Source organism: Staurois parvus, unplaced genomic scaffold, assembly GCF_062004578.1.
Source record: "Staurois parvus isolate SC_StPar_1 unplaced genomic scaffold, SC_StPar_1.0 ptg000026l, whole genome shotgun sequence".
NCBI lineage: Eukaryota > Metazoa > Chordata > Amphibia > Anura > Ranidae > Staurois > Staurois parvus.
In genome coordinates this window covers 24,268-168,446 of record NW_028317822.1, presented here as the reverse complement: position 1 = coordinate 168,446, position 144,179 = coordinate 24,268, and the positions used below count along the sequence as shown (strand labels likewise).

Here is a 144,179-nt window from a genome sequence, read left to right as displayed (position 1 = left end):
CCGCAACATTTTGTTTTGCAGAAACGCACTACAGTCCATTTAACATGATTTCCTATGGGACACGTTCCCATCTCTGCGTTTTCACCAGGTGCGGTTTTTGGAAAGGGTCATTGACTTTTTTGAAAGCAAAAAAGTTGCGTTTTTGGTTCTATAGACCTCAATGGAAACGCTGCAGAAAAGCATGTAGTGCGTTTTTGCTGTGTTTTTGCTGCATTTTCATCTGCCCAGCAACAAAAACAAAAAGCAAAATGCATCAAAAATGCATGCACAAAAATGCAAAACACACCGCAAAAAGCACTGCAGAAAGGGATCAAACGCAAACTGCACAGGTGTGAACCGAGCCTTAGATCCCTTTCACACTGCAGGGAAATCACACCAGAGAAGTGTGAAAGGGGTCTAAAGAAGACCCTAATTTTGTTTTCCCAATTGACTGCAAAGTATTTTGTCCAAATGGCCAAATATTGTTGAAATCTCAACAATATTTCTGGGAAAAGAAAACTCTTCATTTTTCTGAATCCCAATGTATTGATATTCCAATGCTGTTTTTAACCCATTCCTGTCTGCCCCACCAGGGTTAAAGTGGTCTTAAACCCTTACATATACCCAGTGAAGTGACTGGCCTCAGGTGATGCACAGAAATTAACAAATTCTCCTACATAAGTTGAACCTGTTTATCTGCAGTCTTCTCTTCTCTACATCAGTTCAAAGAATATAATTTATACAGCTTGTCTGAAAGTTCAGAAAAGAGGGGGCAGAAAGCTGAAATTACACTCTGAAGAGCTCAGTGAGGAGAGCTCTATGAGCTGATTGGGGGGAAGGGACACGCCTATCTCCGCTCAGTACACAGGAACAGACCTGAGGCTGTCAACTTGCTGGAGGCAGGGGTGGACCATTTGGAAACTGGGGTACTGCCCGAGGGCCCGGGGTCAGTAGGGGGCCCCATGAGATGCCCCTGGTACCTTTTTCATAGTTTTTTTTTTAGTTTGGGCAAGGACACAGGGGCCCCATGATCCCCTATTGCCGGGGGGCCCCATGAGTTGCCAGTCTGCCCCTGGCTGGAGGCCCTTCCTCTGTCACCATTTTTCTCTTGGTGTCAGGAAAACTTGTCAGAAATGACTCAAGCTGATAGCAGAGGAACGAGGCAGCAGAGAGAAATGATACTTAGTGCTATGAATTGAGACAAGTACATGCTATAGAGGGATATGCTTTTTTCATGTTTCATGTCTGAGATTTACAACCACTTTAGGAAAATCTAAACGCACAATGAAGGGGAGGCGTTTCCTGGGCTTCTGGATCATGAGATTATTGTGATTGTCTGTTACAATAATCACGTGTGTAGCCAGGTGCTGACTATATCATTATGCCATTCAGGGGCATTTAATTTACAGATGAGAATATAGTTAATCCGTTTCCCCCTAGTGCCCAGTACTGGGACTGCTACATCACTTTCTGTTAGTAGAGTGGATTCAGTTTTTCTGACAACGAAGGGTCTTGGAACCTGTAGTCCTATAGCCAATACATTCTGTATATCTGAGTGCTGATTGAACTACAACTACCAGAGAGATGGTGGTTGAGGAGGATGCTGGGAAAGCAGTTATATTCTACAGCAAGGAACTGTCTCTCTTTCTCTTGGCACAGACTTCAGAGCTGAACACAGGGGTCTGCCATTCTTCTCCAGAGACAGATTGCTGGCCTACTGCTGTGGGAGTCTGCACATCAGTTCACCACAGTGGTGACGCAGATCGCCATACCAGCATCTCTGCATCAGGACTTTCATTATGCGGTGTTCACACAGACATCCCTGCCTGACGCATTGACAGGCTGTCATGTGGTAACTCTGCACATCCCTGCAACCAGCCAAGAGCCTGAGCTCTTGCTCCTAGGAGGCCATTGATGAGCGGGCAGATGCCCAACCTCTTTCTGTCATCACTGTAGAGACACTGTATATAGACACCTTTACACCTCAGTACCAGGCGATCTTTGCTTTGAGCAGTACCACAGTCTATCTGTTTAATTTAATTGAATTACCAATATTCACTAATGGTTATGGGTCCCCACTATTGCTAGCAGAAGAAAACAGCTACTATCACATCAGGAGCTTTAAACATTACAGAACTCAGGTCGCAATCTCTAGTAAAAGGGACCTCTTCTCTTTTAAGGCCATTGCTTTTCAAATTGGGTTACTTATATCTATTCATAGCAGAGTATACATTTACATAATTCTCTGCAGTCCCCATTGTGGAGCTGGTGGTCCAGAGGCAGCTGATAAGTCAACAAGCCCTTTCTTCCCCCTCTTGCTGCTGGAGTTGCAATTAAATGGTTACTACTCATAACTGTGTAATTCGTTAAAGGTTGCTAACTGATTATTTCTACTTTACCAGTGTTCTGTTTTTATGTAACTGGCATTGTATATTCTAAACCCATTATTTCTGTGGCCTACTCTTTTGAACACGTTTCATGTCGAGGTGTCACTAAAGAATTATGTGTCTTGCATTATTATTCTATAATGTTGAAATATGTCTGAAATAAAGTAAAGATCAGCATAATGGGCATTAAACAATGCATTTAGACCGTCCATTCTCCATTTTCTGTAGATCCTGCATCTTGACTTGACAGCTTTTCCCGTAGGTACCTGCTCCAATAGATGGCCTGTTTCTCAGGTTGAATATCTCACAACCTGAAAAAAAAAATAACTGTAAGCTATAAAACCATCTTCCCTCGAGATCCCAGAGCCTTGCTTGCAGCTGTCATGTATCCGCAAAAGTCTTAACTTGCACTTGAGAGCTCTATTTTTGTGGAAATAAATGGGAGTTATTGGCAAGTGTCTAAAAATAGCCCTTGTTCTTCGTGCTACCAGCGCACCCCAGCATGAGGATCGGGTTGCCTAGTGATTCCAATAAAAGAGAATGAAGTAAAATCTGAACAGAATAAAGATTCACTGGCGAGATACCTTCTTGTGTAACACTCTGGTCAAGATTACAGTTCATACTTCTTCCATAGGGAGTCGGAGGAAAGGCTGGAGTCATAAGACAAGAGGGACACATTTAATGGGTGTTCATGGTGGTTAGTAGGCAGTTGGTATACAATGCAATCTGCTTGGTGCCCATTAGCGGAGCATTGCTATCGTAACAAAGAGGCCCATGGACTTCTTTTTTGAAGTTTCATAAAGTTGCTCTCAAATAGGTGTAGGGCTTACTCACACTGATGTATGGGTCTCATGGTTCCAGATGTCAACGATCCTTCCGGCAACACCATAAATAAATATTAAAAATAAAAGAAAAAATAAAGAAAATACCTAAATCAAGGTTTGATCTAGTTCAGTACCAGGGTTAGTGTTTTGGTCAAGGTCAGGGTCAAAGGTCAGGGTCAAAGGTCCCCTCTGACACACCAAGGCTGAAGATGGAGGAAAACAGATTTGTACCCTACATCAAAACAACGAGGGGCCCTAGTATTTCTGTACCTGAACCCTAAACCTAGGGCAAAAAGGTGGTAGTAAAAGCTGAAGGTCCTTGAGTCTTTCCAAGAACCCTTCCCACTGACCAGTGTGATGCTAAACAATGGAGCTCAGAGCCCTGCATAGGAGCACTCAGGTATATTTGTATACCACAGTAAAGGACGTTAGTCCGCAAGCCCTGAGTTAGGGTGGTGCTGTCCTTTTAAGAGGAGGGTAAGGTGGTTGTGGCCAGCAGTCTCTTACCACTATGCAGTCTGTAATGAAGTCTCCTCCTGCTCCATGATGATCAGCACCTGTGGCATCGTCGGCGACCCTGGACTCTGTAGCAGTGACCTCTCACAAAACCAGTGATGCCCCTTTCCTCCAGCTCACTGGCTCTCACTGTAAGCTGTGGCCTGCATGCTCCGATACTGTGGCAAAATCTCAGGACAGCAGTGCCTCCCAGGGCTGCCTTAATGCATGGGAAAACCTGGGCACCTCCCAGGGGCCCCAGGTGCATAGGAGCCCCATGATAATCTTGCATTACATCATACTTGTCAACTGTCCCGGATTTGCCAGGACACTCAGGATTTTTGCTAAGCTGTCCCGGAATAGCCCATGCAGCATCCCAGAACAGAACCTGTACTGTGCCCTTCTGCCCTCCTCCCCCCCACTGTGCTCTTTGTATTGATTATTCTTTGATTTATGGCATGTTTTCTTATTTTTTTTAAATCAATTTTATTGAAAATTCTAATAAATATATGTTTAATTCTATTAACTACTGTATTTATACTTTAATTTTTGAAAGTAGGTGTGTAAATTAAGGCAGGCTGGTAGGGAACCCAATGCCTTACTTTGCCCAGGGGCCTATGATGGTATTAAGACAGCCCTGGTGTCTCCAACTCAGCAGCACCCTCCAACAGTCACCTTCCACTCACCTCCTGAGACTTGTAGTCCCATACAGTTCTTCGCTAAATAGAGACTACCTCCCCCACAATTCCAAGAGAAAGCAGTCTTTTCCCTCTCCATGGGCAGGCTCTTCCTCTACCAGGCTGCTGATCACAGCATTTTCTGTACCCTGGGTGGCAGGCAGGGCTTTCCTCCAGTGACTACGGCTGCAGTTGTCACAGGGCCCGTGTCCTCTCATGCTGCCTCTCCCTATACAGCCACTCCTCTGCTCACTGGTGGCTGGAGAGAGGCGACAGCTGCAGTGTGTGGGTGGCTTGGAGAGCTTGTCACAACCTGGTCTGGGGAGCTGTTTGGCCCTGACGGTGCTGCAGACAAGACTACATAGGGTTACCACCTAGCAAAATTATTGTCGCCAATATTATTATTGGAAAGATATCATAAGTTGGGTATTTTTGTCCTAGAGAGGTGGCACGTTAATTACCCAACCAATAGACAAGTAACTTAAAGTGTTGGTTCACCTTTACCAAAGAACTGCCTATACAGATAAGGGGCGCTTTTAGATAAAAAACAAACTACAACTTTTACCAAAGAAAAGTAATGCCCTTGTTATTGGTGTAGGCCATTTATGTACCTCCCACAGCCTGACTGAAATACTCCCAGAGATGGCATCATCGTCTCCTGCCTTGTTGCTAGGACGTTGCTAAGAGACTTCCAGCTGTTACTGTTCACCTCATCCATCATAGGAGCGAGCTCTTACTCTGTTTCTATCCCCTCACATGCTCTTTCTCTCCCATGGTGCAGTAGCTCTAAGCTCAGTGTTTTGAGAGCTTGCTCCTGTGATAGCCACTTAATGAAATTGGAGGAGAAGCGGTTTAACCGTAAACTGTGTAGGGGGGTTTTCACCAAGGCTGCTGTTAGAAACCATGGGGCACCATACAGTTAACCTGTATGGGGCCCTATACTACTACTACAGTTTACTATGCTTCAGTTATGAATGAATTCTGTGTGTGATTGGTAGCGATCACTCATTGTGTTCATTCAGGAAATGTAGGGGCTGCTAAATGTGACATATTTAGGGGACCCTTCCCCTACTCTCCATCCTGAAGGATCCTATTGTGTGCTAGCAGCTGCCGATCGGAGGGAGAGAGGGAAGCTGGCAGCACTGCAGGGGTGGGGGCACACGGGGGGGCTGGGCAGCAGGGAAAAATGGATAAGAGGATAAGAAGCCAACATTCAGCTATTGCATAGAGAGCCATACAGGGGATCGGTTCCAGTAATTGCACCCCTGCCGTGCCAATCACCCTCCCTGCCCACATCCAATTCACTCAGCTGCCTGGGCCCCACTGCTGGCCAGGGACCCTTACAGGAGGACTGGTGGTACCCCCTTATCCACAGCCCTGTTTTTCACTGTCAGAGCAGTAAGGATGTGGAACTCGCTACCGCAATTGATGGTGTCAGCAGGAAGTATCGAGAGTTTTAAAAAACTCTTAGTCTCAACACTGGATTTGAATTGCCATGCAACTGCATGCCAAGTCGCACCCTATCGTCCGCAATTAAGAGCGGTCATGTTGGTGCAGTTCCAACTTGGTCAGAGCCGCACCGATTTCTAAAGTAGTACAAGCACTACTTCAGGTGTGATTTACATAGACATCTGTGTTGGATGTCTTGCAAATCGCACCTGAAATCGGCATGTCATCCGACTTTGAAATCGTGCAACTTCACTGTAAGCCGCACGATTTCAAAGTCGGGTTTGATCAGACCGGAGTGTAAGATGGGTATCTTAGCAATCACAATATACAGGGGTATGGGATATGATTTTTGACACGAACACAAACACAACCACATAGGTTGAACTGGATGGTCTAGAGTCTTTATTCAACCTTACCAACTATGCAACAGTAACAGCAGGTAGTCTCTTAGCAACGTCCTAGCAACAAGGCAGGACTAGATGATGATATCTCTAGAACAGTGTTTCTCAACCTTTTTTAAGTCAAGGCACCCTTTAAAATGATGGACAGTGCCGAGGCCCCCATTAAAATTATGGACAGTCTTGAGGCACCCCATTAGTCTCAACACTGGATTTGAATTGCCATGCGATTGCATGCCAAGTCGCATCCTATCGTCCGCAATTAAGAGCGGTCATGTTGGTGCAGTTCCATCTTAGTCAGAGCCGCACCGATTTCTAAAATAGTACAAGCACTACTTCAGGTGTGATTTGCATAGACATCTGTGTCGGATGTCTTGCAAATCGCACCTGAAATCGGCATGTCATCCGACTTTGAAATCGTGCAACTTCACTGTAAGCCGCACGATTTCAAAGTCGGGTTTGATCAGACCGGAGTGTAAGATGGGTATCTTAGCAATCACAATATACAGGGGTATGGGATATGATTTTTGACACGAACACAAACACAACCACATAGGTTGAACTGGATGGTCTAGAGTCTTTATTCAACCTTACCAACTATGCAACAGTAACAGCAGGTAGTCTCTTAGCAACGTCCTAGCAACAAGGCAGGACTAGATGATGATATCTCTAGGACATTGTTTCTCAACCTTTTTTAAGTCAAGGCGCCCTTTAAAATGATGGACAGTCCCGAGGCACCCTTTAAAATTATGGACAGTCTGGAGGCACCCCATTCTAAAATGGGGTGCCTCCAGACTGTCCATAATTTTAAAAGGGCACCGCATTATAAAATGTGAAAAACTATGCGACCCCAGCACTGATGGAGAGGGGCAGGGGAGGGTCAAACTAGGATGCTGTGCAGACAGCTGACATCCTCCTTATCAACTGATGATGTCATTAGTTGTCAGGATGCCACTAGAAGGTGGTAATGGTGCACAATGCTTTGTATAACTAAAAGGCAGGCTTGTTCCATCGCTGGCTTGTATACAAATTTTGGGCAATTTTCAGACATTTTGCCAAGGCACCCCTGAAGAAATCTCAAGGCACCCCAGGGTGCCTGGGCACCCTGGTTGAGAAAGGCTGCTCTAGGAGTTCTCCAGTCAGGCTTCGAGAGGTACAGAAATGGCCTACACATATAGTAAGGGCATTATTCCACTTTGGTCAAAGCTGCACATTTGCTTTTATCTACAGAAGCCCCTTACCTACACCAGGAATTTTTTGGCGAACGAACCCTTTAAATGTAACACTGTTCTTGTCCGTAAGTAGACTGCTAGTCACTAGTCCTGAAGGGGTTAAACAAAATCACCCTAATTCACAAAGACACAAAATAATTGGAAACAGTAAGCTGGATACCCTGGGGCCCTGCTGTGACCTTGATAATAAAAATGAATACAGATCGGGATAAGATGACTAAATAAATACACAGGTAGATTATTACTGGGCCGAAAATGTTTGTTGCTATGGGAACCCGGCACGTAATATTGTCATCACACACAATAACATCCTGTCCCCGGTACTCTGTGGTTAACATTCGAATATTTGGAAAAGTCTTGAAATGGAGACGTGGAAAAAAAAACACAAAATGTTGAAAACAAAGTCCATGTATGAAAATAGGTACAACAAACGTCAACACTTTCCAAATGGAATAAATCATAAGAGACGGAGCAGAGTGGAAGGACGCCTGTCACTTCCCAGGAATAAAATGAGACTATTATTGGGTGTACATAGACGGCGGCTTTATTTTATTGCACAGGAGTGTGAGAATGTATATGTGAGCGCAAAGTCCGAACATTTTATAGGAAAAACTCCCCCGAAAAACCAACCACATGCTGGCTTCTTATTCACGTTGGGGAGTCCAGGGCTGAGATTTTCCATCAGAATTCCCCAATACAATTCTTGGTGGTAGAAACATAGAAGAGTGACGGCAGAAAAAGACCGAGGGGTCCATCGAGTCTGCCCATTTTTTTTTTTTTGGGGGGGGGGTTTGTTTTTTTATTGTTCTTGTTTTTTGGAGGGTTTTTCTGGGGTTTTATTTTTTTTGGTTACATTTTTTGTCTGAGTATAGATCTATGCTTGTCCTAAACATGTTTGAAGCTACTGTTGACTCACTACCTCTGGTACTGTCTGCAGTCTCTGGTCATCCCCTGTACTGTCTGCAGTCTCTGGTCATCTCCTGTACTGTCCGCAGTCTCTGGTCATCTCCTGTACTGTCTGCAGTCTCTGGTCATCTCCTGTACTGTCTGCAGTCTCTGGTCATCCCCTGTACTGTCTGCAGTCTCTTGGTCATCTCCTGTACTGTCTGCAGTCTCTGGTCATCCCCTGTACTGTCTGCAGTCTCTTGGTCATCTCCTGTACTGTCTGCAGTCTCTTGGTCATCCCCTGTACTGTCTGCAGTCTCTTGGTCATCTCCTGTTCTGTCTGCAGTTTCTGGTCATCTCCTGTACTGTCTGCAGTCTCTGGTCATCTCCTGTACTGTCTGCAGTCTCTGGTCATCTCCTGTACTGTCTGCAGTCTCTGGTCATCTCCTGTACTGTCTGCAGTCTCTGGTCATCTCCTGTTCTGTCTGCAGTCTCTTGGTCATCTCCTGTACTGTCTGCAGTCTCTTGGTCATCTCCTGTTCTGTCTGCAGTTTCTGGTCATCTCCTGTACTGTCTGCAGTCTCTGGTCATCTCCTGTACTGTCTGCAGTCTCTTGGTCATCTCCTGTTCTGTCTGCAGTCTCTGGTCATCCCCTGTACTGTCTGCAGTCTCTTGGTCATCTCCTGTACTGTCTGCAGTCTCTTGGTCATCTCCTGTTCTGTCTGCAGTTTCTGGTCATCTCCTGTACTGTCTGCAGTCTCTGGTCATCTCCTGTACTGTCTGCAGTCTCTTGGTCATCTCCTGTTCTGTCTGCAGTTTCTGGTCATCTCCTGTTCTGTCTGCAGTCTCTGGTCATCTCCTGTACTGTCCGCAGTCTCTGGTCATCCCCTGTACTGTCTGCAGTCTCTTGGTCATCCCCTGTACTGTCTGCAGTGTCTTGGTCATCCCCTGTACTGTTTGCAGTCTCTGGTCATCCCCTGTACTGTCTGCAGTCTCTGGTCATCTCCTGTACTGTGTCCGCAGTCTCTGGTCATCTCCTGTATGTGTCCGCAGTCTCTGGTCATCTCCTGCACTGTGTCCGCAGTCTCTTGGTCATCCCCTGTACTGTTTGCAGTCTCTGGTCATCCCCTGTACTGTCTGCAGTCACTTGGTCATCCCCTGTACTGTGTCGGCAGTCTCTGGTCATCCCCTGTACTGTCTGCAGTCACTTGGTCATCCCCTGTACTGTGTCGGCAGTCTCTTGGTCATCCCCTGTACTGTCTGCAGTCTCTTGGTCATCCCCTGTACTGTCTGCAGTCTCTTGGTCATCCCTGTACTGTCTGCAATCTCTGGTCATCCCCTGTACTGTCTGCAGTCTCTGGTCATCCCCTGTACTGTCTGCAGTCTCTGGTCATCCCCTGTACTGTCTGCAGTCTCTGGTCATCCCCTGTATTGTCTGCAGTCTCTTGGTCATCCCCTGTACTGTTTGCAGTCTCTGGTCATCCCCTGTACTGTCTGCAGTCTCTGGTCATCTCCTGTACTGTGTCCGCAGTCTCTGGTCATCTCCTGTATGTGTCCGCAGTCTCTGGTCATCTCCTGTACTGTGTCCGCAGTCTCTTGGTCATCCCCTGTACTGTTTGCAGTCTCTGGTCATCCCCTGTACTGTCTGCAGTCACTTGGTCATCCCCTGTACTGTCTGCAGTCTCTTGGTTATCCCTGTACTGTCTGCAGTCTCTTGGTCATCCCTGTACTGTCTGCAGTCTCTGGTCATCCCCTGTACTGTTTGCAGTCTCTGGTCATCCCCTGTACTGTCTGCAGTCTCTGGTCATCCCCTGTACTGTCTGCAGTCTCTGGTCATCCCCTGTACTGTCTGCAGTCTCTGGTCATCCCCTGTACTGTCTGCAGTCTCTTGGTCATCCCCTGTACTGTCTGCAGTGTCTTGGTCATCCCCTGTACTGTTTGCAGTCTCTGGTCATCCCCTGTACTGTCTGCAGTCTCTGGTCATCTCCTGTACTGTGTCCGCAGTCTCTGGTCATCTCCTGCACTGTGTCTGCAGTCTCTTGGTCATCCCCTGTACTGTTTGCAGTCACTTGGTCATCCCCTGTACTGTCTGCAGTCACTTGGTCATCCCCTGTACTGTGTCGGCAGTCTCTGGTCATCCCCTGTACTGTCTGCAGTCACTTGGTCATCCCCTGTACTGTGTCGGCAGTCTCTGGTCATCCCCTGTACTGTCTGCAGTCTCTTGGTCATCCCCTGTACTGTCTGCAGTCTCTTGGTCATCCCTGTACTGTCTGCAATCTCTGGTCATCCCCTGTACTGTCTGCAGTCTCTGGTCATCCCCTGTACTGTCTGCAGTCTCTGGTCATCCCCTGTACTGTCTGCAGTCTCTGGTCATCCCCTGTATTGTCTGCAGTCTCTGGTCATCCCCTGTACTGTCTGCAGTCTCTGGTCATCCCCTGTACTGTCTGCAGTCTCTTGGTCATCCCCTGTACTGTCTGCAGTCTCTGGTCATCTCCTGTACTGTGTCTGCAGTCTCTGGTCATCTCCTGTACTGTTTGCAGTCTCTGGTCATCCCCTGTACTGTCTGCAGTCTCTGGTCATCCCCTGTACTGTCTGCAGTCTCTGGTCATCCCCTGTACTGTCTGCAGTCTCTGGTCATCCCCTGTATTGTCTGCAGTCTCTGGTCATCCCCTGTACTGTCTGCAGTCTCTGGTCATCCCCTGTACTGTCTGCAGTCTCTTGGTCATCCCCTGTACTGTCTGCAGTCTCTGGTCATCTCCTGTACTGTGTCTGCAGTCTCTGGTCATCTCCTGTACTGTTTGCAGTCTCTGGTCATCCCCTGTACTGTCTGCAGTCTCTGGTCATCCCCTGTATTGTCTGCAGTCTCTGGTCATCCCCTGTACTGTCTGCAGTCTCTGGTCATCCCCTGTACTGTCTGCAGTCTCTTGGTCATCCCCTGTACTGTCTGCAGTCTCTGGTCATCTCCTGTACTGTGTCTGCAGTCTCTGGTCATCTCCTGTACTGTTTGCAGTCTCTGGTCATCCCCTGTACTGTCTGCAGTCTCTGGTCATCCCCTGTACTGTTTGCAGTCTCTGGTCATCCCCTGTACTGTCTGCAGTCTCTGGTCATCCCCTGTACTGTTTGCAGTCTCTGGTCATCTCCTGTACTGTGTCTGCAGTCTCTTGGTCATCCCCTGTACTGTTTGCAGTCTCTGGTCATCCCCTGTACTGTCTGCAGTCTCTGGTCATCTCCTGTACTGTGTCTGCAGTCTCTTGGTCATCCCCTGTACTGTTTGCAGTCTCTGGTCATCCCCTGTACTGTCTGCAGTCTCTTGGTCATCCCCTGTACTGTTTGCAGTCTCTGGTCATCCCCTGTACTGTCTGCAGTCTCTGGTCATCCCCTGTACTGTCTGCAGTCTCTGGTCATCTCCTGTATGTGTCCGCAGTCTCTGGTCATCTCCTGTACTGTGTCCGCAGTCTCTTGGTCATCCCCTGTACTGTTTGCAGTCTCTGGTCATCCCCTGTACTGTCTGCAGTCACTTGGTCATCCCCTGTACTGTGTCGGCAGTCTCTGGTCATCCCCTGTACTGTGTCGGCAGTCTCTAGTCATCCCCTGTACTGTCTGCAGTCTCTTGGTCATCCCCTGTACTGTCTGCAGTCTCTTGGTCATCCCTGTACTGTCTGCAGTCTCTGGTCATCCCCTGTACTGTCTGCAGTCTCTGGTCATCCCCTGTACTGTCTGCAGTCTCTTGGTCATCCCCTGTACTGTTTGCAGTCTCTTGGTCATCCCCTGTACTGTGTCCGCAGTCTCTGGTCATCCCCTGTACTGTGTCCGCAGTCTCTTGGTCATCCCCTGTACTGTCTGCAGTCTCTGGTCATCTCCTGTACTGTGTCCGCAGTCTCTGGTCATCTCCTGTACTATGTCCACAGTCTCTAGTCATATCCTGTCCTGTGTCCGCAGTCTCTAGTCATCTCCTGTACTGTGTCCGCAGTCTCTGGTCATCTCCTGTACTGTGTCCACAGTCTCTGGTCATCTCCTGTACTGTATCCGCAGTCTCTGGTCATCTCCTGTACTATGTCCGCAGTCTCTGGTCATCTCCTGTACTATGTCCGCAGTCTCTGGTCATCTCCTGTACTATGTCCACAGTCTCTGGTCATCTCCTGTACTATTGTCCCTGTATTCCTGTTCTGGCAACAACTCCAAATTTGGGACTTTCTTTGGCTTTCACTCTCGCCGATTTCAGTTAGGGTGAATCTTCCTAACAGGGATTGCCAGGAAGCTGTCAAAAAGGACAAAAGTGGACAGCCAATGATAGGTGGCAAAGGCATTCCCCGCACCGTAGCCGCATGTAGTAGGGACTCATGTCTGAACACACTTGAACTCATCCCTATTGGTTAGCACTTACGCTTTGCAGCACTGGGGTCCTTGATTTAAATTTCGGTCAGGATACTATCTGCATACAGTTTGCATGTTCTCCTTGTGCTTGCATGAGTTTTTTTCAGGTTCTCAAGTTTTCTACTACACTCCAAAGACATACTTATAGGTGAATTTTCACTTGACTAAATTGGCCCCGGGGTTGAGGAAAGACCCCTAGGCCCACCTTGTGAAAATTTTGCCCAAAAAATTCCATGGAAAAAAGGGTCTCAAGCATGCCCAGAGAACTGGTCCTTACAATCGCTGATAGTCGGATACATATATGGATGGTTGTGGACTCACATCTGCATTCATTGTCCCCCTTGTGTCTGGATGGAAGGACAATTATTGAAAGGTCCTTAGTATTGTGTAGGCATGTGCAAAACCTAAATATTTGTTTTGTTTTGATTCGCTAATTAACTAACTTTGTTTCGTTATATTCCTTATATTAATTTTGGGAATTCACTTTGTTTTGTTTATTTGTATTTATTGCAAATATTCAGAATTCGAAAAAATTTTACTGAATCCTAATTCATTCTATTCAAAATTCAAATTTTGGAAGACCGTTATATTCTTTCTATTGTAGTCTATTCTATTGTTTTTTCCATTCTATTCTATTCTGTTATTTTTTTATTTTCTATTCTATTTTAATTGATTCCATTCTTTACTATTCTATTCCTTTAATTTCTATTTTATTTTATTCTATCCTTTTATTTTCTATTCTATTTTTTTCTATTCTATTCTTTTCTATTTTATTCTTTATTTTTTTTTTATTCTATTCTTTTCTATTCTAATCTATTCAATTTAAATTCAAATTCATTCTATTTGAAATTTGAAACACAGATATATTCTTTCTACTTTATTCTATTCTATTGTTTTTTTCTATTCTATTTTTATATTTTCTGTTCTATTCTATTTTATTTATTCTATTATTTTCTATTTCTTTAATTTCTACTCTATTTTATTCTATTATTTTTTATTCTATTGTGTTCTGTTTTACTTTTCTATTGTATTCTTTTATTTTCTATTCTATTGTTTTCTAATCTATTCTATTCAAATTCATTCTGTTCGAAATTTTAAAGACAGTTATATGCTTTCTATTTTATTCTATTCTATACTATTTTTTTTTCTATTCTATTCTTTTCTATTCTTATATTTTCTATTCTATTCTAATCGATTCTATTTTTTTCTACTCTATTCCCTTAATTTCTATTCTATTTTATTTACTATTCTGTTTTGTTCTGTTTTATTCTATTCTGTTCTATTCTTATATTTTCTATTCTAATTAATTCTATTTTTTTCTATTCTATTCCTTTCATTTCTATTCTATTTTATTCTATTATTTTATTTTCTATTCTGCTTTGTTCTGTTTTATTCTTTTCTATTCTGTTCTATTCTTTTATTTTCTATTCTGTTCTGTTTCCGCTATTCTTTGTTTTCTATTATTTTCTATTCTATTTCTTTATTTTCTATTCTATTAAAAATTTCTAATTTCGGCCAAATTTTGTTTAGTTATTTTGGATTTGTTTAAATTCGTTACTATTTTAATTCAGAAATTCGGATACATCTGAATCTCCAAATAGCAAAAAATTTGTCCGAATTTCGATACGGAACAAAACGAATTGCACATGTCTAGTATTGTGTTAAGGGTGCTTATCATCTAAAGTGCAAGCTGCTGAAATTACTCTCACCTCTGGATCTGAAAGGAGCAGAATATTTTTGAATGATCTGAAAGCAAGTTCTAATATTTACTTATTGCTGACAGACTCCTAAGTGTGATATTTCCACAAGCTGTATACCGGTTTAACAAAAGCATGCTATGGCAATATCCCTTTAAGGGGGATAATACGTGACAAGGACAGGTCTGACCCTGGCCTCAAAGGACTTTTGAACACGTACTGAAATTCCAGAGTAAAAGTCACTGGCCTCTAGGCGTTTATTGTATCTCTTCAGCCGGTTCTGCCACATCGAGTTATACATGTAAAAGAAGATCTATTAGAAAGACAGACCTTAATGAATAATTATTATATAAAGTACAGTACATTTAAATCAAAAACATTTTTTTAGTTTTGGATTGAGTAGAAAACGGTTATTACCCTGTTTTTTTCCTATTGATGAGATTTCACATACTTTTTGACCCATAAACACAACAAAAAATGGAAGGAAGCATTAACCATACCCCACGACTTTGTGGTCACCCTCCCGATATTGAGCAGGTCCCAATTTTGCCACCAAAAAGCTCTGTCCTGTCAAGGCATGGAGACCACTAGACCTCTGAAGGTATGCTGTGGAATCTGGCACCAAGCCATCAGTAGCAGATCCGACTTGTTTTTCCAGCATATCTCACAGATACTCAATTGAATTGAGATCTGGAGAATTAGGAGGCCAAGTAAACATCTCAAAGTCATTGTTGTGTTCCTCAAACCATTCTGGAACCATTTTTGCAGTGTGGCAGGGTGCAATACCCTGTTGAAAGAGGCCACTGCCATCAGACAATACCATTTCCATGATGCTTGTAAACACGCATGTTTGTTAGATGCTTGTGGGTGCCATTAAACACTTGTCCTCTAGAGGATTTACCCCCCTTCTGGACCAGGCCATTTTGTGTGATACGGCGCTGCATTACTTTAACTGACAATTGCACGGTCATGCAACACTGTGCATAAATGAAATTTATTTTTATTATTTTCTCAGAAATAGAACTTTCTTTTGGTGTTACTTGATCACCTCTGCATTTTTTATTTTTTGCGCTATAAAGAAAAAAAAGACCATCAATTTTGAAAAAAAACCTATATTTTTTACTTTTTGCTATAAAACATATCCAATAAAAAAAATAACATTAAATTTAGGCCAAAATGTATTCTGCTCCATGTCTTTGCTAAAAAAAAATCCCAATACGTGTATATTAATTGGTTTACGCAAGTTATAGCGTCTACATATGGCGGTATATATACTGGAATTTTTATTTATTTTTCTTTTATACTAGTAATGGCAGCAATCAGCAACTTATAGCGGGACTGCGGCGGGCATTCTGACACTGGGTGGGAACTAACAGCTACTGGCATCTCAAGTGACACCAGAATAGTGATCAGTGCTAATAAAAAGCACTGACACTCTACTAATGATGCTGGGCAGGAAGGGGTTAACATCTGGGGCTATCAAAGGGTTAACTGTGAGTTGTATTGTGCTTACACTGTGTGCTGTTTTACTAGGGAGACATGCTGCTTTGTATCTCTCTTTGCTGCGCAGATAAATACAAAGCAGCATGTCCATGCTGACAGGAGAGAGTTCTGTGTCGTTTACACACAGATCTCTCCCCTCTCAGCTTTAGCGGCGATCACCGAGTCCCGGCTGAGAATCACCGCCTCGGACCTGGTGACTGCCATTCGCTGCCATTCGCACTTATTATTATTATTTCAGGTACTTATATAGTGCTGTCAATTTACACAGCGCTTTACATATATATTGTACATTCACATCAGTCCCTAACCCTCAAGGGGCGTACAATCTAAGGTCCCTAACTCACATTCATACATACACATACTAGGGACAATTTAGACAGGAGCCAATTAACCTACCAGCATGTCTTTGGAGTTGCACATGTCTGCAAAGGGCAATGCATGTTTGTGCTGAAAAATGCACAATTCTGCATGCGTTCCTGCACCGCGCCTGGTATGAATGAGCCCTAAAACTGGACTCACACGTAAAAGAATGTGTGTGCTCAGACGCACCACTTGGTGTGAACAAGGTCTAAGCTTGGGTTCACACTGGATTCAACTTTGAAATTGTGCAACGTCACTTGAAGTCGCACAATTTCAAAGTCACATGTCAGTGCGACTTCAGGTACAACTTGGAGGACATCTGTGTGACTTTATGCAAAAAGTGCAGGAACTACTTTTAAAATCGGTGCAACTTCCACAAAGTCCAACAATAGGGTGCAATTTTCCGGTGAAATCTGTGCACGTGAGATCCCTTGGACAATGTGCATGTGCACGAAACACGTCAGGGAGGAGCCTTGCTGTATTGACGTCACGCCGCAGAGGCCGCATGGAAGGCCAGCGGCAATCTTTGTCCCTGTAAGTTTTGTGATGACAGCTGTTTGTGGATTCATTCGTTTCATACCAATAAAATATTACACTATCAGCACTTTATTGTTTTGTGGCTTGTGTTTAACGAGCCATTTAAGGTGGAAAGATCCTCTTTTGTGCTATTTGGCCCGGTGGCGGAGAAGTATTGAGGAGCTGTTCCTGTATACTGAGAGGGTCCTGTGAGTGAGGTCTAGAGTTATGCCTTGTATGCTGTCAGTGTGCCAGATGATTCCTATTCCTTACCTGAACCCAGATGACCACTGAGGATAATATACACATGTGCAATATTATTGCGCTTCTGGTGAGTGCAATCACACCACTGGCTGCCCTTACTGAACCTGACAGCCAGGATACATGAGAGCTTCTCCATGTCCAGCTGACCTTGTGTAAGGAGCACAGTAACCTGAATTTGCCACAAGATCAGCTTCTTGAGTCCTCTGTACAGCAGAGCTCAGATTTTTGGGAAAGCAAAGCAGCACAAGTTGCCAATCAGTGCTGAGGTGCAAGATATCATTCTTGCACAGTGGAGGAATAGTGCTCTTTTGGTGGAGCAGTGATCGTTTCCTATCATCTAGTGGATTTCTTCTGCCCAGCTCTGTGCCATCGTGAGGATCTTCACTGACCAAGGGAATACATCTACCCTTTTCATGCTGATGACTACTCTATGAACTCCATCCTGGCTACATTGCACTTATAATGTGCACTTCTGGTTAGTGTGCATTGTTACCCTAGGTGACCGTTGTTGGGACTTTTTTTGATCACTTTTATTGATTGTGATACATTTATATATTCTCCTGGCGCTGCACTTTTATTTTATTTTTATAATCACACCACTGATCCTTATCACGGAAGTCAAATGCACAGATTTCACTGGAAAACTGGACTATTTATGTTTTTCCATATTTATTGATTACATGTCAATAATTTCAGTAATTATACACTGAAGTCACAATTTTATAAGTCATTGTTCATTACGTCAGTTCATGACAGTACACTTGATTTTTATTGTGATCACTTTGGCGCACTTTTGACGCACTAGTCACTTTATGAATTTTCAGTGCTGCATTATTTGTTTATTAAGCTGTTTTGAGGATATAGAGCAGTGATGGCGAACCTTTTTGAGCCTGAGTGCCCAAACTGCAACCCAAAACCAACTTATTTCTTTCAAAGTGCCAACACTGCAATGAAACCTGAATATCGAGCTTTTGGTTTAGAAAAAACAACTCGTACAGTAGTGCAAACTAATTAACAGTACAGGATGACCAGAGACTGTGGACACAGTACAGGGATGACCAGAGACTGCGGACACAGTACAGGGATGACCAGAGACTGCGGACAGTACAGGGATGACCAGAGACTGCGGACACAGTACAGGGATGACCAGAGACTGCGGACACAGTACAGGGATGACCAGAGACTGCGGACACAGTACAGGGATGACCAGAGACTGCGGACACAGTACAGGAGATGACCAGAGACTGCGGACAGTACAGGGATGACCAGAGACTGCGGACAGTACAGGGATGACCAGAGACTGCGGACACAGTACAGGGATGACCAGAGACTGCAGACACAGTACAGGGATGACCAGAGACTGCGGACACAGTACAGGGATGACCAGAGACTGCGGACACAGTACAGGAGATGACCAGAGACTGCGGACAGTACAGGGATGACCAGAGACTGCGGACACAGTACAGGAGATGACCAGAGACTGCGGACACAGTACAGGGATGACCAGAGACTGCAGACACAGTACAGGGATGACCAGAGACTGCAGACACAGTACAGGGATGACCAGAGACTGCGGACACAGTACAGGGATGACCAGAGACTGCGGACACAGTACAGGGATGACCAGAGACTGCGGACACAGTACAGGAGATGACCAGAGACTGCGGACACAGTACAGGGATGACCAGAGACTGCGGACACAGTACAGGAGATGACCAGAGACTGCGGACAGCACAGGGATGACCAGAGACTGCGGACACAGTACAGGGATGACCAGAGACTGCGGACACAGTACAGGGATGACCAGAGACTGCAGACACAGTACAGGCGATGACCAGAGACTGCGGACACAGTACAGGGATGACCAGAGACTGCGGACAGCACAGGGATGACCAGAGACTGCGGACACAGTACAGGAGATGACCAGAGACTGCGGACAGTACAGGGGATTACCAGAGACTGCGGACAGTACAGGGATGACCAGAGACTGCAGACAGCACAGGGATGACCAGAGACTGCGGACAGTACAGAGATGACTGCTGACCTTTGGGGAGGGAGGGGGAGCGGGTACCTGAATTTGACAGGTACCCGCTCTTACTTCCGCAGAGTTTTTTTTTTATCTTACCTGTTCCTTTATCCAGCCGCACGCTGTCTTCCCGGCTTCTGTAGTGTGGGCGCTCGTCGGACAGCCGGATGCCCAGTGCGCATGCGCGAGAAGCGCTGCGCTTTGTGATTGGTCCGGCGGCTTCTGGGATCTGTCATGTGTCCCAGGTACCGCCTTACCATTCACAAAGAGCACTGCTTCTTGTGCATGCGCACTTGGGACCCGGCTGTCACGCACACTACAGCCGGGAAGACAGCGCGCCGCTGGATTCTCCTGACGTGCCCACAGATAAGGCTCGGCGTGCCGGCTGTGGCACGCGTGCCACGGGTTCGCCATCACTGATATAGAGGTTCATCCTGAATGCTAGCTGCTTTTGTCTAACCAGCCGTTCGCTTATCCCCATTTTCCTACAATAGGGTGCGACTTGTCATGTGATTTGAAACTGTGGCATCGGTGTGAACCAGGGCTAAAAGTTCACTATACCTTCTCATTAACTTCTTTCAAAATCGAAGTCAAAGTCACACCGATTTGAACGGTTCCATTGCCATCCATAGGGTGCGACTTGTCATGCAATTTGAAACTGTCACATCACATGACAAGTCGCATTGGTGTGAACCACGACTAAACGTTCATTATACCTTCCCATTAATGCCGTAGCTACTTGACATGTGGACAAGTCGCAAGCAGGGGCGGACTGACAACTCATGGGGCCCCCGGGCAATAGGGGATCATGGGGCCCCTGTGTCCTTGCCCAAACTCAAAAAAGCCTATGACAAAGGTACCAGGGGCATCTCATGGGGCCCCCTACTGACCCCGGGCCCTTGGGCAGTGCCCGAGTTTCCAAATGATCAGTCCGCCCCTGGTCACAAGTGATTCCTCCTACAGCTCCTTCGCAGACCTGAGCTGGCATCACCGGGAAACAACATTGTAACAATTTAATGGCCGGCCATAAAATGTCATATTTACTAAGGAAAGCAATCAACTGGCCTGCAGCCCATACATGACGGGGCTTGTAAAATGGCCTATTACTTCCCGATGCTCAGTGATAAAACATTTCCCATCACTCCACCAGTCTCTGTCCTAAATAAAACAGCAGATCCCTGGAATACTTCCGACACATTGAGAACAACATTCTACACAATTCATCCACTGCGAGTCATTGAAAGCAGATGTGGCCCAGCCTTGCGGGGAAATATTTCTCACAAGGGTTTTCTGTACAAGCAACTGCAGAATTAAAGTGGATCGAACATTAGTTGTATCTTGTCATGTTAATTACATGTATGCTCCACATTTCTGTGTATTTATTACCTTTCACAGAAATCATAGGACTCCCTCTGACTATGCCTTCATCTGCTTCTCTTTGCAGAATGACAACACCTCCTTTGTTCAGGCATTAGACAACATCACCTTCTACTTCCAGGACTGGGATGCCGGCTCAGAGATGACATGGCCATGTAAATCCTGGTGTCTGTGCAGTTTTCTGGCTGTGTTCATAAATGTCTGACACAGATCAGCCCCTTGCTGCAGCCTCTCACCTTGTGACTCAATAGAAAGTTACACTATATTACACTCCCACTAACTGTATGAGAGAGCCTAGCATTTTCACATCACACTATACGGGTATTTGAAGTTAAATGGCAACGTTGGAACACTTTATTCAAAATCTCTGATTTATAAGAGAAAGGGTCCGTAGGACAAAGATTTTGAAATCTTCTTGTTGAATTTTGTTGGATATGTTGAACCTCTTTATCTTTCTTTTGATCTTTTCCTCTTTGTATTCCTTTCTCCTGCTTTTGTTGTTTTTCTTTCTTTTTGTATTTTTTTTCGACTGTATGTGCAATGGATAAAATTTTATCCCATATGTATCACATGTGCCGCTTGAATAATGAAGTGTGTACTGCTATGATCTGGTTTATATATCAGATGATGTTCTGTAACTGCTGAATTTGGACAATGTGTGATGTTCCTATGGCTACTGTTACAGCCGACTACTTTATGTTTCTGTTATTGACTTGAAAAACCTTAATAAAAAAAGAGTTGAAAGAAAGTTACACTATTGCCGGCTGATCACTGGGGGTGGAACTGTATCTGAGCGCCACAAACCAAAAATGCTATTTAATTCATTGTTAAAGTGTTACCAAACCCATAATAGTACAATCAGTCTGTATATGCAGTAAAGCATGCTTGTTATACACACTGTGGAACCTAAGGGGTTAATCCTCTGCACTGTGTAAAAACGCTGTTTGATCCTGACTTCTCTGATCCTCCCCTTCTTCCAGTGTCCCCAGCTTATCTCCTGATAAGCCATATTGTGTGGAAAATTATTTTTTTAATTTCTTCATTTTCCAAAAAGTTATGACAAAAAAATTACAGCTTCAAAAAACTTGCTATGCCTCTTATGAAATACGTCGGACTGTCTACTTTGCAAAAAGGGGTCATTTGGGGGATATCTGTACTGTCCTGACATTTGGGGGATATCTGTACTGTCCTGACATTTGGGGGATATCTGTACTGTCCTGACATTCTTGGACCTCAAGAAATTAGATTGGCTGTCAGTACTTCAGGATTGATCAATATTCAGATCTATACCATAGTTTGTGAACTCTATAACTTTCCTACAAACTAAATAATAAATACTAATTTGGGTTATTTTCACCAAAGACATGTAGTAGAATACATCTCAGCCTAAATTTATGAAGAACAATTATTTATTTGCAAACTTTTATAACAGAAGCAAAGAAACATGTTTTTTTTCAAAATTTTCTGTCTTTTTTTGTTAATTTAGCAAAAAAATAAAAACCCCAGTGTTGATTAACCGTTTCAATACCGTGCAATTTTACACCTTCCTGCTCAGGCCATTTTTCAGGTTTCTGCGCTCTCACACTTTGAATGACAATTGCGCAGTCATACAACACTGTACCCAAACTAAAATTTAATCATTTTCTTCACACAACTAGAGCTTTCTTTTGGTGGTATTTAATCACCGCTGGGGTTTTTATTTTTTGCTAAATTAACAAAAAAAGACCAAAAATTTAAAAAAAAAACCACATTTTTCTTTGTTTCTGTTATAAAAGTTTACAAATAAATAATTGTTCTTCATAAATTTAGGCCGAGATGTATTCTGCTACATGTCTTTGGTGAAAATAACCCAAATTAGGATGTATTTTTTAGTTTGTAGGAAAGTTATAGAGTTCACAGACTATGGTATAGATCTGATTATTGATCAATCCTGAAGTACTGACGGCCAATCTAATTTCTTGAGGTCCAAGAATGTCAGAACAGTACAGATATCCCCCAAATGACCCCTTTTTGCAGAGTAGACAGTCCGACGTACTTCATAAGAGGCATGGCGAGTTTTTTGAAGTTGTATTTTTTTGTCATAATTTTTCGGAAAATGAAAAAATTAAAAAAATTATTTTCACTATTTTTTTTTTTACATACTGTCACCAGTGCAGTACAGTGTCATCATATAACTGACATGGCGTTGAGCAGGGACACTGACTGGTGACAGTATGAAAAAAATATATATATATATTTTTTTTTTTTATTATATTTAATTTTTTATTACTTTTTTTTATTTTTTTTAAGATTTTTTTTTCATATTTTACTATGACCAAAGTAGTACAATGTTACCATAGTAACACTGTACTACTTTGGGGAAGTGATCAGTATTTTTTTTTTTTTTTTTTACACAATTTGCTTATAGCAAAGAATTACTTTGCTATAAGCAAGCATTTACCTGAATGAAATCGATTCATTCAGCTTTTTTTTTTTTTTTTTTTTTTTTTTTTTTTGTGCTTAGCTGTGATTTGGTCACAGCTAATCACATGACATGTGCATGTGATTAGCTGTGACCATTCACAGCTAGGCACTAGTATACAATGGATGGCATCATGAATGAAGCCATCCATTGTATACAACTGTCATGTGACCTGCTGTGATTGGTCACAGCAGGTCACATGGTACCAGCAACGGGAGCCGGTACTTGGATCTGTCATCGGCCGTGTTCGAGGTGCACGGCCGGTGACAGATCGCACTGCTGCGCCGCTCTGCATTAGCGCAAACGGCGCATGTGCGGGAGCACGCCAAACGGCGTGCACCCGGAATGCAGGGACACATTTGAAGCCGCCAAACGGCCATTGGCCGGGCGGCTAATGGTTAAATACCACCAAAAGAAAGCTCTAGTTGTGTGAACAAAATTATAAAATTTAAGTTTGGGTACAGTGTTGCATGACCGCGCTATTGTCATTCAAAGTGTGAAAGCGCTGAAACCTGAAAATTGGCCTGGGCAGGAAGGGGGTAAAAGTGGTTAATCAGCTGCTGCACCTGCAGGGCTATAATAAGGAAAGTGGCAGGGTCTGCATCCTTGTAAACATGATTTCCCTTTGAGAGTATCTCACCAAATATGATGTTTTTATTGCAGGGGATGCCAAAAATCTGACTTGTATCTTAGTGCAGACTTCTGGGAAAATCAGTAAACCAATCACTCAAGCAGGAAATGGCATTTTCAGGGGGCGTTCTGTACACCATCTGTGTACAGGACACTTTCAGGTTGCCATATTGTATTGCATTTTACAGAAAATGAAAGCACTGCAGATTGAAAAGGAACGGTAATTTTTAATAACATTCCAATACAATATGACTTCATTCACAATTGTATATCCTATATTAGTATATTTTTTATTTGCTATTTCTTTTTTCCTACAAAAGTGGAGTTACCCTTTAAGCTAAAAGAAGTACAACTAATGGACACTTGCTCAGACAGGCAAATCGATCTGCCCAGGCGTCCATTGTCACTAGGGGTATACATTGGGGATTCAATTGGGGATTGTGGGTTGTGCCCATATAATGGAATATGGCACTTCTTTATCAGGTCCTGCCCTAATAATAAATGTAAGGACTTTCTTTATTAAGTCAATTTTAGGCGATCTCTGAAAACCTATCTCTTCAGGGAAGCCTATCCTGCCCTCAGCTAATAATGGAATCTTCTATTCCTCCAACCAGTCCATCCCCCCCACAGTTACTACCTTTTGTACCACTAGCCCCTCCCTCTTAGATTGTAAGCTCCGAGGATCAGGCCCTCCTAACCCTCTTGTATTGAACTGTATTGTTGCTGTATTGTCTCCAGTTATATTGTAAAGTGCTGAGCAAACTGTTGGCACCATATAAATCCTAATAATAATAATAATTAACAATCACGTTCTTAGGCTAGGTTCACACCTATGCAGTTTGCGTTTAAACTGTTCTGCTTTCCTTTTTTGCTGCATTTTTTTAAAATTTTCTTGTTATTTATTACAGGTACTTATATAGTGCCGTCAATTTACGCAGCGCTTTACATATATATTGTACATTCACATCAGCCCCTAACCCTCAAGGGGCATACAATCTAAGGTCCCTAACTTACATTCATACATACACATACTAGGGACAATTTAGACAGGAGCCAATTCACCTACCAGCATGTCCTTGGAGTGTGGGAGGAAACCCACACAGTCACAGGGAGAACATGCAAACTCCAGGCAGGTGGTGCCAAGGCTGGGATTTGAACCAATGACCCTAGTACTGCCAGGCGGAAGTGCTAACCATTTAGCCACTGTGCTGCCCACATTGCTAGGCAGATTTAAAACGCAAAACGCATCAAAAACGTGGCAAAAATGCAGCAAAAACGCAATACTTGCTTTTCTGCAGCATTTCCAATGAAGTCTATAGAATGCAACCTTTTGTGTTTAAAAAAAGTCCCTGACCCTTTCCAAAAACGCTCCGGGTGAAAACGCGGAGATGTGAACGTGTCCCATAGGAAATCATGTTAAATAGACTTACTGCCTTTCTGCAAAACACAAAATGCTGACGAAAACGCTTAGGTGTGAACCTAGGGTCAGTGAGCCAGCAATGGGTTGATTGCGACTATCTGCGGAATTAAACATGCCCTTTTCAAATTGCATTTTCTGAGATTTTCTCATCACTGGATGCCAATGGTACTTCTGCTGCCAATGAAACATGGCAGGAAACCTGGGCAGCAGCACGTACAGACACGCCATATTGCAAGCTCCCCAACCGAGACAGATTCTGGCCAAGTGGCGACATGACATGATAGCAAGAGCATACGTGAAGCAACAATGACGAACATCAAAGGGGGGCCCCAAACCCTTCCTATTCACAGGCCGCAATCTACGTCCACCCCTGCTGGCCAATTAGAACGCTTCAATAAATAAGGACGGGATTATACAGCCAAAGTGACATCTGTATAACCTCATTATAACGTGATTCTCCGTTCTCACTTTGATAACAGCGTGAAGTGCAGTCTTATCTGCATTGTGCAGTTGTGTCCAAGCTGCTGGAGACCGCTGGGATGTTTATTACTCTTCGAGAACTTGGATGGTTTTGGAATTTTCTAAAGTCTCCTTGTGAGTGTCAAGCAGAGCGCTGGCTCAACATCTCCACATCTCATAGTAAATTTATATCATGGAGGCAGAGTGTCCTGGTTCAAAACACTGTTATAAAAGGAAGAACCGACATGAGCATTTTTATTTACATTTTTACATAAATATATATTTATATTTTATAAGTAGAATTCCAGGTAGAGCATTGTTTACTTTACACTGGCCCAGGTTGTAACTATGTATAACCATACTTGTGGGATCAAATGTATAAATATTTACTTGTGAGCCACTGTGATTAGAAAGGATTATTCACATCCTCATAATCCTGTGCAATAGTAAATAGTGCATACTTGTGGGATCCCTCTAGAACAGGGGTGCTCAACCTGTGGTCCATGGGACACATGTGGCCCTCAGAGCCCTCTGATGTGGCCCTCCACCTCAAACTGAATGCAGGAGTTTTGGTACGCTTTCAGAAAGTGCACCATGCTCACACGATATAATGGAAGTCTAGGGCAAAAGGCAGCTAACCTGCAGGAAAGCCGCAGGTGCAATCCCTTGCACCTATGTAAACCGCAGCGCATCAGTGTGAAAGCAGCCTTATAGGTGGTTCAGGACAGTAAGTGCTCATTTACATTTGTGGTTTGGGGGCGGTAAAAACCCATAGTCGAGATGTGTTTTTACCACACCACTCTAACCACTGGTGTAGCATCAGGCTGACCCCAATGCATGCACCAGGGAGCTCATGAGACCTCCCTGTCACAGGGGAGGGAGATGGAGGCAGGATATACAGGAACCAATCTTCTCGATTTTCCTCCTGTAACTGCTGAAAACCGGCTTCTCCTCCTCTTCCTTCCGGCCCCATTCAGTGGCCGCAGGAGTAAAATGTTCATTATGCTATTCAAAATAAAAAATATGAAATTCGCAACCATTTCATTTCATTGTGATCCTCAACCGGTTATCAAAACACTTAAGTGGCCCTCGGTCTTCAAAAGGTTTCGCACCCCTGCTCTAGGATCTGGAAATTACTGAAGAAGACACCGCTACTCCAGTGATCTCCACTAGCCTACGGGTCCTGCCTTGCTGCATTGTGAACACAGGAGGTTGCTTGCTCAGCACAGTCGCCATTCAGAGAATGTTTTTCATTTTCTGAACAGATGCAAAGCGTTCTTTGATTGGACAAGGTGGAGTGGCAGAGCGCTGACGTCACACCTTGTCCAATCAAAGAAAGTTTTGCATTCATTGAAAAAATGCAAAGTATTCCCTGAACAGCACCCATGTCAAGTGGGCAACCTCCTGTGCTCAGAATGCAGCAGGGCAGGCACTCGGCACGAGACCCAGAAGCTAGTGGAGCTCACTGGAGTAGCGGTATCTACTACAATGATTTCCAGATTATAGAGCAGTTTTTCTCAACCTTTCTACTCCATAGGAACCCTTGAAACAAACTTCAGGTTTCAGGGAACACCTGTTCAAATTCATTCATCAGGGGTTAGTGGGAAGAATGTTCCTTACTTTGCTGGTCATTGAGAAGAATGCACCTTACAATGGTTGTCATTCGGAAGAGTTCCTCCTTACAGAGGTGGTTAGCCTTATCTGACCACTACAAGGTCATTCCAATGACTCTGCTATATGGCTTTGGACCTGGAACCATGCAGGCACCATCAGATGGGAGGTCAATCAGTCACAGCTCAAATGAACCTCTAGCAACCTCTGGAGGAACCATGGTTGAGAATGGCTTCTCTAGAGGGTTCCCACAGGTATGTTAACCAGTTGCCGACCGCAGATAGCCGAATGACGGCTTCACTGCGGCCGGCCAGTTCTGGGTGGACGTCATATGACGTCCCCCCAGAACGCGCTCTCCTGCGCGCCCCAGGGGGCGCGCACCCGGAGATCTCCGTGATCGCTGTGTCCTACGGACACAGCTGATCACGAGATGTGGTAAAAGGCCGGCCTTTTACTACGTGATCAGCGGTGTCCAATGACACGCTGATCAGAGGGAAATGCAAGTGCCGGTTCTCGGCTGCACTTTCCTCACGCTGTCAGATCGTGAGGAAAGTACTGCCGAGAACCGGCAGTTGTCACAGCGAGGATCGGCACCGATCATCAGGGCCACTGATGATCAGTGCCCTGATGATCGGTGCCCAGCAGTGCCACCCACAAGTTCCGCCCACCTGTGCCCAGCAGTGCGCCCACTAGCTCCGCCCACCTGTGCCCAGCAGTGCACCCACCTGTGCCCAGCAGTGCACCCATCTGTGCCCATCAGTGCACCCACCTGTGCCACTCTGCAGTGTCACACACCTGTGCCCAGAAGTGCCACCTACCTGTGCCCAGCAGTGCCACCCACCTGTGCCTACCCACCTGTGCCCACCAGTGCCACCCACCTGTGCCCACCAGTGCCACCCACCTGTGCCCACCCACCAGTGCCACTCACCTGTGCCCACCCACCAGTGCTGCCCAGCAGTGCTGCCAGTCAGTGCCACCAGTCAGTGCCCAGCGGTTGTGCCAGTCAGTGCCACCAGTCAGTGCCCAGCAGTGATGCCAGTCAGTGCCATCTATCAGTACCCATCATCAGTGTCACCTATCAGTGCCGCCTATCAGTGCTGCATATTAGTGCCGCCTATCCGTGACACCTCATTAGTGCTGCCTATCAGTGCTGCCTATCCGTGCCACCTCATTAGTACTGCCTATCAGTGCCCTTTAGTGCTGCCTATCAGTGCCCATCAGTGCCACCTATCAGTGCCCATCAGTGCTGTCTCATCAACGCACATCAGTGAAGGAGAAAAAATACCTGTTTGAAACATTTTATAATAGAAACAAAGAAACTTTTTTTTTTTCAAATTTTTGCACTTTTTTAATTTATAGCGCAAAAAGTAAAACGCCCAGTGGCGATTAAATACCAAGAAAAGAAAGCTCTATTTGTGAGAAAAAAATGATCAAAATTTCATATGGGTACAATGTTGCATGACCGCGCAATTGTCAATCAAAGTGCGGCAGCGCTGAAAGCTGAAAATTGGCCTGGTAAGGAAGGGGGTATAAGTGCCTGGTAGGCAAGTGGTTAAATAAACAGTTACTTTCATTGGTCCAAGCTGGACCAGTGTCACTATATAAAAATATGCCATACTGGAGTTTTTCTTTATATTCTGCTAAATATGGCTATTATTGGCCCTGATGAAGCAGATGTAGATTCCTGAAATATGCTGGCTCTCCTGAAACCTTCAAAATACATTCCAGTTCTATAAAGATTACTGTGGCATAAAACATTTCTTTGGACAAAGGCAATGTCCCTGTTGATGGAATGAAGTGCTTTTCTTTTATGTCACTTCATGTATACACACATGGAGTGGGATAACTCTACCTTGTCAAATAAGCAGCCTACAATTTCTCCAAATTCTCCTCTGATCGAAAGAGCTAGTAGCGACTTGGTGTCTCAGAAAGGGGTGATTGAGGTGATTTGGGTAATTTTGTTTTTTTTTGGCCTTCAGTGGAAACTTTCAAACTGCTGCAGCACTTACCTGCTTAGGCTCACATGGGGTGCCATGTTCAGTTATAGAAAAGAGTTGGGGGAAGTACTGGTTTTCAGTGGAAGGGGGGCATTACAGGTGCTCAATGACGGGTGCAATGACAAGAGGAGTACAGTGCTGCTTCTCTGTGGTTTGGTTGCAGTAATGTTGGAAGGAATGAAGTACCCATTTATGGAGTAGGGATGCAGGGTTGATTATTAAGCCTCCTACACACTATGAGAATATTGGATGAATGATTGTCCGTTTTTTCTTTTGCATGCTAGTCTCACTTAAAAAACAAATAGGTTACTAGAGTTAAGAAAATTCTTGTAAGTGCTGGTCTGCAGTGGGAGGGATACAGTGCTGGTTCTCAGTGGTACGGGCACAGAGCTAGTTCTCAGTGATAGGGGCACAGTGTTGGTTCTCAGTGGAAAGGGCACAGTGCTGGTTCTCAGTGGTAAGGATACAGGGTTGGTTCTCAGTGGTACGGGCACAGAGCTAGTTCTCAGTGATAGGGGCACAGTGTTGGTTCTCAGTGGTAAAGGCACAGTGCTGATTCTCAGTGGAAAGGGCACAGTGCTGGTTCTCAGTGGTAAGGACAGTGCTGGATCTCCATGGTAGGGGTGCAGTGCTATCTCTCATTGGTATGGGCACGGTGCTGGTCCGCAGTGGTAGGGATACAATGTTGGTTCTCAGTGGTACCTGCATAGAGCTATTCTCAGTGATAGGGGCACAGTGCTGGTTCTCAGTGGTCGGGTACAGTGCTAGTTCTCAGTGGTAAGGGCACAGTGCTGGTTTTCAGTGGTAAGGGCACAGTGCTGGTTTTCAGTGGTAGGGGCACAGTGCTGGTTTTTAGTGGTAGGGGTACAGTGCTGGTTCTCAGTGGTAGGGGTACAGTGCTAGTTCTCAGTGGTAAGGGCACAGTGCTGGTTTTCAGTGGTAAGGGCACAGTGCTGGTTTTCAGTGGTAAGGGCACAGTGCTGGTTTTCAGTGGTAAGGGCACAGTGCTGGTTTTTAGTGGTAGGGGTGCAGTGCTGGTTCTCAGTGGTAGGGGTACAGTGCTAGTTCTCAGTGGTAAGGGCACAGGGCTGGTTTTAAGTGGTAGTCGTTCAGGATGAAAAGATGGTAACTACAACCTAGATGTAGTGCTTTTGTACAGTATATCAGTTTCCACACAGAGGGTGGGTTTGGCTCTCTCAGTGTTCAGGGGGGCCTTGTCCCAGGTCTCTCTGATAGACATGAATGAACTTGGTCAGTATGAGAAAAAGCAGAGATTGTGCTTGATGGATTTGTTAGCAAACTGGAGGACCAAACCATAATATGGAAAGAGATCACAATGATAGATGTAAACTTCATAAAAAAAAGTATTTATTAAAACCCCAAAGAGGTGTTCTGTAACTATCAGCCACTTTCTCAGAGTGTCCCACAGATTCTTGGTCTGCTAATGCTTGTCGGGCAATCATTGATGGGAGTCTGTGAATGGTGCAGTGTTGAGGGAATGGGTCCAGTGTCAGGGAAAGGGGTGCAGTGTTGGGTGTAGGAGAGTCATCCTGGCAGAAAGGGTGGTGTGGTGCAGGGCTGATGGTGCAGTATTGTGGGCAGGGGTGCAGTGACAGTGGAAAGGGGTGCAGTGTTGAAAGTAGGGGTGCAAGGGATGCAGTGCCAGCAAAAGGAGAGCAATATTGGGAGTAGTTGTGCAGTGCAGGGAGATGTGGTGCAATGCCAGTGGTAGGGGTGCAGTGTTGGTGATGAAGTGTTGGGGGTTGAGGTGCAGTACCGCAGAAGGTGTGCAGTGCTGGTCAAAGGGGTGCAATGGCAGTGAAAGGGGTAATCAGGGGGGAAGGGGTGCAATGTTGGTGGAAGGGGTGCAGTGCTGGTGGAAGGAGTGCAGTGTTGGGGGGAGAGGTGCAGTGCTGGTAGAAGGAGTGCAATACCAGTGGAGGGGGTGTAGTGTTGAGGGAAGGGATGCAGTGTAAGTAGGAGTGCCATGCTGGCGGTAGGAGTGCAGTGTTAGTGGAAAGGGTGCAGTGTTTGTGTTAGGGGAGCAATGCCGGTAGAAGGGTGTAGTGCTGATGGTAGAGGTTCAGTGTTAGTGGAAGGAGTGCAGTGTTGGGGGTAGTGGTACAATGCTGGCAGAAGGAGTATAGTGCCAGTGGTAGGGATTCAGTGTTAGTGGAAGGGGTACAGTGCTGAGGGAAAGGGGTGCAGTGGTAGTGGAATGGGTGCAGTGTTTAGGGTAGTGGTGAAGAAGAGGTGGAAGGGATACAGTGCCAGTGGTAGGGGTACAGTGCCAGTGGAAAGGGTGCAGAGCTGGTCAAAGGGATGCAGTACTGGTTGCAAAGGTGCAATGCCGTTGGAAGGGGTGCAGTGTGTGTGGGAGTGGGCTACCATGTTGGTAGAGGGGGTGCAGTGCCAGTAGAAGTGGTGCAGTGCTCATTGAAGGGGTGCAGTGCTGAGGGTAGGGGTGCAGTGGAAGTAGAAGAAGTGCAGTACCAGTAAAAGGGAAGCAAAGTTAGGGGCATGTGTGCAGTGTCAGTATAACAGGTGCAAAGGTGATAGATGTGGTGCAGTGTTGCGGAAGGGGTGAAGAGCTAATCAAAGGGGTACAGTGGCAGGGATAATGGTAGAAGGGGTGCAATGTTGGTGGAAGGGGTGCATTGTTAGTAGAAACTGTGCAGTGCTTGGGTTAGGGCTGCAGTGCTGGTAGAAGGGGTGTAATGTTGGTGTAAGGGTTTCAGTGCAGGCAGAAGAGGTGCAGTGCAGGTGGTAGGGGTGTAGTGCTGATGGTAGAGGTGATGTATTAGTGGAAGGGGTGCAATGTTGGAGGTAGTGGTACAGTGCCAGTAGTAGGGGTCCAGCGTTCATGGAAGTAATGAAGTACTGCAGAAGTGGTGCAGTGCTGGTTGAAGGGGTACAGTGAAAGGGGTAGTTGTGTTAGATGGGGTAGTGGTGATAGATGAGGTACAATGTTGGTGGAAGATATGCAGTGTTATGCAGTGGTATGAGTGTAGTGTTGTTGGAAGGGGTGCAGTGTTGGTGGAGGGGATGTAGTGTTGAGGAAAGGAGTGCAGTGCTAGTAGAAGGAGTGCTGTGCTCAATGAAGGGGTGCAGTGCTGAAGGTAGGGGTGCAATGTAGATGAAAGGGGTTTAGTGCCAGTAAAAGGGGAGCAATGTTAGAGGCAGGTGTACAGTGTCGGTAGATGGGGTGCAATGGTGGTAGAAGTGGTGCAGTGCCACTGATAGGAGTGCAGTGCCACTGGTGCAGGGTTGGGGATAGGGGTGCAGTACAATAGAAGGGGTGCAGAGCTAGTAGAAGAGATACAGGGTTGGGGTAGGGGTGCAATGTTGGGGGTGCAATGCCAGCAGGTGGGGTGTATAGTCAGCGGAAGGGATGCAGTGTTCAGGGAAAGGGTGCAGTGCTGAAGCAAGCGGTGTGATGCCTGTAGAAGGGTGCAGTGCCAGTAGGTGGGGTGCAGTGAATTGGGTGCAGTAGGTGGGGGTGCTGTGCCTGTAGAAGGGGTGCAGTGTGTGTGTGGGAGTGCAGTAGGTAGGGTGCAATAGGTGGGGTGCAGTGCCAGTAGGGGGCAGTTTTGGGGGTGCAGTGCCAGTACAGTGGGGTGCAGTAGGTTGGTTGGCAGCGCCAGGGCTACAGTAGATGGGCTGCAGTGTCATGGGTGCACTAGGTGGGGTGCAGTGCCAGTAGGTGGGGGGCAGTGTTGGGGTGCAATAGGTGGAGTGCAGTAGGCAGGGGGGGAGGGTGCAGTAGGTAGGGTGCAGTAGGTGGGGTGCAGTGCCAGTAGATGGGGTGCAATGTTTGGCATGCAGTAGGTGGGGGCAGTGTTGGGGGGTGCAGTAGGTGGGTGCAGTATTGGGAGATGCAGTGTTGGTGGTGCAGTAGGTGGGGGCAGTGTTGGGAACAGGGGCGGACTGACCATTTGGAAACTCGGGCCCAGGGTCAGTAGGGGGCCCCATGAGATGCCCCTGGTACCTTTTTCATAGGCTTTTTTGAGTTTGGGCAAGGACACGGGCCCCATGATCCCCTATTGCCCGGGGGCCCCATGAGTTGTCAGTCCACCCCTGGTTGGGAGTGCAGAAGGTGGTGGTGGGGGGGTGATGGGGGTGCAGTAGGTAGGTGCTGCGTTGGGGGATGCAGTAGGTGGAGGCAGTGTTGGGGGTGCAGTGATGGGGATGCAGTATTGGGGTGTGCAGTTCCAGTAAGTGGGATGCAGTGCAGCTAGGTGGGGTGCAGTACCGGTAGGTGGGGTGCACTGTTGTGGGGTACAGTGTCAGGGGGTGCAGTGTCGGTAGGTTGTGTGCAGTGTGTGTGTGTGTGTGTGTGTGTGGGGGGGGGGTTGTGCAGTATCGGGGATGTGCAGTGTGGGGGGGGGGGTGGGGGTGCAGTGTTAGAGGGGGGGGTGGAGTGCCAGTAGGTTGTGTGCAGTGTCGGGGGGAGGGTGTGCAGTGTTGTGGGGGGGGGTGCAGTGTCGGGGAGGGTGTGCAGTGTTAGAGGGGGGGTGCAGTGCCAGTAGGTTGTGTGCAGTGTCGGGGGGAGGGTGTGCAGTGTTGTGGGGGGGGGGGGGGGGGTGCAGTGTCCCGTACACCGGCGGTGAGAGCTGAGCTCAGCCCAGGGGCCGGTCTTATTACATAAGCGGGGCTGTGCGGAGAGGGTCGGGCGGGGAGGGTAAAGTCCGGGCGGTGCAGTCAGTCGGGATCGGTGAGGATGGACTCCCCGGCTCTCTGGCTCCTTCTCCCGGTCTCTCTGCTCCTCTCCCGGCCGCCCCGGCTCCTCTCTCACCCTCAATGTCTGGACTTCAAGCCCCCGTTCCGCCCCCCCCAGGATCTGACCTTCTGTGTTCAGTACCGGGAGTTCGGCTGCTGCGACTCAGCCCGGGACCGGGCGATCCTGGACACCTTCTACCGGGTGATGGGCAACGTGGACGCGGCCGGGTACGAGCTGTGTGCGGCACATGTACAGGACATCCTCTGCCAGGTGAGGGGGGTCTATACATTACACCGTGCCAGGTGTGTGTGTGGGGGGGTCTATACATTACACCGTGCCAGGTGTGTGTGTGTGTGGGGGGGTCTATACATGACACTGTGCCAGGTGTGTGTGTGTGTGGGGGGGGGGTCTATACATTACACTGTGCCAGGTGTGTGTGTGTGTGGGGGTCTATACATTACACTGTGCCAGGTGTGTGTGTGTGGGGGGGTCTGTACATTACACTGTGCCAGGTGTGTGTGTGGGGGGGGGTCTATACATTACATTGTGCCAGTTGTGTGTGGGGTCTATACATTACACTGTGCCAGGTGTGTGTGTGTGTGTGTGTGTGGGGGGGGGGGGGGTTCTATACATTACACTGTGCCAGGTGTGTGTGTGTGTGGGGGGGGGGTCTATGAATTACACTGCCAGGTGTGTGCGTGGGGGGGGTCTATAAATTACACTGTGCCAGGTGTGTGTGTGTGTGGGGGGGGGGGGGGTCTATACATTACATTGTGCCAGTTGTGTGTGGGGTCTATACATTACACTGTGCCAGGTGTGTGTGTGTGTGGGGGGGGTTCTATACATTACACTGTGCCAGGTGTGTGTGTGTGTGGGGGGGGGGGGGTTCTATACATTACACTGTGCCAGGTGTGTGTGTGTGTGTGGGGGGGGGTTCTATACATTACACTGTGCCAGGTGTGTGTGTGTGTGGGGGTCTATACATTACACTGTGCCAGGTGTGTGTGGGGGGGGTCTATACATTACACTGTGCCAGGTGTGTGTGTGTGTGGGGGGGGTCTATACATGTGATCCGCAGCGAGCATCAATAATACGTTAAAGACACTCCAAACCCAGGTCAGCCATGCAGTGCATTTCCCATGCCATGTCTCATGATACAGAAGTGCCAGGTCATCCGGTCGCAGTGCGTTTCCAAAAGTCGTCCATGCACTGCTTTTGGTGCGCTGCGATTTCACTGCACAGATATGCATGCGAGTCGCACGGGAGCGCACGGTGCATTCCTGTGTGATTTCTGGGTTGAGCCGGCCCTTACAGTTCTGGTGACATGTACAAAATATGTGATGAGACAGCAGGAGACTCGCAGCGTCATATGGCCGAGGTTATCCTCAGGTCACCCTAAGTCCTCACGCACACGGGACGTTTTTACAGTGGCTGTTTTTGGCTTTACACATTTTTTTCTACAGCCAGTAACCCCCCAGCATGTTATCCTATGTGTCCATACACACACAGACTGGAATCAGCATTTTGTGGCTGGAAAAAAACCCCCCAGAACTAGTGAGTTTCAGGAGGAGTTTTTTAGCTGTAAAAACACTCTAACACTGAAAAAAGCTAAAAAAAAATGCAGTAAAACGCAGCAAACCAGTGTTTTTGGATTTTTTTGACCACCCCAAATTTTTTTCGTTACAAAAACGCTAAAAAACGCAAACGCTACTAAACGCGGCAAAACGCTAATGCAAAAACGCTTAAAAAAAGCTGAAAAACTCCGGTTTTTAACATGACTTTACACAGCTAATGTTACCAGCATTATCAAAACGCACCGTGTGCATGGAGCCTTAGCCCGGGTTTACATACATGCAGTGCGGTATATCACATGTGATTCGCACAGGAACCACACCGCAAACGTGCAGGACCCTTTTTTTGGGTCTGCACTAGAATCGGATCGCATGGGTATTCACACCTATGTGATCCGATTCTGCACATCGCACTGCGTTTTGCGGACCACTTTCAGGGTGTTGTTAACGTACACACCCGCAGCGGTTCGCATGAACGGGGTTCGACTCTGATGCGGTGCGGAATTTGCACAGAATTGCACCGCTGCGAATTCCACATCAGTGTGAACCCGGGCCAAAGGACCAGATCAGCATGATGTGAAGAATCCTATCACTGTGTCAATATTTTGTTACATATTTACTCTTTCAATACAAAAGCTCTCCTTCAGCTTTGCAGCACTACACAATGGTTGTGCTTTACTGCTGCATTTCACAATGCAAGTCTATGAGTCACCCGAGTCACAGATACTTCCACAACTGTCAAAAAGAACATGTAGTGAAGAATAAATACCCCGAAAATCCTAGCTGCCTTCTTGTTATGCTAACCCAAAAGCTTCAATACATTGAGTCACTGATCTTGAACAAGTATGCAGGAGGCGTGACTTTCCTTTGCCTTCACTGGCTGCATGCTTGTATTAGGTAAGTGACTTAGAAGTCCAAGGACAGATGGGTCGTATTTCTCTCAGCACAGATTATTTTTTAAGTCAAAGGGCTAAATCACAGGAGAGAGAGAGAGAGAGAGAGAGAGAGAGAGAGAGAGAGAGAGAGAGAGAGAGAGAGAGAGAGAGAGAGAGAGAGAGAGAGAGAGAGAGAGAGAGAGAGAGAGAGAGAGAGAGAGAGAGAGAGAGAGTTGTGCTCAAAAGTTTGCATCCCCTGGCAGAAATTGTGACACTTTGGCATTGATATTGAAAATATGACTGATCATGGCAAAAAATGCTCTTTTATTGAAGGATGATGATCATATGAAGCCATTTATTATCACATAGTTGTTTGGCTCCTTTTTAAATCATAATGATAACAGAAATCACCCAAATGGCCCGGATCAAAAGTTTCCCTCCCCTGGAGTGTTTGGCCTTGGTACAGACACACAAGGTGACACACACACATGGGTTAAAATGCCATTTAGAGGTTAATGTCCCACATCTGTGGCTTTTTAAATTGCAATTAGTGTCAGTGTATAAATAGTCAATGAGTTTGTTATGCAGGCCATAGATGGGGAGAAAACCGGCCGATTTTTCTTTAAAAAAACGAAAAATCGGTCGTTCCATTGTCCGACGTTACCAGGAACGGTAAAAAAAAAAAGAAAACGGCCAATTTTCATCCCGTCTACAGCCGGCAAAAAGTTTCCCTGCAGAGAGCTCCGCTATTTCTTTGACAGTTCTTTGACATTTATAGCGGTTGCAACAATGTATCTATTTGTATCCATTTAGGATACAGATGTTTTTATTCGGAAACAAATAGATACATTGTTGCAACCGCTATAAATGTCAAGGAACTGTCAAAGAAATAGCGGAGCTCTCTGCAGGGACACTTTCTGCCGGACTGGAATTCCTCCTCCTCCTCCTTTTTTATCGGTAAAAAGATCGGCCGATTTGCCCATAATTGCCATGAAAATCGGCCGATCGGCAAAATCGGCAGATTTTTTTCCAACTTTACGGATAAAAAAAAATCTGACAAAATACCGAAAAACGGCCGAACAATTAGCCCACTAACGATCCGAAAATCGGTCGATTTTATTTTCGGCCGAAAAATCGGCCGATTTTCAACCCATCTATGGTCTGCATTAGCTCTTACACGGAAGCACTGACTAGGCTAGATACTGAGCCATGGAAATCAGAAAGAACTGTCAAAAGTCCTGCGTAACAAGGTAATGGTACTTCATAAAGATGGAAAAGGACATAAAAAGATGTCCAAAGCCTTGACTATGCCAATCGGTACTGTTAAATCACCTAAGTGGAAAGTTCGGGGATCTCTTGATACCAAGCTATGGTCAGGTAGACCAAGAAAGATTGCAGACATAACTAACAGACGAATTGTCCGGGTTTCAAAGAAAACCCCACGGGCAACCTCAAGAGAAATACAGGCTGCTGTGGAATAAGATGGTGCTTTCTCACTAAATCCTTGCACTCACTATGGGTTTCCTTTTCACTGAATGCACAGTATATGGGCTTTGCATATATTTTCTCTCTGTCTTCATTTATTATAATCAGGGACAGACTGAAATACAGTGTTAAAGAATGTCAATTTTTTTCCATCAGGTAACTGCACAATAGTGGATATCGGTTTTATGCAGTTCTCTATTCCATCAGTGGGGGGAGCTCTAGTCTGTTTTTCACATTCTCATCTATTTCAGCTTTTAGCCGTGCCTAAAGAAGCCAGTTCTTTACAGGACTGGAAAACGTCTTCATGTATAACTAAAGACAAAACTTTTTTTTTTATTGTAGTTGTGGATAGAATGGAGAGGAATTACAACTCTGGTCAGGTTTTCATTTCTGTCTGTGCCCCCGTTTAGGAGTTTCACCCTCTCTATATGTCCTGTGTACGATTATCATTGTGATCCTGGTGACAACCAGGGATTCCCTTTCTTTGGAGGGATTTACTCTTACTTCCTGTTTTTTTTTTATGGGACAGGAAGTTATGAGAAATCTTCCAAATGGGACACAGATTGCAAAAATAAAACTGACAAGGGTTATAACCCTTCCTTACTCTATCCAAAAGGAAAAAAAAGTTTGCCTTTAGTTCTCCTTTAAGAGCAATGACTCTTCTATTATCAGATGTCTAAGTCACCAGTCACACCGCTGCGATTTAAAATCACGCGATTTGTGTGCAATTTCAGTGTGATTTCAGGTGTGATTTCTGAAGAGGTTATTGCTACTTGTGAAGATGTGCAACGATTTCTTGCAATTTGCAGTGCTATCTCCATTATATTCTATGTATGGTAAATCTCAACAAAAATGTCCTGCAAGAACTACTTTAGAAATCGCACTGCAGCAAATCGCACATATTAAGATACTGACATTCACATTCATTAGATGCAATTTCAGGTGTGATTTCAATTTGCAAATTGCACCTGAAATCACACCAGTATGACCGGGCACTAAGGTCTCTAAAGGTCAAAGGGAGCTGTAAAGAAAACTGCTCTGCTGTCTTTAGCTAACCTATATTGCTGTGAGATTCCTTTGTCGTTAATGCAGTGTTTCTCAACTCCAGTCCTCATGGACCCCCAACAGGTCATGTTTTCAGGATTTCCCTCAGATGAAACAGCTGTGGTAATTACTAAGGCAGTGAAACTGATCAAATCACCTGTGCAAAATAATGCAAATCCTGAAAACATGACCTGTTGGGGGTCCATGAGGACTGGAGTTGAGAAACACTGCGTTAATGAAACTCAATTGTAAAGCTTAAGATGGTAAAGATTGTGTGTATACACAGTATGTGTGTTATTTTGTATGTATAAATATTTAACAGTTTAAACCCCATAAGCTTCAAAGCCCAACTCCAGGTAAATTTATTTTTGTTTTTTTTTAAAAAAGTACCCAGCCAGTCTCCAAAAAAAAAATGTTTTTCTTTTAGTACCTCTTCTCCACCATAAGTTGTCCTCAGTCTTCTGGTTTGAACAATGCCCAGCATCATTCAACCTGAGAGTGGAGAGCATACAGTACAGTGAGTGCAGAGCTTCTTAGACCCAACCCCCGAGGGAGCGTCGTTTTCCAAAAGAGGGATATCAATTGTTGGGCTGCGGATAGAAAGAAACGTAGCAGACTTTTCTTCTGCGCAGCCATTGAAAATCACACATATTAAGACACTGACATTCACATTCATTAGATGCAATTTCAGGTGCGATTTCAATTTGCAAATTGCACCTGAAATCGCACCAGTATGACCGGGCACTAAGGTCTCTAAAGGTCAAAGGGAGCTGTAAAGAAAACTGCTCTGCTGTCTCTAGCTAACCCATATTGTGTGAGATTCCTTTGTCGGTAATGAAATGCTCAATTGTAAAGCTAAGATGGTAAAGATTGTGTGTATACACAGTATGTGTGTTATTTTGTATGTATAAATATTTGCCCAACTCCAGGCAAATTTATTTTCGTTTTTTTTTTTAAAAAAAGTACCCAGCCAGTCTCCAAAAAAAAATGTTTTTCTTTTAGTACCTCTTCACCATAAGTTGTCCTCAGTCTTCTGGTTTGAACAATGCCCAGCATCATTCAACCTGAGAGTGGGGAGCATACAGTACTGTGAGTGCAGAGCTTCCTAGACCCAACCCCTGACGGAGAGTCGTTTTTCAAAAGAGGGGTATCAGTTGTTGGGCTGCGGATAGAAAGAAACATAACAGACTTTTCTTATGCGCAGCTATTCAAAGTCGCACATATTAAGACACGGACATTCACATTCATTAGGTGCAATTTCAGGTGAGATGTCAATTTGCAAATCGCACCTGAAATTGCACCAGCATGACCGGGCACTAACGTTTCTAAAGGTCAAAGGGAGCTGTAAAGAAAACTGCTCTGCTGTCTTTAGCTAACCCATATTGCTGTGAGATTCCTTTGTCATTAATGAAATGCTCAATTGTAAAACTAAGATGGTAAAGATTGTGTGTGTTTACATATATATATATATACACACACACACTTACAGTTTAGACAGACACAGTAGTTTACCAGTATTAGCATTAGCAGCCAGGTCACTATCTGCATAGAATTTGCACATTCTTCCTCTGTGTAGATTTCCTCCTATGCTCCAAAGATTTGCCGGTAGGTTGCTTGGATCCTGTCTAAAATTGGACCTAGTCCGAAATTCTACCGAGCATGCCCAGGTTGGCTGCCTCACCTCCCATGTACCCCAACAGCAATGTGATGAGCTTTGAGCCCCCAAAAAGAAAAGTACTAGAAAAATTGATTAAATATATATATACACAGTATGTGTGCTATTTTGTATGTATAAATATTTAACAATTTAAACCATATAAGCTTCAGAGCCCAACTCCAGGCAAATTTATTTTCGTTTTTTAAAAAAAAAAGTACCCAGCCAGTCTTCAAAAAAAATGTTTTTCTTTTAGTACCTCCTCTCCACCATAAGTTGTCCTCAGTCTTCTGGTTTGAACAATGCCCAGCATCATTCAACCTGAGAGTGGAGATCATAGAGTACTGTGAGTGCAGAGCTTCCTAGACCCAACCCCCGAGGGAGCGTCATTTTCCAAAAGAGGGGTATCAATTGTTGGGCTGCGGATAGAAAGAAAGGTAACAGACTTTTCTTCTGCGCAGCCATTGAGAATCACTCATATTAAGACACTGACATTCACATTCATTAGGTGCAATTTCAGGTGAGATTTAAATTTGTAAATCGCACCTGAAATCGCACCGGTATGACCAGGCACTAAGGTTTCTAGACCCAACCCCCGAGGAAGCGTCGTCCCATCACTCTGCACTCACATATGTCAGTGTCACTCTTTACATCATAGAGGAATGCCTGCAGCCAAGAGACGATCTGAAGAGCAAGGGCCCTGGTGTGTCATATGACCAGCCTGAAGGCTTCGGAAAACAGTCAGTATGAAAAATTAATATTGCAAAATTGTTGAGGGGGGATGGGGGTGATAAAATTGATACAAAACCATTTTAGTCTCCCTCTATATTCTTATCAAGCTTTGTTTTTATAATTGTGTTTATTCCCTGTGTCCTCAGGAGTGTTCTCCCTATGCGGCTCATTTGTTTGATGCCGAGGACCCCGCAACCCCCGTAAGGACCATTGCAGGGCTTTGCGAGGATTATTGCGCTGACGTCTGGAAAAAATGCCAATCCATCTTCAGATACATGACATCTGACAAAGAGCTGTTGTCCTTGGAAGGGAACATGGCAAAGTTCTGCCGCCACTTGTCGCTGGATGACGTTGACTACTGTTTCCCGCGTTTGCTGGTGAACACGAAACTGAACAAAGACTTGGGCTTGGTGACGGCTGACTCAGAGGGCTGTCTGCAGCTGTGTCTGGAAGAAGCGGCCAATGGTCTTCAAAATCCTGTGGCCATGGTGCACGCCAATGACGACACGCATCGGTTCTTCGTGGCGGAACAGGTGGGCCTGGTATGGGCCTACCTTCCTGACCGTTCCAGGCTGGAAACTCCATTTTTAAACATCTCCAAATCTGTCCTCACCTCTCCCTGGGAAGGCGACGAGCGAGGGTTTCTAGGAATCGTCTTCCATCCAAATTTTAAGCACAACGGAAAAGTCTATGTTTACTACTCGGTAGAGGTTGGCTTTGATGAAATCATACGAATCAGTGAATTCAGAGTTTCCTCTCATGACATGAACATGATTGACCACAGTTCCGAAAGGTAATTTTCCACACATTTTTCACGTGGCTGCCCGGCAGTTTTTTAAATTATTAACGAACGCTGGTGCTCTGGGCAGAACGCCACCTGTCTGCAACCTCCGCTCTGGAACAAAAACATGGACTTTGTTGCCAAATTGGAAGGAAGGTTCTCGGAAAAGTGAATGCCAGGAAAAAAATGCTAGATGAGTAGCTTGAAGCAGACCACTTATTAGGCAGCCCCCTACAACCAGATTAAGTAAAAATAAATGAAAAAAAAAATTCAGAGTAAAAAATAATCTGCTTGCACTTTACCACCATATTAAAAAGTGCTAGCTGAAAGTAAAAAAGAAATAGAACTTAAAAGAAAAAATATATATATGTATTTCCCGTTTAGCCAAGCTTGTTCCTTGCCACTGTATTAAAAATTGCTAGATGAAAAGAAATTAAAACTCAAATAAAACAAATAAATAATTCCATTTCAGCCGAGCAACATGCACTTTAGCAACAGAATAAATACGTAATAGCTGAAAGGAAAAAGGAAAAAAGAACTGAAAGAAAAAAAAATATATACTCTTTCACTCAGGCATGTACCTTACCACCAGATTAAACAGTGCTAGCTGAGAGTAAAAAAGAAATAAAAAAATTAAAAGATAAAAATAAAATAATAATTCCCTTTCACCCTGGCATTTTCACCAGAAGTAAAAAAGTGCAAGCTGAAAGTAAAAAGAAACAGAACTTAAAAGAAAAAAAATATATATATTTGCCGTTTAGCCAAGCTTGTTCCTTGCCACTGTATTAAAAATTGCTAGATGAAAAGAAACTAAAAACTCAAATAAAACAAATAAATAATAATTCCATTTCAGCCGAGCAACATGCACTTTAGCAACAGAATAAATACGTAATAGCTGAAAGGAAAAAGGAAAAAAGAACTGAAAGAAAAAAAAATATATACTCCTTCACTCAGGCATGTACCTTACCACCAGATTAAACAGTGCTAGCTGAGAGTAAAAAAAGAAATAAAAAAATTCAAAGAAAAAAAAATATTACTCCCTTTCACCCCAGCATGCACTTCAGCACCAGAATATAAAGTTATAGTTGAAAGTAAAAAGAAAAAAAATTAAGGAAATTTATTTATTTTTTAAATTCCCTTTTACCCCAGCTTGCACCTTATCACCTTATTTCAAAGAAGTGTTACCTGCAATGAAAAAGAAATACAACATTCAAAGAAAAAAAATTAAAAAAATCCCTTTCCCCTAACATGCACCTTACTACCAGAATAAAAAGTGCTAGCTGAAAGTAAGAAAGACATAAAATTTTAAACAACAACTTTCCATGCACTCCAGCATGCACCTTGCCACCAAATTAAAAATGGCTAGTGGAAAGTGAAAAGAAATAAAAATGTTAAAGAAAATAAAATTCCCTGTCACCTTGGCATGTTCCTTATCGCCATTAAAAAGTGTTAGCTGAGAGTAACAAAAAAAAAAATTAAAAGAAAAGATAAAAAATAAATTGTGCTAGCTGAAATTAACATTCAAAGAAAAAAAAATTAAAAAATATTTCCTTTCACCCTAGCTTGCACCTTAGTATCAGAATTAAAAGTACTAGCTGATAAAATTGACACACAAACCATTTTAATGGTATTAAAGGTGACCTTTCCATTTCAGTAAGAAGCAACTCTAAATTTCTGAACCTGTCAAAAAATTCAATGCACTATGCCTGGCAATCTGGAGGCATGCTGAACAGAGCTGGTGTATGGACTGCCTCCAGAATGTCATTTCCTGCTTGGTGGGATTGGCTCAATGATTTTCTCAGAAGTCTGCACTACGATACAGGTACAGTTTTATGCATCCCCTGCAATAGGATGTTAACCACCTCCCATCCGGCCGTTGTATATAAATGGCCGGAGGGTGGCAGTGCAGGGTCGGGTGGCCGTTTATAAAAGGCCTCCCCGGCCCCTGCTTGTGCGCGCTCCCTGGGAACGCGCAGCACCGCGATCCGGTGCCTGCTGTGTCCTCCGGACACAGTGGAACACCAATCGGCGTAAGTGACCACTGTGCGAGGTCCCAATCATGTGATCACTGATTAGCCAATCAGTGATCACATGCAGAGTAGTAAGCAAGATGTCACTTTTGACATCATTGCTTACCATGTGTGAAATCTGTGAATGATCACAGAGGTCACATGGTACAAGGCTATTCATAACAGCCTTGTACCATGTGACAAGCTGTGACCAATCACAGCTCACACAGTATTCTCAATGGCTGCAAGAATGCAGCCAGAGAGAAGGAGGAATGGTTGCTTTTACAGCCTTTATGGGTGTAAAAGCAATCAGTGTAAAAAAAAAAAAATCTTCATCATCTCCCACAAGTAGTACAGTGTCACCATGGTGACGCTGTACTGCTCGGGTGACAGTATGTTAAAAAAAATAAAATAAATAAATAATAATATAAAAAAACTAAAATAAAAATGTAAAAAATGTTTTTTAAAAATTATAATTTTTGGTTACAAACTAAATTGGGTTATTTTTTTTTACTAAAAAGATAACTGAATAAATTTTGGCCAAGATTTATGATGAAATATTATTTATTTGCAAACTTTTATAAGAAAAACACTTTTTTTCAAAATTTTTGGACTTTTTCATTTATATAGCAAAAAAAAATAAAAATCCCAGTGGTGAATAAATACCACCAAAATAAAGCTTTATCTGTCTAAAAAAAAATGCTAAAAAGTTGATATGGGTACAGTGTTGCATGACCGCGCAATTGTCATTCAAAGTGTGATAGCGGTGAAAGCTGAAAATTGGCCTGGGCAGGAAGGGGGTAAAAGTATCCGGACTGGAAGAGGTTAATTGCTGTTTGGATACCCCCTAAGGGGTAAGTACTTCTGAAGGGATACAGACACAGCAACGTTCCTCTTTAGAACACTGAGAGTGCACCAGGTGATTATAATGAGTGCAGACCCTCCCATTTAGGCCCCTTTCACACTGACCATCCGATCGGGTCCGTCTATCAGTTTTCCAGGTGGACCCGATCGGACCATTCATAGACCTCTATGGACCAGGGGCATCTGATCTGATCCTGTACGCCAAAAACAGACGAATCGGATGACAGTGGGGAGGAGACGAACAGGTGGTCCTTTTCCATCCGACCGCCCCATAGGAAAAAGCAGGCTGTGCCTGTGTCCGCTCTGCAGCAGCAAAGCGGACACAGACCTGTCATCCGCTTGCTCAGCGGGATCCCCTGCTTAGCCAATGGATCTGCTGGCAGGTCCACCCTGTCTGAAAGGGGCCTAATGCCGGCCATACACCGGTCGAAATTCGACTGAATTTTCGGACCTAAGAATAATCGGCCAATTTTCACTCTGTTAGTGGGTCAATGGCACCGGACGATTTTTGTGGTTCCTCCCCTTTTCGGTGATCGGGCATGTTGGAAAATTTGTGAAAAACAACAGATTTTCGACTCAATGATGATCAAATCGTACGATCGTTTTTCCGAAAAAGCATATGCGCATGAGCCGTGACCTGGAAGGAACAGACGTTTCGCCTGTTATATGGGGTGAACTTTATGACTTGGTTGGCCAATTTTCGAAATCATTGATGGCACCATCGGACTACTTTTTCGATTTTCGAACAAAAAATCATTTGGAATTCGGTCCATGTATGGCCTGCATAAGAATCAGTCTTGCAAGACTGTCGAGCAGACAGCTTTTCTTCAGAGCAGAAAAAGGTAAGACTCCGCCACAACATACATCGATCACCCAGAGAGGATTGTACATGGACTTTGCATTTGCATGGAAGGTGCACTTTAAAGTGAAACTTTTATGTCATAGAAAACTTGCTAAGAACACTACAAAACTGCAGGCACCTTGTGCGGAGGCGGGGTCTGTGCACAGGAGGGGGTGGGGTTTAGTGCCGACTTTGCCAAAAGTCAAGTCTTTGTATAAAACCTGAGCTAAAATTCCAGGGGCCCCACAGGGAATAAAGATTATCAATGGATATCAGCAACTGATCGGTTCAAAGCTGAATTTCCTAAATAAGGTAAACATTTATTTTTAATAAATTATGTTTTATTGATTTGGGCAGAAAGACATTACAGAACTCATACATATTACAGTAGACCTAAACCCTAACTCATTGACAGTTGCCTTGCTAAAGTACTGCTTATCATAAACAATTGCCATTTTTAACAATGTAATACTTTTTTTCGATCCTTTGCTGCAGCTCAGTGCTGCGGATCTCCTGCAGCCTCTTTACAGCCACTTCATGTCTACATAAACTCCAGTAATGGCTCCAGAGCAGGTTTCCTGATGGTGACAACAGTGGACCATGCCTGTACAAAGTGTGTTAAAAATGAATGCTTTTAGTCTCCACTGGAGATCCGTGTGACAACACAAGAGCACAATTTGGAGACAGGTACAGAGCGTTGTCACTTCATAACAAGAAGTACCTGTACAAGGACCTTCATGTAGGATCACTAAGGATTCTTTCAATGAAAGATACAGATTTAACAACGTTGAAAGTGACCTTGAATTTGCATTAACAGCGTATGGGAAATATACCTTACCAATCGATCTGTGACTGCTGCCCCTCTCTGCCAATCCCTTCATTGGCTTCCACTAACCCAACGTATAAAATTCAAAATACTAACCACAGCTTGCAACATCCACAACACTGCCCCTAGCTACATCGCCTACCTCATCTGCAGATATCGTCCAAATCGACCACTCCGCTCCTCCCAAGATATCTTCCCCTCTGGCTCCCTCATCACCTCCTCCCACGCTCGCCTCCAAGACTTCTCCAGAGCCTCTCCCATCCTCCCACGCTCGCCTCCAGGACTTCTCCAGAGCCTCTCCCATCCTCCCACGCTCGCCTCCAGGACTTCTCCAGAGCCTCTCCCATCCTCCCACGCTCGCCTCTAGGACTTCTCCAGAGCCTCTCCCATCCTCCCACGCTCGCCTCCAGGACTTCTCCAGAGCCTCTCCCATCCTCCCACGCTCGCCTCCAGGACTTCTCAAGAGCCTCTCCCATCCTCCCATACTTGCCTCCAAGACTTCTCCAGAGCCTCTCCCAGCCTCTGGGACTCCCTCCCACAGTATTTTCGGTCAGCCCCCACCCTGTCTGCCTTTAGGCGATATTTGAAAACTCATTTATTCAGGGAAGCCTACCCCACCTCCACCTAAGAACTGTACTTGAATCACCTCCGCCAAATCATCCCCTGCAGCTATCACCGTTTGTATCACCTCCCCCTTCCTTTAGGGCTCATGTACACTGTAGCTGATAAACTCACATTTAGGAGCTGTTCAGCGTTTTTTTTCAGCAGCCCCTGAACTCTCCTTAATGTTTTCCTACGTGTCCATGTACACATCATCGTTTACAGGCAGTTGAGTTTACAGTCGTTTTTTTGAACACAACAAATTTGTGTTCAGACATTGATTTTATCAGCGTTTCAAAGCAAAAGGTGCTTTTCAAGTTTTCAAGGTACTCAGATGGACAAAACACTGAACACAGGATGTTCCTACCAAGCTTGTCACACATTGTAATGACCATTCACACCTCAGACCTCTCCCACCCTTGGAAACAAAAGATATGTTAATGACCATTCACACCTCAAATTCTTCATGAAGACCCCCTGCCAGGTGGCCTTAATGACTCCCTCCACCAGACACCTTTCCCTCCCTTGGAAACAAAAGATATGTTAATGAGCAACTCACACCTCAGACCTCTCCCACCCTTGGAAACAAAAGATATGTTAATGACCATTCACACCTCAAATCCCTCATGAAGACCCCCTGCCAGGTGGCCTTAATGACTCCCTCCACCAGACACCTTTCCCACCCATGGAAACAAAAGAAATGTTAATGAGCAACTTACACCTAAGCTAATGTCAACACATACTGCTGTCTCTGCTTCTACTTTCTGTATATCTCTGAAACAGTCTGAAATAGTTAATAATTTACCACTTTTCAGTGCATTTTGGGCATTTGGGAGGTTCTCCTGTGCTTATCTTTTAAAAAATGCTTCTAAACGCAAACACGCATAAATGTGTTATGCAAATGCAGCTAAACAGATGTTTTTTAACCTACGTTTTCCAGCAGTCAGTTTCCATCGTTCAGAAACATCCCGTGTACATGGGGCCTTAGATTGTGAGCTCATTGTGAAATGTGTTGAACTGTATTGTCTCCCATTATATTGTAAAGTGCTGCGCAAACTCTTGGCGCTGTATAAATCCTGTATAATAATAATAGTGGTTAGGTTTACATCTGCTACTATTAATACTTTATTATTGGTTCCAGCCCTCTATGTTTTATGCTTTGTTATATATTGTCTACATATTATTTTAGGATAATCCTGGAGGTGGAAGAGCCAGCGTCCAATCACAATGGCGGAGAGGTGTTGTTCGGAGATGACGGCTATCTCTACATATTTATTGGAGACGGAGGAATGGCTGGAGATCCATTTGGGAAGTTTGGGAATGCACAGAACAAGTAAGAACATTCACTGATGCCCTAAGGGAACTTGTACTAAGTGTATTCATAATTTTATGTTTCAGCTATTTATCCTGGGGGGTCTCATTAATTCAGAATTCTTGCTTCCGTTCTGATTGTATTGCAAACGCACTTTTTCTGTGGACTGCTGAACATTTTTTAACCACTTCAAGCCCAGACACTTTTACCCCTTCCTGTCCAGGCCAATTTTCAGCACTATCACACTTTGAATGACAATTGCGCGGCCGTGCAACACTGTACCCATATGAAGTTTTTAGCATTTTTTTGAGACAGATAAAGCTTTATTTTGGTGGTATTTATTCACCACTGGGATTTTTATTTTTTTGCTATAAATGAAAAATTCCAAAAATTTTGAAAAAAAGTGTTTTATTTATAAAATTTTGCAAATAAATATTTCATCATAAATTCTGGCCAAAATTTATTCGGTTATCTCTTTAGTAAAAAAAAAAAAAATAACCCAAATTAGTTTATAACCCAAAATTATAATTGTTTTAAATTTGTTTTTACATGTTTATTTTATTTTTTTATATTATTTGTTTTTTTTTTCTACATACTGTCACCCTACCAGTACAGTGTCACGGTGCCATGGTGACACTGTACTACTTGTGGGGGGGTGATGAAGATTTTTTTTTATACTGATTGCTTTTACACCCATAAAGGCTGTAAAAGCAATCTTTTTTCCTTCTCTCTGGCTGCATTCTTGCAGCCATTGATAAATACTGTGAGAGCTGTGATTGGTCACAGCTTGTCACATGGTACAAGGCTGTTGTGAATGGCTCTGTACCATGTGACCTCTGTCATCATTCACAGATTTCACACGTAGTAAGGAATGATGTCAGAAGTGACATCTTGCTTGCTTACTACTCTGCATGTGATCACTGATTGACCAATCAGTGATCACATGATTGGGACTTCGCACAGAGGTCCCGTCCGACAATTAGTGTTCCACTGTGTCCGGAGGACACAGCAGGCACCGCTCCCAGGGAGCGCGCACAGTCCATAATGGCGGGCGCCGTTTATGAACGGCAACCCGCCCCTGGACTGCCACCGTCTGGCCGTTTATATACAGCGGCCTGACAGGCAAGTGGTTAATATTAGGTGGTTGTAGAGGAGGAGGATGAAAATGTAGAGCTTGACAATTAATTTAGCAAACCGGACACGCCAGTACTAATTAAATGGTATACTTATTTATGACAGGTATTTATATTGCACCGAAAATTGTATGGACCGCTTTACATACTGCGCATTCACATCAGTCTCTGCTGCCCAAGGAGCTTACAATCTAACATTCCTATCTCACATACATACACTACTAAGGGCAACTTACACAGGAGCCAATAAACCCACCTCATATCCTCCAGATGTAGGAGGAAACCCACACAAGAACAAGGAGAACATACAAACTCCATGCAGATAGTGTCCTGGCCGGAATTTGAAGCAGGGACCCCAGGGCTGCCCAATCATTGACTATACCACCTAGCACAGAGAGAGATGCATCTGTTGGGAATTTAGGGAGTTTTCTTTTTACAAAGAAAAAACTTCAAATAGGGATTGTGGAGGAGTAGAGCGATTTTGCCAAAAATAATTTTGCTGCAAAAATTCCAATTTGACCTTTAGCAAGGTTTCTAAGAAACAACTAATCGACAGAATCGATTATAAATGATTATGAAAATACATGTCAGCTATTTTCATAAGCGATTAGTTGGCCTGCATACAGAATGCATTATTTGTTTGCAGCTCACATACAGCTCAGTACACCGTCCATACATGTCAGTATACACAGTGCAGCACATATACAGCTCAGTACACTGTCCATGCATGTCAGTATACACAGTGCAGCACATATACAGTTCAGTACACCATCCATACATGTCAGTATACACAGTGCAGCACATATACAGCTCAGTACACCATCCATACATGTCAGTATACACAGTGCAGCTCACATACAGGTCAGTACACCATCCACGCATGTCAGTATACACAGTGCAGCACATATACAGTTCAGTACACCATCCATACATGTCAGTATACACAGTGCAGCACATATACAGCTCAGTACACCATCCATACATGTCAGTATACACAGTGCAGCACACATACAGCTCAATACACCGTCCATACATGTCAGTATACACAGTGCAGCACACATACAGCTCAGTACACCATTCATACATGTCAGTATACACAGTGCAGCACACATACAGCTCAGTACACCATTCATACATGTCAGTATACACAGTGCAGCACATATACAGCTCAGTACACCGTCCATACATGTCAGTATACACAGTGCAGCACATATACAGCTCAGTACACAGTACATGCATGTCAGTAAGTGAATATGTGAGAAGCAATGCCTCGTGGGACATGTAGCCCTGGGCAGGAGAAGGAAGAGAGTAATTCTGAAGGCAGAAGTTTTTTCAGCTTGCTATAGGGGCACGCTCTACTATACTTTCAGCTTGCTATAGGGGCACTCTACACTATACTTTCAGCTTGCTATAGGGGCACTCTATACTATACTTTCAGCTTGCTATAGGGGCACTCTATGCTATACTTTCAGCTTGCTATAGGGGCACTCTATACTATACTTTCAGCTTGCTATAGGGGCACTCTATACTATACTTTGCAGCTTGCTATAGGGGCACTCTATACTATACTTTCAGCTTGCTATAGGGGCACTCTATACTATACTTTCAGCTTGCTATAGGGGCACTCTATGCTATACTTTCAGCTTGCTATAGGGGCACTCTATGCTATTCTTTCAGCTTGCTATAGGGGCACTCTATACTACAGTTGCAAGAAAAAGTATGTGAACCCCTTGGGATTACGTGGAGTTTTGCATGAATTGGGCATAAAATGTGCTCTGAACGTCATCTAAGTCACAACAATAGAAGAACACAGTCCGCTGAACATAATACTACACAAACATTAGATGCTGCCATGGTTTAATTGCACATAACATGTAAACATTCACAGTGCAGGGAGGAAAAAGTATGTGAACCTTTGGACTTAATAACTGGTTGACCCTCCTTTGGCAGCAATAACCTCAACCAAATGTTTCCTGTAGTTGCAGATCAGACCTGCACAACGATCTGGAGTCATTTTGGACCACTCCTCTTCACAAAACTGTTTCAGTGTAGCAATATTCTTGGGATGTCTGGTGTGAATCGCTCTCCTAAGGTCATGCCACAGCATTTAAATCGGGTTGAGGTCAGGACTCTGACTGGGCCACTCCAGAAGGCGTATTCTGTGCTGTTGCAGCCATTGTTTTGTTGAATTACTTGTATGCTTTGGGTCATTGTCCTGTTGCATCACCCATCCTCTGCGGAGCTTCAGTTGGCGGACAGATGGTCGTACATTTTCCTGCAAAATGTCTTGATAAACTCTGGAATTCATTTTCCCATCAATGACAACAATCCATCCAGGCCCTGAGGCAGCAAAGCAGCCCCAAACCATGATGCTCCCTCCGCCATGTTTCACAGTGGGGATGAGGTTTTGATGTTGGTGTGCTGGGCCTTTTTTTCTCCACACATAGTGTTGTGTGTTCTTCCCAAACAACTCAATCTTGGTTTCATCTGTCCACAGTATATTTTGCCAGTAGTGCTGTGGAACATCCAGGTGCTCTTTTGCAAACTTCAAATGTGCTGCAATCTTCTTTTTGGACAGCAATGGCTTCCTCCGTGGTGTCCTTCCATGTACTCCATTCTTCTTTAATGTTTTCCTTAATGTAGATGTGTCAACAAAAATGTTAGCATGTGCCAGAGATTTCTGTAGGTCTTTAGCTGACACTCTGGGATTCTTCTTTACCTCATGCAGCATTCTGTGCTGTGCTCTTGCAGTCATTTTTACAGGATGACCCCGCCTAGGGAGAGTAGCAACAGTGCTAAACTTTCTCCATTTGTAGACAGTCTGTCTTACCGTGGACACATGAACATCAAGGCTCAAGGAGATACTTTTGTAACCCTTTCCAGCTTCATGCAAGTCAACAATTCTTGATGGTAGGTCTTCTGAGAGCTCTTTTCTGCGAGGCATGGTTCACATCAGACAGTGCTTCTTGAAACCAGTAAACCCAAAACAGGTGTGTGTTTTTTAAGGGCAGGACAGCTGTCAGCAACACATCCAATATCATCACACTGATTGGAGTCAAGGTTGGCTCACTCCTGGCTCCAATTATCTCTGGGAGAAGTCATTAAGCTAGGGCCTCACATACTTTTTCCTCCCTGCACTGTGAATGTTTACATGTTATGTGCAATTAAACCATGGCAACATCTAATGTTTGTGTAGTATTATGTTCAGCAGACTGTGTTCTTCTATTGTTGTGACTTAGATGACGTTCAGAGCACATTTTATGCCCAATTCATGCAAAACTCCACGTAATCCCAAGGGGTTCACATACTTTTTCTTGCAACTGTATACTTTGCAGCTTGCTATAGGGGCACTCTATACTATAATATGCAGCTTGCTATAGGGGCACTCTATACTATACTTTCAGCTTGCTATAGATGCACTCTCCACTATATTTTCAGCTTGCTATAGGGGCACTCTATGCTATACTTTCAGCTTGCTATAGGGGCACTCTATACTATAATAGGCAGCTTGCTATAGGGGCACTCTATACTATACTTTGCAGCTTGCTATAGGGGCACTCTATACTATAATAGGCAGCTTGCTATAGGGGCACTCTATACTATACTTTCAGCTTGCTATAGGGGCACTCTATACTATACTTTCAGCTTGCTATAGGGGCACTCTATGCTATACTTTCAGTTTGCTATATGGGCACTCTATGCTATACTTTGCAGCTTGCTATAGGGGCACTCTGAAAGCTGAAGTGCCTTTGGGGGACCCCAGAAGAGGAGATTTAGGGCTGCAAAACCACTACACAGAGCAGGTAAGTATGACAAGTTTGTTGTTTAAAAAATAAATTATTGCCAGCTGGGACCAGCTGATTGGTGAATTAACCTACCAACATGTTTTTGGAGTGTGGGAGGAAACCAGTGGAAACCCACGCAGGCACAGGGAGAACATGCAAACTCCAGGCAGGTAGTGCCAATGTTGGGATTTTAACCAACAACCCTAGTGCTGCTAAGCAGAAATGCTAACCAAGGATAAATATATATATAAACCTGCACTAATAAGAACCACAATAGATATTCAATAATCAAAAATGAGGTGTAAAACATAGAGCAGCTGAACACAACAACCCTGATACTAGGCAATCAACAATAAATACATAGAAGTGCAGCACTTAAAAAGTTACAAATAATCATAAGAAAACAGTGAAAAATGTGTCAACAAATAGTCCATCCAAAAATAAAATAAAAGAAAAGTCCCAGAGGCTGTGATGAAACAATAGAAAACCAAGGACAGTTGTCCTGTCACCAACCTCTACTTCAGAAGGCTTACCAGAAAGGCATGACCCCCTGTTAAGCGTGGTCAATCACGCTTTGTTAAACAATCCAGAAAGCTCTACACTGGAATCCTCCTCCAGATCACCAAAACAGCCGATAAGGATCTTCCAAACAATAGACTTTAATTAGGGTAGCTAAACCATTCAGGATAAGGCTTGGAAAACATGCAAAGAAAGAATGCTCCACATGGTATAAAACCATAATCACAACATTTATTTAAAGTGTGATTGCACTCACATGTAAGCAAACATCAATAGGTATTGATTGGCAAAAAAATCCAAATTTTCCAATTTCCAAAATGGCCGCTGACCATTGGCACATGTGCAGTACTGTGTGTGCGTGGCTCCACCCTACGCGTTTCGTCACAGGTAACATCACCAGGTGCCCTAGATTGACCACTCTTAACAGGGGGTCATGCCTTTCTGGTAAGCCTTCTGTAGAAGTGCTAACCACTTTGCCACTGTGCTGCCCATGTTAAAAAAAATATGGGGCAGGAAGTCATGACAAATCTCCCAAATGGGACACAGATTGCAAAAATAAAACTGGCATGGGTTATAACCCTTCCTTAATCCAAAATGAAACAAAAAACATTTTGCTTATAGTTCTACTTTAATTTTTAACCAAAACTTGGGGGAATTGAGAGCTTTCAGTTTTTAAAGCCGTTGTTCAGCTGGTAGGAAAGTGCTCTAATGCAGAAACAAACATGCTTTTTCAAATTAAATGAACATATTAAATAAGATGGTAGTCAGTTGGATCTACATCTCCTTCTTTTGCCACCATTTTCAGGTCTACATTGTTGGGCAAAGTTCTACGCATCGATGTCAATCACAATAACCACGGCCCACTTTACCGGATCCCACCTGACAACCCGTTTGTCAACGACCCATCTGCCAGACCTGAAATCTTTGCTTACGGGGTGAGGAACATGTGGCGCTGCTCTTTTGACAGGGGAGACCCTCAGACAAAGGAGGGGAAAGGACGCCTCTTCTGTGGAGACGTGGGACAGAATAAATTTGAAGAAGTCGACATTGTGGAGAAAGGAAGGAATTATGGCTGGAGGGCCAGGGAAGGATTCAGCTGCTATGATAAAAAGCTTTGTACCAATGCGTCACTAGGTAATGACTCCTTACCATCATGTGGTACTGCTGTAGAACATATAACGTTCACTTAAAACTGATATTCCAGGTATAGGTAGATGCTAGTGGTTGAAGTCAACCATAAACCTCCTTTATTTGTCTGAGACTCCAATGACACTTGAGTTCCCAACTCCATCCCTGGCCTCTTTATTAGGTGCACCTGTTCAATTGCTTGGCAACACAAATTGCTAATCAGCCAGTCACATGGCAGCAACTCAATGCATTTCGGCATCTGGACATGGCAAAGACAAGTTGCTGAAGTTCAAACTGATCATCAGAATGGGGAAGAAAGAGGGTTTAAGTGACTTTGAATGTGGTATGGATGTTGGTGCCAGATAGGCTGGTCTGAGTATTTAAAAAATTGCTGATCTACTGGGATTTTCATGCACAACCACTCTAGGTAAATTGAGACTCATCAGACTAGGCAATGTTTTTCCAATCTTCTATTGTCCAATTTTGGTGAGCCTGTGCGAATTGTAGCCTCCGTTTCCTCTTCTTAGCTGATAGGAGTGGCACCCGGTGTGGTCTTCTGCTGCTCAACGTGTTGTGTTCAACGTGCTGTGCGTTCAGAGATGGCATTCTGCATACCTTGATTGTAACGAATGTTTATTTGAGTTACTGTTGCCTTTCTGTTATCTCGTCTGCCCATTCTCCTCTGACCTCTGGCATCAACAAGGCATTTTCTTCCACACAGCTGCCGCTCACTGGATATTTTCTCTTTTTCGGACCATTCTCTGTAAACCCTAGAGATGGTTGTGCGTGAAAATCCCAATAGACCAGCAGTTTTTGAAATATTCAGACCAGTCCATCTGTCATCAAAGTCACTGACATCCCCTTTCTTCCCCATTCTGATGCTCTGTTTGAACTTCAGCAAGTCATCTCCCCCATATCTAGATACCTAAATACATTGAGTTGCTGCCATGTGATTGGCTGATTAGCAATTTGTGTTACCAAGCAATTGAAAAGGTGTACCTAATAACGTGGCCAGTGAGTGTACGTATTTCATCTGTTTTTCTGGAATCCAGCTTTAGGCCTCATTCACACGGGTGTACTGATCCTTGTGCTCAAGTGATGGGCCGTCATCAGCCTCCCAGATGTGCAGGCTTTCCGTGTGGGGGGTTGTCAACGGTCTTTTGAAATCAATGACTGGTGACCAACTGCACAACTATTATTTAATTACTCATTAACATTTCCATGCACACCAAGCTATCCAGCAAAAGTGCAGCCAGTCCATCTGTTCATGGATTTGAAATCCCCACTCTTCTCCCTCTTCTCTCTGGATGAACCAGAGCTTTGTTCTGTGATGACGCTGACCAATCAGAATCACTCTGATCTGTCCCGGAAGAGCTGCACAGAGAAGAGGGAGAAGGGCGAGGATTTCAAATCCCCAGATCGCTGAATTGGCTGTTGGCACGGACAGCTTAGCACCCATGGAAGTTAGTACAGCAGGGATGGGTCGATGGGGAGGGTGTAGGGTGTTAGTTTACCTGTTAATTTATGGTGCAGTCTGTCACTAGCAATAACACAGGTTTTTTTCTTTTCCCAAGTCCAGGAAAATTAAAAAAAATACTCCATGACAGTTTCTCCTTTAAAAAATGATAAGTTCTCCCATCACTAAATCATTTATATAATTTCTTCTCTGTAGATGATGTTCTTCCTATTTTCGCCTACCCCCATAAGTTGGGGAAGTCGGTCACTGGGGGATATGTGTACAGAGGCTGCGAATATCCAAATTTAAATGGTCTTTATATATTTGGAGATTTTATGAGTGGGTAAGTCAAATGTGTTCAGTTTTTTAAGTACGCTTACAAAATGATCTATACCTGTCTCAGTGGACTTGCTCCCTTGCCCCTGCAAGGCTCCCCACTTCAGTCGTAGGTGCCAATACAACTTTGGGCTCACCTTCTTGACAAAACTTTAATCACACAGGGCCAAGATGCTCCAACGTACCTGTCAAGGATCCGGGTATGACCAGAGATGTGTGGACTGACGCAGGGAAACAGCAAGCTTCTGGAACACAGGCGTAGTCAGGATGGAGAGGTGGAATGGTCAGGCAGGCCGTAAGGTACTGTCAGGCACCGCCCGGCGGGATCTCTAGTGACCCACAGAACAGGATTCTCCAGGGCGCGGAGTCTAAGCCCCAGTCTGCCTTTTCACCAGAGCCCCTGATGGTGGGGATGGACTTGGCGCAGGACTGAGACCAGGTCGCGGCCCCTGAGTGCACCCAACTGTGGTAGAGGGGTCCGCTGAGGGTATGTACCAGTGGAAAACCTGATGTGAAGGGGCTGGCAGGTTCGGACAGTAGTGACTGGATCCGTGCGGGATGGATGGATGACAGTATGGAGTGTAGCGTAGTCAGACAAGCCGGGTCGGTAACGGTGGAGGCAGATCAGTACAAAGCAGCAGGCGAAGAGTAAATGGGTCACGAGCCAAGGTACAGCAACAGGGGGTCAAACAGCATAGGAGTAGGCAGAAGAATAGTCAGGGACGAGCCAGGAGTCAGAGCAGGAGAAGTCAGCAGAGGTCAGGATCAGGCAGGGTCGGCAACAAATCAGATAGGCAGAGGAACAGGAACACAGGATACAAGGCACAGGGGCTCATGGGAAACAACACCAAGGCACTGATCACAGTGCCTGGTCCTGCTTAAATACACCTCCTGCAATCAGCCTCAGGTGATGGCCTGATTGCAGGAGTGAGATTCTGGCTGCTGAGAGCACCCGCTGGCCAGCCTTGGTACTGCAGCCCACAAGGCAGGTGAGTCCCACCACCATTGGCGAGTCCATTCCTGACAGTACCCTTGCCCACTGATGCATTTCGCTTCCTACTATAGTGTAAGCGCAAAGTCAATATGGGGCGAAACATGTCAGTGATGAAGAGCAGTTTGGAGTGCCTGATGCCAAAAAACATTTCTGTTTTGCTAGCTTTTTTGGCTCAAAATGACAACAGTCCCCGATGTAAGGGTGCTGCTTAGCACCCCTTCACACTTTAGCACTCCAGTGCTGTGCACTTTGTTGTGTAGCATTTCATGTATTAGCGTGCACTGCACATAAATGTGTTCCAAATGCACCACAACAGACAAGAAAAAGGGCCTGCACCATTTTTGTAACGCAGTGCACCACAATGTACAGCATATGTACTGCAGCGTGGGTGTGTTACCAACTGCTATAATTATACATTCTGATATAATGGAACCCAAAGCAACAGTTTCATGCAAGTGGAACACTAAAAAAAATGTTTTTGCTGTGTGCTGGGTCCATTTTAGTTACCTCCTATTCTTGGAATGCTATGTCCAGGGGACTGCTGGATTGCTAAAAATGTACATACCAGTGGTGACTTTGATCTCCAGGCTTAGTTGTTATGAGTTCCATTGTTCATACAGTGATGATAGTGGGTTGCTTACTCTTCAACTCCTCCATTTGTTTCACGAAGTGCAAGGCGTTCTCTGAATGGACAAAGGGAGGGGCAGATGAATGTTAGGATCTCCACCTCCCCCCATTCAAAGAAAGCCTTTTTTGTTTGTTTTGTTTTTGGTTTTAGATACATTTAAAGCTAGACCCAAAACACAGCAAAGACATTTTTTTTTCCTAAGAGTTCCACTTTAAAGTGAGCTGCAGTTTCGGTGGTGCAAAATAAAAAGACTATGAAATCATATTTTACAATAGAGTGGTCTCCAAACTGTGGCAAGCAGGCCATATGTGGCCCTTTGCTTGCCTTTATCCTGCCCTTGAGGTACTATTCCTCTCGCTGACCCCAACAACGATGAACCATTCCTCCCACTAACATCGCTTCTCGGCCTTTTGGCTAAGATCAAGTGTAGTATCTGTTCTTATCAGTGTCCAGCAGGGGTGCTCCACGGCCATTCTAGCTTTGCGGGGATGGCTGGTTGTATAGTACCCCTGCTGGAATGATGGGAGTCTGGACGGCTAGTACCGGCTGGAACAGAAAGCGAGGCGCCCACGAGTTGTAGCTGGGGCCCGTGAGTAATTCTCCCGGGAAGACCAAAGGGCCCAGTTCCTCCTGATTCGAACGGATCTACCTTGTCTGGCCAGGGGTCGGGAAGGCAGAAAGTCCGCAAACCAGTGCCCCCTGAGTGGTCACCTCAGGGGTGCCCTTAGTAACACCTGGGTGTGGGACCCCACAGTGTGAAAATGGCACATGGTCACTGTGTTTACCACTTTTCCTGGACAGCGCCCTTAGGACCAGGCCTTCTGGCTAAGTTTGGGGCAATTTTTGCTACAGGCCTCAGGGCTTGGTCTATGCACAATTTGGCACGACCACTTTTTTATTTTCTATTTATTTATTTAATTTATTCACCTCCCACGTTTTGTCACTTTTTCTTACTTATGTGTGTGTTTTCCTCACAGGATGGAGGGTGTGGGTCCTCGGGCCTGCCCTGAAGTCTAGGGGGAGGATGTGTGGCCTTTTGTTTCCTTCCTCCCCTGTCCCTGGGGGGTTTTCTCTTTGTGAGAGCCCCCTGACCAAGTACTGAGTGGCTGGCTTCGGCTGGCCACAAGGAACGGTGGTCCACCAGGCCGTTTGGCCAGGAGGACCAAATGGGAACCTTGTCCCTGTCAGGAGCTTCGTGCCCCGGGGATCAGGGTAGTGGTCCATCCCCTTCGGGGGAAGGACAAAGCACACCCCTAAGTGCACTTTTTCGTGTGGTGTTTTACACTTGCACTTTTTTTGTGATTCACTTACGGGTTTTTTCGTTATCTGCACGTTTGCGGACTTAAGAAAAAAAAAAAAATTCCTCCCACTCACAACAACGATGGGGCATACCTCTTCTCACTGATATAAACGTTGGAACACTATTCCTCCCACTTCAACCAATAACGGGGCAGTGTTCCTCCTACTGATGCCAACAACGAGGCACTGTTCCTTGCATTGACACCAATGATGGGACTCTCTTCCTCCAACTGACATTAACAATGGGACAGCATTCCTCCCACTGACACCAATGATGGGGAACTATTCCTCTCACTGAGCCCAATGATGGGGCATCATTCCTCTCACTGACACCAATGATGGGGCACTATTCCTCTCACTGCGCCCAATGATGGAGCATCATTCCTCTCACTGACACCAATAATGGGGCACTATTCCTCCAACTGAAACCAATGATGGGGCACCATTCCTGTCACTGACACCAATAATGCAGCACTGGTCCTCCCACTGATACCAATGATGGGGCACCATCCCTCTCATTGATGGTACTAATGATGGGGCATTATTCCCCTTGCTGATACCAATGATGGGGCACTATTTCTCACATTGACAGCAATGATGAGATACTATTCCTCCCACTGACACTAATGATGGAGCACTATTCCTCTCGCTGACAATGATGATGGGGCACTATTCCGCCCACTGACACCGATGATGGGACACCATTCCTCCCACTGACACCAATGATGGCTACTTCTGCAACTGACATCAATCATGGGGCATTACTCCTCCCATTGAAACCAATGATTGGGCACTATTCCTCCTCCTACTGACCACAGGTGTTATGTAATTTTTTTTACTCATACTGACTTTGGACCATTTTACACTCCCACTGACCACAGTCTGGCCCTCTAAACGCCAAAGAACAGAAAAACGGCCCTTTGTTTAGTACGTTTGGAGACCCCTTCTTTAGCAAAACACATATCTGTGTAGCTAGCCTTTGTGTAGCCCAAGCATTACGGGCTCAGTCTGCCTATTCACACTGTTTTGAGACATCTGCCAGCCACTGACACCAATCATTCTCTTTTGGTTCCTTGTGAGTGTAATTCGAATATTTTATTTAATGTATACAGAACTCTATTAATTCATGTTCTCTTTATATCTGCCCGGAGTTCAGCTTTAATGAACATCTATGAAAACAACATAACAATTTCTTCATGTAAATTGATATTTTAATGAGTTCAGCATTCTGCTCATTATGGAAGGAACATTCTGTATTGTTCAGACAATCGGAGATGATCTGTTATAGAACATGAACCCTTCTTAATGTGTTTTTTATTTTTTTGGACAGACGTCTGATGGCTCTGAAAGAGGAGCAGAATACGGGACAATGGCAGTACCATGAGATCTGCATGGGCATGGGTCAGACCTGCATGTTTCCCAAACTCATTAATAATTATTACCAGTATATTATCTCTTTTGGAGAGGATGAAGCAGGTAATTGCAGCAAACTGTAGTGCTTTTTCTATCAGATATGGTAATAGTTAAAAGAACTGCTTTATTTTGAAGGCACACAGAACTCAGTCTGTATTACTGTAAGCATATTCCACACTATTTCAAATATTTTTTTGAATTTGAAAGTGACAGCACGGTTTAATCATTGAAATAATAAGAGTCTGAATTTGGCGCAATAGAGTGACATTTGAGCACTATTTATATGTATTACTGTAAGGCTCTAGAGCCCAACCTGGGGTCCGATAACTGCATGTGGCACTTTGAACCCAGTAGTCAGTAGTGGGACCACTGGTTTCTAAAGGGGCAGTGTTGTCTAACCATCTTTTGTATTATCTCCCCAGTTTCTGACTGTCTCCTGCAGTCTCCAGTATTCCACCACAATTGTGGAACTCCCACAGTCTCTAACTAACTCCTGAAGGATCCATGTGACCAAATAAAAGAGCACCAAGTGTTCATCTTAGGACTCCACAATTCTTTATTGTCATAAGAAGACAAACTGTGGTCAACGTGTTTTGAGGGGCCAAAAAAATCCAGCTTCAACAAGGCTAAAAAACAAATACAAAATACAGCCCTGATGAAGGGGGATTCTTTTGCCTCCTGTAACACGTTGGCTAGTTTGTCTTCTCGTGACTTATGTATCATTAACAATAATGAATTTTAGGCTCTTGCTACAGCTAAAAAAATGCAAACAGGTATTTTTTTTTGCAGAAGATCCTTGTTGTATCTGTTTGCAATGAAACAAACATACCTGACTGTTTGCAATCTTCTATTGAATGTACGTTGTGCTTAAAATACATTTTGAACAATCACTTGCTTGATAAAAGGGTCCTATGTGACCCCAAAACATCGCTATCTTCTGCTGTGATGTGATCATTTAATAAAGCATTGCCCCCCCCCATGAATATCACTCGCCTAGGTGAATCTCATGCCTGCCGTGCCTCCTGGGATATGTACGTCTCGTCTTTGAGAAGGCATAGTCCTTCATTGACAAAGGAGGTTGGCAGGCCTTGTGGCACGTCATGAGAGCCATTGGCTGTACCTGGAGGAGCTGGCAGAAGATACCGGTGCAGAACAGAGCGAGGGGGGGGGGGGGGGGGCAGAGGAAAAGTGTATTTTAGCAGAACAAGGCTGGATCCACTGGGTGGGTGATTACCTTAACTGTGCAGAACACATGAAAATGGGAGGGGAGAGGGTGAATATCTGCATTAGGTACAGAATCAGTTGTTTTTTTCTTTTGGGTCCATTCAAATTCTTATCCTATTCTATTAAGCTTGGATGAAGAGGGAGCTTTGTTGCTCCCAAAACATTACCAAGAATTTAAAGCAGATTTCCACCCAACTGCCTCCCTCCCCCCGTTTTTTTTTTTCATTTTACCCCCACTTTCTGTGGGATGGGATCTGCACATTTCAGCTGGCAGCCCTCAGGATGATGAAGCACAGTGGTCACAGTACACATCATTCCCCTAGATGAATGACATGTATAGGAGGTGGATCCAAACCCCTTTTCAAAGAAAAAAAAGGATTAAAAAAGCCGCTATACAGGTCATGGAGCAGAGGGGGGGTTGCAGGAGGCACTTTCGATTTTAGGCTGAAGATCTGCAGTAAGGTGCTTTGGACTCTGTCATTTTGTGATGGGGCCCATTTTTTTAAGTTGAGGGGCCACAAAAAAATGCAGATTAACTGCCTGTTTTTACCCTCTTTCTCACACCAGTGTAAACTAATCCGTAATGCTTATTTGCCTTCAAAAAATGTTACTACAGAATGACAGGTGCTCTCCATGGGTTAGGAAAAAAAATGTATCAGTGATGATTATATATTTATTTTTATTTATTTATTTCAGGTACTTATATAGCGCCGTCAATTTACGGAGCACTTTACACACACATATATATATATATATATATATATATTGTACATTCACATCAGTCTATTATCAGATTATTCCATTTATTGACTATCACAGACACCATCTCATGCCGCATTAAAATTTCACAGTTCCACTTATTATTAACAAAAGAAGAATAACACATTACCATGATCCTTATTACATTTCCCAGCACAGATGATAGTACATGATATTCAAAATTGATGGCAGCCCCCGATGTTTCAGGTTTGGGAGATAAGAATTTCATTTTGCACACCTGAGGTATAAACACATTGGGTTTTTTGATCCTGTGATTATTTTCTAGCTGCGGATATTGCGGTAGTAGCTGAGAGCATGTCCGCGGCCCGTCCACCACTACTGATGGGATTATGAAGATCAGGATATTGAGTGACAGATCATTCCATTGAGAATGAATGTGTGTTCCACTCCATCCAGCTTCCTCTTTCCACAAAAAAAAAAAAAAAGTCAAATGCTTATTAAAAGTCACCGCTCGACATGTGCAGTGAAATGGCTGCATCTGGGAATTTGATATGTACATTATGCATTTAAAATAGTAACAAAACATTTTGCAGCTGCAGTGATGACAGAGTGAATACACGTCATATTTCGATTGCTCCAGCAATTCCCTCTTTTAAAATTCTAATGCAGCATGGTGTGCTGGATTCTATGACTGATATTTAAATCTGAACTCCAACCTTCCCTTCAGTCTTGCACAGTCGTACTGATTTCACTGCACACTGTGAGCTTCTCATGGGGTGCATTAGAAGCTGCAGTAAGTCAGATAGAGCCCGCCTCATTTCCTGGCTGGATGACATCCAGTATCACCCCCCAGCCTCATTTTCCATGAAAATAAATGATGAAGTTTTGTGCATAGGAGCAGGACACTGTGCAGCTATGCCAACTCGGCATCACCGAGGCTGCACAATACCCCCCTGGTCCTATGGGGGGAACAACTGAACTCTGGGGGGGGGGGGCATAGCTCAACTCAGCACTCCTTAGATCTGGCCCTGATTTCCAACTCACCTCAACTCATCAGTCCTTAGATCTGGCCCTGACTTCCAGCATCACCTAGCACTTTCTTCCCCAGCCTGTCCCTGGCCTGTCCCTTTCCTTCATCGATTTTCAAGCTCATCCCTTTTTAGCATGCTGATGAATAGGGGGAAACCAGAGAAGGCAAAATATTACCATACTAAACTTCAGCTTTAACATATATATAAACTCATGCACTGAAATCTCATATAAGATTTAAAGAAGCCTTGTCTCCAGCTTCCAAAATTGCTGGCAAAAGTTTGAAGAAATAAAAATGTTTAATTGCTTATTTGCTGCTTTATTCCCTTCATAAACAATGCTCTATTTACTTGCAATGTGCCTTTGACCTTGCTAGGTAATTTGACTTCTTCAGGAAAGTCTTTTAGATGTCTACAGAAGGAATAATTTGCATGAATTGCACATATAATGTTATGGAGAGATTTCTGTTGAAATGAATGGTCTAGAGCAGCTGTTCTCAACCTGTTACCCTAGAGGAACCCTTAAAATAACTTTCAGGTTTTGAGGAACCCCCGCCGAAACCAACTCATTGGTGGTCTGAGGAACAAATGTCCCTTTACATTGGTGGCCAGTGGAAAGAATATTCTCCTTACAGTGGTGGTCAGACAGCTAAAAAGATCATTGGGTTCATGCCGCTGGCTCTATCAGGTGGCATTGACCCTGGAACTATGCAGGTAGTATTAAATGAGAGGTCAGTCAGCCACAAATCAAGAAACCCCTAGCAACTGGAGGAACCCTATGGTTCCATGAAACTGGTCAAGAATGGCTGGTCTGGATACAAGGCCTCCTTAAAGTGACATTGTCAAGGCTCAAGCAAATTTTAAAATATTAAAAATGACATCAAAATGGTAAAGCTTATGCAAGATTTTAGTAATGGTGGGACTTTGAAATTTTGGTATCTGTTGGAGAGTGAACCCACTCTTGATTCTGTCAAGGACTCTATTGTGATGTGATCACTGTGCTGAGTTCCCTTGTTGGCACACCTGCTTTGTCTAAGTGGTCCTTCTTCAGCTGGATTTTAATTTCTTATGGAGCATGTAATAGGAGGAGTTGGAACACACAAAGGTGGGCAGGGACACCCAAAACTCCCAGGAAGACAGATGCATGCTCATATAAAAAGAGCAAAATCCAACACTCAAGGGTCTGATATACATATAACAGATATCAGTTAATACAAAATTATATGTAGATATACTGATTTTTTGTTTTTATTCAAAGGGGAGCTCTACTTCATGTCCACTGGTATACCAAGTGCTACATCTCCCACGGGTGTCTTGTACAAGATTGTTGACAGTTCAAGGTAAAAATAACTTGTATATTATGCTGGTTATATTTCTGTGTATCTAAGACCCCCTGTACTTGTACTGTATTTAAAATGGAACTATAGGGATCTACATATGCGTACTCACCTTTTTCTTCCATGTGCCAGTTTTTGTGTGTCTTCATTGGTCAGTACAGGATGATGTCAGTCCTGCGTATGCACAGGAGCAAGTCATCTGAGCACACAGGGATCAGCCTGGCGTTGTAAGCTAAGCTGTGCATGTGCAGCTCAGTTTACACCACCGGAGAACATGGTGAGCAGGCAGGTAGGTGTATTTTATTACAGTGAAAATCCTGCCTGTTCTCTGTTATAGTGGAACTTAAGTTCCATTTTAAAATAAATGTATTTGTTTATTATTTATTTCAGGTACTTATATAATGCTGTCAATTTACACAGCTCTTTACATATATATTGTACATTTACATCAGTCCCTAACCCTCAAGGAGCGTACAATCTAAGGTCCTTAACTCACATTCATACATACACATACTAGGGACAATTTACACAAGACCCAATTAACCTACCAGCATGTCTTTTGAGTGTGGGAGGAAACCAGAATACTTGGAGGAAACCCATGCAGGCCACAGGGAGAACATGCAAACTCCAGGAAGGTAGTACCGTGGTTGAGATGACATTAGATTCGGTTTGCAAAGCCAACAAGACATGCAAGGATGAAGATCCTTTTATTAAAAAAATGACAGTTATTTTCAGCTGAGCCCTTTGAGATTTCAAAATTACACTAACATAAAATAAAGATCATTATCCTTGTATTAACTGCAAGGTATAACTGCAATCACATGGCCATTTCTGATCCTGTTCGGAGTGGGTCTGTAGGATATTCAGCACCTCAATGTCAACCTTTTTTTAAAAGGAGCAATGTTTTTCAGCATTCCTTATTCTAACCAAGTCCTAATTTACATAGCAGGCATGCATTTTGGAGGAGATTGCTGGTGATAGAGGTGGACAGAATTAAAAGGGCTGCTCTACTTGCTGGCAGACAAGCTATAGGTGTTATTGTTCTTGCAGACACAGCAGACGTGCGAGTGACAATGCCACCATGATTTCTGAATCACAAGGTGAACTTTGTCACTGTAATAATGGAAGCGACAGAGAGGATACAGGTCTGGAATTATTACCGGGTTATTCAAAGGTATTGATGTGCTAAACCATGGGAAGCTTTTACATGATAGCAGGCTGCTGGCCCAATAAATTGCACTCATGGAATTCCCCAACTGCACAGCCCAACATAACAAAATGATGGGAATGTTGGTGACACCATTGACCTAATATGACCACCTGGACATATTTGGTCAATAACATTGTCCATATATTGTCCATATATGGCCATGTGAACAGATGATGTCACCAGTATCCCCTCCCCTTTGTTACATGCACCTGCAGGGTGGGGAATTTTCTGGCCCCTGCTGATTGGGCTGGCTGTCCGCTATCATGTGACAGCTTCCCATGGGTTAGCTCATCAACTCATCTGATCACCCCACCCAGCTGACGCAGTTCCAAAAGCTAAGCCGGGGTTCATCCCACTTCCCAAACTGCCTATAACTGTAAAAGAAAGCCAGTGGCACTCTGTAAAAATCCAATGCATGTACAGGTGAAACCCGAAAAATTTGTATATCGTGCAAAATTTCAGTAATGCAACTTAATAGGTGAAACTAATGAGATAGACTCATTACATGCAAACCAAGATAGTTCAAGCCATGATTTGTCATAATTGTGATGATTATTATGGCTTACGGCTCATGAAAACCCCAAATTCACAATCTCAGAAAATTAGAATATTGTGAAAAGGTGCAATATTCTCGGCTCAAAATGTCCCACTCTAATCAGCTAATTAAGCCATAACACCTGCAAAGGGTTCCTGAGCCTTTAAATGGTCTCTCAGTCTGGTTCAGTAGGAATCACAATCATGGGAAAGACTGCTGACCTGACAGTTGTGCAGAAAACCATCATTGACACCCTCCATAAGGAGGGAAAGCCTCAAAAGGTATTTGCAAAAGAAGTTGAATGTTCCCAAACTGCTGTGTCAAAGCACATTATTAGAAAGTCATGTGGAAGGGAAAAGTGTGGAAGAAAAAGGTGCACAAGCAGCAGGGATGACCGCAGCCTGGAGAGGATTGTCAGGAAAAGGCCATTCAAAAGTGTTGGGGACTTTCACAAGGAGTGGACTGAGGCTGGAGTCAGTGCATCAAGAGCCACCACACACAGAGAGATCCTGGACATGGGCTTCAAATGTTGTTTTCCTCTTGTCAAGCTGCTCCTGAACAAACAACATCAGAAGCGTCTTACCTGGGCTAAAGAAAAACAGACCTGGTCTGTTGCTCAGTGGTTCAAAGTCCTCTTTTCTGATGAGAACAACTTTTGCATCTCATTTGGAAACCAAGGACCCAGAATATGGAGGAAGAATGGAGAGGTCCAAGGACCCCGAGTATGGAGGAAGAATGGAGAGGCACACACTGCAAGATGCTTGAAGTCCAGTGTGAAGTTTCCACAGTCTGTGTTGATTTGGGGAGCCATGTCATCTGCTGGTGTTGGTCCACTGTGCTTCATTAAGTCCAGGGTCAACGCAGCCGTCTACCAGGAGATTTTGGAGCACTTCATGCTTCCTTCCGCAGACAAGCTTTATGGAGATGCTGACTTCATTTTCCAGCAGGACTTGGCACCTCACACACTGCCAAAAGCTCCAAAACCTGGTTCAATGACCGTGGGATTACTGTGCTTGAGTGGCCAGCAAACTCGCTTGACCTGAACCCCATAGAGAATCTATGGGGCATTGCCAAGAGAAAGATGAGAGACATGAGACTGAACAATGCAGAAGAGCCGAAGGCCGCTATTGAAGCATCCTGGTCTTCCATAACACCTCAGCAGTGCCACAGGCTGATAGCTTCCATGACACGCCGCATTGAGGCAGTAATTGCTGCAAAAGGGGCCCAAACCAAGTACTGAGTACATATGCATGCTTCTACTTTTCAGAGGTCCGATATTGTTCTATGTACAATCATTGTTTTATTGATTGTAATATTCTAATTTTCTGAGATTGTGGATTTGGGGTTTTCATGAGCTGTAAACCATAATCATCACAATTATGACAAATCACGGCTTGAACTATCTTGCTTTGCATGTAATGAGTCTATCTCATATATTAGTTTCACCTTTTAAGTTGCATTACTGAAATAAATGAACTTTTGCACCATATTCTAATTTTTTCGAGTTTCAGCTGTATACCTTTATTGTTCTGGACAAACACAAAGCCCCATTTGGGATCTCCTTGCTTGATGCGTTTCACCCAAAATGGGTCTAAAGACTCTACAATTAAACCCAATTTTGGGTGAAACACCCCATCTGGCATCTCTTTCTTTAAGTTTCGCTCAAAATGGGTCTAGAGAATCTAAAATTAAACTCCGTTTTAGGTGAAATGCATCATTGAGGCCGTGGTGGGTTCATTTCTGCCTATCCAGAACAATAAATAGACGCTTGCATCAGATTTTAACAGAGTGTCGCTGGCTTTCTTTCTTTTAGCAATGAAAACCTCATCATCCTCTGCCCTATCCAAAACGAAAAAAAAACGTTGGCGTTAGAATAGTTTTAACAGTTGCCGCACATTATTTGTAAGCTGCAATGTCCAAATGAAGCCAGCTTGTCACAGTGTGCATGTGCTAATGTTCACTCTGAGGATGTGCAGATCATATTCTGGCTCTGGAATCTCCAGCAGATGTGTTGGGTCACACTCAACTTCACAAATCCCTTTTTTGCTATTACACTCAGGGAGGCCATTGCTTAGATTGGGCATGGAAATTGCGTATAACGTGTTCATGTTCTGTAATTATGAACAGGCATTACATAAATGGATCTCGTATTCAGTCACTCAGAACACTGCTCTTCACAATCGGCATCCCAAATGCCCTTTTTTTTACCATTCCAGACTTTAATGACTGTGCTTGTCTCCACAGGAGGGCCCCGCCTGGTAAATGCCGATATCACCCCTTACCGGTCAAGACGAAAAGCACCACTTTGCCATTTGTGCCAAAAGAAAGTAAGTTAGGAGATTCTTATAAGAGTCTTTTTGTCTGAAAAAAATGGACTATGATTAACTAAACATTTACTTTACACGTGTATAAATTCCTGATATTCCTCAATGTACAGCAGCAGTGTATTTTTTTAAAAAAAAGCTGCACCTATTGCCTTAAAAGAGGCATCCTTGATCTCCAGTCAGTGACGTTGCCTAGGCTGAGATCATGCCATCCATCAAAAAGCACTGAATGGAGGACAGGCAGATAAATGAAAGATCCACCTCTTCCATTCCTGAAGCACTTTTATTAATGGCAGCTTAAGTACAACTTCTGTGACTGGAGGAGGGGGCAGGAAAGGGCGGGCATAGTCGGGGCTTGGAAAGGGCGAGCCTAGTCGGGGCTTGGGAAGGGCGAGCCTAGTCGGGGCTTGGGAAGGGCCAGCCTAGTCGGGGCTTGGGAAGGGCCAGCCTAGTCGGGGCTTGGGAAGGGCCAGCCTAGTCGGGGCTTGGGAAGGGCCAGCCTAGTCGGGGCTTGGGAAGGGCCAGCCTAGTCGGGGCTTGGGAAGGGCCAGCCTAGTCGGGGCTTGGGAAGGGCCAGCCTAGTCGGGGCTTGGGAAGGGCCAGCCTAGTCGGGGCTTGGGAAGGGCCAGCCTAGTCGGGGCTTGGGAAGGGCCAGCCTAGTCGGGGCTTGGGAAGGGCCAGCCTAGTCGGGGCTTGGGAAGGGCCAGCATAGTCGGGACTTGGGAAGGGCCAGCATAGTCGGGACTTGGGAAGGGCCAGCATAGTCGGGACTTGGGAAGGGCCAGCATAGTCGGGACTTGGGAAGGGCCAGCATAGTCGGGACTTGGGAAGGGCCAGCATAGTCGGGACTTGGGAAGGGCCAGCATAGTCGGGACTTGGGAAGGGCCAGCATAGTCGGGACTTGGGAAGGGCCAGCATAGTCGGGACTTGGGAAGGGCCAGCATAGTCGGGACTTGGGAAGGGCCAGCATAGTCGGGACTTGACAAGTGCTGGTCATAGAGGCAGATGGTCATTAACCCCCACTGCTGGGGGTATATGTAGGGGGGCAGAGAACTGAAGATTTCAGCTAAGGGTGTTATAGCACACAGTACTGATGTATGAGCATCAGATTCTGGCAAAAAGATCCTGCATAAAATTGCAAGGATTGGTTGTATGGCAAATGGGCAAATTTGCTAGTTTTCACGTGTACACGCGTGTAAAAAAGATCCTCTAACTTTCCCTGGGGTATGGTGTATGTGCGTGCTCAAGTATTTTCTTGTACATGCATAATACTGACCGGCAACTCTCATTTTAATTTTTTTTTTTTTGACTGCTCTATTCTAGGGTTGCCACCTCATCCCTTTAAACCCGAACACATATTAATTACACAGGCTAATTTAATACATATAATGCACTAAGTGAGTTTAATTACCACCTTAATCAGCCACAGAATTTCTGTAAATAATATGTGTTCGGTTTTAAAGGGATGAGGTGGCAACTCTAATCTATACGCAGGACAAGTTTACTCATCTGTATGTACAGGCCCATTAAAAACAATGCACTGCATTTAGATCAGTAAAAAAAAACTGAATGCCTAAAAATGTGGCATTATTAGGCGTCTGTGTAAGAGGGCTAGGACAGCAGCCTAGGGTTGCCACCTCATCCCTTTAAAACTGAACACATATTAATTACACAGGTTTTGTGGCTCATTAAGGTGGTCATTAAACTCACTTGGTGCTTTATCCGCATTCAATTTGCTGCAGAAACTGTGTAATTAATATGTGTTTGGTTTTAAAGGGATGAGGTGGCAACTCTACGGAGCAGCCACCAGCACAAGCGACATTTCTCATTGAATGCAAGTACGGTTGCTTGGGCTGATTAAAAAACAAAACAAACTAAATTTAGATTCAACCGCATCAGCATTTGTCCTTTCTAGGATGTTTTGTTAAATCCTAGAAATGTATGAAATATTTATCCTTTCTGTTCCCTTTTATTCGATGTTATGTGAGGCCACTGGTATTTGGCAGTACAGTGGACATTTGCAGGGGGACGGTCGCTGATCCTGCGACCACAGGCATATCTAGGTCAGCGCCGCTCAGAAAATAGTTCTCGAGATGTGTTTGTTGTCTTGGCAACAAAGATCTCCTGTTCGTTGAATTGTCTTTATACAAGTAATCTGCATGTACGACAACCCAGCACTGTGCAGCCAGAGAGAGGAACGTCCAACATTCAGCAATGTTACAAATCTTCTAGGTTTCAGAAATTCCTAGGTACAAAATTAAGGTTCATTCACATTTTTCTACACAAACGCAGGTTCTTGCTGGCAGAGGATCCTGCGTAAAATGTATGCCTAACCCCTCGCCTACAGGGCACTTATACCCCCTTCCTGCCCAGGCCAATTTCCAGCTTTCAGCGCTGTCACACTTTGAATGACAATTGCGCGGTCATGCAACACTGTACCCATATGAAATCTGTATCATTTTTTTGAGACAGCTTTCTTTTGGTGGTATTTAATCACCTCTGGGTTTTTTATTTTTTCTTAAACAAACCAAAAACCACTGAAAATTTTGAAAAAAAAAAGGTTTTCTTAGTTTTGTTATAACATTTTGTAAATAAGTGATTTTTCTCCTTCACTGATGTGCGCTAATGAGGCTGCACTGATGGACACTGATAGGTGGCACTGATGGGCACTGATGAGGAGGCACTGATGGGCATTAACAGGCATCACTGATGGGCACTGAAAGGCAGCACTCATATGGCACTGATAGGCGGCACTGATAGGTGGCACTGATAAGCGGCACTGACTGGCACTGTTAGGCGGCACTGACTGGCATTGATAGGTGCCACTGACTGGCACTGATAGGTGACACTGAAAGGCAGCTCAGATGGACACTGAAATGTGGCATTGATGTGGCACTGATGGACACTGACAGGTGGCACTGCTGGGGCTACACTGATCATCAGGGCACACTGAGCATCAGTGCCCTGATGATCAGTGTACATGTCCCCTCTGAGGAACGCCGATTACCGACTCTCCTCTCCTCTGTCAGTGTGACAGCTCGTGAGGAGAGAAATGCCAATAACCGGCATTTCCCTATTTACGTGCGATCAGCTGTGATTGGACACAGCTGATCACATGACCGAACCGACATCTTCAGCTCTTTCTGTTGATCGATGATCAGCTGTGTCAGAGGGACACAGCGCACCACCAATCGCCACGCTGCTCGCTCCCGGAGCCGCGCATGCGCGGCTAGAATGGGAGGACGTCATATGACTTCCTCCGGCTCATTGATTACTATGGTGCTGTATTTAGATGCATACAAAACAATACACTGTGCGCATCTAAATGCAAATTTATTTCAGCCTGTGTGAATGAGCCCTTAAAGCTGAACTCCAGGTAAGTAGTAAAGAGTAAAAATGAATGCTGGCACCTAATCATCCAGTGTAATTATGTGGATTTGCATTGTTTTCAGCCTCCATACATCAGCACTCTGAGTGGGAAAGGGTGGGGCAGCAATTTGAGTCAGTCAGACTCTATCACCTATGCCCGATACATGCGATAAGAAAATCGTACGAAAAATTTTGTGGAACCGCTGATCGAACGATTTTCTCTTCGTTGATTAGCAGGATGTTTTAACCGATAACGATATTGTGAACGAAAAAATCCAGTTGAACAACAGTGAAAAATGTTGTCGTTTCGCATATGAACGACCGATTTTCTATGCGGTGGTATGACAGTTGTATGAAAAAAATCTATCAAGCGCTATCACGCATGAGCGGAAACAGAAGATGACCCGGATGTTTATGTCCAAGGAATCTTCATAAACACGAACGAAAAATCCAAATGTTAAAAGTAGATTGGCCTAATGAGATGATGAAACCAGAATTCTGCAGATTATATTTTATATTATATGCAGATTAACGCATTGACTTCTGCTGCCTTCCTCCTGGGTAAATGCATCTTTCTCCTACCTCCACTCTTAACTCAAAAACGCATTGACTCCTGTTAAATTCTGAACAAATGGTGTATTTATATTTGTGTATGTTGACCAGTCCTCACCTTTAGCTGCACCCGTTTTTTTATGACTGTAGTCTGTTTCCTGAGAAACATCCCCCACTACTCACGTGATCCTGATCAGCTTCTAATTGGGGTGGAGTTGAATGCTCATTTGAGCATCTCCCTATAAATTTAGATCAGCTCATGGGGGGAGATCTCTGATGGGGGGCACAGTCTCTGATGGGGGTGCTGCTTCAGATTGAGTGCGGCTTTGAACAAGTGCGATGCAGTTAAACACAGCAGTTGAACTAAAGCAGGAGAACATAAGCAGCAGGAAGACACAACAACAGCAAAAAGCTCTACTGCATGCTGGACAGACTGCAAGCAAACACCCTGGGAAACATCTCTTACATACCTGAGACCCACTCCGTGTACCTTTTATACAATACATCCCCTCTTCTCCTTTCCATATTACTATCCTCTGTTCCCAAATCTCATTTCTTTACCCCTCTGCTCCACCCCAAAACTTGTACATCTCCCCCTCATTGCTATCATCTCCCTACTATTGCTCTCATCACCTCCCCAAAATGCCTCTTCCACTCCTCCTTCTCATTTTCCTCTCCTCCGTTCCCAAAATCCATTCACTATATCCCTCTGCTCCTCCCAAACAATTGTATATTGTGTCCTCACTGCTTCCTTCGCCCCTCTACGGCACCCACCACCTCCTCCTATTACTCCACTCTCCCACTGACCCGAATACCTCCACTAGTGGTTTCTCACGCTCCTGCACATCCCATGCCACCTTTCTCACCCTTCTCCTCCTCATAACCGTGGGTTACATCTCCCCGAATCCTGGCCCTCCACCACCTCCCTCACAATACCCTCCCGCCTCCACGTCCCGCTGCAACCCCCGCAACTTAGTATCTGTCCCCCTGCTCCCTAAAATCTCCCCCCGTTTTCATGTGCACTCCTGAACGCCCGATCGGTGTGCAACAAGCTTACCGCCATCCACAACCTCTTTGTTTCCCGTTCCCTCAACCTCCTGGCGATTACGGAAACCTGGATCCAGTCCACTGACTCTACCTCCCCTGCTGCACTCTCCTACGGAGGTCTCACCTGGACCCACTCACCCAGGCCCAACGGTCGTAAAGGTGGTGGAGTTGTTCTGCTCCTGTCACCGCAGAGCACCTTCCGAGTCCTCCCAAACCCCCCCTCCCTATCCTTCTCCTCCTTCGAGGCCCACTGCGCCCAACTATTCTCCCCAACCCCCCTGAAGATTGCTGTGATATACCGGCCTCCTGGATCCATACCCCGCTTCCTGGATGACTTCTCCTCCTGGCTACCCTTCTTCCTCTCCTCTGAGCTACCCACCATCATCCTTGGGGATTTCAACATCCCTGTCAACCTCGACAACCCGGACACAGTCCGTCTCCTCCACTTAACCTCCTCCTTTGCACTTGCACAGTGCATACAATCCACCACCCACTCCGACGGTAATATCCTTGATCTCGTGTTCTCCAACCGCTGCGCTCCCCACAACCTCACTAACACCCCCTTCCCTCTCTCTGACCACAACCTGATTACCTTCTCTATCTCCTCGTCCTCCAACGCCTACCCCTCCAAATGTCACACTACTACCAGCCGTAACCTCCGCAACCTTAACCCTGCCTCCCTCCACTCTGCAGCTGATCAACTTCACGACCGCATCCTCCCCCTGTCCTGCCCCGACTTGGCTTTGACCGCCTACAACAATGTGCTCTCAACAGCCCTCGACTCACTAGCGCCTTTAACCACACGCAACATCAGACCCCGACCGCTCCAGCCCTGGCAGACTGATCACACCAAAACCCTCAAATGACACAGTCATGCCCTGGAGCGACTATGGCGCAAAACCAAATCCCAACAAGCCTTCACCCGCTACAAATCTGCCTTCCACGCCTACACCTCCTCCCTCCATGCTGCCAAACAAGCCTACTTCCTGACCCTCATCAAGGCCCTCTCCTCCAATCCTCGCCGACTCTTCTCCGCCTTTAACTCTCTACTCTCTCCACCCCCACCTCCACCCAGCACCTCACTCACTGCCCTTGAGATTGCCAATCACTTCAAAAACAAGATTGACACAATTCGCAAGGACATTGCCGCAACTCACACGCCCTCTCAACCCGTCCCCTCTCACACAGCTACCCCCTCATCCCCCCTCCCCCTCGACATAACCCGCAGGGACTTCGTCGCTGCTCAAACTCTCTCCAACCCCCTTCACCCTCACTCAGCTACCCCCTCATCACCCCTCTCCCACGGCCCCACCACTGCTCTGACCTCCTCTTCCACCCCACCCTACATTCCTCATACTGAAGCCCCCCCCAACACTCCGCACCTTTGACCTTACTACCATCGAGGAAGTCTCCAAGATCCTCTCTGATGCCCGCCTCAACACCTGCCCCCTCGACCCTATCCCCTCACAACTCCTACGACCTCCCTCCCCCTCCATCCTACGCTGTCTCACCCACATCTTCAATCTCTCCCTCTCCTCTGGCACTTTCCCCTCCCCTCTGAAACATGCACACATCACCCCCATACTTAAAAAGCCCACTCCCTCATCATATCACGACTCGACTACTGCAACTCCCTCCTCACTGGCCTGCCTCGCCACTGGCTGTCCCCGCTTCAGTCGATCCTGAATACGGCTGCCAGACTCATTCACCTTTCCAACCGCTCTGTCTCCGCCACCCCCCTCTGCCACAATTTCAACCAACGAATGAACACCTCTCAGTCGTCGGATGACCGATCGGTTGATTTTCTAATCGTGTATTCCCACCTTTAGGCTGGCCATATATTATACAATTTTCTTGAGATTTTTGCTTTATATTTACCAAAAACCATATAATATGAGGTCAAACCCAAACAACACTTTCAGTTGTATCCAATTAGGCAGGCCCTTGCACTACACAGTTGAAGGTAAATCTAAAGGAAATTGGGCAGAAATTGTACAGAAAATTGTAAGAAAATGGTTTAGTGTGTGGCCATCCTTAATATAGAGCTGTTTCTTTAATATAAGGCCTAGGCCTATGGTCATGTGATTTTTGCTTGCCTTCCTTGGTTCCTCCTTTCTGCTTTAGGCAGAGCATCAGTCACTTTTAACCCTGATCTTCCCAAAGGCTTTTGGTCTTGTGGACAATTTCTTGAGATCCCATAGCACAATTTCTCCAGTCAAAGTTATTATTTTAGGGCTTCTGCTACTGTTTTACATTTAAAGCGGTATTAAACCTAAAAGCAAACATTTATTATTTTGCGGCTTACCAATTCTCAGATATGGTGGCTGCATTTGTTTTTTTTTTAGGTAGGTTTTCTTTCTCTTAATTATACCTGGTGATCTGGCCAGTAAGTCTGTTGTTTTTCAAAAAGAACAAGCTCTCTTGTAGATGTAGCAGCTGGAGGGTTGAGAGAAACCATTTAACACTGGCAGGGGTGTGTACAATGATTAGCTTTTATTTATCTAAAACCTTTATCCCTAAAGAAAAACTGTTTGTGGCAACTGCTTAAAAGGTTTGAGCTGGAGTTTGGCTTCAATTTGTTAATGAATCAATATGCCAATGTTTACAAGCTGTCAAACACAAAATACTGATATAAAGCACAAATCAAATACGTAAAAATGAAATAGTAATCCAATATGTAACCTTTTTCATGTTTACTATTTGCAGAATTAATAATAAAAACCACCCCAACTAAGAAACCAAAGGTTAAACCCACCTCAAGAACAACAGGAAGGGCCAAAGCCACTGCACAGCCACCCCCCAATGCAACACCTGATTGGGTGGAACAGCTATTAAAGCTCATTCAAGGTGAAAAAATCCCAACCACCTCCAGACCAACCACAACCAAACCACCAAAACCAAAGAAAGGCGGTAAGAGCAACGAAAAGAGAGGTCAAAGAAAGAAAACAAAAGCAAATGCCGGGGCAGACTCTAGGCCGAGATCTGTGGAAATATATACTGGGTCAGTTCGCTTGGCTAATGGCAATAAACCTGACCGTGGAAGGGTTGAGATCTTTGTCAATGGACAGTGGGGCACGGTGTGCGATGACTTGTGGAACAGCAAAGCGGCAGCCGTTGTGTGCCGACAGTTGGGATTCCCCAATGTTGTAAAGGCTGCCAAACAAGCAGAATTTGGAGAAGGAAAGAACCTTCCCATACTTCTTGATGATGTGGAGTGCACGGGCAAGGAGAAGACTCTACTGGACTGTAAGCACAAGGAGATTGGCAAACACAACTGTGGCCACCAAGAAGATGCTGGGGTCATATGTAGCCACACAGAAGAAGCCTAAAACTGATTTTTTAATCAGATTCATGTATCCACAAGTACCTCACCTGAAAACACAACTCAGATGTTCCTTAAAGTCCAAAGTCTACACCACAGACTTCCCAACAGAAACAGCTTTTGTTCATCATTAAAGTGTATCAAAGTTTTTTTTTTTTTCAAAATTTTAGATAGAGTAGGGATTAGTAAGAACCTTGGATCTTAATTTCTGTCCGTGTCCCCACTGGGAAGATTCATGCTCTCTATTTGTTTTGGTGACCATCAGGTTGCTTAGTTAACAGCTCTTAATTTGGAGAGATCCCACTCACATTATATTGGTTCTACTGGATAGGAAATTAGGGGGAATCTCTCGAATGGGACACAGTTGGCAAAATAAAACCAAGGGGTTCTTAACCCAATTTACTCAAAATGAAAAAATAAAGCTTGGCTTTAGATACACTTTAACCAATATAACAATGTTCCTAGAATGTTTGCATCCACCGAAATATGGCAGGTGGAAATCCAGAACCTTTATTTGTTCATGAAAATATGTTACCGACAGCATCATGAAGTGTGGGGGACCAAGTGCCACCCCTGGCAGTCCTGCCTCTCTATCTAACAGCCATTGAGGCCCATGCACAAATCCTGCTCTGGACATGCTAGTAATAGCAACGCAAGCATACTTTACAGTATATACCTGAACAAAGTCCCCAGGAGGTTATTGCAGTCAGGAGGTGGTGTAAGGATTGAAATGTGGTGGGGTTGCTACTCATCTAGGGGTGTTTTGCGTAGACCTGGTCAGAGATGACTGGGGTCGAGTTTGGTTTTTGTCTCACAATTTCACTAAGAAATGTCAGGAATGTGTTATCTTTGTATATAGCTATACATTAATCTTTTTGATCAAGTTTGTAAATAATTGTTAGTTTCCAAGGTTTTACGATTGTTTAAATTTAGTGTATCAATCACCTACAAACATTGGAGAAGGTTGTTTTGTCAGTTAGCTATCCTCTCACCAGAGACCAGTGCCATCACTGAGAAAGTAGTTCATCCATTCATCAGAGACCAGTGACATTGCAGAGAAAGTAGTCTATTCACCCATCATAAAACAGTGACATTGCTGAGAATGCAGCCTATCCATTCACTAGAGACCGGTGACATCACTGAGAATACAGCCTATCCATTCACTAGAGACCGGTGACATCACTGAGAATGCAGCCTATCCATTCACTAGAGACCGGTGACATCACTGAGAATGCAGCCTATCCATTCACTAGAGACCGGTGACATCACTGAGAATGCAGCCTATCCATTCACTAGAGACCGGTGACATCACTGAGAATGCAGCCTATCCATTCACTAGAGTCCGGTGACATCACTGAGAATGCAGCCTATCCATTCACTAGAGACCGGTGACATCACTGAGAATGCAGCCTATCCATTCACATGAGACCGGTGACATCACTGAGAATGCAGCCTATCCATTCACTAGAGGCTGGTGACATCACTGAGAATGCAGCCTATCCATTCACTAGAGGCCGGTGACATCACTGAGAATGCAGCCTATCCATTCACTAGAGACCAGTGACATCACTGAGAATGCAGCCTATCCATTCACTAGAGACCAGTGACATCACTGAGAATGCAGCCTATCCATTCACTAGAGACCAGTGACATCACTGAGAATGCAGCCTATCCATTCATTAGAGACCAGTGACATCACTGAGAATGCAGCCTATCCATTCATTAGAGACCAGTGACATCACTGAGAATGCAGTCTTTTGCTATACTAAAACCTGTAAACATCATTGGAAATGCAGCCCGGTGACACCACTGAGAATGCAGCCTATCCATCCACTAGAGACTGGTAACATCACTCAGAATGCAGCCTATCCATTTACTTGAGACCAATAACCTCAATACACACTATGCATTCACTAAAGACAGCACAAAGTAAAAACCATAGGCACAAATTCATATTAAAAAAAGACCACTTTCAGTATATGTAGGTGATTTATCCACTTTTTAAAATAGAATGTAATCTTTTAACACGTTACCACAACCAAACTTGAAAATTGTTTTCATTAGAGAAAATATTTTTGTATTTTTTATTAAAATTGATATAAAGCGGGTTATGTATTGATTAGCCAAGTGAAAATGTTGCAAAGGTAACATTGTGTATTGATTGGGGGTTTTCCCAGAGTTCAAAATAGTTGATTCAACTTTAATAAGATTTTGGTAATTTCTTACTTTATCCGTATTTTTTGTTCTATTTCCAAAGCTGAATATTTCACGCTTGCAAAAGTATAAAGTGAACAATGCTAGAGCCCAACTTTAAGATGGCCCAGGAGAGTGGTGCTAGAGGTGTCCCGCAGCTGCATGTCCCAGGACTACATGATGAGGCATTCTTTGTACCCAATCATGAACTGGCACAGAAAGCTGGTGTGCGACTGTTGACAATGACCATGCCCCTTGGATTTAAAACCAGCCTCCCACTATAAATTAATCTGAATACAGGAGAGGTACCTGTAGTCTGGCCTGTGCTACTTAAAAAAATGCCCCCCCCCCCCAGGCACCAGTAGCTGTTGTTGGTTAGATCCTTTGAAGGGGTAAAGCCTTTGGATAAAGGGCAGATCCCTTTAGAAAACATCCTTCATCAACTTGATGTCAGAGTAGGTATCATTTAGGTATAATTTACCTTTCACCTGAGTTTAACATTAAAGTGCATAAATGTATAGCCAAAGCCCCTGTCAAGTTTTTATTACTGTCTGTTTTCCCACTGGGGCATTTACCAGTTTTTATTTGTCTTGGTGACTGTCATCACCAAGAAAAAGTAATCCCAATTTTTACAGCTCTCATCAGAATGAAAGGTAATGGAGGAGTCTGCTTATATTTAAAGAATAAAGTTCACTTTTGGGGAAAAAATAAGAAATTTACATATTTTTGCAGAATTTTTTTTCTCAATATACAGTACCGGTATATGTACTCTTTTCAGTCCAGGACAAGAAGTGAAGGCAAATCAATAAATAAACTTAAAAAAAAAGTTTGACTACAGATACACTTTAAAGCAGAGCTCCAGTCAAACCTAAAAAAACCCCAAAAAGTTAGAAGCTACAAAAATTGTAGCTGCTGACTTTTAAAAAACAGACACTCACCTGTCCCACGATCCAACAGTGTACTCACCGCAGACCGCTTTATCGGCTGTCCTCACTCCCCTGGGCTGACATCTTAAGTTTGGGCACCCAGCTATGACAGCTTGTGACTTCACAGCCGGGTGCCCACTGCGCGAATAGTGCTGCGCCTTGTGAGTGGTCCTGTAGTCTTCTGGGACCTCGCACGTGTCCCAGAAGACTACAGAGGGAGGGAGGACAACTTCCACTTCTGATCACAGCGGAAATGGGAGCGGGTACCTGTCAAAATTGGGCACAGGACCAGTACTTAAACTTCCCCTTTTGAGTGGAGCTACTCTTTAAGTTTGGTATTTAAGGAAACTTCTACCTTTTCTGACATAAAAAAAAAAAAATCACATTTACGTGTCACTTTTTTTATTTGTGAAATTTGTAAAGAAAAAAAGAGTGCTCCTGTCTTGATGTTGTTGAACTATCCTTTCTTTCCCTTTAGCACAGGGATAAGGCACACGTCAAGACGGTCATGCAATGTAATTTTGAGGTGTACTTGGAAGATCATCATGTGACATGAATGCAATTTTGCACTGGCCCACTGGGGGAGGGAAGGACCCCTCGGTAGGCCCCTGTTCCCTACAAGTGCTGCTGTCATAGAGCCCAGCCTTCCCCTTTGACTCATCTGCCTTCATGATGTTTCAGAGAGGAATTGACATCTCTGGCGTTCAGATGCTCACTCTCCTCTCAACACTAGCATAGCCCTGCCTGCAGCCACAAATGTCATTATGTGAAGAAGCTCTCCAACCCAACCTCTACCTTCTTCTAATGAAATTGCCAGCTGCAGCAAGTACGAATCTCATGCATGTATGATAATGTAGGATTTAGGGTTGATCTGAGGTGTGATGGTTCAGGAATTGGGACTGATCTGAGGTCTGAAGTTGCAAGGATTGGGGCTAATCTGAGGTGTGAAGGTGAAGGAATTGTGGCTGATGTGAGATGTGAAGGTGCAGGAATTGGGACTGATCTGAGGTCTGAAGTTGCAAGGATTGGGGCTAATCTGAAGTGTGACAGTGAAGGAATTGGGATGATTGAGGTTTAAAGGTACAGGAATTGGGGCTGATCTGAGATGTGAAGGTGCAGGAATTGGGACTGATCTGAGATGTGAAGGTGCAGGAATTGGCTCATTGGAAGTGCAGCAGGACAAAAGTGCATACTGTAGTTTGAACAGCAGGAGTTTGGAAACAGCCAACTATCATTGCTCTCTTTTGATCTCTTCTTATGAAAAATTTGGAGGAGGAGATTTAAAGTTACACAGCCTTAAGGATATCGGTATTACTGATTGCTGTGTATGCCATGGAGAGGAGCCTTCATTTGTCTCACCATTGAGATCCATCCATTTGGAGATCATCTACCTCCATTTATGCTTTGTGACTCCTTGCGGGTCGCAGTTTGAAGGTGAGCGTGCACACTAGGCGGTTTGTCTGTGGTCACTGATTTTTCACGGCTTTGTGCTGAAGATACACACATCATTTGTGTAGTTTGGGGCTGTTTTTTTTTTTGTTTTTGTTTTTTTTTTGGGGACTGATAGTCTTTTTTGCCACCTATTTGTCACCATTGATCTTATTTTGTTTTTTCATATATTCTTATGTATTTCATTCACTGAACACTTGATGTTTTTTTACATTCACTATTTGACCACGTTTCATCTTTGTTGCCACTCCTTTATGCCATTTTTATATCACCATTGACAGCATTTTGTTTTTCTTATATGTTATCCTTATGCTATTTATCTACTGAACACTTGATGTTTTTTTACATTCACTATTTGGCCACGTTTCATCTTTGTTGCCATTTTCTTATGCCACTTTTTTATCACCACTGACAGTGATTTTGGTTTTCCCATATGATATCTTTATGCTATTTATCCACTGAACACTTGATGTTTTCTGCATTCACTATTTGACCACTTTTCATCCGTATTGCCACTTGATACACATATTGTGGATTCACTCCTGTGGATATTATGTTGCACATTAATTATTTGAGGTCTGATGGTGCATGGACTGGAGCTGGTTTGAGGTGTAAAGGTGCAGCAACTGGTACTGATCTGAAGTGTGAAGGTGCAGGAATTTTGATCCGTAGTGTGAAGGTGAAGGAATGGTGATCTGAAGTGTGAAGGTGCAGGAATGTTGATCTGTAGTGTGAAGGTGAAGGAATGGTGATCTGGGGTGTGAAAGTGCAGGAATGTTGATCCGTAGTGTGAAGGTGAAGGAACGGTGATCTGGGGTGTGAAAGTGCAGGAATGTTGATCCGTAGTGTGAAGGTGAAGGAATGGTGATCTGGGGTGTGAAGGTGCAGGAATGCTGATCCGTAGCGTGAAGGTGAAGGAATGGTGATCTGGGGTGTGAAGCTGCAGGAATGTTGATCCATAGTGTGAAGGTGCAGGAATGGTGATCTAGGGTGTGAAGATGCAGGAATGGTGATCTGAAGTGTGAAGGTGCAGGACTAGTGATCTGAAGTGTGAAGGTGCTGGTATTACGGCTGGTTTGAGGTGTAAAGGTGTAGGAATTGGGGTGGTCTGAGATGTGAAGGTGCAGGAATTGGTGCTGATCTATGGAGCACTATTGTTTTGTGTCATGCCGGTTGTCTAATGCTTGACACCAGTGGAAAAGGTTGCTGACCCCTGCTTTAGCTTCTCACTTTTATATTGCAGTGAGAACAATAGGAACAGACCATTGTGTGCTTTGAGGAACTGGAGCACTTTTCATTCAGATATACTCTGAGGACGTCTGTAGTCTGGGGCCTCTTTGCAAGAATGCATAACCATTTCCTTGTTGTAGATTGGGAGGGGTGACGCTTATTGTGCAACTTGTATCTCTCCCAATGTGACGGGAGATATTACACATGCGCAGACTCATCTGGCTGTAAGCCCAGTTTCTCTGTATATATAAATATCATTACAGTCTGAGAGAAGGAAAGTTCCTGAAAAGCCATCATGGGGTTGGTCAGCTTTCTGAGTTGGGCCTCTTTGCTGTTTCTGGGGCTGACCCTTTTCTGTATCCTGCTGTACTGTGGGTACATCCACTACATTCACCTGAAGTATGACCACATCCCTGGACCTCCCAGAGACAGGTAAGGGTACCTCATCATTTGATCAAGAAGGTTAAAGCATAACTAAACCTACAAAAAGAAAAGTATTACGTTGCAGCTTACTAGATGTGTGACCACCCAGAACAGAAAAATAAAAGGAGGTCACCATAATAGCACAAACAGCAATAACAAATATTTTAGTAGAGGGTGGAAGGGTTAGAAGCTCTGTCAGGATTTTATTTATAATGAGAATTGAGCAGTGCTTATAATAAAGTGCATCAATAAACTTTTGTGTACATAAAAATTCATACAACCAATAAATGCATAGACTTAAATACATTCAAAAAGTGCATATATGATCTACCACATTAGAAAATGTTTTATAAAAAAAGTGATAAGCACACCACTAGAGTGAACAAAAAGTGCCTGTGCAGGTATATGTGACAGTTCATATAATGTCCAAACAAGGAGACCACCAGTTTAGAAGACTTCACTAATAGTGCTTCCCATAGTTACATAGTCTGGCTGAAAAAAAGACTAAAGTCCATCCAGTTCAACCATAGAAAGTTATAATCCTATACCCACAGTTGATCCAGAGGAAGACAAAAAAACCCAGCAAAGCACAATACAGCAAGCCAAACGTGAGAAATCCTCAGTGCAGATCCTTCACCAATATGAACTCACCTGTAAAGAGTTTAGCAAGGCACTCCAGCCCAAAAGGACCTCCAGGGATCGCTCTTCAGGGTGGACAGGATCGATGTCTGAAGCAAGCCCTGTTTGGAAATTGCTCACCACACGGAGCCCAAGATAAAGGTATTTAGTGTAGTATTTATTATTGAATGTGTCAAAACTATTAAAAACAAACCATAAACCACGTGGAATAGAAAGAACAAACGCGTCCAGACTTTCAAAGATGGCCAATAATCCGAGACCCAGACATAAGGCACATAAGGCCTCTCCCAACGTGTTTCGTACATGTGCACATCTCCAAGGGGATACGTCTTGCACCTGGGACATTATATGAACTGTTACATATAACTGCACAGGCATCTCCTATTCGCTCTAGTGGTGTGTTTATCGCTTTTTTATATAAAACATTTTCTAATCTAGATCATATATGCACTTTTTGAATGTATTTAAGTGTGTGCATTTATTGGTTGTATGAATTTTTATATACACAAAAGGTTTTTGATGCACTTTATTATAAGCACTGCACAATTCGCATTGTATTTATTTATTTATTTATTTAGACTTTTCACCTTTAGTGCCAGCTGCTCCCATCTCTAAGCACTCGCTGTTCTTTTTTAGTCCGTATTTGGAGGATTTTATTTATGTTTGTGTCCCCACTGAGAACATTCACTTTCTAGCACAAGTCAAGGTGACAGATTTCATGCCAGGAAAGTTGGGGAACTCTACTCAAAAGGAAAAGCAATAAAAACCTGATAGAGGCTCTAACCCTACACCTTGCTATCCAAGACAGATACAAAAACCAATGTTTTAGCTGGAGCTGGACTTTAATGAAGAAGTCCTTTCTTTTTTTTTTTCCTTTTTACAGAACATTATTGAAAAGTTAGCGTCCATATAAGGTTCTTATATTACATTGACAATAAAGCTTTAGAAACTAGTTCTTCTGGTTATGCTAGATCGTGAACCTATAAACCGTGTTGTTTTTTACTCTCTCTATTAATGATGGGCTTTATGTTTGAGTCAAACATAGGTTCGACTCGAACATTGGGTGTTCGTATGTTCGGCAAACACACGAACATCATACTGGTTTTGCAACCCTTCTTGAGCCAAGTTACAAGGGTAAAGTCTGGTCTCTTTATTTTTTCACAATTTTAACCTTTTAAAGGATGGGTAGGGGCACATGTACCCTTTACTCATTCACAAGGGGGGGGGCAACAGGGTGCCCATTATTTAAAGGGGTACCCTGATGCTTATAAGCCCCCCTACCCACAGACCCCACAACCACCAGGAAAGGGTTGTGGGGAAGAAGCCCTTGTCCCCATCAGGGCCCAATGTCCCCCCAATGTCGAGGACATGTGGCCAGGTAAGGCACAGGGAAGGGGGCGCTCGTTCTTCACTCCCCTGTCCTCGCCTGCCAGCCTGTGGTCAGATCAAGGGTCTGGTAGGAATTTAGGGGGGGCCCCTTGCCTTTTTTTGGGGGTATGGTTCCCTTTAAATGGCCTGGTAAGGCTTTTAGAGGGAACCCCATACACTTTTTTTTCACTGTAGGGTCGCTCCTAGGCTTCCTACCAGACCTAAAGGGGCTGTTTTTGTTTTAATATTTAAAAAAAAAAAAAAAAAAACTGTCATTCCTGCTGCAGAAGGTTCTATGCATTGTACAGATGTGCAACTTTGCAGGTAGTTTACAACTTTTATGACCAATAACTTACATATACAGTTGTGTCCAAAATTATTCAACCCCCAATGCTGTAAAGGGGTTTAGGGACTATAGTGTACATTTGGAATTGTATTCAGAATCAAATCCTACAAGGACGTTGTAACTACCCAAATGCAACTAAAATGACATCAATTGTTTATGTAATACAGTAGTAAATGGTTCTTATGTGGTTTCTTCATTGCCACAATTATTCAACCCCTTAAAGACTACCACTCTGAAGAACAGAGGTTCATACAGGTGCTTTCCATCAGGTATTGAAAACACCTGTGGATGTCACCGAGCAGCAATCAAGCATAATAAGCACCAATTAGGCAGCTTTAAAATGACTGATACTCAGCTCCTTCTAGACATTTACTGGTGTGGTTACAAACATGGTGAAGGCAAGAGAATGGTCCAGGAAGACAAGAGAAGAGGTGATTTCTCTTCACAGGAAGGGCAATGGCTATAAGAAGATTGCAAAGATGTTAAACATACCAAGAGACACCTTAGGAAGCATCATTCGCAAATTCAAGGCAAAGGGCACTGTTGAAACGCTACCTGGTCGTGGCAGAAAGAAGATGCTGACTTCGACTGCTGTGCGCTACCTGAAGCGTAGAGTGGAGAGAAGTCCCCGTGTGACTGCTGAGGAACTGAGAAAAGATTTGTCAGATGTGGGTACAGAAGTTTCAGCCCAGACAATAAGACGCACACTGCGTAATGAAGGCCTCCGTGCCAGAACTCCCAGGCGTACCCCCTTGCTGTCTCCAAAGAATAAGAAGAGTCGACTGCAGTATGCCAAAAGCCATGTGGACAAACCACAAAAGTTGTGGGATAGTGTTCTGTGGACTGATGAAACAAAATTAGAACTGTTTGGGCCCATGGATCAACGCTATGTTTGGAGGAGGAAGAACAAGGCCTATGATGAAAAGAACACCTTGCCTACTGTGAAGCATGGTGGAGGGTCAATCATGCTTTGGGGCTGTTTTGCTTCTGCAGGTACAGGGAAGCTTCAGCGTGTGCAAGGTACCATGAATTCTCTTCAGTACCAGGAGATATTGGATGGAAACGTGATGCAGTCCGTCACACACCTGAGGCTTGGGAGACGTTGGACCTTTCAACAGGACAATGATCCCAAGCATACCTCCAAGTCCACTAGAGCATGGTTGCAGAGGAAAGGCTGGAACATTTTGGAGTGGCCATCGCAGTCACCAGACTTAAATCCGATTGAGAACCTCTGGTGGGACTTAAAGAAAGCAGTTGCAGTGCGCAAGCCTAAGAATGTGACTGAACTGGAGGCCTTTGCCCATGAAGAATGGGCGAAGATACCCGTAGATCGCTGCAAGACACTTGTGTCAAGCTATGCTTCACGTTTAAAAGCTGTTATAACTGTAAAAGGATGCTGTACTAAGTACTAAGATTGAATGTCACTTGGGGGTTGAATAAAACGGATAATGCTGTGAGCACAGAAAAGACATTTGTGGTTATTTCATTATAACTGTTATGTTATATTTGTCTGACCTACAAGTGCCTCTTTAATGTAAATGTAAGCAAGATGACTGAATGATCAAAAGCAATGTCAAACTGGCCAAAACACTCAATTTCAGTGGGGGTTGAATAATTTTGGACACAACTGTAAGCCTTCAAAATGGACACTTTTGAATTTTCAAGTTTGAGCTTCATAGACTTGCATAATGTCCGAAGTCCGCGGTCGAACTTTCTTTAGGGGGGTGTTCAGGCCCATCACTACTCTGTTTGTCCTTTAATCTTGTAATGTCTTTTTAATCTTTTAATCTTTATGTGTCCTGTTTACCAATATCAGTGAAAGTAAAAGAAAATCCCAAATTTTGGGTCATCCCCAGAAAAGTAATAGATGGGAAATCCTCCAATGGAGACACTAGTTCTGGTGACCTGGGAATCCTCTATGAATTCCCTTAATTTGCAGGGATTTTCTCTTACTTCTTGTTTGGCTTTGGGAAAGAAAGTGAAGAGAAATAAGATTACAGTAAATCCAGTAGTAATTTCAGTAACATCAAAAGGTTCCACCAATGCATTTCAGAGGCTCACAACTCCTCTTTCATTAGGGCAAAGGGACAAGATAACATACGACTATGAAGACATAGATCCAGAAATATTGAATACAAAGCCAATTCAAAAATTTACAATATATTACAATATATTGCCAAAAGTATTCGGACACCTGCCTTTACATGCACATGAAGTTTAATGGCATCCCAGTCTTAGTCTGTAGGGTTCAATATTGAGTTGGCCCCGCCCTTTACAGCTATAATAGCTTCAACTCTTCTGAGAAGGCCGTCCACAAGGTTTAGGAGTGTGTCTATGGGAATGTTTAACTATTCTTCCAGAAGTGCATTTGTGAGGTCAGATGTCGTATGAGAAGGCCTGGCTGGCAGTCTCCGCTCTAATTCATGGTATTCTATGGGGTTGAGGTCAGGACCCTGTGCAGGCCAGTTAAGTTCCTCCACCCGAAAGTCGCTCATCCATGTCTTTATGGACCTGTCTTTGTGCACTGGTATGCAGTCATAAATATCTGAAAAGTGTGGCGTGTATTTGTATTCAGCCCCCTTTACACTGATACCCCTAACTAAAATCTAGTGGAACCAATTGCCTTCAGAAGTTAAATAATTAGTAAATCGAGTCCACCTGTGTGTAATTTAATCTCACTATAAATACAGCTGTTCTTTGAAGCCCTCAGAGGTTTGTTGGAGAACATTGGTGAACAAACAGCATCATGAAGGCCAAGGAACACATCAGACAGGTCAGGGATAAAGTTGTGGATACGTTTAAAGCAGGGTTAGGTTATAAAAAAATATGCCAAGCTTTGAACATCTCACAGAGCACTGTTCAATCCTTCATCATCAATCCATCATCCGAAAATGGAAAGAGTATGGCACAACTGCAAACCTACCAAGACATGGCCATCCACCTAAACTGACAGGCTGGGCAAGGAGAGCAAACACTTACCCTGGCACTGAACTAGATCAAACCTTGATCTAGGTATTTTTTAATATTTATTTATCTTTTTTTTTTTACAAACATTTTTTTTCCCTCTATGCCAGGAGTTAGAGAGATACAATGTATCTCTCTCCTCCATTCATGGAGAGAAAAAAAAAACAAGGATGACGGGCTGTACAGTGACTAATCACTGTGATAGCCAATCAGAGGCTATCACAGCGATCATGTGACCTGGAATCAGGAGTCTTGGGTCCCGATCGTTAGAATGGGACCCAGTGATGTCAGTGACACCGCAGTCTTTGTGCTGGGAGCGCGCCGTGCGGTGTTCTCCCAGCACAAAGACAGGTACGCAAATATGCGGCCCCACAGAAAAAAAAGCCCAGTTCTTTGAGGCCGCATATTTGTGTGACGTCGGCGTCAAGGGGTTAAATAACATTATTACCTTAAAATACAAGTCAGGGCATCACACATCCACTCCCATATGCTGCAATGCATTATCTCGGTCTCATAGAGAGCAGATCATGGCAGGCCAGCAGTCTCAAGACTGGCAGTCAGTATATACTAGTAAGTGGAAAGCAGACTTGGAATGCTACCCAATCAACTGGTACTCGGAGTGGTAGAGTGACTCTGGTCTGAGAGTGGTGGCCAATTCTGTGTAGAACAGCAACAACATCAAAAACATATAACATATGTATAAAAAACCTAGTGTTGCCACAATAGGGCCAAGTTCAGCAAAATTCACATATGGAAATCCATATAAAGCAACAGGACATCAATGAGGGTAATGTACCCCTGTCCATATGGGGTGGTGGACGGACATGGTGAAATGCTTATAATAGGTAGGGTAGGCTGGAAAAGCACACAACCTGGGCGTGATAGTCAATGGTGAGCTGTATGATGATTTCACCAGTGTATCCAGGTGCAGCCAATGCCCTAAGCATAAGTAGCTGTGTGTCATGTACAGTCAATTAGACACCAGAGTGGTAACTGGTAGTCCCCTGCAGGGTATGAATATAATTCAACCCTTACAGTGTAGTGGCGCCAATGACCTTATGGTTCTAGAGATGAAGATTTGCACAAATGGCGACAGCTGACAAAGTGTGCCCGCAGGCTCTCACCACTCTGACGTGTAGATCAACAACTCCTTGGTGATGTCTGGTCCTCCACTTTGGGGATATGAAGACTTTGAAAGAAGTTAAAATACTTCTGCCGATCTGTGCCTTGCGTTAAGTCTCCGTTTGCAAGCCGAAACTTCAAAGTGTTGTGCTGACAGCAAGTAGCTCTATTAGGAGATCCATGTGTTGTTAGTGAGTGGGGAACTCAGCCATTAGATATCCTAGCGTTGGGCGGCTGAAAACTTTGCCGCCAGTGGGGTCTACATGTTCTACCTGTATTTAGGGTGCAACATGTAACATATTCCAGTAGCTGCGGCCTCTTCCCCCCTCCATTTGACAGTGAGCAGGGGATCTTCTCCCTGGGTCCAATGCCACTATTTAAAACTAACATGGCAGTGCGGGGCTCCGTCCACATGGCCGTGTCATTAATTCACAGCTTCCCGTGAATTACTTCAACTACAAGTGCCATCAGCCTTTGTGGCGGCTGACAGCTTGCAGATCATGGACTGCAAGGTTGCTGATGAGCCTTGTAGTTCATTCACAAGACCTGCAGTCTTTGAACAGTCATCCCCTATGCAAGGTATGGGCTGAGAGCTGCAGGACTTGTCTGCAGGAGCCTAGCATTGCACTCCTGATCCACTGATCACGGGTGCAATGCTTTCCAGGCTCCTTAGGAAAAAAAATAGTAAATGCACTTTTTTCCTGCAAAAATATTTTCTTTTATTATTTTTTTTCCAAAAAGGTTTAAAACATTATATATTTCCTGAAAGCAGAGACCTGGGAGAGTAGTGGTAGTTTCACTTTTTTTATGTCACGTGATATTAGTGCAATGGTTTATGAAATACAAATTTTCAGTAACAAACACATTAAAGTTAGTCTTAAGGCACACAAATGCAACATATTACTCAATTTTTGGGTAAAATATAAAAGACGAGGTTGCACCGAGTAAATAGATATCCAACATGTCAAGGCTTAAAATTGCCCGTGAAACATCGACAACCTTCAGTACCCTATATGTTCCATAGGCAATGCTTCTTGACCAGGCCATTTTTTGCGTAACAGCGCTGCGTTATTGAGGTAACTGACAATTGCGCAGTCATGCAACACTGAAATTAAATTCACGTCCTTTTTTTTTCCACGCATAGAGCTTTCTTTTGGTGGTATTAGATTGCCTGTGTGTTTTTTATTTTTTGCGCTATAAAAAAAAAGACCGACAATTTTGAGAAAAAAACAATATTTTTTACTTTTTTCTATTAAACATGTCCACTAAAAAAATTTTATAAAATCAAATTTGTCATAAATTTAGGCCAAAATGTATTCTGCAACATGTCTTTGCTAAAAAAAATCCCAATACATGTAAATCCATTTGTTTATGTGAAAGTTATAGCGTTTACAAATGGTGGTATATATACTGTGATTTTTTTTTTTGTATTAGTAATGGCAGCGATCAGCAACTTATAGTGGGACTGCGGTGGGCATTCTGACAGTGGAGGGGAACTGACTTGGTGTCAATGTCATCCCCAGTGACACCAGTATAGTGATCAGTGCTAATAAAAAGCACTGACACTGTACTAAAGGCACTGGGCAGGAAGGGGTTAACATGTTGGGGAGATCAAAGGGTTAACTGTGTGCTGTTTGCTGTTTTACTATGAGGCCTGTGTTTCACTGTAAGCACACTGCTTTGTGTGGCTCTGTGCAGAGCCATACAAAGCAGTGTGCAGGAGCTGACAGAGGAGAGAATTGTATTGTTTACATACAGTTCTCACCCCCCGTTGGTAATGCTCGGTGATCACCGGGTGCCGACGAGTAATCACCAGCCGGGACCCGGTGATTGACAGCTGAGGCTGCGAATAGAGGCGCCCCCTACCCGGAAATAGAAAATCACGTATATATACTCGATTTTGCGCACCCCTGCCGCCCTGCAGCAGTATATCTGCTATAGGGTGAAGGGAAAGCGGTTAAATGGTATCACTGATCGTTTCCAGTGTTTAGCAATAGTGATTCTTGCAGCCAGGATCATGTAAAGGATCAATTTGGTCAAATTTTTGGGGATTCCTGAAGGTAACTTTTGAAAAAGGGCTATTTCTGGGGATCTACGGATGTCACTGAGTAAATAAAGTTAAACATTTGGATCCAAAATCTAGCCACCACAGGGCATTGCCACCACATGTGGCACATTGTTCCCTCTTGTCCACAGTGCCGAAAACAAGGGACTTAATTTGAATTGAAGCTAATGAGTAGACCCCAAGTGTTTGTTTATATTTTCCATCTCCTATATAATGCAATAGAGAGTTGTTTCCTTTGTGTTGCAGTTTTCTTTTCGGACATTCGCCCACCATAATTAAGATGACGAAGAACAATATGGTCATTTACGACATCTTCCTGGACTGGTAGGTTGTCACTGAATTATAATGAAGATCACAGGTAGTAAAGGAATCCCACAGACATGTTTTTAAACAGAGTATTTATGTTTATATATATATACAGTATATGTATGTGTGTTTATAACAAGCAAAAATTCTTCAATATTTTGCAAGTTAAAGCTGAACACCAGGTCTGATCTTGTTTGCATAGTTACATTGGTCACACTTGGAACACGGTAACTATGCCTATTTAATACCTAAGGGGCCGCTGAGTATGCTGAAGATCACTGTAGCAGTGGGTGCTACTACTGCGATTGCCACAATCTTTGGCGTCCCGTGCAGCTTATAAATGACAGGTAATAGCACTTTGTAATGCTTAGGAACGTTACAAAAAAGTGCTATGGAGCAGGTCACCTGTATAGCGTACAAGGTGGAGAGGTGTGGAGGTGACGTCATGATATCCAATTCGTCCAATCAGAAAAGACTTTGCAATCATGAATGGCACCCATGCTGAACAAGCAGCCTCCTGTGGTCACAATGCAGCATGGCAACAGCTTGTCGAAGGACCTAGAAGCTAGTGGAGAGTACTATAGTAATGGTGACTAGTATAGTGACTTCCAGCTTCCTTAGGGATCCCACAGATATGGAGCATATATACAGTGAAGGAAATAAGTATTTGATCCCCTGCTGATTTTGAATGTTTGCCCACTCACAAAGAAATGGTCAGTCTAAAAATCGAATGGTAGGTGTATTGTAACACTGAGAGACAGAAGAGCAACAAAAAATTCAAAAGAAATGCATGTCTAACAAATTATGCACTGATTTGCATGTTCACGAGGGAAATAAGTATTTGATCCCCTATCATTTAGCAGGATTTCTGGCTACCAGGTGTCTTTCATACAGGTAACAAGCTGAGATTAGAAGCAGTCTGTTAAAGGAAGTGCTGCTAATCACATTTTGTTACCTGTAAAGACACCTGTCCACAGGAGCAATCAAACAATCAGATTCCAAACTCTCCACCATGGCAAAGACCAAAGAGCTGTCCAAGGATGTTGGGGACAAGATTGTAGACCTACACAAGGCTGGACTGGGCTACCAAACTATCGCCAAGCAGCTTGGTGAGAAGGTGACAACAGTTGGTGCAATCATTCTCAAATGGAAGTAACACAAAACATCTGTCAGTCTCCCGAGGTCTGGTGCACCATGCAAGATCTCACCTCGTACTTACATAGGTCTAAGCTGGTCCATCGCAACTGTAGTGCCTTCCTCTAGTTAGGTTGTTTCTGGCCTCAGTGGAGCAGTGATTTATTGTTCCTGTCTGGTCAGGGCTTCTTAAGCTGGGTAATTGGTTTCTCCTACCTGCTTCTGGGAGAAGCATCAAGATTATAGGACAGGCAGAGTCAAATATGCCGTTTTTTATATCATGCCTCAGCCAATCCTTGGAAGGAGTATCCAGAAGGTGGCTGGGGAAGTGAGCAATGTATGGGAGGCCTCTCCAGAGGGGTTCTGCCTCAGCTAAGAGGGTTCCTATTCTCCTGGGACTGCTGCCCCTTGGACGGGGGGCAGCTAGAGTGTGCTGAAGAATTGCAGTACGGGCCTCAGAAGGTGCTGAGCTGAGGGCCTGAAGAAGATTACTAAAAGGATTTTGCTGGAGGTCAGTGCACTATAGTCCAAGTCTGGAGTCCAAGTCTAGTCCAAATCTTCTATCCCCCTCACTGTGGAACTTCCTGTGGAAGCTGGGTGACTGTCAGCTCTTGCATCAAGTTATTCAGCAATACATTCCAAAAAAAGACATTACCTAGACTGAGCATGGAACTGTGCTTGTGACTGGCAGTTTGTGTACTAGCTAGTAAGACCTGGGGTAGTCTACAGTGGTCCCTCTGGGGGTGAGCACCACTCAACTATGCAAAAATGTCCATACCTGGAATTCAGCTTTAATTGTCTAAATAATTCCCCTTTAAGGTATACAAAGTCCTGTTCTGATAAGTCTATTTTTCTTCTAGGGTAGAGAAGCATGGTCCAATAGTGCGCCTCAATGGTTTTCATAGGTTGTTTGTAATAGTCATCACTCCAGAAGGGGTGAAGGTGAGTGCTCACAACATAGGATTGCTTGACGAGAATAATGTGTAAGGTACTGTAACAACAATCTAGCAATCAAATATTCATCCTTCACTGATCTAACTACCGTGAACTGAAATCTGATTTCAATCTAATTTCTAGTTTCATTTATTTGTTGTCAGGAATTCCTAATGTCACCAAAATACACGAAAGATGACTTTTACAAACGTATCGCCACCTTATTCGGAGTGAGGTATGAGTTTGCCTGGCTTTCCAAACTGTATTGGCAGCTGTGTCTTCTCTTTGCTCATTCCACTTTAACTTGTCCTAATGGCTCCCATTTATGTGACTACTGTGACAGCCGATCAGCTGAAGGGAAATCTGCATTTTTTGGCAGTAGACAGGACAACAGCCCTGTGCATTGCAGCAGACGTGCATTTTCAAGGTGCATTTTATTGCCATTCACAATGAATGACACCACGGTACACCGACACATGCAACATGTAGTGTGATGTGACTTCTTATTTATTAAATTAACCATGTGTGTATTAATTTCAACTTAATATTTTTTTCTCCTATTTATTGCCTGGACCAGGTTCATGGGAAAAGGTTTGCTGTCAGACAGAGATTACAGTCACTGGCACAAACAGAGAAGAATTATGGATCCAGCATTTAGCAGAACGTAAGTAAAACTTTCTTGTAGTAATATCAGAGGCATAAGTAGAACATTTAGGGCCCCACTGCAAGAAACCATGAAAGTCCCCCCTGAACCCCCCTTCCCTCAGAGCTCAGGGTCCTTCCCACTGATCCCTGGGCCCTTTACTCCCATCATGGGGCCCTTTATTATGGTCCTGTATCGGGCCCCTTTCATATGTTCTACAGCAGACCCCCTTTCTGCTGTCTTGGGTAGGGTTTCCATCTTTGCTTCAAGCCAAACCAGAACACTGTAGCGGTGAACGGCAGTTTTTTTTCTGAAGTATACACTATAGATATATTTTGTGATTAACATTTCTAATCATATGGATTAATTCAAAAGAGTCCCTCATTACATCAGAGTCCATAAAATTCCCCCTTTAGTATGAAACCATAGAGTTCCCCTTTACATCTGAATTCACAGAGTTTCCCCTTACATCTGAATCCACATAGTTCCACTTTAAATCTGAATCCACAGAATTCTCATTACATCTGAATCCGCAGCTTTCCCCTTTACATCTGAATCTGCAGAGTTCCCCTTCTGAATCCATAGAGCTCCCGTACACTGTAAGCAGGGACTCTGATGTAAGGGAGAACTCTAGGGACTCTGATGTATGAAGGGGACTCTGATGTAAGGGGGAACGCTTTTATAAGGGGGTCTCTGGTAATCAATGCCCCCACTTATTTTAGAGTTCCCAACATTCTCATTTAATCAGGGTTCCCAGAGCCCCCCTTACATCTGAGTCTGCAGAATTTCCACTTACACTGTAAGGGGGAGCTTTGTGAAATCTAATGTAAAGGGGAACTCTGATGTAAGGAGTGCTCTGGTATCCCTGATTTAAGGGGGGGCTCTGATGTGAGGGTGACAGTGAGAATGCCATCAATGCATTGCTAGCAAATTGTAGGCATTGGATACTTTTTTATAAGTACAGAGGCAGTTTTAAAGCGGTGTTAAAACCAAAAACAAACATTATATTGCAGCTTACAAATTCTTAGATGTGATGGCTGTGTCAGTTTTCTTTTTTAGGCCTTCTTTCCTTTATTTTCACCCGGAGATCCAGGCAGTAATTCTGTTGTTTTTCAACAGAACAAGCTGTCCTGCTGATGTAAAAGCTAGAGGGTTGAGACAAACTGTTTACCACTGAGAGGGTTGCTTGCAATTATGAGATTTTATTTATGTAAAACCTTTATTCCAAAAGGGAAAAAAAAAACTTTGCTGTAACTGCTTACAATGTGTTAGCTGGAGTTATGCTTCAATTTGTTAATGTATCTAAGTCTGCTAATACCTATAACACTCCCCTCCCTCCAGACTGACAATGCTGCTGTCCAAAGGCACCCCCTGCGCTCCTTCATCCAGAGCGGGAGCATTCTAATATAAAAGGTGTGTTACTGGCCAGATCACCAGGTGAAAACAGAGGGGAAAAGCCTAAAAAAAGAAAACTAATGCAGCCACCACATCTGAGGATTGGTAAACTGCAAAATATTACACTTTTGGTTTGGGATTTAATAATATTTTCATTTCAACAGACATTTTCAAGTACTGTATTGATATGTAGAGGTGTGATGTTGCCATCTGGTGGTGAAATATCATACTGTTACTCTTTTTTAATAATACTTTTTTTACTTCTTTTCTTGGAGCCCAGTTCTAATTCCGTGCCTAAAAACCAAGTCCTACTTACGTATATATGTGTTTTTAAGTGCCTTTTCTATTCTTTGTGATGGACATTTTCCTTTTTTTCACACTTTTTCAAAGGGTCACAGTACCTCCTGAGAGCTCATTAACAGGAGAAAGCAGAATGAGCACTGTGATGACCTTACTAGTGTCCTTTTGCTCCTTAACTGACCAATCAGCAGGCTATAGGCAGGTCCTTGACCATGTTTTACTGTTTAACTGCTTGGCGTACATTTACTGCGGGCGGGCAGCAGCTACTGGCTGAGCGAAGTACTGGTATGACGTAATGGTATGTCACTCAGCACATGCACACTTAGCATATGGCGTGATCCTGTGACCTGTGACTGCTGTGTCCAGTGACTGGTACCTGACTGCTGTGAGTGGCTGGGGATATCATGTGATCTATATGACCAATCATAGCGATCACATGATACCATAAAAGCAAAATTGTCATTCATAATAGTTTGCTGACTATTGTGATGCTGTGATTGGCCTACAGCTATTATATGGCACAAGGCAATTCACAGCAGCTTTGTACCATGTGATAGCTAATAGCAAGCAAGCTGTCATGAATGAAAGCCATTCATGAGAGTTAAAAGCATTGCTTATAACTGTGATTATCACTGTTATAAGCAATCACTGTGTTAGAAAAAATTCCTTAGTCACCTCATCCCCCCTCCCCCCCACACACACACCACAGAGTATTGCAGTATCACTATTTCTTCATTTTCAAAAAAATTATGACAAAAAATTTACAGCTTCAAAAAAAAACAAAACAAAAGAAAACTCACCATGCCTCTTACAAAATACCTAGGATTGTCTACTTTCCAAAAAGGGGTTATTTGGGGGGTATATGTACTGTTAGGGTCTCAAGGATTGATAAATTTTTAAATATACATTACCATAGTTTGTAGACTCTATAACTCGTGCACACTATAAGAAAATCGTCCAAAAATTTTCGTACGAGGACCGATCGTCCGATAATCGGATTGTCAGTACACAGCTTTGGAGAGCCAATCACGACAATTCGTACGACAATATCCGAAGGGACAAACGCAAAAATTTTTCTCGCATGACACCAGATTGCACGATTTTCGTTTAATCAGTACAGTAGTCGTCTGAAAATACAATACAAATACAACGCAATACATGACATCACTTTCGAATTTCTTTTCTTTCATAGGAGAATTTTTGTATCTTTAGTAACCTTTTCCCTTTCGATGTGAGACTAGCAGACGAAAAAAAACGGCCGATCGTTCGTCCGATATTCTCATCGTGTGTACGGGGCATTAGTTTCCTACAGACTAAATAACGCACACTGATTTGGGTTATTTTTACCAAAGAAAATGTACTGGACTATATTTTGGCCTAAATTTATGATAAGAGATCATTTTTTTTTTTTAAATGTTATCAGAGAAACTAAGAAAAATGTGGCAGCCAACACAAGTGAAGGTATGGACACCACTCAACCGACCCCAGGAGTCCAATGGTAAGGAATGACCTCAGCCGGCATACTGGCCATGCCCTATGATGCATTTTTCCTCGCCCACCGGGGCTTCGTCTGTGACCAAACCCCGGTGGATGGGGCAACATGTGCCAGTGGGTGTGGCCAGTACGGTGGCTGAGGTTATTCCTTACCATTGGACTCCTGGGGTCAGTTGAGCGGTGTCCATCCCTTCACTTGTGTTGACTGGCACTGGAGTAGCTCAGACTCATTCTCCCCTCTTCTGCTATGGTGCTTCCCCAACACAACTTTGTGGGAATAGTTTGGGGATGGCTCCTTCCTGTTCCAACATGACTGCGCACCAGTGCACAAAGCAAGGTCCATAAAGACATGGATGAGTGAGTTTGGGGTGGAGGAACTTGACTGTCCTGCACAGAGTCCTGACCTCAACCCCATAGAACACCTTTGGGATGAATTAGAGCGGAGACTGCGATCCAGGCCTTCTCATTCGACATCAGTGCCTGACCTCACAAATGTGCTTCTGGAAGAATGGTCAAACATTCCCATAGACACCCTCCTAAACCTTGTGGACAGCCTTCCCAGAAGAGTTGAAGCTGTTATAGCTGCAAAGGACGGGCCAACTCAATATTGATCCCTACGAACTAAGGCTGGGGGGCCATCAAAGTTTGTGTGTGTGTAAAGGCAGTACTTTTGGCAATATAGTGTATATGGGATTTCCCGCCGGTTCCCAGTGATCGTCGAGTCTCTCCGACAAGGGGGGGGGGGGGGGAGACCTGTGTATAAACACAGATCTCTCCCCTGTCAGCTCCTGCACACTGCTTTGTATGGCTTTGCAGAGCCATATAAAGCAGTGTGCTTACAGTGTAAAACACACACAGCACACAGTGAAACAGCACACAGTTAGCCATTTGATCGCCCCAGATGTTAATCTCTTCCTACCCAGTGCCATTAGTACAATGTCAGTGCTTTTTATTAGCACTGTGTCACTGGGGATGTCAGTGACACCAAGTCAGTTCCCCCCCAGTGTCAGAATGTCCGCTGCAGTCCTGCAGTCCTGCTATAAGTCACTGATCACCGCCATTACTAGTAAAAGAATAAATAAATTCCAATATATATACCGCCATTTGTAAACACTATAACTTTCACGTAAACCAATTAATTTACACGTATTGGGATTTATTTTTTAGCAAAGACATGGAGCAGAATACATTTTGGCCTATTGATTTTTAACATTTTTTTTACTAGACATGTTTAATAGCAAAAAGTCAAAAATATAGTTTTTTTTCTCAAAATTGTCGGTCTTTTTTGTTTATAGCGCAAAAAATAAAAAAAAACACACAGGCAATCAAATACCACCGAAAGAAAGCTCCATCCGTGGGAAAAAAAGACGTAAATTTCATTAGGGTGAAGCATTGCATAACCGAGCAATTGTCAGTTAAAGTGACGCAGTGCTGTATCGCAACTTATGGCCTGGTCAGGAAGGGGGGTAAATCCTCTGGAGGGCAAGTTGTTAAAAAACCTCACTATACAAATCGCGTGTTACTGTGGTGCCATGTTATTTGGTGCCCGCAAACACACTGCATTTGCAATCTGCATTTGGGGTGCCATTGACATGGGCATTGCCATCCTCAGCAGTTTCCAGCACCGTGTTCTGATGTGAACTGGCCCTCAGTGCAGTTCAGGTCGGGGACATGGCTGTGGTGTCAGGCATGCCTGGATGACAATGCTGGCTGAACAAAATTACAAATTATATGTAGTTCATCTTTGCTTTTAGCTCCTTGCCTGGAATCTGGGTTTAGGCTGCATGCACACTTGAGCTTGAGGGTCTTTTTTTACTGGCATTTTTGCATTTGCTTGGAGTGTTTCTTATTTTAAATATGTTTAGCCAAAAGCAGGGGCGGACTGACAACTCATGGTGCCCCCGGGCAATAGGGGATCATGGGGCCCCTATGTCCTTGCCCAAACTCAGAAAAGCCTATGAAAAAGGTACCAGGGGCATCTCGTGGGGCCCCCTACTTACCCTGGGCCCTCAGGCAGTGCCCGAGTTTCCAAATGGTCAGTCCGCCCCTGGCCAAAATCTAGTTACTAGGGAAAAAGCACATAGGCACATTTTCTGCACATTTTCAGGGCATTCCCTTTGAAGTCTATTGGAAGCCAAAAATGCCTTGAGCTTGTGCCTCAAATGAAGCTTGTGTTCTTTTATTTTGCTACAATCTTTGAGCTACAAAACGCTCAGGTGTGAATGGAGTCCTATGGTGGTATTGGGATGGGCGTTTAACACATTAAAGTCTTATTTTATGGCATTACAGAGATTTTTCAGGCATTCTCTTGTTTCTAGCTTCCTAATTGGACTAATGGGGACTTTCAATGAGAAGGCTGAAGAGCTGATGGACAAAATTACGGAGAAGGCAGATGGAAAAAGTCAAGTTGGAATGTATGAAATGCTCAACAAAGTCACTCTGGATGTCATTGGCAAGGTAATCCTCCACTTTATTTGTTTCTGCTGCAAATAGCTATAGGCTTTCTCCCTCCCTAGCCTGTGACTGGACAGTGAAACAAAAAGCAGCACACTGATGAGCTTGTCTCTAAGGGGCCTACTTATAAAACATTTGTTGCACGAATGTGAGAGCCATTCCTCTAAGTTGAACGAAATGTCACTGAAATTTTTCTTAGAGATTAATGCCTGTATCACCAGCTCCATCTAGTGGCAAAAATGTGTTATAGTTTTCTGAAAAACCTCAATGAGGTATTTCCATAAACATCTAAGTATTTACATTCAAGTGAGATGAACGTTTGTACCAGGCGCTCCTCTTTACACATCCAAGAATTTACTGACAAGCGCTTTTGTTGTCACCATCAAAGAGACCAGAACAGGTTCCACCTGTCAGTTTGTATATGTAGTAAAGCATGCTTGTTTACGCACTGTGGAACTTAAGGGGTTGATCCTCCACATTGTGTAAAAAGGATGTTTGATCCTGTCTTTTCTGATCCTCGTCTTGTTCAAATGTCCACCTGATAAGACAGACTGAACCCGTAGCCACTCTGCATATGCTCAGTTTGGTGTGTATTGCTAGAGAGGTTCTTTTTTTTTTTTTCTTGGGAGGGTGCATGTGATCAGCACTGGGCCAATCAGCGCTGTCCAGACAGAAGGCCAGGGGTCCTGCAGCCTCACAGGACAATCAGGGGAGAATGAAAATTCCATTCTACATGTTGTAACCAGTGTTCTGCTGGACACTGATAGAAGTCACAAGACTGCTCTAACTGCTGATGAGAAATGGGATTTAACAGTTTATATTTACTAAAATAATTGCCTTTTCATGTTCTGTGTACTGTGGGAGACCAGATATAGTGAATGCAGGGTCTGGGGAGACCAGATATAGTGAATGCAGGGTCTGGGGAGACCAAATATAGTGAATGCAGGGTCCTGGGAGACCAGATATAGTGAATGCAGGGTCCTGGGAGACCAGATATAGTGAATGCAGGGTCCGGGGAGACCAGAGAGACCAGATATAGCAGATGCAGGGTCCGGAGAGACCAGATATAGCGAATGCAGGGTCCGGGGAGACCAGATATAGTGAATGCAGGGTCCAGGGAGACCAGATATAGTGAATGCAGGGTCCTGGGAGACCAGATATAGTGAATGCAGGGTCCTGGGAGACCAGATATAGTGAATGCAGGGTCTGGGGAGACCAGAGAGACCAGATATAGCAGATGCAGGGTCCGGAGAGACCAGATATAGCGAATGCAGGGTCCGGAGAGACCAGATATAGCGAATGCAGGGTCCGGGGAGACCAGATATAGTGAATGCAGGGTCCGGGGAGACCAGATATAGTGAATGCAGGGTCCGGAGAGACCAGATATAGCGAATGCATGGTCCGGGGAGACCAGATATAGTGAATGCAGGGTCCAGGGAGACCAGATATAGCGAATGCAGGGTCCAGGGAGACCAGATATTGTGAATGCAGGGTCCGGGGAGACCAGATATAGTGAATGCAGGGTCCTGGTTACCCTTTAATTCATTTAATTTGACAGAATACGAATTTATTCTGACCACTGAAATTAATTAATGCTCAAGTGCTAATCATGCCTAGCATTAACTTGCATTTTAACATGTTTACACGCTTTAAGCATTTTTTTTTTCTGCCCAAACTCTGATGCTCCTGGACGCACTGGCAGTGTTTTCTTTCTACTTTTGAACTCCTCTAAAAGCCTCTGTGTGCATGGACACATAGGTTAACATGCAGGGGTGTTTAGAGACAGAAAGAAAAAGCCCTGGCAGCAGCATCAAAAACATCCAGTATGCATGAAATCTTAATGTCCATATCTAAGCTTTGCTGACTGTTATGGTGTCTGTTAATATATCAGCTTCTAGAACATTTCAGCATTTATTTTCTTAAGGTGGCTTTTGATATGGAGCTGAATACCCTTCATGATGACCAGACACCATTTCCCCGCGCCATTTCAATGGCCATGAAAGGAATGGTGGAGACTCGGAATCCTTTTGCACGGGTTTGTATAATTTTATCTTGAAATTTACTTTTGATGAAGGAGAAAAATCTCAGTTTTATACACTGATGGCTATATAGGGCCAGTTCACAACGGATCGCCCGGAAAAGCTTGTGTGATTCCTGTACGTTCCCATGTGACAGCCCATTCATCTGAATGGGATGTAAAATGCACCGGGCAGTGCAAAAAGTACTTTTAAAAATGCACTGCACCAAACTTCATAGTATTACAGTACCATGCAAGTTGGTGCCTGCAAACGTACTGCATGTGTGATCTGCATTTGGAGTGCCGTTATCAATACACCCGCATGCTTATCGCAAGGGCAGCGCCATTCTTTGCCAGACATGCTTACAGAACACATCTTTCCCACACCACATTCTGATGTAAACCAGCCTTAAGGCTAGGTTCACACCTATGCAGATTGTGCTTGATCCATTTCTTCAGTGTGTTTTGCGTTTTTTGCACATGCGTTTTGCCATGTTTTTGATGCGTTTTGCATTTTTTTTTCTTGTTGCTAGGCAGATTTAAAACACATCAAAAATGCAGCAAAAACACACTGCATGCTTTTCTGCAGTGTTTCCATTGAAGTCTATAGAACCAAAAACGCAACTTTTTTGCGCTTAAAAAAGTCCCTGACCCTTTCCAAAAAACGCACCGGGTGAAAACGCGGAGATGTGAACGTGTCCCATAGGAAATCATGTTAAATGGACTGCTGTGCGTTTCTGCAAAACGCTTAGGTGTGAACCTGGGGTAAGGGAGCTTACTCAATGAATACTGACCCATGTGTTCCTCCTACCTGAGTGGGAGGGGTTACCTGCTCAATGGTACTGCAACACCCTGGAGTTTTCCTGCACTTTACCAAAACAGGTCTGAAGGAGGCCTTGAAGTATATCTTACTTAAAGGAAATCTATGGTCACAGTCAGGGGCGGACTGACAACCCATGGGGCCCCCGGGCAATAGGAGATCATGGGGCCCCTGTGTCCTCGCCAACACCCAAAAAAGCCTATGAAAAAGCCAATGAAAGGTAGCAGGGGCATCTCATGGGGCCCCCTACTGACCCTGAGCCCTTGGGCAGTGCCCCGAATGCTCGAATGGTCACAGTCTAAGCTGGCCATAGAAAAGTTGAAAAATGAACAAAAGTTCAAACAAAAATGTAAAAGTTCGATCTATCATTCGTTGTATTTATTGCCCAATTATTGTATCGGAAATTTTCCAGTGAAATGTCAACATTTTTCTGATCGTTTAGATGCCTTTTATTGTAAACATCATTAAAAAAAAAAAAAATTAGAAAAATAGTTTTGGCAGCAAAAGGGTTAAGACAGTTTTTTTGTACATAGCCCCTTATGTATTATGTGCTTTTGCAGTACACTCCTGGAAAGCAGGCGTTCATCAAAGAGGTCAGAGAAAGTATCAGACTGCTGAGGGAAATTGGCAGAGAATGCATTGAGAGGAGAAAAAAGGCTATAGAAGATGGAGAGGACATTCCCAGGGACATCCTAACACAGATCCTCAAAGGAGCAGGTACATGTCCAGCAAATGAAAGGCAAAAAAAATCTCAAGCGATAAGATCTTGTGGATGGTGGGGTGGTAAAATCCTGCAGCTGAGCCACACTTTTACCACCCCAAACCGCTACCTCCTTTAGCTGCGGGGGTATTGGCCAGGAGTGCACACATGCGTCAGCGGCAGCAGGTATATTGCCCGCTGAATGCAACCCATTCAAGCAAACAGGACCGTTCTGCAAGCACCCCACAACCACCTGCAATTCACTTTCAAATCCCTGAAGAGCGATGTGAATGCAGAATATTATTCAGAGAGCAAAGCTAGTATGATCCAGGGGCGGACTGACCATTTGGAAACTCGGGCACTGCCTGAGGGCCCGGGGTCAGTAGGGGGCCCCATGAGATGCCCCTGGTACCTTTTTCATAGGCTTTTTTGAGTTTGGGCATGGACACAGGGGCCCCATGATCCCCTATTGCCCAGGGGCCCCATGAGTTGTCAGTCCGCCCCTGGTATGATCAAGCCACAAAGGCCATGTTATTTTCTGCCCATGCATGAATTAACACTCAGTACTTTTAGGAATCGTTCACATGAACTCCGAAGAGCGATCTGCTTCTGAATCACCATTTAGAGAGCAAAACTAGTTTAAACGAACCCTAACACAAACCATGCCACCATCTGTATCCATACAGCATAACAAACATGTCTGCAGTCCCTCTGGTCTGTCTCTAGTTTCAGCAGTCAGTGAGATTCTACTGGTGGCCAAGCACTATACAATCAGATTGTACAATCTCCATCTTTTTTAGATTCACCAAAACTATGTAATATAAAGACAAACCTAAACAATCCAGTCAGTTTGTATTTAACCAGACAGTCCCCTGCACTACATACTATTGATGGTAGATCTATAGGAGGTTTTACGATCGGATTGTATGGTGCATGGCCTGCTTTAGCAAGCAGACTGTCCAGTTTTATTGTTTCATTTCCGGGTGTCGTTTCTTAAAGCCCAAATAAACATTTCTTTTAAATCAGTGAAATACATGGCAAGTGCTTCATAACAAAACGTGTGCAAACTCTATAGTTGGTTTTCTTTAGAAAGCGGCCACAGCCTGAGTACAGAAAAAAAAGCCTGTCCCCTGCCATCATGCTGCAGAGAAGTTTCCTTGCAGTCTGTCTGGAAGCAGTGGTCTCTCTGCAGTGGTCCAAATTAACCTTTTTAAAGTGAAATGAAACCTGGTGTTAGGCTTTAAAGAAATATCAATAAGGAGCAAAAAAGCTCATTGTTATGTTTTACATACACCGATCAGCCATATCATGATGACCATAGATAGCTAAAGTGAATATCATTGATTATCTCGTTACATAGGCATCTGAAAGTGGGTGGAATATATTAGACAGCAAGTGAACATGTTGTCCATGAAGTTGGTGGGTTGAAAACAGAAAACTTGTCATGAAAATTATGTTAGTGCAAATAACAAAAGTATCACAGACATTACTCAGTCAGGGCTGTCTTAATGCATGGGCGCTGCCCAGGGGCCCCAGGTACATAGGGACCCCATGATAATCTTGCATTACATCATGCTTGTCAACTGTGCCGAATTTGCCAGGACAGTCACGTTTTATAGTAAGCTGTCCCAGGAAGGCCAGGGCAGTGTCCCAGAACCTGGACTGTACCCTTGATCCCAGTATTGTGCCCTCCTAACTCCCCCTATACTGTGCCCTTCTGCCTCCTTCCCCCCGTACTGTGCCCTTTGTGTTGATTAGTCTTTGATTTATTGCATATTTTCTTATTGTTTAAAATCAATTTTATCGAACGTACTACTAAATATATGTTTAATTCTACCAACTATTTATTAATAGTTTTAATTCTTTAGAGTAGGTGTGTAAATGGGGGCAGGCTGGTAGGGGACCCAGTGTGTTACTTTGCCCAAGGGCCTATGATATTATTAAGATGGCGCTGTACTCAATTGTTTCTTGAAAGTAGAACAAATTGGCAAGTGTAAGGATTTGAGCGACTTTGAGAAGAGTCAAATTGTAATGACGAGACAACTGGGTTAGAGCAACTCCAATACTGCAGCTCTTGTGGGATGTTCCCAGTCTGCAGTGGTCAGGACCGACCAAGCGTGCTCCAAGGATGGAAAACCAGGGAACCGGCGGTAGGGTCATGGGTGTCCAAGGCTCAACCTATTGTAGCTCAAATTCTTGAAAAAGTTAATGCTGGTTCTGATAGAAAAGTCTCAGAACACACAGTGCAATCACAATATTCCCAACGCACATGCTCCTGACACTGGCTTTTTGGTGTTGCTGGGTGCTGCAGTGATCACAGCCTGGGAACCATAGACACTCAACGTGAAGAAATGTCACCAGCACACCAAGGATTCTTTAAACAGATCCAAAGTTTTATATCATGGTCACATGCGGTCATGTGCAAACAAAGGCAATGTTTTGGAGCCATGCAGGGTCCCTTCGTCAGGTAAGTCACTTGCCTGAGAAAGGGGCCCTGTGTGGCTCAGAAATGTCAGAGTGCCCATGCTGACCCGTGTCTACAGCGAAAAGCACCTACCTACAATGGGCAAGTGAGCATCATACCCAGACCACAGAGCAATGGAAGAAGGTGGCCTGATCTGATGAATTCAAGAATGGAGGTACACAACAGGGAGTTCAGAATGTTGGCTTGGCCTCCATATTACCCAGATCTCAATCCATCTGAGCATCTGTGAGATGTGCTGGAAAAACAAGTCAGATCCATGAGGGCCCTACCTCGCAACTTAAAAGTCTGAAAGGATCTGCTACTGATGGGTGATCAGAGTATACTAGGATATAGAATATATAAGAAAGCAGAGTTGCAAAATTAATGAAAAGCGTTCAAAAGAGTTCACTGATTGATTTTACTTCTTGATAGAACATCTTACTGTATATTGCAGGCCTCACTAAATGGTCCTCATCTGGACCGCCATGGTCCCGCCATTTAGCAGCTGGTTCTTCCTCCAGCCTCTGCAGTTCTCATTATCACAGTAGAGCGCGAGCTGGAGGGCAGAACAATGGTGGATGGAGAGCGTGGGCGGGAACTGCCCGAATTAACTTTTAAAGTTACCTAGCCAGTGATTGGTTGCAGGGCAGTTCTAGCAACCAATCATCAGCTTGTTAATATGAAAAGTTAATTCTGGCTGCATCTCCAACTCCTGCCCTCTGTCCAGAGTTGTCCTGCCTCCAGCTCTCCACTCTGCTGTACACCTGTGCAAAGGTAGGAGAGTGAGGAAGCAGGGCTGCAGGAGAGCTGCGAAGTGGGGAGGCTGAGCTGCAGTGGGGGTGGGAAGTGGGGAGGCTGAGCTGCAGTCGGGTTGTGAAGTGGGGAGGCTGAGCTGCAGGAGAGCTGCGAAGTGGGGAGGCTGAGCTGCAGTGGGGGTGGGAAGTGGGGAGGCTGAGCTGCAGTCGGGTTGTGAAGTGGGGAGGCTGAGCTGCAGTGGGGGTGGGAAGTGGGGAGGCTGAGCTGCAGTCGGGTTGTGAAGTGGGGAGGCTGAGCTGCAGTGGGGGTGGGAAGTGGGGAGGCTGAGCTGCAGTGGGGGTGGGAAGTGGGGAGGCTGAGCTGCAGTCGGGTTGTGAAGTGGGGAGGCTGAGCTGCAGTCGGGTTGTGAAGTGGGGAGGCTGAGCTGCAGTGGGGGTGTGAAGTGGGGAGGCTGAGCTGCAGTGGGGGTGTGAAGTGGGGGGCTGGGCTGCAGTCGGGGTGTGAAGTGGGGGGCTGGGCTGCAGTTGGGGTGTGAAGTGGGGGGGCTTGGCTGCAGTCAGGGTGTGAAGTGGGGGTTGGGGCTGCAGTTAGGGTATAAAGTGGGGGACCAAGCTGCAGGGGGGTGTGACATAAAGTGGGGGCAGAGCTCCAGAGGGATGTGATGTGAAGTTGGGCGGGTAGAACTGCAGGGCGCTATGGTTTGAAGAGGGGGGGCAGAGCTTTGGGGGGCTGTAGTGTGAAGTGGGGGGGGGGGCAGAGCTGCAGGGGTTGTGATGTGAAGTTACATACTGTAGTTAGTCTGTTAGTTAGGAAGGCAAAAAAAACAGCAAAGCATGACCCAATTTGCTCCAGCAGGGGAACAAATTCCTTATTGATCCCCCCCAAGAGGCAATTGGATATTCCCTGGATCAACTTTAGAGAAGTGGGGAACAGAGCTGCGGGGGGGGGGGGCTGTGGTGTGAAGTGGGGAACAGAGCTGCAGGGGGGTCTGTGGTGTGAAGTGGGGAACAGAGCTGCAGGGGGGGCTGTGGTGTGAAGTGGGGAACAGAGCTGTAGGGGGGCCTGGGGGCGATTTATGTAAATGGAGATAGAAGACACAGCTGTGGGGATGTGAATGGGGGCAGAAGACACCGCTGGGGGGGGGGGGTCATGTGAAGGGGGTAGAGGACACTGCTCTGGGGGAGGGGTGATGTGAAGGTGGTAATGGACACTACTGTGGGGAGGAGGGGGGTGATATAAAGGGGGGGGGCAGAAGACACCATGGTGAGAAGAGGTGATGTGAAGGAAGGGCAGAGGACACTACTGTGGGGGGAGGGGGGGGGTTGATGTGAAAGAGGCAGAAGACACTTCTTTGAAGGGGGGCAGAAGACACCTTTGTGGAGGGATGATGTGAAGGGGGTGATGGAGGACAGTGCTGTGAAGGAGGATTGTGATATGTAGGGAGGCTGAGCTGCAGTCAGGGTGTGAAGTGGGGAGGCTGAGCTGCAGTCGGGGTGTGAATTGGGGAGGCTGAGCTGCAGTCGGGGTGTGAAGTGGGGAGGCTGAGCTGCAGTCGGGGTGTGAAGTGGGGAGGCTGAGCTGCAGTCGGGGTGTGAAGTGGGGAGGCTGAGCTGCAGTCGGGGTGTGAAGTGGGGAGGCTGAGCTGCAGTGGGGGTGTGAAGTGGGGAGGCTGAGCTGCAGTGGGGGTGTGAAGTGGGGAGGCTGAGCTGCAGTGGGGGTGTGAAGTGGGGAGGCTGAGCTGCAGTGGGGGTGTGAAGTGGGAAGGCTGAGCTGCAGTCAGGGTCTGAAGTGGGGAGGCTGAGCTGCAGTGTGGGTGTAAAGTGGGGAGGCTGCGCTGCAGTGGGGGTGTGAAGTGGGGGGCTGGGCTGCTGTCGGGGTGTGAAGTGGGGGGGCTTGGCTGCAGTCAGGGTGTGAAGTGGGGGTTGGGGCTGCAGTTAGGGTATAAAGTGGGGGACCAAGCTGCAGGGGGTGTGACATAAAGAGGGGGCAGAGCTCCAGAGGGATGTGATGTGAAGTTGGGCGGGTAGAACTGCAGGGCGCTATGGTTTGAAGAGGGGGGGCAGAGCTTTGGGGGGTTGTAGTGTGAAGTGGGGGGGGGCAGAGCTGCGGGGGTTGTGATGTGAAGTTACATACTGTAGTTAGTCTGTTAGTTAGGAAGGCAAAAAAAACAGCAAAGCATGACCCAATTTGCTCCTGCAGGGGAACAAATTCCTTATTGATCCCCCCCAAGAGGCAATTGGATATTCCCTGGATCAACTTTAGAGAAGTGGGGAACAGAGCTGCGGGGGGGGGGGCTGTGGTGTGAAGTGGGGAACAGAGCTGCAGGGGGGGTCTGTGGTGTGAAGTGGGGAACAGAGCTGCAGGGGGGGCTGTGGTGTGAAGTGGGGAACAGAGCTGCAGGGGGGGCTGTGGTGTGAAGTGGGGAACAGAGCTGCAGGGGGGGGGCTGGGGGTTATTTATGTAAATGGAGATAGAAGACACAGCTGTGGGGATGTGAATGGGGGCAAAAGACACCGCTGGGGAGGGGGGTCATGTGAAGGGGGTAGAGGACACTGCTCTGGGGGAGGGGTGATGTGAAGGGGGTAATGGACACTACTGTGAGGAGGAGGGGGGTGATGTGAAGTGGGTAATGGACACTACTGTGGGGAGGAGGGGGGTGATGTAAAGGGGGGGGGGCATTAGACACCATGGTGAGAAGAGGTGATGTGAAGGAAGGGCAGAGGACACTACTGTGGGGGGAGGGGGGGTTGATGTGAAAGAGGCAGAAGACACCTCTTTGAAGGGGGGCAGAGGACACCTTTGTGGAGGGATGATGTGAAGGGGGTGATGGAGGACAGTGCTGTGAAGGAGGATTGTGATATGTAGGGGGGCTGAGGATATAAGAACAGAATTGTTATATAAGGCTCAGTGTACAGTATTGTGTGCCATGCGGCTCGTGTTTCCTCGGGCACGGCAGCCCATTAATTTCTACACAAAAAAGGTCTATGCACCTTTTTGAAAATGCGGCTTTTTTGACCGCGCGGTTTCCCTGCGGTTCCTGCATCTGCGATCACGCTGCGGGCTGAGATGCATGGAGATACAATTCAGAATGAATAGCAGCTCTTTGCGTCTCATAAGAGCAGTGCAATTCAGCTGCGGGTGGTTGCAGGTATGGGAACAGGTGCAATACCTCCAACCAGCCCACAAGTGTGAACCGAGCCTCAGAGGATGTGAAGGATCTGAGTCATGCAGTTCGGACCTCTGCTTGAACAAATTTTTAGTGATTGGACCTCCATGAATTCTAATGTAATACCTCTGGTATATCATATCTTCCTTTCTGGTATCTTTGCAGAGCTGGAAGACGGATACAACCTGGAGGACTTAATAGATAACTTTGTCACTTTCTTCATTGCAGGTAAGCAAATCCAGTCCAATGAGTTTTTGTCTTTCCGCTTATCTAACGTCATTTAATTGCAGAGCACATTACAGTATAGCAAGCTCCATTTCCACAATTGAATGTTGGTCTGAAATGTTAAACTAATAATGTTCGATATGCAGGTGACCCAACTTCTCATGTCCACATGCTGTATTTTAACAACTCTGGACTCCAAGTGGCTAAAGGGTTAGTTCATCTCTACCAAAAAAACTGCCTATGCAGGTAAGGGGCGGCTGCAGATATAAACAAACTGTGCAGGCCAGGTATAGTCAGGCGTTACCCCAGGTGTACACCTGAGCGTTTTCCAAAGCGTTTTGCAGAAACGCAGTACAGTCCATTTAAAATGATTTCCTATGGGACATGTTCACATCTGAGCGTTTTCGCCAGATGTGTTTTTTTGCCTTTTTTGGAAAAGGTCAGGTACTTTTTTGAACGCAAAACGTTGCGATTTTAGTTCCATAGACTTGAATGGGAACGCTGCAGAAAAGCATGTATTGCGTTTTTGCTGCATTTTTGCCACATTTTTGCCACATTTTTGATGCATTTTAAATCTGCCTAGCAACAAGAAAAATAACGAAAAAAAAAAAAAACACAAAACGCGGTAAAAACGCACAGTAAAAAGCACTGCAGAAACGGATCAAATGCTACCTGCATAGGCTTAGAGGAAAGGGCTAGATCATGCTGGGCATCCTCCAGCCAGAAAATTGCTTGCTGCAGCTTCTAATGCACATTGTTAGAGGCTCACAGTGTGCTGGGAATTTAGATTAAGCAATTTCAATACAGGAGAGGTGCCCGTACGACTATGGAAGACTGAAAGGAAGGCAGAAGGTCAGATTTATCAGCAGTAAGCATTTTTTTTTTAAACTTTTCAGTAGTCATATTGGCTTTTATTACAGGTCAAGAAACAACAGCCAATCAGTTGTCTTTTGCAGTGATGGAATTATCACGAAACCCTGAGGTCCTGGTAAAGTGAGTAAGAGTTCTTGTCAAGAAGTTTTTTTTTTCTCCCTAGGCTCAGCACCATATAACCTATAACCTCATCCCATCATCAAAGCTGTCCACCTTGTTCAAACACTTTCCCTGTTACTACTACTACTGCAGTATTAGTTTCAGTGCTAAAGTGGACTTTTCAGTAGCCTTTAGGTCTCCATGAACACATTGGTGACATGTCATGACATACAGATCGTGCCACATTGAGATCAAGGCAGGTGACTTTGCCTAGGCTAAAATTATGTCATTAGTCTGCTGCAAGCAAGGTGAAGCATTTGCTTAGTCTCCTGCCCCTCGGTGAGAAGATGAGAAGTAGTAGCAGGAGGCAGATTTGTGTCAGACAGCACAGCCAAGAACTGCGCAGGCACCATTTATGTTATTTTGCCAAGTCTGAGCCTAGCATCTCAGAGGAAAGAGCAAAGAAGATGGCTCCGTTCTCCTGTAGAAAATAGCAAATGAAGAAATTGTCAGGAGGAGTGCTGTGATCCCTGTGAAAGGTATTACATATTTGGAAGTGTTACTCTTACACATTATTTAGCATACAGGAACATAGTGTAAAAAATATACACCCACCGACCACTTTATTAGGTCCACCTGTTCAATTGCTTGCTAACACAAATTCCTAATCAATTGATCACATGCCAGCAAATCAATGCATTTAGGCATCTAGACGTGGGGAAGACGGCTCGCTGAAGTTCAAACTGAGCATCAGAATGGGGAAGAAAGGGAATTTAAGTGACTTTGAACGTGGCATAGTTGCTGGTGTCAGATGGGCTGGTCTGAGTATTTCAAAAACTGCTAATCTACTGGGATTTTCACGCACAACCATCTCTAGGGTTTACAGAGAATGGTCCGAAAAAGAGAAAATATCCAGTGAGAGGCAGTTGTGTGGATGAAAATGCCCTGTTGATGTCTGAGGTTAGAAGAGAATGGGCAGACTGGTTGGAGATGATAGAGAGGCATCAATAACTGAAATGACCACTCATTACAACCAAGGTATGCAGAATACCATCTCTGAACGCACAACACATCGAATATTGAAGCAGATGGGCTACAGCAGCAGAAGGCCACACCGGGTGCCAATCCTGTCAGCTAAGAACACGAAGTGGAGGCTACAATTTGCACAGGCTCACCAAAAGTGGACAACAAAAGATTGGAAAAATGTTGCCTGGTCTTATGAGTCTCAATTTCAGCTGCGACATTCAGAGTTTAGGGTCAGAATTTGGTGTAAACAACATGAAAGCAAGGATCCATCCTGTCTTGTATCAACGGTTCAGGCTGGTGGCGAAGGTGTAATGGTTTGGGGGATATTTTCTTGGCACACTTTGGTCCCCTTCAGCTCCACAAACTACCTGAGTATTGTTGCTTACCATGTCCATCCCTTTATAACTCCATTGTCCCCACCATGTCACAAAGCTCAAATCATCTCCAACTGGTTTCTTGAACATGACAATGAGTTCACTGTACTCCAATGGCCTCCACAATTACCAGATCTCAATCCAATAGAGCATCTTTGGGATGTGGTGGAACGGGAGATTCGCATCATGAATGTGCAGCCGACAAATCTGCAGCAACTGCGTGATGCTATCATGCAATATGGACCAAAATCTCAAAGGAATGTCTCCAACACCTTGTTGAATCTATGCCATGAAGAATTAGGCAGTTCTGAAGGCAAAAGGGGGTCCAACCCGGTATTAGCAAGGTGGACCAAATAAAGTGGCTGGTGACTGTATTTAATGCTGTGTGCACGTTACCCTTACATAATAGTAGAACAGTAGAGCCTGTGCCACTTACTATTAACCCTAGTAAACAACAATGGAAATTTTGCGTATATTAGAAAATATTATCTTAGGGCAGGGGTGGGCAACTGTGGCCCTCCAGCTGTTGTAGAACTACAAGTCCCAAGAGGCATTGCAAAACTGATAGTTACAAGCATGACTCCCAAAGACGGAGGCATGATGGGACTTGTAGTTCACCAACAGCTGGAGGGCCACAGTTGCCCACCCCTGTAGGGTATTTTCTGTAATAGATTGATTCCTATCATCACCTCCATCTAGTGGCTAAAATGAAGCAAGGTGTTCTGAAATACCTTAATGGGAAAATATTATTCTTTTTCACCATTAGATGGAGCTAATGATCATAGGAATTAAAGTGATACTAAAGTATATATATTTTTTGGCTTTAAAATAAAAAACAAACGTGATACTTGTCTGCTCTGGGCAATGATATTGTGCAGAGCAGTGCCTTACCTCCTCTTCTGGAGTCTCACACCATCACTGTCCACTACTCCTCCCTCCAGGTGTCCCCTCAGTAAGCCATGTGCTAAGGGGGCATCCATGCAGGTGTGCTCCCAAGCTGGGCTGTGTGCTTGGATAGACACACACAGCACTAGTGTCTTGGAAATTCGTTTTTAAACGAATTTCTCCTTACCGTGAGTACTCGCAGTTGGATGCACAGAAATCCCCCATAAAGCTGTGCGAATCTCGCTTACCACAACTGCAGCTAAACTACACGATTCCTGCGCCTCCAAACTGGTTTAGCTCTGTTGAGATGTGGGGAAAATGGAGCTCCAGTTACTTAAAAATGATCAGGCGACACTCTCAGGTTGCTGTTGGAATTCACATAGAGGCGGATCCAACCCCAGCCTCCGATTTTTATTTACAAGCAGACACACGCCCCCCCACATGAGTCAGGTCAATCCCCTCCCACAGAACAATGCATGGGGAATGCCTATACACAGGATGTACATTCCGATTGGAGCATAGCCTTTCCTCTTATCTATCACCTGTCCTCCCCCCATGAGCCCTCTGAGGTCAGCAGACTTCCTGTCCTAGCTCCTAGTGGTATGTAAATTCTCTGTACAAGCATCCCCTAGATTAAACATCAGTCTGCATCTGAATGGGCCCGATACGATCTTTATTAAAACACATCCATCCAGATACAGTTTCAGGTCGGTAATGGCTTGTAAGATATACATGAGCCTACACACGGAGTTCGCAATGCTTGGCGCCTTGCGGTACGGAGTCCATGTGGTACTATGCTGCTGATATGTGGATACAGGCCCGCGGCCCACCGCCGGCGGCATTCGCATCGAATGCCGTGGTGGTATACGCGCCGGTCTATAAGCGCAGATCTGCCATCTCATCCATTACCGAGCTGAGTACTGTAATACATACATTGTACATGCGCATGGCCCAATTGCAGCCTTCAGAGCTTTAATGAAGCCACACGAGAGACATATGAATAACACTAATATATGACACATTTAAAGTTCAACCAAAAATACAAAATTTCCATGACACTAGTAAGCCATACCCTGCAGGCTTCCGACTCCAGCAGCAGGGACGCTTCTGGAGCGATGAGAAAAGTGAGTGACATTTGTCCAATGACTGTTTATAAATGTAGCCCACAGTCTTTCCTATTAGTGAAGATATAATAAATAGTAAATTCATGCTGTATTAACCCTTTAGGCTCCAGGTTGAAGTGGATGAAGTTATAGGTTCCAAACGGGACATTGAATATGAAGATCTTGGAAAATTGCAATATCTGTCTCAGGTATGTAGTCCAAAGTAATGGAGCAGCAAATCCAATAAGAGACAGCAATGGGGTCAGGAAACAACAGCCAGTTACTGTAGCCCTCAAAAAGCAAACTATCTTGGGGCTCGTTCACAGGAGTGGCAGCCACGATCTGTGGTGGATCACTTTTCAGAAGGTGAAAGAGCAGAGGCTGCCAGGGATTCAGGAGCCAATAATGCCACCTCCGAAATGTTTTTATTTTCTTTTGACAGCTGAATTAATTTTGTATGTAAAAATCACACTGCAACCACAAGCAAAGCAAAAATAAAGTTCTGTATTTAAAATTTAAACAATATTTATGCTAATACAGTGCTGCATGACCAGGTAATTGTTAGTCAAATTATCATAGCACTAAAAAACTGAAAAATGGCCTAGAAAGGAAACGATATACTGTAGTACTCAAGTGACCGAGGCTGGGTACTGAAGGTGTATGAGTCTTTGGCTTGTCAACTGTTCTCTATAGGCAGGACAGTACACATTCAGGTGGTTAGTACTCCTCTAGTTATGGTAAGCAGTTGAACTAATAGCCAGTGAATGCTTAGACTTAGTATTTTTGGCAGTGGTTGTAGTCACAGCTACATTTTATTGTTCTGTTGCTCAGGTCTTAAAGGAAACTCTGCGAATGTACCCAACAGTCCCCGGCACATCAAGATTCCTAGAAGAAGACATAGTGATCGAAGGAATCAAGATTCCAGCCAAGACAAATGTGATGGTATGATATTTGTATTACCGATGAGGACATGTGTTACTTTGTACTCCCTTATGAAACAAGTTCCAGAAGTATTGCATAGTCACTGTTGTCATTTGCTGTTATATAATCTGTGTGCAGGTAAATACATACATAATGGGAAGAATGGAGCAGTATTTCCCAGATCCCTTTGTCTTCAACCCGGATCGATTTCACCCCAGTGCTCCCAAGTAAGCATCTTCTACAGTTATTGGCCGAATTGCAGAAGCATTCATACAAAATCCAAAAAGTCCCCGTATTTTTTCTAATAGATACTTTCCTACATCCTCAGCTCCATCTAGTGGCCAAAATGCAGCTTATTTTCTCATTAAGGTGTTTCAGAAAGCTATACTGAATTTGGCCACAAGGTGGACCTGACAAGTAAGGAATCAAATTTTGTAATCTATTAGAAAAAATACAGGGAATTTTCAGCCAGCTTGCATAAATGCTTATGATATTTAACTAACAAATATTTTATAATTAGACCCCTATGTGTTATCTCAAAGACGGTATTCAGCCCTCCTAAATTTTAACCTGGACTACAAGTTGATTAGGGCTTTTGTTTTGTAGTTAGGACAATAGGAGTGGTTGAGTAGTTTAGCAAAAGAATACTTGGCAGGGCTAACACCAGTCAAATGCTGTGTATTGTCAGACCAAAGTAGGAAATGTAGCACTGACTGCAACTCTGGCAGATCAACAGGTATTTTTCTGTACCTGCAGGGTATTTTAAGGGATAAAACATGGGAAATGGCGATGTATTATAGAGAAGTACTGCATATGTTTTTTTTACTTGAAATACACTTTAATTTCTTACTGTGACGTAAAATGGAATATGTTTTATTTTTTTTCTACATCAATAGGCCAAGTTATTCCTATTTCCCCTTTTCTCTTGGGCCACGATCTTGTATTGGCCAAGTCTTCTCTCAGGTAGGTATGATTGTTAGGGACCAGCTGGAGGTAGCCTCTAGCGGCCCACAGACCAGAATTCCCCAGGGCGCGGAATCTAAGTTCCGACCTGCTTGTTCACCAGAGCCCCTGATGGTGGGGATGGACTTGGAGCAAGCCGAGACCAGGTCGTGACCCCTGGGTGCAACCAGCTGTGGAAGAGGCACCTGTCGGTGGTACGCAGCAGGTGAGAGTCTGATGTGAGGAGGTAGAGTAAGCGAGGTCAGACAGGCCGGGTTGGTAACAGCGGAGCAGGTCGGTACAAAACAGCAGGCAGAAGAATAAACGGGTCACGGTCCGGGTTTGGCAACAGGAGATCAAAAGTGCAGGAGCAGGCAGGAGAATGGTCAGGCAAGCCAGGGGTCAGAGCAGGAGAAGTCAGCAGATCAGGATCAGGCAGGGTCAGCAGCAAAGTAAACTCACAGGAACACAGGAAAGACCATACGGCACTTGAGCATTGCAAGAGCTGGGTTTAAATAGCCAGCCCAACTCCTGACAGGCGCTCCTGGGTCCTAATGCTTCCCCTGGTGCTGTCATTGGTGACAGGCGCGTCTGGGTCCTAGTGCCCGCCTGCCTGTACGTTTTGTCAGGACTCTACGCATGTGCGGATTCGATCGCCGCAGCGATCTTCCCATTCCCTGGCAATGATGGACCATTAAAGACTTAGGGTTCAGTTTTTTAAAAGGTTCATGAATAATCCCCATAATGTGTCTAATATGTTTCTTTTAATTATCAACTCCATCTAGTGGCCATAATACAGTGCTTTCTTGATTTGCAATATTTCAGGAAAAGGTCACATTGTGTCCACTAGATGGAGCTGAAAAAAGCTGAAAATACACATATGGGAATTATTTGCGATGGTAGTGCTAATGGTAAAACATTCACATAGCATATTTCTTAAAAATAAAGTCCTTAGCGCTAGATATAGTTTTCATATTCAGTGCATTTATGCTAAGTAGTGTGCAGGTGTACCACCTCTAGTGGTATTTATTGCCTCTCACAGAGATCATGGTACCTTTTTGCCTTGTACAATGTCTTCATCTGCTTTCCTCTCTGCATGGGTAAAGTGACAGAGTATCTTTAATTCCCAGCTGCAGTTAAATAAATGGAAACTGTAGTAGTCTCCACTATCTGTAAAGGTGGCATTCTTTCCACTGACCACCACTGTAAGTAACATTCTTTCCATCAACCACCAATTAATTGAATTTAGCAGGGTTTTCTGAGACCTGATAATTATTTCAGGGTTTTTTTGGGGTAAAAAGGTTGAGAAAGGCTACACAAGATACATGTTGGTAAGCTACTGAAGGTTTGCCAACCCTGAATGTATAGTTCTATGACATCTGCTATTCTCCATACATTCCTGGTATCCCTTCCAACCACTAGATCAGTCAGTCTCATCCAGAGTTCCTTGGAACGTTATGCTTTCTATCAGAGGTTGCTGGGAGTTCCTTGAGTTGTGTTTGATTGACCATCCATCTGATGGTGCTTATCTAGTTTTGGGTCCAATGCCACATAACTAAGACAGCAGCATGATGCCAATGATTATTTTTCACCATCTATAAGGGTGGTATTCTGAGCATACTATAAGGGGGCATTCTTTTTATCTACCACTAATGTGAGGGACATTCTTCCCACTGCCCTTGATTAATTTTAGCAGAGATTCAATGACACATGAACATTTTTTTCAACAGTACTTCTGGGACTAAAGGAGCTGAGAAAAACTTCACTAGATGGATGTTTGCAAGTTACTGATTGGTTGAGTGTTATGACGACTGCTATTCTCCATATATTACTGGCCTATCTGCCATTCACCAGATTAACCATTCTCAGAGTTCCTTGGAACCCTAAGGTTCCTCTAGAGGTTGCTTGGAGTTCCTTGAGCTGTGTCTGTCTGACCTCTCATCTTATAGCGTGGGTCCAATGCCACTTAACAGAGCCAACAACATGACATTAATAATTTTTTTGCCATCTGTAAGGGTGGAATTGTTTCCACACTGTAAGGGGGCATTCTTTTCATTGACCACCAAAATAAGAGGCATTCTTCCCACTTCGTCCAAATAATTAAATTTAGCTGGGGGTTCCCTGACACCAGAAAAATTGTTTCAAGGGTTTCTGGGGTAAAAAGATTGCAAAGGCTGCACTAGATACATGTTGCTAAGCTACAGAAGGGTTGTCGACCCTGAATATATAGTTGTATGATGACTGCTATTCTCTATATATTCCTGGCATCTCTGCTATCCACTAGATCGGCAATTCTCAATTAGAATTCCTCAGTTGCTAGGAGTTCCTTGAGCTGTATCTGATTGACTTCCCATCTGATTGTGCCTTCCTAGTTTTGGGTCCAACGCCTCTTGGCCAAGTCAGCAGCACGATACCCTTGACTTTATGCTGTCTGTAAGGGTGGCATTCTGACCATAAGGTAATGGGGCATTCTTTTTATTGACCACCAATGTAAAGGGAATTCTTTCCACTGCCCCAGAATAATTACTGAGATATGAAAATTAATTCAAGAGTGCTCCTGGGACTAAAAAGTTTGAGAAAAGCTGCATTAGATACATATTCGCTAGCTACTGATGGGCAGCCATAATTGCTCATATATATGCATTTTATGCTACATTTTTCTCTTTTTCTTTGCAAGATCTAGGAATGAATTTGCTAGTGGAGTGTACAGTGAAAGCTGTGGGGAATTATTCAGCTGAAAGAAATCTTAAAATATGTACCTAATATGTTCAACAAAACATAATAGATCTTCACTTATACTGTATGTCATCCATCTTTCCCGTTCTTCCTCTGTATAGATGGAAGCCAAAGTGGTCATGGCCAAATTCCTGCAAAGATTTGAGTTTGAGTTGGTGGAAGGACAGAGTTTTAGGATCCTGGATACAGGGACCTTGCGACCTATGGATGGCGTGATCTGCAGACTGAGTCTCCGGACAAACCAGAAAGCCCCAAAGAAATAGATTGTCATCTCAAGATCACCTTTACAGTTGTATAAATGCTGGCCTTATTATTTATTAATACGAACTATACATTTGTATTTCTTCTTGAGTCAAATTTTTCAATTATTTCTATTGTATCTATTAAAATAAATGTTATGGAATCCTAACTGTGTCACTGTACTGTTTTCCTTACATATTTTCAAGCATACAAAAGAGAGATAGTAGGGTTGCTTGGAAGTTATTGAGGCCTTGCCATGCTCGGACCCTGGACTTAGTTGGCACTAGGGGTACAACCAGCATGGCATTCAAATATCTTTCCCATTTTTTACGACTTTCCTACCAAGGTGTGCAATGTACACAGTTGTGGTGTGGAGGTGCAGCATTTAACCACTTGAGCTCCAGAGGATTTACCCCCCTTAATGACCAGGCCTCTTTTTGCTACTTGGCGCTGCACTAATTCAACTGATAATTGCGCAGTCATGCAATGCTACACCCAAACGAAATTTACGTCCTTTTTTTCACACAAATAGAGCTTTCTTACGGTGTAATTTGATCACCTGTGCGCTTTTTATTTTTCACGCTATAAACAAAAAAAGGCCAAAAATTTTGAAGAAAAACAATATTTTTTACTTTCAGCTATAAAAAAATATATAGTAAACTCAAAGTTGGTTATAAATTTAGACCAAAATGTATTCTGCTACATGTTTTTGGTAAAAAAAAAATCCCAATAAGTGTATATTGATTGCTTTGTGTGACAGTTATAGCGTCTACAAACTAAGGTATAAATACTGCAATTTACGCCATTTTTCTGCTATACAGCGCTGCGATAGTTTAACGGACAATTGCACGGTCATGCAATACGGTACATAAATGAAATTTACATCCTTTTTTCCCCACAAATTGAGCTTTCTTTCGGTGGTATTTGATCGCCTGTGCGGTTTTTATTTTTTGCGCTATAAAAAAAAAGGCTGACAAATTTGAGGAAAAAAAAACAATATTTTGGACTTTTTGCTATAAAACATGTCCAGTAAAAAAAAATGCAAAAATCAAATTTAGTCATAAATTTCTGCCAAAATGCATTCTGCGATATGTCTTTGCTAAAAAAAAAAAACAATACGTTTAAATTAATTGGTTTACGTGAAAGTTATAGCGTTTACAAATGGCGGGAAAGGGACTTATAGCAGCGACCAGCGACTTATGGCGGGACTGCGGCGGACATTCTGACATTGGGGGGTTTGGACTTGAGGTCACTGACATCCCCAAAAACACTAATACAGTGATCAGTGCAAAAAAAAAAACTCTGACACTGTACTAATGGCAATGGGGAGGAAGGGGTTAACTTTATTTTGCAGGGACGGGTTATAGGAGTGAGGGGAGTGTTTTACTAGGGGGCGGGGGTGTGTTCTGGGCGAGACAAGGCTGATCGAGAGAGAGAAACTGTTCTTTCTCAATCAGCTCATCCTCGAGCTGACAGGGAAGTGACAGACAGCAAAGCTACTGCAGCTGTGCTGTCTGTCACTGTTTGCCGCCGATCGCCGGGAAACAGCCGCTAAGGACCGGCTGTGACCCGGTGACTCACATCTGCGGCGGTGATCGGCGGGACAGATAGGGCGGCGGCACATCTCACGTGCGCCCCCTATTTGTTTACAAAACACACATTTTAAAACGTGGTTTTGCCTGCGAATACCGCCCTGCCGCCGTATATCTACAGTGGCTGGGCGGCAAGTGGTTAAAAGGTTAAAACAGGCAGTGAGGATGAATCTTTTTATCACCTTTCAGATGGCATGGCAGATCACTTTTTAGAGGAACAACAATAACACCCGCACATCTAACCATAGCCTAAAGGCCCATACACACGATAAAAACATCATACGAACATTTCCATATGATGAACGATCGGCTGATTATCTGTTGGTACAGTGCTTTCGACAGCCGAGTCCGATTTTTTCAAGTGACAAAAAATGTCTGATTTTTATGTGTACAGTAATCATACAGAAATAATCAAACAAAAAATGCATGTGATCAGAAGCATTGAGCAACCCTACACTTCCTCTTCTACTATAGTAGTACATAGCTAAGTTTGCCTTTGTCGGTCAATACCATTCTGACTACATCATGATATGAATTTTTTGATCATCCAATTTTCTCATTGTGTGTACAAGGCTTTAGGCTTTTTCCACATGGACAGCCAGGGGGTGTTTAAAAACAGTTGGTAGTTTACAAGCGGACATGGTACAGCTTGGAGGAGTACACATTGCATTGGCTGCAATGCTCTGCATCGTGATGCGGCAATTTGACCACTACACGTAGAGTTTGAGAGGTGGCCCCACCTGTCAAACTCTCCCATGTAAGTGAATGGGGCTGCATATACTAATATTGTGTCTGTACTGCATATGACTGTATATGCTGATAACTGTGGAGCACAATATCAGCATATAGAGTACAGCCACAGTTTTCAGCATATACAGCCATGTACAATACAGCCACGCTCTATGGCTGTATATGCTGGCACTGTGGCTGTATTGTGTAGTGACTGCACTTTCCGTGCCCTACCACCTGTCTGTGCACCCACCACTGCAGTCCCACAGCTGCTCCCACAGCTATCTCTCAATCCCCGCATGGTTACAGCCTCCCCTCAGACCTTTCTGAGTATCACTCCACCAGGGAATGGCTATGGGCTGCCACTGCCAGATGTAATTTTCATTTCAGTATCGGGATCTGTGACACTTGCTTTATCCAGCTGATATTAAACAAAAAGTCCCCTCGCTGCTCTCACCTCCTGGGCCCCTCTGTCAAACGGATGGGGCCCAGGTAAATGTAACACCTGCTGCACCAGAAGTCCATAAATTAGCAATAAAGCTGCTCGGGCCCCTCTGTTGAGTTGATGGGGCCTAAGCCCAGTACTGGAGGGCCGGTTGTACTGCCTTATGAGCTTCCCTTATGGGGATAATGCTAAACATGCTTTTTCCAGGGGACACAGTACCTCCTGGGAGCTCATTAACACAAGAAAGCAGAATGAGTACAATGATGGTTTTACCAGTGTCCTGGTGCTCTATCACTGACCAATCAGCAGGCTATGGGCAGGTCCTTAACTATGTTTTAATGTTTAACTATCTAACCACTTCCATACTGAGCACTTTTACCCCTTCCTGCCCAGGCCAATTTTCAGGTTTCTGCGCTCTCACACTTTGAATGACAATTGCGCGGTCATACAATATTGTACCCAAACTAAAATTTTATCATTTTCACATAGCTAGAGCTTTCTTTTTGTGGTATTTAATCACAGCTGGGGTTTTTATTTTTTGCTAAAAAATTTTGAAAATTTTGAAAAAAAACCCCCACGTTTTTCTTTGTTTGTGTTATAAAAGTTTGCAAATAAATAATTGTTATTCATGAATTTAGGCCAAAATGTATTCTGCTACATGTCTTTGGTGAAAATGACCCAAATTAGTATTTATTATTTAGTTTGTAGGAAAGTTATAGAGTTCACAAACTATGGTATAGATCTGAAAATTGATGGATCCTGAAGTACTGACGGTCAATCTAATTTCTTGAGGGGCAAGAATGTCAGAACAGTACAGATATTCGCCAAATGACCCCTTTTTGCAGAGTAGACAGTCCGACGTATTTTATAAGAGGCGTGGCAAGTTTTTTGAACTTATAATTTTTTTGTCATAATTTTTCAGAAAATGAAAAAATTTAAAAAATTATTTTCACTATTGTTGTTTACATAGGCCCTGATTTACTAAGAATTGAGTTTACCAGCAGACTCTGAACATTTAGGCACACTCAATTAAATCAATTAAGACCTGTCAGTCTTCTGAGAGGCGTCTAGCAATCTCATTGAAAAGCGTCTACTTTCCTGTTAGTAACTGAGGAATCGCGTCTGGAACATTTTTAGGTGCAATACCGGATATGTTCACTAGGTGGCGAACAGGCGTGGGCTTTGTCCTGTTGGCCTTTTTCTGTTTGCATATGAGAATACTTAGAATGTAAAATAAAAAGTACACCTATATTATTTATTTATTTAATTTTTTTTTGGTTTCTCCAAAATTATCAGACAACTAATGCATTTACTAATGAATGTCATACATTCTGTTTTCAAATGTTAAACATTTTCACATTTATATCTCAAATAATTTGGAATGTCTAGTTCGAAGTTCCCAATATAATGATATAGCTTCCTTCTCTTTAATCATGTAACTATTCTATGTTAAAGTCATAATGCAGCGCTATAAATGCATGTGATCAATAATGAACGCATGTAAAATCCAAAAAGTGCAAACAATTGCAATAATGATGTAAACTGGTAAATGGTGCTAAAAAAAGTTCATATAATCATTCCTGAATAATAGAATGTCTTTTGTGTGAGAGTACCAACTCAGAGTGCCTATGAATGGCACGTGTGGTGTATCCGTGACGGACAGTAGTGCATGAACTCGTGAAAGGTAAACCACCCTTGGGTTATGATTATATGAACTTTTTTTTAGCACCATTTACCAGTTTACATCATCATTAATGGGGGGCATAGTGGCTTAATGGGTAGCACATCTGCCTTGCAGTAAATGGGTCATAGGCTCAATTCCCAACCATGGCACCTCCTGCATGGAGCTTGATCTCCCTGTGCTTGCATGGGTTTCCTCTGAGTACTCCAGTTTCCTCCCACACTCCAAAGACATGCTGGTAGGTGAATTGATTCCTGTCCAAATTGACAGCACTATATAAGTACCTGAAATAAATGAATTATTGCACTTTTTGGATTTTACATGCGTTGATGATTGATAACATGCATTTATAGCGCTGCACTATTACTTTAATATATTTCTATTCTGGGACTGTTGCCAATACCCTGAGTGATAGCTGCTACCTTCATATCTATACCTAGATTTATATTTATCTTGTGTAATACCATTTTAGTAGTCTATATAATTTGACCAGCGCTCGCTTTATCATTTTTAAACAATGTAACTATTCTACATTGGAGCTTAAACTCCGTCTCCCACAGTGGCTTAGTGGTTAGAACTCAGAACTTACAGCACTTGGGTCATGGGTTCTAATCCCAGCTATGGTTGCATCCCAGTTTGCATGCCTTCCCTGTATGGATGTGTTTCTGCCAACACTCCAAAGACATGCTATTAGGTTAATTGGGCCTAGTACAGGGCTGAGTTTCTGCTCTTAGATTATAAGCTCCTTGACATTTATGAATGTTAAAAAAATGGAGATCAATTTTCTGGGTTGTGTCAGTGCCAGAAATATTAATCAATCAATTAAGATTTTGCCTAATGACTAGAAAGTGCAAAGGGGGTGAATCTTACCTGCGTCCTGTTCTTCTGACAAGTTGCAAATGTGCAAGTTTCATGCTGTGTATATTTCATTGTAACTTTTTTTATCTTCTTTTAAACCTGTCTCCTTATACAACTTGACCCACTCCCCCACCCCATCAACACCTGTCCCATATGCAAATCTATGGAACACCGCCCCACTCTTTTTAACTATTTATTTACTGATCAAGTGAATGTGTCTCATATTCTATCAGCTACAACTCAGATCTCACATTATTGTACAATTGCTGATTGTATCTCACCACTAGTCTGATTGAATTCACAATTCCTGGTCAGTCCCGTTCCCTTACCTCTAATAAACATGTGACTACATGTGTTTCAGTTGCTTTTTTGGCATCACAAACACACAGAAAGAAGGTTATATGGTTGTCAATGTCATAGTTCAAATGCAAGAGCGCTTGCATTTTCAGTGCATTGCAGGTGCTGTAAACAAAGTTGACCACGCTGCATTGTTTCTGCACAGAACTGCACTGGAACGCCCTTGAATGTACTAAAACGCAAATGTCCCTAATTAAATTGAATAAAAAGAAAGTAGAAAAAACTAACTGGAAGGGATACAAAAATGCAATGCAATGTGTCCAAAACGCAAACAAAAATGTACTGGAACACACTAAACATGCATCCCAAAAGGGCATGCAAGAACGTATCAGGAACACATCTAGACTGTTTCTATAGTGTGACCTGGCCCTAAGGATTTGTTCACACCATTGGTGGTGCAGAAACACATGCAAGAACAGACATTTTCCAGCACAGCAAAGAAATGCAATGCCCTTTGCAGATGTGCGCAGGTACCATGATGAAAACGTAATGGCACCTACACACGTCTATTAAAAACAGACCCATTCACAGCCACCAAAACACATGGCACCACACAACTGTGCGGTTAGGTGCAACACACTTTTAAAATAATATGCCTGCAGTATTTTTGCATGTTCCCACACATTAGGCAGCCCATTGAAATTATTGAGCTGAGGAAAAAAAAAAAGTAAAAAAATGCCCCATTCACACAGGTCCTCTGGCCTGTTCAGCATGAATGAGTGGGTTGGTTATGTGGCTAGAGCAGGGGTGGGCAAACTTTTTGACTTGAGGGCCGCAATGGGTTCATATATTGGACCCGGGGGCCGGACCAAGAGTAGATGAATGATGTGTATGTGTCATCCATAGTAAGTATAGTAATATTCCCCCATAGTAAGCATAGTAATTAATCCCCCATATAGTAATTCATCCCCCATAGTAATTCATCCCCCATAGTAATCCATCCCCCATATAGTAATTCATCCCCCATATAGTAATTCGTCCCCCATATAGTAATTCGTCCCCCATATAGCAATTCATCCCCCATATAGCAATTCATCCCCCATAGTAATTCATCCCCCATAGTAATTCATCCCCCCATATAGTAATTCATCCCCCATATAGTAATTCATCCTCCATAGTAATTCATCCCCCATATAGTAATTCATCCCCCATAGTAATTCATCCCCCACATAGTAATTAATCCCCCATATAGTAATTCATCCCCCATAGTAATTCATCCCCCATATAGTAATTCATCCCCCATATTAATTCATCCCCCATATAGTAATTCATCCCCCATAGTAATTCATCCCCCATATAGTAATTCATCCCCCATAGTAATTCATCCCCCATATAGTAATTCATCCCCCATAGTAATTCATCCCCCATAGTAATTAATCCCCCATATAGTAATTCATCCCCCATAGTAATTAATCCCCCATATAGTAATTAATCCCCCATATAGTAATTAATCCCCCATAGTAATTTATCCCCCATATAGTAATTCATTCCCCATATTAATTCATCCCCCATATTAAGTCCCCAAGTCCCCCCTGTGTCAATTCACTTACCTTTGCTCCGCGCGTTCCTCTTGTTCCCGCGCCGTTCGGTGTAGCATGAAAATCTGTCTCCTATGAGGATCTGTCCCCCTCGACGTATCTGCGCATGTGCCAGTTTCAGGCATTAGCAGCCGATCGGCGATCTCCGGCACATGCGCAGATACGTCGAGGGGGGACAGATCCTCATAGGAAACAGGGCGGACTGTGAGAGGAGCCTAGCGGGAGCCTAGTTCCGCGGGCCCGATTAAAAGGTCCGCCGGGCCGTATACGGCCCGCGGGCCGTAGTTTGCCCATTGCTGGGCTAGAGCCACCTGTTACACTATGGGGACACAGCAGCTGTATGAACACAGGTTTCAATCTGACAGGTGTGAAGGCGTGGGTAAGTGGCCCTGAATGCTCACTGTCTGTGTTCAGGGCTGTACACCTGCACCCATATGCTTGTCAAATTATGCACTGCAGCATTTCCATAGTGTAACATAGGTTGCCTGCAAACGGCGATAGCCACAAAAACAAACCACTGATTCCCACTCTACAGGCCACAGCACCGTGAGCCCCAAGACCTCAATTACACACACAGCTTTGTTTATGAACTCAGTACAGTTTTATCATTTAGATTTCACAGGAATATGGTTGGGATTATGTCTATTAATAATGTTTTTAGTGTATTTTTACCATAAATATAATTTGGATATTTTCTCTGGTGGTGGGGTGTTGTCAGGTATGCTGTACGGGGCCCCATGATATCTAACAGTGGCCCTGGGTGTATGCTTATGTCTGTGTCACCTGTATAGTTAGGAAGAACCTTGAACCTCTGCTATGTACCTCAATGGATCTAGGAATTGGACATGTTTTCAACTGAAAATACAACAATTATTAGTAATGTTTCCCCAGCAAATGAGGATCAGCTCCTCGGTGGAGAACAGCGATCTCGCCATGTCCAGATGTGGTCTGGAATTCCACAAAAGAACAATTCACAAAACTAAAAAATAGACTTGCAAATTACCACTAAACTCTCCTAACTACACTCCCATCCACTCACACTCCTCACTAACACTTCCGGGTGTGTGCAAATGTCCTTCCCCAAACATCATGGCGTATTTCCGGTATGACAGCTGCTCTAGCGCCTCCTCCAACAGCCGTGTTGGCGTTTATTTGTGCACCATAGCAATTTTACATGCGGCTCCATTGTGTATATGACATTCGCAAATATATGTTTGCAGTTCTATTGTGGATTTGGCATTGGTGAAGGTATGCTTGCAGCTATACTGTGTATATGACGTTGGTGAATATATATTTGCCAGTAAAGGCCCAAAGTCAACATAAACTGGGGGCCCAATTTATTACTGTTAAGAGGATTGTAGAAAAAGAATAGCTAGCTGGACAATAAACACAACCTATTCATTGGTACATAACATGGTCTTGTGGTGAAATAGGGGGCTTTTGGTTTGTTATTTTGGACATACTTGCATATGTGCGCTCTAACAAGGAAGATTTGGGCATATTATATAGCTAGCAAAAATAAGTCTTAGGGGTGCTAATACATTTATTTCAGATACTTATATAGCGCTGTCAATTTACGCAGCGCTTTACATATGTGGTAGATTCACATCAGTCCCTAACCCTCAAGGGGCTTACTAAGGGCCCTAACTTACATTCATACATATACTAGGGTCAATGTTGACAGGATCCAATTAACCTACCAGCATGTCTTTAGAGTGTGGGAGGAAACCGGAGTACACAGAACACAGGAGTACACACACAGGCACAGGGAGAACATGCAAACTCCAGGCAAGAGGTGCCATGGTTGGGATTTAAACCAATGACCCTAATACTGCCAGGTGGAAGTGCTAACCATTAGCCACTGTGCTACATTCAACTAGAACATGAAATAATCCCCCCAAAAAATACATAGTCCAATGTTTATTGATCAAATACACATTCCACATTTATTTGAAAAAAACACAGTACAGGGTCTTTGACAAGTCCTTTAATAAAACAATGTCCCCCGAAGTAGATCCAATGTCAATCACGGCGACCCGAAAAATTTTATTAAAGGACTTGTCAAAGACCCTGTACTGTGTTTTTTTACACTACACTTTTGCTTTTTTTGTGAATTAGTAGCTGTACCATGTACCGCATACTCATTCACGTGGGGGGGGGGCGGGATCTGGGGGCCCACTTGTTAAAGGGGGCATCCAGATTCTGATAAGCCCCCCACCCGCAGACCCCCACAACCACCGGCCAGGGTTGTGGGGAAGAGGCCCTTGTCCCCATCAACATGGGGACAAGGTGCTTTGGGGGGGAGCCCCCCTGCCCCAAAGAACCCCCCCATGCTGAAGGCATGTGGCCTGGTATGGTCCAGGAGGGGGGGGGGGGCGCTCGCTCATTCCCCCCCCTTTCCTGACCTGCAGGGCTGCATGCTCGGATAAGGGTCTGGTATGGATTTTAGGGGGATCCGCATGCTGTTTTTTCTTTAATTTCTGTGATTTTGGCACTTTTTTTTTATCGGTAAATTTGGATAAAAATCGTCCGACTTTGCCCATCGGCCGCTTTGCGCGGCAGTGATTGGCAAATTGGCCAATCTTTTTACTGATAAAAAATCTGCGCATGAGCTGTGACCTGCAAGAAAAAGAAGAAAAAGAAAATGAAAAATCGGTTGTTCAATCAGCCGACGTTACCACCAACAGTAAAAAAAATCAACCCATTTTCGCCCGTCTATGGCCCTCAAATATAATAGCGAAGTAATTACTTCTGTACCTGCAGAGAGCTGCGCTATTATATTTGACATTAAAAAGTATAGAGGTTGCAAGATTGTATCTATTTGTATCCAAATAAAAACATCTATATCCAAAATGGATACAAATAGATACAATGTTGCGACCTCTATACTTTTTAATGTCAAATATAATAGTGGAGCTCTCTGCAGGGACAGAAGTAATGTTTCAGCTGTCAGCGGGGTTCACCACTGACAGCTGAATTTTAAATAATTTCCGTCAATTAAATAAATAATAAAAAAAACTGTGTGGGGTCCCCCCTCCCATCCATACCAAGCCCTTCGGGTCTGGTATGGATATTAAGGGGTTACTCCACACCGAAATTAAAGAAAAAACAGCGTGGGGTTCCCCCTAAAATCCATACCAGAGCAGGTCAGGAAGGGGGGGGGCGAGCCGGTTTTCGCCCCGTCTATGGCCTGCATTTTTCTTTTTCTTCTTTTTCTTGCAGGTCATGGCTCATGCGCAGATTTTTTATTGGTAAAGAGATCGGCCGATTTGCCGATCATTGCCGCGAAAATCGGCCGATCGGCAAAGTCGGCCAATTTTTATCCAGATTTACCAATTAAAAAAATGTGCCAAAATCCCAAAAAACGGCCGGCCACTTAACCCACTAATGCAGGCCATAGATTGGTTGAACATCGGCTGATTTTTCGAACGATAAATGAAAAATTGGTTGTTCGTTCGGCCGACGTTACCACCAACGATTAAAAAAATTGTCAGACTAAATCATAAAGTTCACCCCATAACTTCTGTCCCTTGCAGGTCACAGCTCATGCGCAGATTTTTTATCGTTAAAACGATCATCCGATTTGGCTATGATTGCTGGGAAAATCAGCCGATCGTCCAAATCGGCCGCAAATTTCCCAATATAACTGATAATCTGAAAGTGCAAAATACACGAAAAACGGCCGACAAACTAATCCACTAACGGTACGAAAATCGGCCGATTTTGCCGAAATCATGAAATTTGGAAAAAAATCGGCCGATTTTGCCGAACGGCCAATTTTCACGGCAATGATCGGCAAATTGGCCGATCTTTTTACTGATAAAAAAATCTGCGCATGAGCCGTGACCTGTAAGAAAAAGATGAAGAAATAGAAGAAAAAGAAGAAGAAAAACATAAAGAAAAATGCAGGCCATAGACTATTGAACGACCGATTTTTCCGACCCGTCTATGGCCTGCATTAATGTTTCAGCCGTCAGCTGGGTTCCCCACTGACAGTTGAATTTTAAATAATTTCCGTCAATCAAATAAATATTTTAAAAAACTGCGTGGAGTCCCCCCCCCATCCATACCAAGCCCTTCGGGTCTGGTATGGATAGTAAGGGGTATCTCCACGCCGAAATTAAAGAAAAAACAGCATGGGGTTCCCCCTAAAATCCCTACCAGACCATTATCCAAGCATGCAGCCCGGCAGGTCAGGAAAGGGGGGGGGACGAGCGAGCGCCCCCCTCCTCCTGCACCATACCAGGCCACATGCCCTCAACATGGGGGGGTGCTTTGGGGCAGGGGGGCTCCCCCCCAGAAGCACCTTGTCCCCATGTTGATGGGGACAACCTGCCAGGGTTGTGGGGGTCTGCGGGTGGGGGGCTTATCGGAATCTGGAAGCCCCCTTTAACAAGAGGGCCCCCAGATCCCGACCCCCCCTACGTGAATGAGTATGCGGTACATGGTACCGCTACTAATTCACAAAGAAAGCAAAAGTGTAGTGTAAAAAAACACAGTACAGGGTCTTTGACAAGTCCTTTAATAAAACAATGTCCCCCGAAGTAGATCCAACGTCAATCACGCTGTCACGACGGCGACCAGAAAAAAGGAAAAAAAAAAAGATCCGCTCTTGACCGAAGCTAGCTGCCTTATGCAACCAGTCTCGCTGACAGTTCTTAAATAGGTAAGGGGCGGGGCCAGCCGGGGACATCAAGCATGTGATCCCACCCACATCTGGACATGGCGAGATCACTGTTCTCCACCGAGGAGCTGATCCTCATTTGCCGAGGAAACATTACTAATAATTGTTGTATTTTCAGTTGAAAACATGTCCAATTCCTAGATCCATTGAGGTACATAGCAGAGGTTCAAGGTTCTTCCTAACTATATTGGTGACACAGACACAAGCATACACCCAGGGCCACTGTTAGATATCATGGAGCCCCATATAGCATACCTGACAGCCCCCCACCACCAGAGAAAATATCCAAATTATATTTATGGTAAAACTACACTAAAAACATAATTAATAGACATAATCCCAATCATATTCATGTGAAATCTAAATGATAAAACTGTACTGCGTTCATAAATAAAGCTGTGTGTGTAATTGAGGTCTTGAGGTTCATGGATGCTGTGGCCTGTAGAGTGGGAATCAGTGGTTTGTTTTTGTGGCTATCGCCGTTTGCAGGCAACCTATGTTACACTATGGAAATGCTGCAGTGCATAATTTGACAAGCATATGGGTGCAGGTGTACAGCCCTGAACACAGACAGTGAGCATTCAGGGCCACTTCCCCACGCCTTCACACCTGTCAGATTGAAACCTGTGTTCATACAGCTGCTGTGTCCCCACAGTGTAACAGGTGGCTCTAGCCACATAAACAACCCACTCATTCATGCTGTACAGGCAAGAGGACCTGTGTGAATGGGGCATTTTTTACTTTTTTTTTTTCCTCAGCTCATTAATTTCAATGGGCTGCCTAATGTGTGGGAACATGCAAAAATACCGCAGGCATATTATTTTAAAAGTGTGTTGCACCTAACCGCACAGTAGTGTGGTGCCATGTGTTTTGGTGGCTGTGAATTGGTTCTGTTTTTAATAGACGTGTGTAGGTGCAATTACGTTTTCATCATGGTACCTGCGCACATCTGCAAAGGGCATTGCATTTCTTTGCTGTGCTGGAAAATGTGTGTTCTTGCATGCGTTTCTGCACCACCAATGGTGTGAACAAGTCCTAAGGGCCAGATCACACAATAGAAACAGTCTAGATGTGTTCCTGATGCGTTTTTGCATGCCCTTTGGCATGCATGTTTAGTGTGTTCCAGTACATTTTGGATGCGTTTTTGGACACGTTGCATTGCATTTTTGTATTCCATCCTGTTAGTTTTTTCTACTTTCTTTTTATTCAATTTAATTAGGGACATGTGCGTTTTAGTACATTCAAGGGCGTTTCAACGCGTTCCAGTACAGTTCTGTGCAGAACCAATGCAGCGTGGTCAACTTTGTTTACAGCACCTGCAATGCACTGAAAATGCAAGTGCTGATGTGAACTATGACATTGACAACCATATAACCTTCTTTCTGTGTGTTTGTGATGCCGAAAAAGCAACTGAAACACATGTAGTGTGAACTAGCCCTAACAGTTATTAGAGGTAAGGGAACGGGACTGACCAGGAATCAGACTAGTGGTGAGATACAATCAGCAATCGTATAATAATTTGAGATCTGAGTTGTAGCTGATAGAAAATGAGACACATTCACTTGATCAGTAAATAAATAGTTAAAAAGAGTGGGGCGTGATCCATAGATTTGCATATGGGACAGGTGATGATGGGGTGGGGGAGGGGGTCAAGTTGTATAAGGAGACAGGTTTAGAAGAAGATAAAAAAAGTTACAATGAAATATACACAGCATGAAACTTGCACATTTTCAACTTGTCAGAAGAACAGGACGCAGGTAAGATTCACCCCCTTTCCACTCATTAGGCAAAATCTTAATTGATTGATTAATATTACTGGCACTGACACAAACCAGAAAATTTATCTCCATTTTTTTAATATTCATAAATGTCAAGGAGCTTATAATCTAAGGGCAGAAAGCCATGTACTAAACCCAATTAACCTAACAGCATGTCTTTGGAGTGTTGGCAGAAACACATCCATAGAGGGAAAGCATGCAAACTGGGATACAGCCATGGCTGGGATTAGAACCCAAGTGCTGTAAGTTCTGAGTTCTAACCACTAAACCACTGTGGGAGACACAGGTTGAGCTCCAATGTAGAATAGTTACATTGTTTAAAAATGATAAAGCGAGCGCTGGTCAAATTATATAGACTACTAAAATGGTATTACACAAGATAAATATAAATCTAGGTATAGATATGAAGGTAGCAGCTATCACTCAGGGTATTGGCAACAGTCCCAGAATAGAAATATATTAAAGTAATAGTGCAGCGCTATAAATGCATGTTATCAATCATAAACGCATGTAAAATCCAAAAAGTGCAATAATTTATTTCAGGTACTTATATAGCGCTGTCAATTTACACAGTGCTTTACACATATATTGTACATTCACATCAGTCCCTAACTCTCAAGGGGTGTACAATCTAAGGTCCCTAACTCACATACTAGGGCCAATTTGGACAGGAATCAATTCACCTACCAGTGTGTCTTTGGAGTGTGGGAGGAAACCCATGCACTGATTGGCATTAATAGGTGGCACTGACTGGCACTGATGGGTGACATTGAAAGGCAGCTCAGATGGGCACTGATATGTGGCATTAATGTGCACTGGTATGCACTGATATGTGGCACTGATGGGCACTGGCACGTGGCACTGATGAGCACTGACTGGTGGCACTGATGGACACTGACAGGTGGCACTTCTGGGGCCACACTGATTATCAGTGCCCGCGGAAAGCCGATTACCGGCTCTCCTCTCCTCTGTCAGCGTGACAGCTAGAGAGGAGAGAAATGCCGATAACCGACATTTCCGTGTTTACATGTGATCAGCTGTGATTGGACACAGCTGATCACATGACAGAACCGACCCCGTGATCTGTGATCCGCTGTGTCTGAGGGACACAGCGCACCGGCGATTGCCGCGCTGCGCGCTCCCTGAGCCGTGCATGCGCAGTGAGAATGGAAGGACGTCATATGACGTCCTATCAGAACGAGAGAACCACCTTGCACCCGTCATTGTACTATATGATGGGCGGAAGGTGGTTAAAGGAGATCTATGGTCACCTCATGTACTTTTATGTTACGATCTACAACGTATAACATCAGCATTGTATTAACAATACAAACAATAGTTATTTTTGACAATCCAATATCAGGTTACTTGAAAAACATCTCATTTTACATCATGAGTTCTGTTTGTTTCAGAGCCTGGGTTTGAACCTGGGTCTTCTGCAGTGAGAGGCAATATTTCTACTTGCTTAGCCACCAGGAATGCTGGACAGCTCCTTTGACAATTATTTGGATGATCCTACCTGGACCTTGTTTATCGTGAACCTTGAACCCCTTGCTCCTCCCATGAACTTCCTGATAAAAGCCATGTCTCTGCATTTCCTGTTTGGCAGATTATTGGGTCTTCTCCAGCCACTATCTCGCTTGTCTCTCTAGCGGGTTGACCTTCGTGACCGATCTTTGGCTTTTTCCTGGACTATGATTCTGCCTCATCCCCATCTACTACCGCTTGTGACCGACCCTTGGCTTGTTGACTGACTCTGCTTCTGCTAGATCCCTACCTGCTCTTTCTGCTATTGGATTCCAGCTTGCTCATTCCCTGGTGGGGTGACCCTGAGAACTGGGACCTGGTACTAACACGCAGCCAAATCCATCTCCACCATTAGGAGCTCTGGTGAAAACCGGTTAGTGCTTAGACCCCCCCGCACCTCAGGTGAGCCTGTGTCCTTTCCCAGGGGGACCTGCTGGTGTAGCTATCCTGCTGGTTTCAGGTAAGCCTTACACTGCTATAGCAACTGGTCTCTGAACCTGACCCAGACCATGACAGTCTGTCTGCTGGCCATCTTTCCGCAGCTTCCTGGAGTCCCTCCATGCTTTGCAGCTTCTCCTCTGCTGTTTACTTCCCATTTCCAAGAACTACATATCCCATGGTAACTTGCTGCTTGCAGGCTGAGTTTTGTACTGACTCCGCCTCCTGAAACTCTTCCTCCCAGCACCTGTGTAGTTCAGAAGGCAGACTCTATGAAATGTGTGACACAGCAGTGCCTACTCGCAGGACATGGTGAATAGGTGTCACAGAATTCAAGGAAGTTCAGATTGTTAGGAATAGGCTATAAATAATTGAAACAGAATGTGGAAGTCAATATATGATCTTACATTTTCACCATAAACACACTTTAAGTGCAGTAGAGGCAGGGGCGGACTGACAACTCATGGGGCCCCCGGGCAATAGGGGATCATGGGGCCCCTGTGTCCTTGCCCAAACTCAAAAAAGCCTATGAAAAAGGTAGCAGGGGCATCTCATGGGCCCCCCTACTGACCCTGGGCCCTTGGGCAGTGCCCGAGTTTCCAAATGGTCAGTCTGCCCCTGAGTAGAGGTTGGGGACTTGATTGTGGTGTCAGGCATGTCTGAATGACAATTTTGGCTAAACAGAACTGCAATTTTTGTTTTGGCACATAAAACCGTTTCACTATATGAATTTCAACTGTTTTTAGTGCCTTGCCTGGAATCCGGGTGAAGGGCCCTTTCACACTGCCGTGATAAGTTTTGGCCGCAGCGTGGTGTACCTCTGGTTTCTCATTGTCTGTCTGTTTTGTTCTGTATATTCAGAACATTTTCTGAAAGTGCACCAAAAGATGCAGCATGCAGGACTTTTGGTGCGCTTTTAGAAAACGCACCAAAAATGTGGGACGTAATAGAAAGTCTATGGAAAACTGTGGGTAAGCAGTATAAAAAACACGGTTACATTGCATTTGCGCTGCAGTCAAACCACATTGTGGCAGTGTGAAAGCAGCTTTAGGCTGCATGCACATTTGAGCTGATGGTCTCTGGTCATCTTTACAGGCTTTTTTTGTTTGTTTGTACGGGTGTTTTTGCAGATAAGTGTGTTCTTATTTTTAATTCTGATGTAAGAGGGATGCTAATGGGGACTTTGATGTTAAGGGGTCTCTAATGTAAGGGATGATTTGGATGTAAGGGGCCTCTGATGAGCTCAAATTTGACATTACTTTCCTTTGTTTTACTGAAGGTGTGTGGGGTGTTTTTTTTGTTTTGTTTTTTTTTTCCCCTCTGTTGATCATATCATGCTGATAACAAAAAAAACTCCAAGCAAAACATTAATTCAATATATATAAAATTTATTTATTTATTTATTTTTTTTTAGCTCTTTACTTCCTGTCCTGGGACCAGTGGGGGGGTGTGGTCCGCACCGGGTGACACCCACCACATGGGGTATAGGTGCGGGTACTTTGGCATGCAACCTATATGGGATGACACCAGACCAGCTCCAAGAAAAGGTAAGTTGTAAAAGCCTACGATCCCCGCAGGATGGATCGGATCTGCGAATGGAGCGGAGTCTGATCCATTATGCAGATTGGATCCATTCTGCGGGGATTGTCTTCAGGGGGGTGTCACCAAGTGTTACCACACCGGTTGACACCAACCCTAGGGACACCTCTGCTCTCATGTAATGGGGCACTCTGATGGGGACTCTCATGTAAGGGGGGGCTCTAATGTAAAGTACTCGGATGCAAGGGGGGCTTGGATGATTCGGATGGAAGGGGGCTCTGATTACTTTCCTCTGTTTTACTGACGTTTTGTGTGTGTGTGTGTCCGTCATAGAGGTAAAAGTTTGTTCCAATGAATCGCTCATTAAGTGTGGGTGGGTTTTTTTTTTTTTTTTTAAAAGAAGCAGATCCATAATATACTGTAGGTGACTCCTGTTCTGGTCCTAGACTTCTACCTGTCTGACAGTGACAAAGGAGATGCTCACCAGACGGTAAATTCTCCGATGTGTATGGAGGAGCGCCTGATTCAAAAGTTCATTTCAACTGAAATTCCTTTTTGAAACATTTATTAGGTAAGAGCAGGGGTACCCAAGGTTTTCAGTATGAGGTCCACATTGTATAGAAATGTCTAGAGAAAATTACGTCGGACTTTACTGACATGGCAAGAGACACAAAATATTTTACCTACGTAAAAAGAAAAACCCCACATCATATTATACAAATAACCTTTATTAACCACTTACCCGACAGATTATTTACCCCCTCCCCTTAATGACCAGGCCTCTTTTTGCTACTCTGTGCTGCACTAATTCAATTGATAATTGCGCAGTCGTGCATTGCTGTACCCAAACAAAATCCTGATGAAGCCACGTGATATCGTGGCGTAATGCGTAGAGCGCGGTTACGTACTTTCGGCAGATGCCATCTTAGAACACCCAGTACCTTGCAGTACACCCACAGCACATGGGAGACCTGCTGGATGAGATCTGCTATACTGTGAGTGTTTTCATCTGCTATATGGAATAAATGGCATTTCCCTATGGAGGCTCTTTGTCTACCTCTCTATGGCCTTGTGATTATCCTGGGGGGTATTAACATCTGAGGGCACAAGTGACCTGGCAGAGGAGATCGAGTGGTACTACAGGAGTATTATAACAGATCCCCAGTCTGGTGGAGCTATATTACCTAAAGCATTGTGGCCCTTAGGGGTCGCATGGGTAAGGTGAGGAGGCACTTCAGCCACTTTTGGATTATGATATACACGTGTGGCACGCTAACACGCATCATGTTTGGAGTGAAGAATAGAAGCACTGACATCGCGGTGTTTGTTTGCACATGAAATGTCAAGCACTTTGTTGTTGCACTTTATTGTGGATTTTACTTTTAACCAATATTCATACTCGTACTGAGCACCTGTCACTTTCACTTAGTGTGCAATGTTGTTGTGTATTTCACTGTGCATATATTTTATTTTGGCACGATCTAGTCAGCAAATGCATGACCTGTTTTTTGCACTTGGCGTATGTGTATATAAATTTTTTTTTTTTTTTTTTTGGGGGGGGGGGGGATTATTTAGCACTAGTTATCTATACCTTTCAATAGTGTGGTCACTTTTTTATATCATTGCACCTACTTTAGTTTTGTGAAGCGCTTAATAAATATTTTTTTTTCTCAAAGTTCTCATTTTTAATGAGATTTCTTGCACAAGCCATGGGTATATGTGAAATGACACCCCAAAATACCTTCTGCTGAGTATGGGGATACCATGTGAGACTTTTTGGGAGCCTAGCCACATACAGGAGCCTGAAATTCTATGACAACTTTGAAAGCCTGACGGTGCGTAACTTCCTCACTACCCTTCAGTTTCGGAGGCCCTGAAATGCCAGGATAGCACCAAACCCCCCCCCCAATGACTCCTTTTTGCAAAGTAGTTTGGTGCTATCCTGGCATTTCAGGGTCTCAAACTGTGATATGTAGTCAGGAAGTGTAACGAGGAAATAAAGCCCTTTAAAAGCCTGAAGGTGTTTATTGGATTTTGGGGTCCTGTACTTGGCTAGACTGCCAAAACATCTCACATGTGGTACCCCCATACTCGGGAGAAGTAGCAGAATTTTTATTTTGGGTGTAATTCCACATATACTCATGGGATGTGTGAGCAATAAATCATTTTAAGTGACAATTTTGTGTTTTTAAAAAAAAAAAAAAAAATTTTCATAAAACACAATATATTGGCCAATTATTTGGTAACCTATAAAAGATTATGGTATACCAAGTAAAAAAAAAAATACCAAACATGACATGCTTTAAAACTGCGCATGCCCCGTGCAATGGTGACAAACTGCATATGTGTTTAATATCCATAGGCAATGTTTTAAAGGCCTTTTACAAGCTATCATTTTAGATTTACAGAGGAGGTCTAGTGTTAGAATTACTGCCCTTGATCTGACATTCACGGTGATGCCTCATTCATGGTGCAACTGCTGTTTACATACAGACACCGGGTCAACGCTCATGGGGGTTGGGGTCAGGGGGTTTGGTTGAGGGTCCCTTTGTTTATTTTTTTTAACTTTTAATGCTATCACAAGGAATGCCAATATCCCCTATAACTTCAATAGACATTGTCATATTAGTTTTTGAGAAATCTGGGGTGTGTCAGACTCTAGATCTCTCCTCTGTCCTTATATTATCCAATCAAACCAAGATTTGTGTGATCAGATGCTTTCCCAATTTACAAATGGCGCTATTTATATCCTGCGACACTGAAGTGATGAAATGCTCGTAGCTTTTGCTTTCTTAGGCTATAGAGATTGACACCATTCTGGCCCGAGACACTAATTGGCCACAAGGATTGCTTTTACATGAAAGCAGATCGCCGGCTGCAGCTGTAGGCATCATCCTGGTATAACCATTCAAAGTCCAGTGATGTACCAGTACGTCGCTAGCCCTTGTTGAGTATACAGGTGACACTCGAAAAATTAGAATATTTTACAAAAGTTCATTTATTTCAGGTACTTGTATAGCGCTGTCAATTTACACAGCGCTTTTACATATATATTGTACATTCACATCAGTCCCTAACCTTCAAGGGGTGTACAATCTAAGGTCCCTAACTCACATTCATACATATACATACTAGGGCCAATTTAGATAGGATCCAATGCACCTACCAGCATGTCTTTGGAATGTGGGGGGAAACCAGAGTACCCGGAGAAAACCCGCACAGGGAGAACATGCAAACTCCAGGCAGGTGGTGCCGTGGTTGGGATTTGAACCAATGACCCTTGTACTGCCAGGTGGAAGTGCTAACCACTTAGCCACTGTGTTGCAACTTAAAAGGTGAAACTAATATGAGACTCCTTACATGCAAAGCAAGATGGTTCAAGCCGTGATTTGTCATAATTGTGGTGATTGTAGCTTACAGCTCATGAAAACCCCAAATCCACAATCTCAGAAAATTAGAATATTACATGCAATCAATAAAAAGTATTGTACCTAGAACAATATCGGACCTCTGAAAAGTAGAAGCATGCATATGTACTTGGTTTGGGCCCCTTTTGCAGCAATTACTGCCTCAATGCAGTGTGGCATGGAAGCTATCAGCCTGTGGCACTGCTGAGGTGTTATGGAAGACCAGGATGCTTCAACAGCGGCCTTCAGCTCTTCTGCATTGTTCGGTCTCATGTCTCATCTTTCCTTTGGCAATGCCCCATAGGTTCTCTATGGGGATCAGGTCAGGCGAGTTTGCTGACCAATCAAGCACAGTAATCCCACGGTCATTGAACCAGGTTTTGGTGCTTTTGGCAGTGTGGGCAGGTGCCAAGTCCTGCTGGAAAATGAAGTCAGCATCCCCATAAAACTTGTCTGTGGAAGGAAGCATGAAGTGCTCCAAAATCTCCTGGTAGACGGCTGCGTTGACCCTGGACTTAATGAAGCACAATGGACCAACACCAGCAGATGACATGGCTCCCCAAATCAACAGACTGTGGAAACTTCACACTGGACTTCAAGCATCTTGCAGTGTGTGCCTCTCCATTCTTCCTCCATACTCTGGGTCCTTGGTTTCCAAATGAGATTCAAAAGTTTTTCTCCTCAGAAAAGAGGACTTTGGACCACTGAGCAACAGACAAGGTCGTGTGGGGTTTTTTTTTTTTTTTTTTCCTTTAGCCCAGGTAAGACACTTCTGATGTGGTTTGTTATTCAGGAGCAGCTTGACAAGAGGAATACGACATTTGAAGCCCATGTCCAGGATCCGTCTGTGTGGTGGCTCTTGATGCACTGACTCCAGCCTTAGTCCACTCCTTGTGAAAGTCCCCAACACTTTTGAATGGCCTTTTCCTGACAATCCTATCCAGGCTGCGGTCATCCCTGCTGCTTGGGCACCTTTTTTCTTCCACACTTTTCCCTTCCACATAACTTTTCTAATGTGCTTTGATACAGCACTTTGGGAACATCCAACTTCTTTTGCAATTACACTTTTTTTTTTTTTTTTGAGGCTTTCCCTCCTTATGGAGGGTATCAATGATGGTTTTCTGCACAACTGTCAGGTCAGCAGTCTTTCCCATGATTGTGATTCCTACTGAACCAGACTGAGACCATTTAAAGGCTCAGGAGCCCTTTGCAGGTGTTATGGCTTAATTAGCTGATTAGAGTGGGACACTTAGAAAATTAGAATATTGTGAAAAGGCACAATATTCTAAGCTCAGATTGTGGATTTGGGCTTTTCAGGAGCTGTAAGCCATAATCATCACAATTATGACAAATCACGACTTGAACTATCTTGCTTTGCATGTAATGAGTCTATCTCATTTATTAGTTTCACCTTTGAAGTTGCATTACTGAAATACATTAACTTTTGCACAATATTCTAATTTTTTGAGTTTTTTTATTTTTTTTTTTTTTGTTTTTTTTTTTTGTTTTTTTAAGTAATGACCATGTTGAGGGTAAGGTCCAAAAAAATTTTTAATTTGGAAACAGTAATGAGTTTCCATGCAAATGGTCTGGCAAGGGTTTGAATTTGGGTGGGCAGCAATAAATTGTTGTGCATATAAATTGCTTTGATCCACAATCAATGCATACAGATCTTCAGTGAAAAAAATCAAGGAGTATTTGAATTTGCTGTTCCCACCTGAATTCTGGGTTGGGGGGGGGGGGGGGTACAGATGCTGCAGAATTTATAGGCTGCCAATCGGGATTTGCAAGCACATCCGGAAGGATACTAGGGGCTCTACAGGTCTGTGTGCAAATTCTTGGTGGTTGAGGGACAATACTTGTGCTCGCCACAGCACCCGCTTGTACTGCACTTATGGGACTCGGCACATCACTAAGTGATACTTCAGTGCTGGTATGTGACAGACCAGGATGTACTAGGTTGCTGGTGCTCACCAGTTCATCAAAAGGTAGCGTGGCACTCTATGAGAGTCAACAAAATGTACCAGCAAGTGCTAACAGAGATCAGGCCTGATTCTGCAAACACTGGTTTTGTGTGCAATGTATGAGGTGACAGTGATCTACTGACACTACACTGGCTGGGGGAGAAGGTGGGGGGTTTAAGCATAGGGGCTAAACGCAGGTGCCAGGGCTGATCCCGTTTAACCCTGTTTTTGGGGACGCTATACTAATGTGAACGCTGGTATAGTGCTGATCTGATCAGATATTGATCCGTTCAGACACTATACTAGCAATGGCGTTATATTGTGTATGAGTGTTCCTGGCAATCAAGAGGTTAAATGTGATCACTGGTGTACTTCGGGGCAATCTGACGCTATCTGGGTAGGGGGGGGTGTGAAAACCATGGAGCGCAAAGTGTGTGTGTGTGTGTGTGTGTGTGTGTGTGTGACGCTGGGGAGGAACTGACTTTGGGTCACTGACATCCTCAGTGACACCAAAACAGTGATCAGTGCAAAAAAACTGATACTATACTAATGGCCCTGGGGAGGAAGGGGTTAATATTAGAAGGCTATCAACTGTGAGGGGAGTGTTTCACTGTAACAAACTGATCCGGAAGGTTGAGCTCATCCATCTGGATCAGTGTGCTGAAAACTGACAGGGAGGAGAGCTCCACTGAAAACAATGCAGCTGTGCAGCTGTGCTCCCAGTGTGCCGGCAATCGCTGGGCTCCGCCGGGTAATTACCAGCTGGGACCCAGTGACTGACGACCGCGATTGGTGCCGCAGGTAGGGCGGTCACGCGCCACCTACCCTGAAATCAGGATGACTTCTATAAATGTGATCCTGCACACAGGGGCTGCAGTATATGTACTGTGTGCAGTCTGCTAGTGGGTTAACTGCAGTGAGAGATCTATTGCATGCTCATTGGGGCCCAATTGATGCACTACAAGAATGCAGATCTCCTTGGTTGCAATAGGTGGAAGTCCCTCAAAAGAATTAATGCAAGCACAGGTATTACCGATGTAGCAATACCCCCACAGGGGCTGCTTAAGTTTGTTCACTCCGTTACTTTGCTTCTCAAGCCCAAGAATTGTCTGAGCCCCAACTAACACACTTGGCAATAGTGTAAATGCAAGGACCAATGAAAAGCACACACTTTATAATAAAACACAGATCAGCTTTACTGTAAGACCTCTGCGGGA

At 44.2% G+C, this 144,179-nt stretch overlaps 2 protein-coding genes and 1 pseudogene across 3 annotated transcripts; all 3 read left to right on the top strand.

The window, feature by feature from the left end:
* Positions 1-33,675: 33,675 nt before the first annotated feature.
* Positions 33,676-81,198, top strand: HHIPL1 (HHIP like 1). Its single transcript, XM_089656354.1, has 9 exons — positions 33,676-34,011; positions 41,249-41,895; positions 48,213-48,356; positions 54,578-54,906; positions 56,573-56,699; positions 60,944-61,089; positions 65,257-65,338; positions 69,325-69,407; positions 77,079-81,198. The coding sequence occupies exons 1-9, from the start codon at positions 33,742-33,744 to the stop codon at positions 77,699-77,701; spliced, it is 2,451 nt and encodes an 816-aa protein (XP_089512480.1). The 5' UTR covers positions 33,676-33,741; the 3' UTR covers positions 77,702-81,198.
* LOC149471159 (U2 spliceosomal RNA) lies at positions 58,709-58,826 on the top strand (annotated as a pseudogene).
* Positions 81,199-83,583: 2,385 nt separating the features above from the next.
* CYP46A1 (cytochrome P450 family 46 subfamily A member 1) lies at positions 83,584-120,594 on the top strand. Of its 2 annotated transcripts, XM_089656332.1 has the most exons (15): positions 83,584-83,924; positions 92,666-92,743; positions 94,720-94,801; positions 94,957-95,027; positions 95,370-95,456; positions 100,943-101,081; positions 103,003-103,113; positions 104,476-104,632; positions 111,167-111,229; positions 112,147-112,219; positions 115,711-115,795; positions 116,418-116,528; positions 116,646-116,734; positions 117,404-117,470; positions 120,287-120,594. In XM_089656332.1, the coding sequence occupies exons 1-15, from the start codon at positions 83,788-83,790 to the stop codon at positions 120,446-120,448; spliced, it is 1,512 nt and encodes a 503-aa protein (XP_089512458.1). In that variant the 5' UTR covers positions 83,584-83,787; the 3' UTR covers positions 120,449-120,594. The 2 variants fall into 2 exon arrangements, with proteins under 2 accessions (XP_089512458.1, XP_089512468.1); XM_089656342.1 differs by lacking the exons at positions 94,720-94,801; positions 94,957-95,027 and having other exon boundaries at positions 83,586-83,924.
* Positions 120,595-144,179: the final 23,585 nt, after the last annotated feature.

What these genes read in the sequence shown, in the direction of transcription:
- HHIPL1 (XM_089656354.1), top strand. Translation starts at nt 33,742, where the DNA reads ATGGACTCCCCGGCTCTCTGGCTCCTTCTCCCGGTCTCTCTGCTCCTC. An exon ending in TTTTGGAGAGGATGAAGCAG is followed by an intron (nt 61,090 to 65,256) that starts GTAATTGCAGCA and finishes TTTTATTCAAAG; the next exon opens with GGGAGCTCTACTTCATGTCC. An exon ending in AAGATTGTTGACAGTTCAAG is followed by an intron (nt 65,339 to 69,324) that starts GTAAAAATAACT and finishes TTGTCTCCACAG; the next exon opens with GAGGGCCCCGCCTGGTAAAT.
- CYP46A1 (XM_089656332.1), top strand. Translation starts at nt 83,788, where the DNA reads ATGGGGTTGGTCAGCTTTCTGAGTTGGGCCTCTTTGCTGTTTCTGGGG. An exon ending in TCACTCCAGAAGGGGTGAAG is followed by an intron (nt 94,802 to 94,956) that starts GTGAGTGCTCAC and finishes ATTTGTTGTCAG; the next exon opens with GAATTCCTAATGTCACCAAA. An exon ending in CTCTGGATGTCATTGGCAAG is followed by an intron (nt 101,082 to 103,002) that starts GTAATCCTCCAC and finishes TATTTTCTTAAG; the next exon opens with GTGGCTTTTGATATGGAGCT.